Source organism: Acomys russatus, chromosome 32, assembly GCF_903995435.1.
Source record: "Acomys russatus chromosome 32, mAcoRus1.1, whole genome shotgun sequence".
NCBI lineage: Eukaryota > Metazoa > Chordata > Mammalia > Rodentia > Muridae > Acomys > Acomys russatus.
This window is the reverse complement of record NC_067168.1, coordinates 40,053,488-40,169,632: the sequence shown is the minus strand read 5'-3', so window position 1 is coordinate 40,169,632 and position 116,145 is coordinate 40,053,488. Positions and strand designations below refer to the sequence as shown.

The window sequence follows — 116,145 nt, the reverse complement described above, 5'->3', positions numbered from 1 at the left end:
GAGCATAGTGTTTACAGGTTAATAATAAATCATCGTCTCTCTGTGTCAGTCACTGGGTAACTAGCTGGTTAAAGAAAATGGCTGCCATAATAATTTTCGGTATTAATTAATATAGATTCTTTAATTAATTAATATAGATTTCTATAGAAAGAATAATTCTTCTTTCTACTGGCCTTCCACACCACAGCCACAAAGGAAAGCTCTATAGAGCTATGACACTTCTGAGTGATGGTTTGCTTTCTACTCTATTTTATTGCTTCAGTCAGCTTCTTTCCTCAGCATTTTCTCAATTTTGTTTATGCACAGAGTTGTGGTTTCCTTATCAGGTTTGCTTAGTCTGAGAACTGTTTGCTTTCATAACAACGTCAGACCTTCAGATGGCTTATTAAAGACCTAAACTGAGGTCAAGGTTGTTTTCCTATGGGGCTAGGGATGTAGCTCAGTTGGTAGAGTGCCCGCCTCCTATGCATGATGCCCGGAGTTCAGTTCCTGGCCCAGAATACACCAGGTGTGGTGGGATAGACCTATAATCCCAGCATTTGGGAAGTGGAGGCAGAAGGATGGAAAGTCAAGGTCTTCCTCAGATACACAGTCAACTCAAGGGCAACCTGGCTTACAGGCGACCCCACTTCCAAAAAGAAAGTAAGAAGAAAAAAAAGGGAAGTTGTATTTCTTCTTCTAAGACCTGATTAAAATGATGATTCATGTCTACCGTGTGCTAGGCTGCTTTCTATGTAGCATGATTTTCAGTCTTCATCTTTGTCTTTAAGATCTTATTTTTTTTTAATTTCACGTGTATAAATGTTTGCTATGGGCTAGAGAAATGGCTCAGAGGTTAAGAGCGCAATCTGTTCTTCCAAAGGTCCCAAGTTCAATTCCCAGCAACCACATGGTGGCTCACAACCACCTGTAATGAGATCTGGTGCCTTCTTGTGGTGGGCAGGCACACATGTGGGCAGAATACTGTATAAATAATAAATAAATCTTTTAAAAATTAAAAAATAGATGTTTGCTACACATATGTATCTACACCACAGGAGGGCCTGGTGCCAGAAGGTGTTAGACCACCTGGGACTGGAGTTACGTGGTTGTAAGCTACTGTGTGGGTGCTTGGACTTACCCCTGGGTTCCTACTAAGAACAAGTAGTTAGTACTCCTAACTGATGTGTCATCCCTCCAGCCCCTCATTTAATGATGTTTCTTTTGAAAGATTGTGTGCATGCGCTTATTAGAATATAGCTTTCATGTGCATGCAGGTCATTTTGGAGGCCAGAAGACTGCATAAACTCACCTGGAACTGGAGCCACAGACCCTTATGAGTAGCCATAGGGGTACTGGGAACCAAACTGAGGCCCTCCACAAGAGTGGTCTATGCTCTTAACCACCGAGCCATCTCTCCAGCCACCATATAATGATTTCTTTTTAATGAAATTCAAGTTAGAGCCGGGCGTGGTGGCGCATGCCTTTAATCCCAGCACTCAGGAGGCAGAGGCAGGCGGATCGCTGTGAGTTCGAGGCCAGCCTGGTCTACAAAGCGAGTCTAGGATGGCCAAGGCTACACAGAGAAACCCTGTCTCGAAAAACAAAAAAAAAAACAAAAAAAAAGAAATTCAAGTTAGTAACTCATATCAACTTTATTTTAATCAAACAATCTCACACATTACTATCCAAAGATAGAGTAATTTGATACTTGCATGCTAAGGAATGATGGTAGAGAAATATTAAAAGTCTCTTTTTTTGTAATTAATTGCTTATTTTTCTTATTTTTTTAAGATTTTTTTATTATTATGTATACAGTGTTGTCTGCATGTACACCTGTAGGCCAGAAGAGGGCATCAGATTACATTACAGATGGTTGTGAGCCACCATGTGGTTGTTGAGAATTGAACTCAGGACCTTTGGAAAAGCAGGCGGTGCTCTTAACCACTGAGCCATCTCTCCAGCCCCCTAATTGATTATATTTCTATAAGAGCAGAAATTTTTGTTCATGCCGTAAAAAAGTCTCAAATTTAAGCTGAGGTGTTTCAGGCAGCATTCACTATTACTCCGTGCAAAGTGCACGTGTGTATTAAGAATTAGGGCTGTGGTGAAGTCCTTTGATACAACACAGGTTAAGTAAGTGGAGCCAGAAATACCTCAGACTCATGCATTTGATTTTTCAATAGTTTGGAGTTGACCATCAAAACCCTTTTACTGTTGCCAAATTTTTCCTGACCACAATCCACTTATGCAACACTATGTAGAGTCAGAATCCACAATCAAAGATGGTGGGGCTGGAGGGAGTGGCACGTGCCAATAATCCCAGCCCTAGGAAGGCTGAGACAGGCAAATTGAAAGTCCAAGGCCACCATAAGCAAGGCCTTGTCTAGAAGAAAAAAAGGGGGCAGGGAGTATATGAGAGGGTTTGCATAGATTATATGCAAAAATGGCAGCATTTGTGTGAAAAGCTTTGGCATCATCAGATGGTGGTGTTCCCCCAGGTCCTGGGACCAGTCCCCACTCACACCTTACAGATACCAGAGGAGGTCTGCATAGGATACAGACTTCTAGATTTACCTCTCCAGCCCAGAGCTTCTTCTGGAACTCAAATTAATCACCCACCTGCCAACTTCACATCTCCGTGCAGATGTCTAATAAGCATTTAAACTTAACATACCCCAAACTAAGCTAGCTTTCTCCCATAAAAGCGTTAACTAACCCCACTTCTCCATCACAGAGCAACCCGCTCTTGTTCAGGCCCAAAACATGAGTTATTTTTAACTTCTCTATTTCTCTCAAACCTCAAAGTGAAACTATGGGGAATTCTGTTGTGCCTACCTACCTTCAACATAGGCCCACAAAGCCACTGTGTGTGTGTGTGTGTGTGTGCGCGCGTGCTACAGCACCTCCGTGGACATCAGAGAAGTACTTTGTGGAGTTTGTTCTTCTACCTTTACATAGGCTCGCACAGCAAGCACCTTTACCCCTGAGCCATCCCAACAATCCACAATATGCAACTTTTTTGTTTGTTTGTTTGTTTTAAGACAGGGTTTCCTTGTGTACCCTTGGCTGTCCTGGACTCACTTTGTAGACCAAGTTGGCCTCAAACTCACAGCAATCTGTGTGCCTCTGCCTCCCAAGTGCTGGGATTACAGGCATGAGCCGCCATACCCCGCCAATATGCAACTTCTTTTTTCTTTTTAAAGATTTATTTATTTATTATTATGTATACAGTACTCTGCCTGCATGTATACCTGCAGGCCAGAATAGAGTGTCTGATCACATTATAGATGGTTGTGAGCCACCATGTGGTTGGTTGCTGGGAATTGAACTCAAGACCTCTGAAATAGTAGTCAGTGCTCTTAACCTTTGAGCCATCTCTCCAGCCCTAATATGCAACTTCCTATGACCCGTCTACTGATACGCCCATGGTCTGAGCTGTAATCTCTCTCTCTCTCTCTCTCTCTCTCTCTCTCTCTCTCTCTCTCTCTCTCTCTCTCTCTCTTTTTTTAATTTGGTCTTATATACTTGTATATAATGAGATTTAGCAGTTTTCACCTCTCTTCCCCTCTTTGTTTTTACACACAGAATTTCTCTGTGTAACCTTAGCTGACCTGGATTCGCTTGTAGACCTGCCTGGCCTTGAACTCACTATGTAGCTCTGTAGCCATAACCTCCTCATCTTCCTACCTCTACATCTCTAGTATTTGTAAAACAGGCCTTCAACATGGCATCTAAAATGATCTTCAGGTGGGAATGTAGCTTAGTTGGTAGAACACTTGGCTCGTATGCAGGAGGCCCTGAGTTTGACCCCTAGTAATGCATCAACCAAGCATGGTCTTGTTCGCCTGTAATTCCAGCACTCTGGAGGTGGATAAAGGATGATTAGAAGTTCAGGATCATCCTCATTTACACAGGGAGTTCAAGAACACCCTGGGCCTTGAGACCTTGCTCAAAAATAATGTAATAAAGTGACCTTTTGACATTATACAGACTGTCACTTTTTTTGCCCAAAACACTACAGTGACTCCTCATTTTTTTCTTTCTTTTTTTTGTTTTGTTTTGTTTTTTGTTTTTTCGAGACAGGGTTTCTCTGTGTAGCCTTGGCTATCCTGGACTTACTTTATAGACCAGGCTGGCCTCGAACTCACAGCGATCCATCTGCCTCTGCCTTCCAAGTGCTGGGATTAAAGGCGTGCGCCACCACGCCCGGAGTGATGCCTCATTTTATTTTGTGTGCATGTATATAGACATGTACGTGTGTGTGGTGCACACGCATGCACCTATGTATGGAGACCAGAAGCCAACATCTGATCTGATCTTTTCCTCGGTTGTTCTCTATCTGTTGAGACTGGGTCTCTCTATGAACCTGGAGCTTACAAGTTGGCTAGACTGCGTGGTCAGCAAGCCTCTACCTACCAGCACTGGGATACGGTTGTGCTGCCTGCCACATCTGGCTCTTTGTGGGTGCTGGGAATGCAAAGTTGGCACCTCATGCTTGCTTGGAAAGCTTGTACCGACAGTTATCTTCTTACCCCTGTAACTCCTAGTTTTAATCAGAGTACAAGCCAGAATCCTTCTAATGATCTATAAGGTTAGGTGAGATCTGACCTCCACTGTCCATCCATTCTCTGCCTACATTTCCCCCATTAGCCTTGTCAGCCCTGCTGCTGTTCCTTGAAAATGCTGTGTTGCTTTACTTTGAGGCTTTTGTTCTAGCTCTTCCACTAGGGAGGAACTTGCAGGCACATCTCTAGGAGGTCAGCCTGGTGTACATAGCAAGTCCCAGGACAGCCAGAGCTACATAGTGAGACCCGGTCTCAAAAAAATAACATAAAACTTAAAACTATAAGTCCTTGAGGAATGCACTGCACACTTTCTGTTCTGGGATATATAAATACAGATTTACTTTGGAAAACTCTGCACTTCCTGAGGCTGATCAGAGTGGTACCCTGGTATACTTGGGATGTGCTTAGTCCCATTGGACTGCCCCGAGATGTGCCCTAGATGGCTGTGCTTTTTGTTTTGGTTCCTAACTCAGCTGAACCCTAGGAAAATAGAATGCTAGCCAGAGAGGAGAGATGGTGCCTCCTCCATCAGCTGTCTGTCTCCCAGGAGGCTGGTGTCTTCTCTGGTTATCTTTTTCTCTTTTGTCTGTGTGTCAGCATCTTCTGGCCACTCCCCAGCTCCCCCAAGGACACAGTTGGGTATTTTAACACAATAACTGCCAAAATTCGGTTCCATTGGGGTTGGGGAGCCGAGAGCCACTTCCTCTCCCTGTGCCTTTGGAAACTGGCACAAGACCATCCCTGCTCAGTCTGTAACAGCTTTCATAGGCTGCCAGCTTGCCTCACCTATGGTGTCCAATACTGGCAAGTCACAGTTGATACTAAAGCTTCACAAAGCCAAAATGACAAGAAAGTGAAGAGCCCTACAGGTGACTGTGTAGGCAAGTCAATAAAATGGTCATGGAAAGGACCTCAGAATTTATAGTCTATTACCTACACAATACAGAAGCTCCAACACCTAACATCTCTAATGTTTGAGGAAAAACAGTAATGCCAGAGTGGAAATACTCCTTACATCCACCCCAAGAGAACTCAACCAGGGACCCCATGAGACAGCAGCCTCAAAGTGCTTGTCTCCCTCATCCTATCCCAAGTGCCTCTTTAGAAGGAGGGAAGTGATGGATATTTGCTTCATTTTCCTGATCTCACTATCTCTAATTACAAATCTAACAGCTCTCCTTTCCTCACCTACGAGTGTGTCTGTGTATGTGGTGTCTTGGTGTACGCATGCAAGTGTGTGGCTATGGGCACCCAGCAGCACCCATGCAGAGGCCAGAGGAGGGCATTGCTCTCTGCCTTATTCCTTTGAGAGAGGGTCTGTCATTAAACAAGAAGATCACTGTTTGTCTCTACCCCCGCAATGTTGGGATTGCAGGCACATGCAGCCATGTCCAGCTCTTTACAGGAGTGCTGGGGGTTGGAACTCAGGGTCTCATGCTTGTAGAGCAAGCACTCCCACCCACTGAACCATCGCCTCTTCTCAGCCCCTCAGTGATTGTTGTCAGGAGAGCCTTCACTCAACTTCCAACCCTAGTACAAAGAAATGTGGAAATACACACACACACACACACACACACACACACACACACACACACACACACACACTTTGTCTGTGTGTAATCCAACCCCCTCAGAAAACACCAGAAAGAGAATTGTCCCTGTTAGTGTATTGGAATTCTTTGCATTAGTCCCTTTCCTACTGCTGTGATAAAACACCCTGCATACACAACTTAAGAGAGGAAAGATTTATTTTGGCACAGAGCTCCAGGGTACAGTCCTTGGGGAAAATGTGTTAGAAGGAGCAGGAGGCAGCTGGTCACATGGCCTCCACAGTCAGCAAGCAGAGAGAGGTGCACGCTGGCGGCTGCCTTTCAGTTGCCTGACTCCCGCCCAAGTCAAACCCCAGCTGCCCACTTCTAGGGTGGGTCTTCCCACCTCAGATAATGTAGTCAAGAGAATTCTTCATGCCGGACATACATCTTGAGTCCCACCACTCCGGAAACAGGGACAGGCAGAGTTCTGTGAGTTTGAGGCTAGCCTGATCTACATATCAAGTTCCAGGAGAGTCAGGATGAGAGAGAGAGAGAGAGAGAGAGAGAGAGAGAGAGAGAGAGAGAGAGAGAGAGAGAGAGAGAGAGACCCTGTTTAAAAAAAAAAAAAAAAAAAAATCATGCCCAAAGGCTCCCTATCCTGGAGAAGGCTCACCTCTTTTCCTAGGTGGTTCTAGAGTTTGTCAGGTTGGTAATGCGTGAAACCATCACAGTCTCACTTTTGTTGTTTTGTGATTTGAGTCCCCTCTGTAGCCCTGGCTGGCCTATAACTCACTGTGTAGTACAAGCTGGCCTCGGGCTTTACAAGAGTCTTCCTGCCTCAGCACCCCCAGTGCCAAGATTGCAGGGAGAGCCATTACACTGGGTTTGATGAGGCTGGAGGTGGAGCCCAGTGCACTGACAGCTGAGCTACAGCCCCACCTAGCCGGAACACTTTAAGGAGGCTTCTTAGGTTCCTAGTGTTAACATTCTCCTGGCACCCCTGCTTCCAAAAGGAAGAGACCTCTATTCAGTGTTCTATAGCTGGAGACCTCCTGACTTTGGTCACAAAGGTGATTAATTAAGTCCTTTTACTTTGCAGGCTCTGTGTTAGGCATAATGGAAAAAACAGGGAATGTGTCATTTTTAGCAAAGTGCTTTTTGTAGCTGTAGGTGATGTCATAATCATACTAACATACTTTAGTCTAAAGCTAGTTGTGATTTTTTTTTTCAGTCTTAGGAAAGTAAACTTGGAATCATAATCTATTATATCCTGTACCTACAAAAACACCAAGTGGGGAGAGTACGAGAGAGCTGCCTCCCTGTTGGGAATTCTTATTTGCAAAACTATGTTCTTACTCACAAAATTTGGGACACTTCGTTAAAACAATCAGGTGGAGTACAAGTGAGGAAAATGCCCAAGTAAACCTCTGAGTTTCATACACTTGTGTACACACATGCACCTACATATACACATGATCGTGTGCACACACAAGATGAAAATGGAATCAAGAAGCATTGTTCCAGGCCAGCAAAGACTATTTAGAGGAAGACTCTGTCTCAAAAGAAAAAAGCAAAAAACTAAATAAATAAATAAAACAAAAAGCAGGATTGTTCTTCCTAATCCTTCTGATCTTTGGAATAGAGAGTCTTTGGATGTGATCTCTTGCGTGAGCAGCCATGTTCTGAATTAACATACCTCTACAGGGTCACTCATAGGCTCATGCTCAGCGTCCTTTCTCATACATACCAAGCCCACCTATATAGGGATAGTGTTACCCACAGTGGGCCAGGCCCTCCCTTGACAATTAGCAATCAAGACAATCCCTCTGGGAAATTTCCTCTACTGAGGTTCTTCCTTCCCACATGTGTCAAGTTGACAATAAAAACTAAGCAGCACACATATGAATGCCCTTGGAACCTCCTGAAAACCCAACTGATTCAAAAGGCCTGCAGTAGAACAGCAATTGAGTTTTCATCTCTAATACACTTTCTGATGAATAGCCATAGCTGGACCACAAGCCAACATTCTACAGCAGAGAGAATCAGGCTTTTGTTGTTGATGTTTTTAAAGATGTATTTATTATTTATACAGTATTCTATCTACATGTATGCCTGCAGGCCAGAAGAGGGCACCAGACCACATTATAGATGGTAGTGGGCCACCATGTGGTGGCTGGGAATTGAACTCAGGACCTTTGGAAGAGCAGCCCGTGCTCTTATCCTCTGAGCCATCTCTCCAGGCCTAAGGAACAGGCTTTAATGGTTTGCTTTGGTTTGATTCCACGATCTCACCATGTAGCTCCAAGCTGGCCTGGAATTTAGTGTGCCTTATAGGGTGACCTTGAACACTCTGGCAATCTTCCTATATCAATCCCCTAAACCCTGGGGTTACATGACCACTGAAATCATGTTACTGAGCTTACCATGTTCTTACTTTTTTCTTTTATTATTATTGAAATGGTCTCACCGTGTAGTCTTGGCTTCCCGTCTAGTCTGGAGCGTCCAATGAATGTGGTTCTGTTAAGGTTCAAAATTAGCCACCCACTGACCACTCAAACATCAGACTCAGATTGATGGAAGTTTATTTGAATGCTGAACAAGAACTGATGGGGCAGGGCCAAAGCCTGAGTTCAGGAATTGGACAGCGATGCCAGTCTCCTTCTAAGGCAGGTTTTTTTTTATAAGAAAAACCATAACCAGGTTACAACCAGGTAACCAGGTGGGAAGCAAGGGGGAGGGCAGGCAGCATTACATCGTTTTGATTAGCTAAACATAAGAAGAATCGATTTTGTTCTGAGCACCATGTACCCAGGTGGCTAGACAGAGCATTTATTTTAAGCTGACTGGCTGGGATTTAGGGCAGGGAAGCTCTTGGGGGCTTTCCAGCTCTCTGGGAGTGAGGACCACAGCAGGATGCTGCAGTGGTGACTCTAATAGAACATACACTTGTCTTTAACACAAGTAGAACGTGCATTTATCACCTGTCGCTTTATTCTAAGCAGTAAGCACTGACCCTTCCTGGTTTCGGCCACGTAAGGCCTGGGAACTTGAACTTATTTTCACCTTATGATCAAAATGGAGATGGGACTAAATGGCTTCTGATATGCTAAGAGTGATAGCCAGTGTTAGCAGAGGGGTCACAGTTATAGTAGGAACTAAAGTAGGTCTCAAAGAAGGGGCTGTTGTTGCATGAAAAGTTTAAGCTGATTAACAGTTCATATGGTGGAGGGAACCACAAAATTGTCAGTTTCTTTTTCCTATCACTGGTAAACTACCCAGACAAAAGCAGTGTAAGAGAAAAAGTTTTTCTTCGGATTCACAGTTGAAGAGCACGCTCTGTCTGCATGGGAAGGCCAAAGGTGCAGGGAGCTTGAAGCAGGTGGCCGTGTCACATCCACGGTCAGGAAGAGAGGAACGAATGCATGCTGAGGCTCAGCTTGTTTCTCCATCTATACAATCCAGGATCCCAGCCAGGGAATGGTGCCAGCCACAGCTGGTCTTCCCACCTCAGTGAAGGCAATCAGTGTACTCCCCCACGGGTGTGCCCAGAGCCCTGTCTCCCAGGTCACTGCAGTCTGTCAAGTTACCAATCAACTCTAATAATCACAGGGTTAAAGCAGCCTCATTGTCAGAGGAAGTACAGCTGCCCCCGAGTGTGACCAAATCATTCCTCCTAAACTTTAAGGACAGGAAGTTCCCAAATGATCATTTGCGTTTTCATGCAGCATGGTCTGTTTTGTACATCCCTACATAGAGTGCACACTGTGTTTCCCTCACAGTGCACCTCACCACCTCCATGGAGCCGCACATACACCCCACTTCAAGTGCTGGATTCAGTCTCTCCGCCTTCAGCGGTCTCTAATAAGCCCCCTTGTGTGGTCAGTTTGCATTCAAGGCAAGATGAAACATAAAGAGATCACCCGACTTTCCAGGCCTGTCTGGTTTACGGAATGACGTCAAGGCCAGTGCAGGCAAAGGAGCATGACCCTGGCAAAGTAAAAACCACACAGTAGACTAAGGATACAGGTCAGTGAGCCCCTCTCCAAGGCGAGAAACTTTTGTTGATCTTCATGCTTATGGGTCCATATTGAGCTACTGGACCCCAGGTAAAGTTGGAGATAGCATGTCTTTTCCTGGATATAGAACAAAAGGAAAGGAATACTTTTGGAATCAACTGTAGGCCGGGCACCACCCACCTCTTTATATCATGTTAGATATGTTTCATACATTGTCTTTCGAAATCCTCAAAGATTCAAATCTCTGGGAACTAGACCAACAAATGACAGAAGTTAACTAGGGAGAGTCCTGTCACTTCATAGATGGCTAAGCTGGATTGTAAACTCCCAGAAGCTTCTCTCTCCTACTCCCATCTCCCCATAGGAGGGGCCGTGATTACAGGTGTCACCACCTCCAACACCAGGCTTTAGCTTTTCTTAAATTTGGGCCCCAGGGATTGAAGGCAGACTGGCAGGCTTTTGTAGCAAGCAACCATTTATTTACCCACTGAGCCATCTCACCCAGCTTTGTTCTAGTTTGCTTTCTATTGCTGTGATAAAGATGACCAAAGCCAGGCGATGGTGGCACACGCCTTTAATCCCAGCGCTTGGGAGGCAGAGGCAGATGGATCACTGTGAGTTCGAGGCCAGTCTGGACTACAAAGCAGAGTCCAGGATAGCCAAGGCTACACAGAGAAACCCTGTCTCGAAAAACAAAACAATCAAACAAAAACCTAACCCAAACTGATCTGTGGGAGGAAAGGTTGATTTGATTTACATATCCTGAATCACATCCAGTACTGAGGGATGTCAGGACAGGAACTAACGCGAGAGAGTTGAACACTGCTTATTGGCTTGCTCCCCATGGCCTGCTCAGCCTGCTTTCTAAGACCACCCAGGACTCAAGGTGACACTCCTTCCGTTGTTCTGGGTCCTCCCGTATCAGTCGTTAATCAAGAAAATGCCCCACAGATTTCCCCGCTGGCCAATCTGATGGAGATGCATTTTCTCAATCGACATCTCGGTTCCCAAATGATCTTGGCTTGTGTCAAGCTGGCAAATAAATAAAATAAACAAAAACCAGCCAACACAAGAATTTCATTAACGGCAGTCCTCACGCTGTAATGAGATGCTTCAATTGGTCCATCCTGTATCCTTGCATTCTAATTTTCTATTGTCATGCGGTTTGTGACCCAGACTGATAGGGATTCGGCATAGCCTGCCGCTAATCCTTTTGTTTATTCTATCACACACCTTCACCCTCCTCCTCTCTGCCTCCTCAGCCTTCCCGCTCCACTCCGCGGAAAGCTCATCTCCTCCTCCGCCCTCCGCACCCCCCAAGACTTGCCCAGGCAAGACAGCAAATCATTGCATAACCCCTGCTCTTCAGGGTTCCTGATCAGCTGTTCCGGAGGTGGACGGAAAGAACCAGCCAGCTGCAGCTTCTAATGCATGGCGAGTGAGGGGTTATTTTTTAGGGCACTGTATGTAAAAGCTCTCCTTAGATTAGCCTGGGGGACAGGGGAGTGTCCTCAGCCCTCCAAGGAAATGAGGGATTTTCTATTCCAGCCAGTAGCCAGAGCGAGATGTCTGTTATGAAGATAAAATTTTACTATTTGCTATAGCTTTTTTGTTTCATTTTGTTTTTAAAATAGCGTTTCGTGTACCCTACACTGGTCTCCCTCACTCACCATGTAGCTAAGTGTTAGGGCTCTTCTTCAGTCGGCCTACCTGTGATGTCATTGTTTATCTGCCACGGGGGGCGTGGCCCTGCCATGGGTCATATAAAAAAAACAGACCCTCCATGAGGTCACTTTCTACCCCCTCTTTCTCTATTCTCTCTATTCTTATTCTTCCTGTCTCTGCCTCTGTCTCTCTCTGTAGTACCCCTCCCCCACTTTCCTTCTCTCCCCATGCTCATTTAATAAACTCCTCTACAACATAATACCTGGCATCCAGTACCTTACTACCTTACCTTAATATCTTACTGCCTTAAATATTAAAGATAAAATTGGTGCAGATTGCGCTAATTATTAAACATAGCCTTCCTTGAACTTCTGATCCATCCTTCTGTCTCAGACTGTGAATGCTGAGATTACAGATGTGCTCCACTCTGGCAATTTCCTGAAGTGCTGGGAATAACCCAGGCCTTCACATGTGAGCACTTGGCCAACTAAGCTACATTCCTGAGGTCTTTTTTTCCCCCATGTTTGTGTGTGTGTGTGTGTCTGTGTGTGTATGATAGCACATATGTCAAAGTGGTCAGGGGGCAACTTTTGAGAGTCAGTTCAAGGACCCAAACTCACTTCATCACATCAGGTTTGTTCATAAATGCCTTTATTTGCTGAGCCATTTTACTGCCTCTTCCTATTCATTCATTCATTCATTCACTCATTTGTTCATTCATCTTGGTGTTCTGAGATGGTCTGATGTAACTCAGGCTTGCCTCAGACTAAATATTTAACTGAGAATGACTTTTTTAAAAAGATGTATTTATTTATTATGCATACAGACCTCGATATAGATGGTTGTGAGCCACCATGTGGTTGCTGGGAATTGAACTCATGACTTTTGGAAGAGCAGTCAGTGCTCTTAACCTCTGTGCCATCTCTCCAGCCCAGAGAATGACTTTTGTTTTGTTTTCTTCTTTCTGTTTTTTGAGATGGGATTTGTCCTAGACGACCAGGTGATCCGCCTGCCTCTGCCTGGGATTAAAGGCGTGCGCCACCACACCCAATCTGAGAATGACTTTTAATCCTCCTGTCTTGACTGGCTAAATGCTGAGATTTATAGGTATGTTACCATACCTGGCTTCCATACCATGTTTGTTTACTTAGAAATACATAGCTTATTTTTAAATCCTTTGAATACTTACTGTATATATATATATGAATGATAGGGTCTTTTTGATTGTTTTGAATATTTATTTTATTTTTAATTATGGGTGTCTGCCCATAAGTGCAGGTGCCCAAAGAAGAAGAACCTGTATCTACTGAGCCATCTCTCTACTGCTGAGGTAGTCTGTGTTGAAATCCACTGTTGCCTTGCAAGGTCTGTTTGATTTTAAGTGGCAGAAATAGCAATTACTGTGGGCCATGGAAAAATAAACAATATGTAATAGTGTCTTAGTTACTTTTCTACTGCTCTGGTTAGACACTATGACTGAGGCATCTTATAAAAGAATGTGTTTATACTTTCAGAGAGTTAGAGTCCAGGACCATCAGTAGGCAGGCAGGCAAGCGCTTGAGCCATAGCTAAGAGCTCAAATATCGGAACTTAACCAGGAGGCAGAAAGAGCCAACTAGCAATACCATGGTTTTTTGAAACCTCAAAGCACCAGGCATGGTGGTGCACACTTTGAACCCCAGCACTCAGGAGGCAGAGGCAGGTGCATCTCTGTGAGTTAGAGGCCAGCCTGGTCTACAAAGTGAGTCCAGGATATCCAAGGCTACACAGAGAAACCCTTAAAGCACCCCCTCAGTGACACAGCTCCCCTTCCAAGAAGACCATATCTCCTGATCCTTCCCAAACAGTTCCACCAACTGGGGACCAACTATTCAAACATAAGAGCCATTGAGGACCATTCTCACTCAAACAACCGTAAAGGGCAACATCCTCCTTTGTGGTTCCCATCCCCCCAACTCCATACTAAGAATAAAATGACGTCAGCCTTTCTCTCTGTAGTCAGCAAGTCTAGGCAGATGACAGCATGGAAACTCCCCTGAAAACCGAGAAGGCAACACCTGCAAGTCAAGAGCTCTGACTCCAGTCACAGCAAGCAATGAAGGGGCGAATACTGGTTCCCTGGAGCCGTGCCAATTAAACTTAGGAGGAGATGGCAGTGCAGTCCCTTGGTGCCCACAGAAGAGCTCTTGCAGACAAAGAGGCCCAAGTGAACACTGTTTTCATGCTTCCTCTGAAAGGACAAAACATCTTCTTCCTTTTTTTTTTTTTTTTAATCTTTTTGACTATAAAAAACTTTTTTTTTTTTTTTTTTTTTGGTTTTTCAAGACAGGGTTTTTCTGTGTGGCCTTGGCCATCCTGGACTCACTTTGTAGACCAGGCTGGCCTCAAACTCACAGCGATCCGCCTGCCTCTGCCTCCCGAGTGCTGGGATTAAAGGCATGCGCCACCACGCCCGGCAACACATATGTCTTTTCAGTCACTATAAAGTTTTTGTTTTTTTTTTTTTGTTTGTTTGTTTTTTTGGTTTTTCGAGACAGGGTTTCTCTGTGTAGCCTTGGCTGTCCTGGACTCACTTTGTAGACCAGGCTGGCCTCGAACTCACAGCAATCCGCCTGCCTCTGCCTATAAAGTTCTTAAGAGCTATGAAAAGTCAGGCATGGTAGCTTACTCCTATAATCCCAACACTCAGTAGGCAGAAGCAAAGAGACTCTTTCCTACAAGTTTGAGGCCAGCTTGATCTATATAGTAAGCTCCAGGGAATCCAGGTCTACATTATAAGACCCAGCCACAAAAATAAATAAATATAAAGAAGGGAGAAGCTACTATTTGGTTTTGCCATTTTGGGGGTTTTTTTGAGACACGGTTTCTCTGAGCAGCCTTGGCTGTCCTGGACTCACTTTGTAGACCAGGCTGGCCTCGAACTCACAGAGATCTGCCTCCCAGACCTCCGGCGATTACACATGTACGCCACGGTGCCCAGTTTGGAGACAGGATCTTATGTAACCCAAGTCTGGATGACCTTGAACTCCTGACCATCCTGCCTTCACCTCCCAAGTTCCTGGGTGACAGCACTACCATGCCTGGCTCCAGCTCTTTTGTAATATAATCATATGTTGAAACCAGCTAGGATCCTTCTACATGTATGGCCTTCTGCCCTGCTTTCCATGAATCATACATAGTTCGTACAGTTCTCTAAGTTCTTTGGGCTGGGCATGAAGCTGAGCAATGGAGTATTTACCTAACATGAACAATGCCCTGGGTTTGGTTCCCTAGCATCAAAAATAAAATAAAGCAAACCTCCTTAAACACTTCTGTCATTTCAGTTATATTCTAGCACCTGGTTGTACCATAAATCATTTGGCCACTTTTCTTTGACTTTCTATGACTGTGGCTAATACTTTTTTTTTTTTTTTTAATCACTTGACCTCTGCGTACTCCATTATGGGATTAGAGGGTCAAAAGATGGTGAACCCATGCTGACAGGATGACTCAGTGGCTCTTCCAGGTTGGTTTCTATGGCTGTGATAAGACACTGGCTAAAAGTAACTTGGGAGGAAAAGCTTTATCTGGCTACATTGTCCATCATGAAGAGAAGTCAGGGCAGGAGCTGAAGGAGAGACCGTGGAGGAATGCTGCTTACTAGCTTGCTCCCATGGCTTGCTCAGCGTTCAAACAACCCAGGGCCCTTGTCCAGGGGTAGTTCTACACACAATGTGCTGGGCCCTCCAACGCCAACCACTACAAGAAAACGTCCTACAAGCTCACCTACAGACCAAACTGATAGAGCCATCTTCCCAATTGAGTTTCTCTCTTCCCAAATAACTCTAGTGGCGGGTTGACACCAATTAGCACAGCGGGCAAAGTGCTTGCTGAGCAAGTATGAGGACCTGAGTTTGACTCTTTACCAACTACTTAAAAGTTAGGTATAGCCACGTGTGTATGTCACCGCAGCACTGGGGACATGAAATCAGGTGCATTTTACAGGCTTGCTGACCAGTCTGTCTCTGGGTTCAGTGAAAGTCTCTATCCCAAAAAGAAAAAGAGAAGCCATTGAGGAATACATGCCAGTATCTATGTCTTACAAGTCTACACCCACTTACATGGAGCATATCTACCCCACACACATATGCAGCACAGGCATATACCGTATCTATGTGTGCATACAGACAAACACAAAAGATAGTGAGTTCAAACATCTGGAACCTCTCCGCTGGGGATGTAGTTCACTTAGTGTACATACAAAGCCCTTGCCGGGCGTGGTGGCACACGCCTTTAATCCCAGCACTCAGGAGACAGAGGCAGGAGGAGCTCTGTGAGTTTGAGCCAGCCTGGTCTACAAAGCAAGTCCAGGACAGCCAAGGCTACACAGAGAAACCCTGCCTCAAAAAAACTAACCCCCTCCCCCCCCCAAAAAAAACCCAAAGCCCTTAGTTTGATCCCCAGCACCACATAAACTGGGCACAATAACACATGTCTATAATCCCAGCATTTGGGAGGTGGAATCAAGGTCACCCTGGTCTACATAGCAAGTTTGAGGCTACCCTGGGCTACATGGCACCCTACATGTGTGGGGGGCATGGGATCTGTCACGTGAGGATGGCTTTCCTCAGCTGGAGAGTGCAGACCAGGCCAGCAACACTCAGTCCTAGGATCCCCAAGCTGGCAACGGCCCTAGACAGCTCCCTTAACACTCTTTGTTTTCAGATAACAAAACGGGATGGAGAAGGCGCTAAGTCACTTGTCATTTTTTTTTTGGCAATTCTCTACCACTTGTCCTGGACACCTTTGTCAGTCCTTGACAAACTTCTCTTGAGACCAGAGCCTCCGGTTCAGACTTGGCCAGACTCTCAGATTCCAGACTCAGTTTGTTTTTAGAAAGTCAATGGCAGCATAATATAGGAAAGGGACATGCCAGATGACCAGCCAACCAGCTGTGCTGTTCTGGTTCTTCAGAGCCCAAAAGCCACCTCCTTCCTCATCAGCTGACCCTGCCTGGAAGAAAGATGATCTTTTCTTAAGATTGGGATGAACTGTGAGGTTTGTTTGAAGGAGTGCCTAGGAGCCAAAGTCAGTGTTTAGGAGGAACCCAGTCCACTGCCCAGTAAAACCTGGAGTGGGGCTAGAGTAATGACATGCTCAGCAAAGTGCTTTAAGCACAAAGACCTCAGTTCAGGTCCCGGAACACATGTGGCAAAAGATAGATGTGTCAGTGCACACTTGTGGTCTCAGCACTAGGAGGCAGACACGGGTGGATGGGAGATGGGGTGGGGTGGGGAGGGCCTAGCTGGCCAGCTAGCTAGTCTAGCAGAATGAGCTAGTGAGACAGACAGCAAGTCTGAAAAACGAGGTCAGTGGGACTGGAAAGATGGCTCAGTGGTTAAGACTGCTGCTCTTGTGGAGCAGTTCAGATGCCAGTGTACCAACATCAGGTGACTCGCAGCCGTGTGTCACTTCAGCTGTAGATCTGACATTCTCTTCAGGCACCTGCCCTGATGTGCTCCTCACCCTTCTTTGTGGAAAACTAGACCTCCCAGGCCTGGGGTATATTTTGCAGACCTCATCAGAGCTGTGCTCACATCCCCTGAGCACAAGCTATTTCCAACAGACCACTGCCTACTGCAGCGCCTGAGCCCACCTGTGCCCTGGCCGTGGGTGCAGGTTTGCTCAGGTGCATCCCAGAAAGCAGACCAAGGCAGGCAAGGAGAGCCCCCAGCAACGCATGTTGCATGTTATTTTGTCATGTCTGGTCCCATGTACCTAAAGCAGGAATCCATTCTTTAGGAATCCTGCCTTCGCTCTCTTACCGCCTGACTTCACTCCTCATGCTCCCCAGCATCTGTACCCCTCATCAAATCCTTGCACCAGAATCTGCTCAAGGCTGTGACTGCTGGAACCCTACGCTGTGGGCTCATATTCCTAGGACTAGCTGACAGGAAGTGGGTGGGGCTATATACCTAAGACCAGCCCCTTAGAGATCCACTTCCTCCAGCGTGGCTCCTCCCATGGGCCTGTGGGTTACATTTTATAAACCAACGAAAGTATCAGCTGAATACTATAGTGGCCTCTGAAGAGTAATTGTGGAAACCCCATCCCAATATAAAAAAATGAGTCAGGCTGGGCATAGTGGCGGACGCCTTTAATCCCAGCACTCGGGAGGCAGAGGCAGGCGCATCGCTGTGGGTTTGAGGCCAGCCTGGTCTACAAAGTGAGTGCAGGACAGCCAAGGCTACACAGAAAAACTCTGTCTTGGGGAGAAAAAAAAAAAAAAACACAAACTGATACAAATGTTAAAGCTTACCGACACGTTGCTGAGGGCTTCCACTAGAATTCAAAGAGCTCTGTTCTGTATGTGGAATACGGAAAAAGGTGTTCCAGTGAGCCGTCAGGCATTTCGTCTTCTCTTCTTTTTCTTTTTTTAAGACTTGTTTGTTTTACTATTTTATGTGTATGGGTGTTTGGCCGGTATGTATACCGATCAACCACGTGCGTGCAATATCCACAGAGCCTATCTCATGGAGCTGGAATTACAGCCGGTTGTGAGCCATCATGTGGGTGCTGGGAGACAACCCAGGTTCTCTGGAAGAGCAGGCAGGGCTCTTAACTGCTGAGCCATCTTGCCAGCCCCTCAGTCTTCTGGTTCCTGCTATTCCTAATACATACGTACGTACCTCTCGACATCAGTCACTTCATGGTGTAAGGTTACAACTACAGCTCAAGCCAAGGCATCTACATTCTAGGCAGGAGGAAGGGGAGATGAACAAAAAAGAAACCTTTTCCCTAAGTCAGCTCCACTCAGGGGGCTCTCTCCAGCAAATCTCACAGAATGCTTCCGTTTAAAGCCTGTAGACTTTCTCATCTGTCAGATCCTTTTTACAAAAGAGGCTCCGAAATAGCCTGCTTTTGTCGGGGAAGTTGCTAAAATCAGAGCGGTGCTACTAAGCCAGGAAAGAGAATGTTGGGTCAGGTCGCCAGCGGTCTGCCTCCCAGGAGCTGCAGCAGGCTCAGCAATGTCTGGGGCAGAGGGCTGTGGAGATCACAGGGAATGAGCTAAAGGAATTTCTATTTTCAAAATTCCACACCCCTTACGCCTCTGCTCCCTCTTTCACCCAACGCAGGAGAGCAGCAATCCAGACAAAAGCAAACTGGAGAAGATTCAGTCTCCCACACACGGCTGCACGGCCGAAAATAACAGTGCCGTAGGGGCTGCAGAGAAGGCTCAACCATAAGAGGCTTGCTGTGCGTTTCTGAGTACCAGAGTCCACATCCCAGTCCCAGGTAGTAGGTCCAGCAGCCCAGGTAGCCTCTGTCCAAGGTGGGCAGAGAAAAGAGGAGCGCTGGGGCTTCTAGCCCAGCTGAGAAAACATGAGTCCTGGGCTCAGAGAGAGACTGCCTCAGAGGAATAAGTGGAGCTTGCTGAAGGAGAATACGCACAACACAAAATGCTTCGTTCTTTCTCGTGGTTTTGTGGACTAGCTGGACTCAGTTGTGTGGTCCCACTGGTCTCTTTGGAGTTACTTATGCAAGTACAATCCACTAATAGTCACTAGCTCCAGAGAGCCTAGGATGAGCTAGGGCCTTACAGCTGGCTTTAGCTTGCAGCCCCTCCACATGGCTCCTCAAAGCCAGCAGTCTTTCCTAGGCTTTCCTTCTCATGGTAGAAATATTCTATGTACCAACAGGTGGGAGCTATAAGGCCTCTTAAGAAAACAAGGCTCTGCAGGAACAGTTTGCCGAGGAATGTACTTGGCTGAGAGCCTCTATTTCTATGACTGAGTCCAGTCAAAAATAAGTCTTTTGAGCCGGGCGTGGTGGCGCACGCCTTTAATCCCAGCACTCGGGAGGCAGAGGCAGGCGGATCGCTGTGAGTTCAAGGCCAGCCTGGTCTACAAAGTGAGTCCAGGATGGCTAAGGCTACACAGAGAAACCCTGTCTCGAAAAACCAAAAAAAATAAAAATAAAAAGTCGTTTAATCCAGGCGTGGTGGTGCACGCCTTTGATCCCAATTCTTGGGAGGCAGAGGCAGATGGCTCTCTGTGAGTTTCGAGGCCAGCCTTGGTCTACAAAGAGAATCCAGGATGGCTAAGGCTAACACAGAGAAACCCTGTCTCAAAAAAAACAACAACAACAAAACAAAATAAAAAAAAAAAAAATTCATAATCATACCTTGAGTCTAAAAAAAGAAAAGGCTCAAGAATTTGAAAGACATCTCTTCTGTTCCATTCAGTTGGCCAAAGCAAGTCTTGAAAGTCATGGATTTAAAAGGAACAGGAGGCAGGAGGCAGGCTGCATATTTGGATGGATCTACAATAAAGTCACACTGGAAAAGAGTCAGGGACCCATCAAGGAAGACACGAAGAGGAACTGGGTACCAACCTTTCCTGAGTAAACCAAGGGCTGGTTCGAAACCAAGGGCTGCCCACATAAGTAGCAACCCTCTGTCCCAGTTAGAGAGGCCATGCCTGGTGCGGTAGTGCACTTCTATAATCCCAGCACTTGGGAAATGGACAGTGGAGGCAGGAGGATCAGAAGTTCAAGGTCATCCTCAGCTACATAGTGAGCATAAGGCCAGCATACTCACTTTCTTTGTTTGTTTGTTTGTTTTTTCTTTTTCCAGACAGAGTTTCTCTGTTTAGCCTTGGCTTTCCTGGACTCGCTTTGTAAACCAGGCTGGCCTCGAACTCATGTCAATCTGCCTGCCTCTGCCTCCTGAGTGCTGAAATTAAAGGCGTGTGCCACCACTGCCTGGTCCTGTAACTTAATTTTCAGGGGAACTCAACCCCCTCTTTTGGCCTCCATGAGCATAGCATGCATGTGGTACACAGATATACATGCAGGCAAAATAGCCATACATATAAGATAAAATGAAATTTAAAACCTAAAGAAAAGGCTTGAGAATAAAAAGTTCAGTGTGGTTGTGCATGCCTATGACTCCTGTCTCTGTGGAGTGACTGGAGTCAGGGGGATCAATGGGGACTTGCTGGTGGCCAGTCAAGCTGCAGGGTTCCCTGTCTCTCTGGGCGTAAGGCAGAGAGTGATAGAACAGGGCACCAGATGTCCTCTTCTGTACTCCAAATGTGCACACAGGCACAGGCCCACTCTCACACAGGTACATACAACACACACACACACACACACACACACACACACACACACACACACACGAAACAATAAGTAAAACTTTTTGTTTTTTGTTTCAAGTCCTGTATTGGAAATTCCATTCTACATTTTTTAAAAACTTTGATTCTGGTCCTCCAGAAAAGAAAAGCACCTTCAGCTTCATTCCTAAGACCTCATACAGAAGCTGAAAACAGAGTCACTCTCACAGACAGACAGACAGACAGACAGACAGAGCAGCTCTTCTTCCTCTCAGCCTCCTGCCCTGTAGCTCCCACTTCCTCATAGACAGAGGCTCCCCAGCACTAAAGGGATTTGTAAGCAAATGGCCTTTAACCCAGTGAGAATCCTCCCACAATCTGTGCTAATCCTCTTGCATGTTAATATTTAGCATTACCTTGCGCTGCCCAGGTGTAAGGCAGCTGCCTAGATGCCCATTAGCCGAAGCCTTTAAAGGGTTTCCCTCTGGACCTTCAGGTTGGCTTGTTGGGAGCACAGCACGAAGGTCCTTGTACCCACAGACCTCCAGAAAAGCCAGGATGTGAAGCACACAGGAGTGTCGTCTCAGGGGAATGGGTGTAAAGCCTGTTCTTCCATCAGAATGCTGGGAATTGGATTGGAGGTGGTCAGCAGCCTGGCGATCTATGTTATCTGTCAGGCCAAGACTGGAGGTGGCTAGTAATCTAAATGGCCTGTGGAGCCAGAGGCTTCCCCAAGCTTCCCCAAGCAGGACCAAAGGTGGCTAATAGCCCAGATGACCTCTGTGTTATCTATATGACTGAGACCAGGCTAGATCCTTTCTTTCTCTCTTTCTTTTTTTTTTTTTTTTTTTTTTTTTTTTTGGTTTTTCGAGACAAGGTTTCTCTGTGTAGCCTTGGCCATCCTGGACTCACTTTGTAGACCAGGCTGGCCTCGAACTCACAGCGATCCGCCTGCCTCTGCCTCCCGAGTGCTGGGATTAAAGGCTCTTTGTTTTTTGTTTTTTTTTTTTTTAAGATTTATTTATTGTTATGTATACAGTGCTCTGGCTGCATGTACACCTGCAGGCCAGAAGAGGGTATCAGATCTCATTATAGATGGCTATGCGCCATCATGTGGTTGCTGGGAATTGAACTCAGGACCTCTGGAGAAGCAGTCAGTGCCCTTAACCTCTGAGCCATCTCTCCAGCCCCCGCTAGATCCTTTCTTATGCCCCTAAACTAGTACAGGTAGCCTGTCTCTAGAACCCATCTTCTTGGAAGAAATGGCATATGCCCTGAGTTGAGTTTTGATATAACTATGCTTCCTTGTGCACCAAGATTGTAGTATACCAGGACACTTTTTTTTCTGAAATTATACTGGGTTTAAATATGCTGGCAAACTAGGAGGGCAGAGTCAGACGGTTCACTGAGAGTTCGAGGCCAGTCTAGTCTACAAAGTGAGTCCAGGACAGCCAAGGCTACACAGAGAAACCCTGTCTCAAACCCCCCACCCCCCAAAAATAAAGTCAATCTGAACCAAGTTTTCATTCTCACCTCCTTGTGCTTCCCTTTCCTGCCTGCTGTGACCACCTGCAGGGCCCCCCTCGATGGCTCAGTGGGGAAAGGCACTGGCCACCAAGCTTAATAGGCCAGTATGATCTTGATCCTGGGAACCACGGACTCCCACAAATTGTCCTCTGACCACCACATATGTACCATACATGTCTGTTCACACACTGCATCTTCAGATGTTTTACGTTTGTCTGTTATCCGGTAAAGGATGTAAAGAGAAAAGTTGCCATTATCTCGTTATGAAAACTAAGGTACAAAGGCATAAATGTGTTGCCTGCCTTGACTAAAAGCTCGCCCACTCCTTTGTTCTCTTGTCGTTCTAAATTCTGGGCCAAAGTCCAGGATTCCAGGACTTTGAGACTGCAAAGGCTGAGTCAAGGGTCCTGAAACCAGGTGACCTGGAAAGGGCCAGTCACCCATGTTTACTTCCTGGCTCAACCCCTTGTATCAAAACATGATTGGTTGCTGGGCATGGTGGCGCACACCTTTAATCCCAGCACTCAGGAGGCAGAGGCAGGCGAATCTATGTGAGTTTGAGGCCAGCCTGGTCTATAAAGTGAGTCCAAGACGGCCAAGGCTACACAGAGAAACCCTGTCTTGAAAAACCAAAAAACCAAACCAAACCGAACAAAATATGAATGATTGGTCAGTACATCAGCCCAACCCACTCCCCCTCAGTTTGTGTTCCTATCCTTTAAAAATGTGCTATTTCATCAGGGTGAGGTGGCGCACCCCTTTAATCCCAGCACTCAGGAGGAAGAAGCAGGCAGATCTTCCTGAGTTTGAGGCCAGCCTGGTCTACAAAGTGAGTCCAGTCAAGGCTACACTTAGAAACCCTGTCTCGAAAAAACAAAATAAATAAATAGTTTCCTTACTTCTTCCCCCTGCTGGGTTTTCCTTTGTTGTTGTTTTGGTTTGTTGCTCGGTTGATTTTTGAACAAGGATCTCCATAGGTGACTCAAGGCAGCTTTAAATTCCTGGGATCAAGTAACACACACACACACACATACACACACACACACACAAACACACACACACACATACACACACACACACACACACACACACACGCATACACACACACATACACGCATACACACACATACACGCATACACACACATACACACACACATACACACACACACACAGAGGCCTCAGCCTCCTGAGTGACAGGGGCTACAAGTGCACGCCTAGAATGGCCCTACTGCTTTTGACCGTATTTTTTGGACTCTAAGATGTACTTTTTCAGCAAGGCAGTGGTGGTACGTGCCTTTAATCCCAGCACTCAGGAGGCAGAGACAGGTGGAACTCTGTAAGTTCAAGGCCAGCCTGGTCTACAAATTGAGTCCAGGACAGCCAAGGCTACACAGAGAAACCCTGTCTCAAAAAAAAAAAAAAAAGAAAGAAAGAAAACAACCACCACTAAACATAATAAACAGAGGCATATCTGTGCCCCAGTGTCAAGAGAGCCAGGTTCAGCTATCAGCTTCCCATAACCTGAGGTGAGGGAACCTCAGCTGAGAAACTGTCTCAACGTGATAAGGCTCTGGCCGTGCGTGTCCTGAGGCATTTCTTTCCTGTTAACTGATGTGAGAAAGTCTGGCCCACTCTGGGTGGGGGCAGTGCCATCCTGAGGCAGGTGGGCAAGGACAGAGAGAGGACAGCTGAGCAAGCCAGTAGGCGGCATTCCTCCGTGGTTTCTGCTTCAGGCCCGGAGACTCGGCTTCCGGCCCTGATTTTCCCACTGATGGAAGATGAAACAAGCCCTTTCCTCTTCAAGTTGTTTTTGGACACTGTTTATCACTTTTCTTCATCAGAGAAATGCAATAGGCTGCCTAGCAAGAGGGCTTCCTGCTTTGTTGTGATCACAAAGCTGAATTCCTCATTATCCTAGGACATCTTTTGCCAGGAATTCCGGAACCTGAGTATGTTGTAAAAATCGAAATGACAGTCTCCTCAGAGAGACAGTTGCCTGGCAACGCAGGCCAGAGAGGCCTTTAGAGCCTCTGGAATCAAGCGTGCCTATTTTCATTGTTCTGTTGTGTTCATTTTCTATCCACCCCCCCCCCCCAACCTAGTTTGCCCATGAGCAATTTGGGGGAAACTAAACTTTCAGTCAGAAGAAAGGCTTTCCTTCAGGAAGATACCTTTGTCAGGAAGTACAGCTGCCTTCGTGTGCAGGACTGCTGTGAGAACGCGGAAGAGGAGAAGAAGGCTGGAGGTGTCACTCTGCTGGTAAAGTGGTTGCCTGGGCTTGACGCCCAGCACCACAAGCACCGGCCGTGGTGGCTCGTGCCTGTAACTCCAGTGTTCAGGAGAGGGGAGCGAGGAGGCCCAGGAGGTCTAGGTCATCCTCACACACAGCTGTTTTGAGCCAGCCTGGGCTACATGAGACTCCGTCTCAGAAAAAGGAAGAGGGGCAGAGAAAAGAGAAAGAGGGGAGAGGGGGGAGGGGAGGAGAAGAAAGCAAAATAACCTGAGAGGAACTTCAGGTGGGAGGTTTTTTTGTTTTGTTTTGGGTGTGTGGTTTTTTTTTTTGTTGTTGTTTTGTTTGTTTTGTTTTGTTGGGGGGGGGGTTTCAAGTCAGAGTTTCTCTGCCTCAGCTGTAGGCTTTCTAAGGAAAACCACTGACGGAGCGTGCCACTTGGGATCTCTCACAGTCTTTCACACAGACCTCCCTGGCCATCGCCGCCTCACTGGACAAAGCACTGCTGCCGGGCGTGGTGGCGCAGGCCTTTAATCCCAGCACTCGGGAGGCAGAGGCAGGCAGATCTCTGTGATTTTGAAGCCAGCCTGGTCTACGAAGTGAGTCCAGGATGGCCAAGGCTACACAGAGAAACCTTATCTCGAAAAACCAAAAAAAAAAAAAAAAAAAAAAAAAAAAAAAAAAAAAGAAAAAGAAAAAGAAAAAGAAAAAAGAAATCAGAATGGGAATCAGGGTTAAAAAAAAAAAAAAAAAAAAACCGCAGAGGCTTAAGTTCCTAAGAGACCAGCACCCCTGCTGAGCTGGATTTAGCCCCAGACCCTTCTGAGTTTTCCTTGGCTGCTGGCTTCTCATCTTCCCCCATAAGACGTTCTTTCCCCTTTGCCTGAGGCTGCTGTGACAGTGCCTTGATAAGCTTCTGTATCTGTTCCTTGTTACCCTCCAAAGCAGGCAGCACCTGTTTGACAGTCCTCTCACCAGCACGCCTCCAACCATGCGGTAGCACTTGCGGGTTTCATGCACTTCCTTCAGAGTGCCGATCACTAGGCTGTGCGCATTCAGTTCCATCTCCAGCTCAGCTGCTTTGGCCAGCAATTACCTGTTCGGCCGGCCGACACCGCCCCCTTCCCCGTGCCGCTCCCGCTTCTCTTGCCCACACGACCGCTGCTGCCCGCCATTTTTGCCACCTGCAAGCTTTCCCATGTTTTTAAAGATTTTTTTGTTTTTGTTTTTCGAGACGGGGTTTCTTTGCGTAATAGCCCTGGCTGTCCTGGACTCACTTGTAGACCAGGCTGGCCTCGAACTCACAGCGATCCGCCAGCCTCTGCCTCCCAAGGGCTGGGATTAAAGGCGTGAGCCACCACACCCGGCAAGATTTTTTTTTCCCCCCTATTAGTCTCTGTATGTATCTGTGTGCAAGTGCCCAGCATTGGCTAGAAGAAAGTATCAGATAGCCTGGAGGTGGAGTTACAGGAGCGTGTGAGCTGCCCACAGTGAATGCTGAGAGCTGAGTTCAGCTCCTCTGGAAGAGCAGCGAGCACCCTAAACCTCCAAGCATGTCTCAGACTTCCCTGGTCCTCCGCCCTGAAGCAGACCAGGTACCACTCTCCAATCTTCTCGCTACCTTCTGCCCTGCAGATGCTCATGTGACAGGTATGCGTCTCCATCTCCAGATGCCAGCAAGAGTCTGAACAAACAGCCTTGCTAAGCTGTTAGCACAATGAGTTCAAACCCTTTTATCCTCCACTCCCTCTGCACGGCTCTCTGCCCATGAGCGTGCAGTTTCCTAAAGAGATGGCTCAATGGTTCACAGCGCTTGCTGTGCTTCTACGCCCATCTAGAAGGTTTCATCTAAAAATCCCTCCCCCCTTTTCCCTAAGCGCTGATAATTGTTTCCTACAGCAAGTCTCTCTGGATAAAATTTCAATGTTGCAGTGTTTGATTAATCCTGATAATTGGGATTCTCCATGGAAACTGCACAGTGAGATGGCATACCTCTCCCAAAGCATAAAAATAATGCTCTTCTTTATTTGTTGCCTAGCAACAATACTTTTTGTTTTTATTTGCATGAACATTTCTAAGATAATTTTCTGGGAAAAAAAGAAAGAAAGAAAAAGAAAAAAGTAGTCCTTTTAACATTTAAAAATTAAAAGGGTTAGCCGGGCGTGGTGGCGCACGCCTTTAATCCCAGCACTCGGGAGGCAGAGGCAGGCGGATCGCTGTGAGTTCGAGGCCAGCCTGGTCTACAAAGTGAGTCCAGGATGACCAAGGCTACACAGAGAAACCCTGTCTCGAAAAACCAAAAAAAAAAAAAAAAAAAAAAATTAAAAGGGTTGCCAGGTGTGGTGGCACATGCCTGTAATCCCAGCACTCAGAAGGCAGAGGCAGGTGGATCTGTATGAGTCAATCCAGCCTGGTCTACAGTGCAAGTTCAGGCCAGCCAAAGCTAACCAGAGAAACCTTGTCTCGAAAAACCAAAAGAAAAAAATATTGAAAGGGTTGTTCAATCTTTATCATCTTAAAAACAAGGCTGAGCCAGGCATGGTGGCGCATGCTTTTAATCCCAGCACTTGGGAGGCAGAGGCAGGCGGATCGGTGTGAGTTCAAGGCCAGCCTAGTCTACAAAGGGAGTCCAAGGCAGCCAAGGCTACACAGAGAATCTCTGTCTTCAAAAACAAACAAACAAACAAACAAACAACTGACCATATCCCAGGCTCTTTTTTTTTAAAGATTTATTTATTATGTATACAGGGTTCTGCCCGCATGTACACCTGCACGCCAGAAGAGGGCACCAGATCTCACTACAGATGGTTGTGAGCCACCATGTGGTTGCTGGGGATTGAATTTGGGACCTTTGGAAGAAAACAGATGGTGCTCTTAACCTCTGAGTCATCTCTCCAGACCACCCAGCTCTTTAATAGTCATTTAACAAAAGGGAAATGCATTTTGTAGGAAACAATAGACTCTATTGGGGGAGGCAGTTTGAAACAGTGTTTCTCTTTGTAGCCTTGGCTGCCCTGGACTCACATTATAGACCAGGCTGGCCTCAAACTCATGGCCATCCGCCTGCCTCTGCCTCCCGAGTGCTGGGATCAAAAGCATGCGCCACCATGCCTGGCTAGACTCTTTAACACTTTAGATTTGACCTTTTTTTTTTTTTTTTTTTTTTTTTTTCTTTCTTTCTTTTAATTTCTTTTTTTGTTTTTTCAAGACAGGGTTTCTCCATGGAGCCTTGGCTGTCCTGGACTTGCTTTGTAGACCAGGCTGGCCTCGAACTCACATAGCTCCAACTGTTGGATGCCATGTTATCGCATCATATTCGTGACCAACATCACACTAGTAGGCATGTGCTGCCCATTACTGGGGAGACTGATGGTGACTTTGTAATCCCTCTGATGATTACAAAAGATCAACCCTTTTGAATGAAAGGTTTTGTGTTAAAACTAGCCAAGGGTTGAACTCAGATTCCAGAAAAACCACAAACTAATTTAAACAAAAATATTCCCTAACAACACAGTCAGCTCAACTTGGGAAAGTCCAAATATACTGTCTGCTGGCACATAGCAACAACCAATTAGGAGAAGCCAGGCCAAAATTCCTAACGCCCCATGACTGCTTCAACCAGTTTTTTCTATAGGCCAACTTGCCCCTACACTTATTACCCAACCATGAAATGCCAAGGCTTGTAATTCCCTGCTTGCACTTTTCTTCCCAAATGCCATCCAATCATATACTGTAAAACCCATTTCTTTCTCTAAAACCTATAAAAAAAAAAATCCCCTCTCAATTGAGACCCGAGGCCACTTCCCTGCATCTTCTGTGCCAGTGCATGGGAGAGGTGGCCCGGGTTCTAACCTGCAATAAAGACTTCCTTGCCATTGCATTTGGACTTGGCTCTTGGGTGGTCTGTTTGGAGGGGCTCTCAAAATTTGGGGACAACACTATTGGTGTGATACTCTGTGACTGAAGCATCTTAGGAGAGAAAGAGTTTATTTCATCCTGTAGGTTGTAGTCCATCAGGAAGGGAAGTCAAGGCAGGAACCTGGAGGCAGGAAGTGAACCAGAGGTCATGGGGGACTGCTGCTTACTGGCTTGCTCTCCATTGCTTGATCAGCCTGCTTTTTGTTCTGTCTTGTTTTGTTTTTGTTTGTTTGTTTTTGTTTTTAAGACAGGGTTTCTCTGTGTAGTCCTGGCTGTCCTGGAACTCATTTTGTAGAACAGGCTAGCCTCAAACTCACAGCAATCCACCTGCCTCTGCCTCCTTGAGTGCTGGAATTAAAAGCCTGCACCACCAAGCCCGGTTCAGCCTGCTTTAAAAAAAATTTTTTTTTTCTTTTTCTGTTTTTGGTCTTTCGAGACAGGGTTTCTCTGTGTAGGCTTGTCTGTCCTGGACTCGCTTTGTAGACCAGGCTGGCCTCGAACTCATAGCGATCCATCTGTCCATGCCTCCTGAGTGCTGGGTAAATTTTTTTTACTACTATTGGGGACTACATGCCTGGGGACATCTCCACTCACAATGCGCTAGGCCTCACATGTCAATTATGAATCGAGAAACGCCCCCACAGACTTACTACAAGTCAGCCTGTTGGAGGCAATTTCCCAATTCTAGCTTAAGGCAAGTTGACAAAAACAAAACAAAAACAACATCAAAGCCTACCCAGCACGCCCACCATTGCTGGGACTAGAGTAAAGGGAAATCAATGAGTGGGCCTAAGAAAGGCATCCAAAACATTGTTTTACCTTTGCAAAGCTGTGCTTGTTCCAATTCAAGCTATTTCTTCCCATCTGCATTTGAGTGGGAAGGAGAAAGTATGGTTCATCTCTTCATTAGTCACTCCCCATGCTGACTCAGCAGCTGCATTAACAATAGAAATAATTACACTGAACAATTGTGTTTACTCCCCTGTCTAGACACAGCCTGCACTTACAGACAGAGGGAAGCAGCCCAGGAAAAGGCATGCTCTACTTTTTTAATTGTTCCTGGCAAACATGTTTCTTAGACCTGTTGCTTCTCCTCCCCGCCGCCTCTCTCTCTTTCAAGACAGTGTTTCCTCTGTGTAGCCCTGGCTGTCCTAGACTCACTTTATAGACCAGGCTGGCCTCCAACTCACAGAGATCCACCTGCCTCTGCCTCCTGAGTGCTGGGATTACATATGTACACCACCAAGCCCAGCCTGTTGATTCTCTTATGGCCAATATATGCATATGTAGGAACCAGGCCCGACTTGGCTGCCTGCCTGTCTTGCTGTTTCATGTCCTGTTTCTATCAGCTTCCATGTCTGTGTTTATCTTGGTTAGCTAGTCGTGTTTACTGCTCTGAGAACGCACCCCTCCCTTCCTCGAGACTTGTCCTCCTGTGTGCAAGCACCTCTTGAGGGATTTCACCTGGGAGGAGGATTCCTGTTTTGCTGCCTATAAGAAGGCTCTTTGGAACTCTGGAGGGGAATGAGAATAATAAATCACTGCGGCAGCTGCTGCTCTCTTAGCATGAAGGACCGTGTGTGTGTGTGTGTGTGTGTGTGTGTGTGTGTGTGTGTGTGTGTATGAATTAAATCCGCAGTCCCTCGCCCTCGACTCGGTACCGCGGTGGCACGGGCACCACATGCATATATAATATAATTAATATAAATTGTGTTACATATTCATATTATAAGGACTTTTAATTTATTTTCTTTTTTGTTTTGTTTTGTTTTGAGACAAGTTCTCTCTACATAGCCCTATGCTGTCCTAGAATTTACAGTGCAGGCTAGGTTGGCCTCAAATTCACAGAATTCCACTTTTCTCTGCCTTCCAAATGCTGGGATTACAGGTCACCATGACTGCTTCATTCAAGTTTTTTAAATTCACATTAGGACAGACTTCACAGTGTTTAAACTTGACACTCTCATGGAGGAAGATGTCTTGGTCAGATCACTGGCAGAGCTGTCTCAAAATGCACACTCTAGATGTAGCACAGTCTGTGAGACCCTACCATCTAGTGGCCAATCAAATTTGGGGTTTTCAGGGCTCAGCGGTTAAGAGCTGACTGCTCTTCCAGAGGTCCTGAGTTCAATTCCCAGCAACCACATGGAGGCTTATAACCATCCACAATGAGATCTGGTGCCCTCTTCTGGCATGCAGGTGTACATGCAGGCAGAATACTGTATACATAATAAATAAATATTTAAACTTGGGGTTTTCTGTTAGGAGTATGTAATCAAAGTCACATATGTCTAAAAGTGCTGCCCATCAATGCATGTGCTGCAGCCACACATGAGCTAAGGCTAGAGAGAAACTTGCACTCAGAAGACCATTTCTGAGGTCAGACAGTAATGGCCTGGATCCATCACCTGTGGACACAGGTAACAGAGGGTAAGGTGTAACATGGCCCTGGCACTTGTAGCTAGAACCTTGAAATAGTCTAAAGATCTTTCTCCTAAAGTATATTTTCTTTCTTTCCTTTTTTTTTTTTTTTTTTTTTTTTTTTTTTTGGTTTTTCGAGACAGGGATTCTCTGTGTAGCCTTGGCTGTCCTAGACTCACTTTGTAGGCCAGGCTGGCCTCGAACTCACAGTGTTCTGCCTGCCTCTGCCTCCCAAGTGTTGGGATTAAAGGCGTGTGCCACCACGCCCGGCTCTATTTTCTTTCTTTTTTGAGGGGGGTTGTTTTTTTGTTTTTGGTTTTTTTTGAGACAAGGTTTCTCTGTGTAGCCGGTCCTGGACTTGCTTTGTAGGCCAGGCTGGCTTTGAACTCACCGAGATCCTCTCTGCCTCCCAAGTTCTGGGATTAAAGATGTGGGCCACCACACTCGGCCTAAAATATAGTTTCAAATTGCTTTGTTTTATTTCATGTGTTTGGGTTTTTTGCCTGCATGTATGTCTGTGCACCATGTGCATGCCTCATGCCTGTAGAAACCAAAAAGGTTATCCTATCCTCTGGAACTGGAGTAATAGAAGGTTATGAACCACCAAGTGGTAGCTGGGAACTGAACTCAGGACCTCTGGAAGAGCAATAAGTACACTTGACCACTGAGCCATCTCTCTAGCTCCCTGGTCTAATGAGGTTTTGACTGGTCTTCAAAACCCTAAAGCTGAGACTTGCTCAGGACCACTGTTCTAAATACAGAAACATTTTTGGCCAGGCTGTGGTTATCTGATCAGGAAAGGGGATGGATAAAGACTTCAGCTGAGTACGATAAAGGTTACCCGGCTTAGCATGCATCTGAGCTCCTACATTCATGGAGAAGTTTCCTGAAGACCTGACATAACCTCATCCTGCCTAGTTGTGGTTGTTTGTTTTCACTACAAACTTGACAATGATTTGGAGTAACCTAGAAGTCACGTCTGTGGGTGTGTTTGTGGGCAAGTTTCTAGGGGGGGGAACCGAGACGCTCCGGCTGAATGTGGACAGCAGCATCTACCTTAGTCACAGTTTCTACTGCTGCACCAAAGCACCGTGACCAAAACCGCGTTGGAGGCAAAAGGTCTTATTCAGCCTGTTCGTCACCATAAAAAGTCAGGATAGGAAATCACAGAAGCAGGAACATGGAGGCAGGAGCAGAGGCAGAGGCCATGGAGGAGTGCTGCTTACTGGCTTGCTCCTCATGGTTTGCTCAGCCTGCTTCTAATAGAGCCCGCAACCACCAGCCCAGGCATGGCCACACCCACAACAGGCTGAGCCCTCATACGTTGATCATTAATTAAGAAAACGTCTTACAGCTGGGCATGGTGGCAGACACCTTTAATTCCAGCACTCAGGAGGCAGAGGCAAGTGGATTGACGTGAGTTCAAGGCCAGCCTGGTCTACAAGACAAGTCCAGGACACCTATGCTACACAGAAAATTCTGTCTTGAAAAAAAAAAAAGAAAGAAAGAAAAAGAAAAGAAAAGAAAATGTCTTATAGCTGGATCTTTTTTTTTTCTTTTTCTTTTTTCTTTTTTTCTTTTTTATTTTGTTTGTTTGTTTATTTTTTCGAGACAGGGTTTCTCTGTGTAGCCTTGGCTGTCCTGGACTCCCTTTGTAGACCAGGCTGGCCTTGAACTCACTGCAATCTGCCTGCCTCTGCCTCCCGAGTGCTGGGACTAAAGTCGTGAGTCACCACGCCTGGCCTGGATATTTTTTTCAAGATTTATTTATTTTATGTACATGAGTGCTCTGTTTTCATGCACACCAGAAGAGGACACCAGATCCCATCCTAGATGGTTGTGAGCCACCATATGGTTACTGGGAATTGAACTCAGGACCTCTGGAAGAGCAGCCAGTGCTCTCAACCGCTGAGCCATCTCTCCAGCCCCTGACTGTAAACATTTTAATCCAATATTTTATTAGTCTTTTTCTTGATGCCGGATCTGGTTGTGTTTATGTCCCTGATTGACCTTAGACTAGAAATCCTCCTCCTGCAGCCTGTTGAATCCTGTGTGGTTCCATCCCATCACAACTTCCTTAATTTATTTTTTTACATTGATTTATTTGTTCATTCATTTGTGTGTGTGCATTCATGTGCGTAAATGCACAGGTGTGCCACAGCATGTGTATATGGAGGTCAGAGGACAGTCTGTGGGAGTCATTTCTCTCCTTCTGCCAGGTGGGCTCTGGGAATCAAACTCAGGCCATCAAGCTTAGTGGCAGGTGTTTACCCTCTCTTCTATCCTGCTGGCAATTGGCTTAATTTTTTAAAAAAAATCAAGATCAAAATTTCAAAGTCTTATGAGAAGCACCTGGTGTCATAGTTCGTGCCTTTAATCCCAACATTTGAGAGGCAGAGGCAGATCTCTGAGTTCAGCTATGCAGAAAATAGGACAATGTAAATTAAACAGGTTAATATGTTTTATTTGTTTATTTGTTTACCATGTTCCCATCAAAGCACCACTCTGGGTCACTTTACAGTTCAGTACTGTTGTCCTTAGATGGGATGTGCTCCCCCCTGGAAGGCTCCTGTGTGGACACCTGGGCTCCAGTCTTTGAAGGTAGTCATAGGATCCCAAGGGTTTGGAAGTACTCTTGGATTCATCCAGTAGCAGACTCATAATTTGATGCGTTGTTGGGAAGTGATGGAAATTAAGGTGGAAGCCAGTGGGAGCAGGTACCTCGTGGCATGTGTCCTTCTAGCCTTCTCCACCTCAAGCCACTATGAAGTCAGCAACTGTACTCTGCCACATGTGTTCTGGCACAATGCACTGCTTTACCAAGGGTCCAGAAACAGTGCGACCAAGCGACCGTGGACTGAAAACGCTTGACACCACGAGGCAAAATCCATCCTCCCTTATTTAAAGTCTCCTCCAGGGTCTTTATCACAGCAGCAAAAAGTCTAACACAGAAGCCTTTGATTGTTTGGAGACAGTTGCCTGAGTCCACCCATCTCAGGAACAACCTCTGTCTTACTGACAGGGACAAGGCTCCAGAACCAATTCCTATTGTGAGTCTTCAGATGTTTCATGTTTGTCTGTTAACCAGTAAAGGATGTAAAGAGGGAAGTTACCATTAACCCGTTATCAAAACTAAGGTGCGGGGGCTGGAGAGATGGCTCAGAGGTTAAGAGCACTGGCTGCTCTTTCAGGGGTCCTGAGTTCAATTCCCAGCAACCACACAGTGGCTCACAACCATCTACAATGAGATCTGGTGCCCTCTTCTGGTGTGTAGGAGTTCATGCAGGCAGAACACCATATACATAATAAATCTTTAAAAATAACAACAAAACTAAGGTATAAAGGCATAAGTGTGTTGCCTGTCTTGGCTAAAAGCTCGCCCACTCTTTCTAAATTCTGGGCCAAAGTCCAAGAGGGCATTTGAGACTGCAGAAGCTGAGTCAAGGGTACTGCAACCAGGTGACCTGCATAAGGCCCAGTCATCCATGTTTACTTCCTTGCTCAACCCCCTGTGTCAAAATATTATTGGTGAAAGCAACAGCCCAGCCCACTCCCCTCGTTTTGTGTTCCCATTCTTTAAAAATGTACTATCTCAGGCAGGCGGTGGTGGTGCACACCTTTAATCCCAGCATTTGGGAGGCAGAGGCAGGTGGATTTCTGTGAGTTCGAGGCCAGCCTGGAGGACAGAGCGAGTTCCAGGGACAGGCAGAGCTGTTACACAGAGAAACCTTGCCTTGAAAAACAAAACAAAACAAAAAAAACCTACTATCTCCTTTCAGGGACTTGGCTCAGATCCCAAACTGCCTGTCTCCCTCTGCTTGCAGAAAATAAAGCTTTCATTATTTATTATTATTATTTATTTTATTATTATTATTTTGAGACAAGAGTTTCTCTGTGTAGCCTTGGTTGTCAGTTTTCATGTCTAAAGTGGGTTTTTCCAGCTTCCACCCCAGACCCAACAGGGTGTCTTTCTCCTTCATGACATGAACCTCTGTTATCATAAGCTGTAGTTGTTCCCTAGACCGGAAAGGAAGGATTAAACAGGTGCTCTGTAGCCCACGGCTGTGGTCATTGAACAAAACCAGAACCAGCTCAGAGATAAAGCCTTTGTCGCAAAGATTGCCAGCCAGGCATACATAGTGAGACCCTTTCGCAAAAAATTAAACAGCAACAACAAACCTACCAAGATATGGGGTGGATATGGCTCGGTGGTTGAGTGGGTGTTTTTCTTGCAGGGGATTTGAACTTGAAACTAAATTATTGTGCTTAGTAATAATGGTGCACCAAGCTGCTGTCTTAGATGTGCCCAACATCCCATAGTAAGTTAACAATGCAGGATTTACAATAAGAGAAACACGATGCATAATGCAGGAACCCTGAATTATTTTTGCAACTTGGCTACTTTTTTTTTTTTTCTTTCTTCGAGACAGGGTTTCTCTGTGTAGCCTTGCCTGTCCTGGACTCACTTTGTAGACCAGGATGGCCTCAAACTCACAGAAACCTGCCTGCCTCTGCCTCCCTAGTGCTAGGATTAAAGACCTGGGCCACCACGCGCGGCTAACTTGGCTACTTTTAAATATGAAAAACAAGATTCCAGGCAACAGATAAGATATGGAGAAGTTTATTATATGGGAGGGGTACCCCAGAGAGGAAGAGAGAGACAGAGAGGCAGAGAGATAGAGACAGCAAGAGAGGAGAAAGGTAAGCAAGAGACGTGAGAGAGGAACGAGGTGCTTTTATACACTGGGCAGGGGCAGCCCAGTGGCAGGTAACTATGCTAACAGCTACAAATAACAAAACGGCTCTAAAGCGTAAAAACGGCTTTTATCTGGGGTTGGGGACTGTAACAACGCCTCCCTCACAAGGTTGTTGTGGGAAACCAGTGAGACAGTACAGGCCATGTGAAACTCAACGCTTGGCACATAAATCTCAGTTGTGCCGCCGGTTATTTTGGTGAAACGGAACAAAAAGCCCTGCCCGCTGCGTGTTTCACTCAGGACCTGCCCCGGCGAACTTCCGGCTTTGCATGGCGACGAACTTCCGAGGCGAGGCCAGGCACAGTTCCCACGCCCAGCTGGCCGCGCCACTGGCCCCGCCCCGGAAGTAGTGTGTCCCTGGCCGCTACAGGACGGAAGCTGTGGATGGCGGGGAAAACAGCCCTGCACAGGCGGCTATGTTGGTGCTGTTGCTAGACGACCAACAGTAGCTTCGTCACTTCCTCAGCCCGTGGTCCGCCCGAGACCGAACCAGAGGCGACGGGAGCCGGGTTGAGCTTAATAGTTGTTCCCCACCGTGCAGGACCCGCGGCCAGCTTGGCGGCGGGAGTCCGGGCCACGCCACCTGCAGGGAAGAACTCGAGCCGAGGCGGGAAGATGGCTGCAGACAAGCCTGCAGGTGAGCCGCCCGCGCCGCGACCCAGGGGCTGACCATTGCGCGCGGGGACAGCGGGTCCGCGTGGGGGTCTCGAGGGCCACTTGACTTCGCTCGTGTCCTTCTGCTCCTCACTTTTCTCAGCTGTCTCTACTGTGAGTCCAGTGGCTATCTGCTGTGACCTGCCCTGAGTCCACTGCAGACCGTCCTTGCCTTGCTCTCCAAGATAATTCTGGCCCAGGAAGCCTATGTCACTCCGCTTTCCAGATGCTTCGATGCAAGGTCTTCCCTAACGTTACACAGTTGCCTTAAGGGCCCCAGGCTTAGTCACTGAAAGTGCCCTCTGGTCAGCGTGTCCTGTGGAATCCTCCTTTTGAAAACTGTTTAAATATTGAGAGGCAGAGGCAGGGGGGGTCTCTGTGAGTTCGAGGCCAGCCTGGTCTACAAAAGTGAGTCCAGGACAGCCAGGGCTACACAGAGAAAACCCTGCCTCGAAAAAAGAAAACGGTTTAAATAGACGTTCAGTTTTAGTTGTTTTGTTTCGTTTCTTGCTTTTCTCTAGCTCCTCAAAATTAACTTCTTTTAAAAAGTTTTGCTATAGCTGGGCGCGATGGCCCATGCCTGTAATCCCAGCACTAGGTGAGGCAGTGGCAGGCGAATTTCTGCGACTTCGAGGCCAGCCTGGACTACAAAGCAAGTCCAGGACAGCCAAGGCGATACAGGGGGAAAAAAAAAAAAGAGTATTATGCGTGTGAGTGCAGGTACCTGCAGAGACCAGAAGAGCGTGGGGGTACATACTTGGAGCTGGAGTTACACAGTTGTGGGCCCACCCTTGTGGATGCTGAGAACCCAGTCTTGGGTCCTCTGCAAGAGCAGCAAGTGCTGTTAACTTCTGAGCCATCTTTCCAGCCCCAAGATTAAATTCTTAATCTCTGTGATTTTCTGTGGTGCCCCCTCTAGAATTTTTCCCATTAGGGAATATCAGCATTTCTAGCCCATTCATTACCTGGAAAATCTGTTATTTTTCTTCTAAAAAAAAAAATAATATTCTTAGCTGGGTGGTGGTGCACAGCACTCGGGAGGCAGAGGCAGGCAGATCTCTGTGAGTTCAAGGCCAGCCTGGTGTACACAAGTCCAGGACACCCAAGGCTACACAGAGGAAACCCTGTCTCGGAATACAAAACAAAACAACAACAACAAAACAAAAGTAATATTCTTTGTGGAATTCAGATCATAGTGAAAGAAAATTAAATGACATGAATCTAAAGTGATCAGCATACTTTTTACAGTGAAATTTAGTTAGAAGAAAAAAAAATCTCAGCAGGCATAAACTTTAGGTGGCCTTCATCTCAGTAACTGACAAATGAACTTTAAGTTAAAGCGACCCTATCCCACTTCAGACACAGATAAATAGAACCGCTGGACAATCTTCTCAGTGACCCATTGACAAAACAGTAAGGATTTAGAGAGTGGAACTTATAGAGTGTACTGTGGATTGATTGCTTGGTTGGTTGATTAGTGATTGACGTAAGGTCTCGCTATATAGTCCTTCCTGTCCTAGACTCTCTTTGTAGACCAGGCTGGCCTCAAACTCACAGAGATCCCCCTGCCTCTGCCTCCCGAGAGCTGGGATTAAAGATTGCAAGACCTCACCAGCTTCCCCTTTGGTTTTTAAGGTTATTTTATTTTGAGGTACGTGTGCATTTGTGGGTCTGTGTATGGTTATATAGTTGTGAGTGCAGTGCCTGCAGAATTCCAAAGAGGGTGCCAGTCCTCTAGAACTGAAGGGATGGGCAGTTGTGCTGCTCCTGGCGTGGGTGCTGGGAACCCAACTCTAGAACAGTGTGCTGCTCTTCACCGCTGAGCTCTCTCCCCAGCTGCCCATTGTGTGTTTGCGGCAAAGACTCTCTGGCTGCTTGCATTTGGCTGCATACTCCAAAGGGTTTGTTTGTCTTCAGTGCCCATCCATGTCACTGTGGTAGTGCTGGGGTTATAGGCACATGCCACCCTGTCTGACCTTAAACAGCATCGGAGGATCTAAACTCAAGTTGTAAGGTTTGTGTGCCAAGCACTTTTTCCCATTAAGCTGCCTCCTCAGTCTCTCACTGCTCTTTATTTTACTACAATAAAGAACTGTTTTCTCTATAAATTTCCTAATATTGTCTCATTGGTTAGCCACCAAGTCCTTTAATAAGGTTTGTGAGCTTTTTCACAGTCTACTTCCAAACTCGGATCCTCTGCAGGAGCAGTAAGTACTCTTAACCCCTGAGACATCTCTCCAGCTGGTACTTTTAAATTTTTTTTTATTACTTGCCTACCTACCTACCTGCGTTGAGAGGTCAGAGGACAACCTATGGGAGTCAGTTCTCTCCTTCCAAGAATTGAACTTGGGTCATCAGACTTAGCGGCTTGTTGAGCCATCTTGGTGGCCTGAGAAGCCTTTTTTGTTTGTTTGTTTGTTTTTTGAGCTTCAGTGTTCCTACATGTACAGTAAAAATGGTAATGGTGTCTTTCCCCTAGAGCCAGTAAAGCTTAAATGACATCAGTTGTAGCCAGGTGGGGATTGGTTTGTTTCTGTACTTTTTGAGCCAAAGTCTCCCTAGTAACCTTGGCTGGCCTGAGGATTACTGTTAGACCAGGCTGGCCTCAAACTCCCAGAGACCCATCTGCCTTTGCCTCCCAAGTGCTGGAATTAAAGGCACAGACCACCATGATCAGCCTTTTGAGTTGTTGTTGTTGTTGTTTCTTGTGGTGTTGAGGCCACCATTACTACCCCTACCTCCTGGCTATACTCACTGTTTTTTGTTTTTTTTTGTTTTTCTCTGTCTCTCTTTGAGACAGACAGTGTTTCTCTTTGTCATCCTGGTTGTCCTGGACTCGCTTTGTAGACCAGGCTGGCCTCAAACTCACAACAATCCTCCTGCCTCTGCCTCTGGAGTGCTGGGAATAAAGACGTCCGCCACCATTGCCTGGACAGAAGCTAATTGTTATGGTTCAGCTGGCCACTAAGCTCCTGGCATCCTCCTGTCTCTGTCCTGTGTTTGGGTTATAACATGTGCAGCCATTCTCAGCTTTGTATGTGGGGCCTAGGGATTCAAACTCACATCATCATGCTTGCAGAGCCTCAGCCCACATTTTTCCTCTGGTCATGTGACTTCTTTGCATCATATTGAAGCCATGTATGTGTGAAGTTTAGATGAGTTCAGTTTTTCCTTTGGGTGGTAGGAACCACATCTGTGCTGTCCTGACAGCTCTGTGACTTCAGTGAGGGCTGTTATGTCAGCACTTAGGAGGTGGAGGCCAGAGAGCCTTCACATTAATCCTTGGCTACTCGGCACTTGGGAGGCAGGGGCAGGTGGATCGCTGTGAGTTTGGGGCCAGCCTGGTCTACAAAGTGAGTGCAGGACAGCCAAGGCTACACAGAGAAACCCTGTCTCAAAAAAACAGAGAGAGAGAGAGGGATGGGCGGGGGGGATGGGGGAAAGACTGACTAACCTAGGCTAAATGAGAATCTGTCTTAAAAGCAAAACAAAAAGACACTGTTTATTTTTTTATTTTTTTGGTTTTTCGAGACAGGGTCTCTCTGTGTAGCCTTGGCCATCCTGGACTCACTTTGTAGACCAGGCTGGCCTCGGACTCACAGCGATCCGCCTGCCTCTGCCTCCCAAGTGCTGGGATTAAAGGCGTGCGCCACCACGCCCGGCTAAAAAGACACTGTTTAAACTTTGGTGGTGTGCACCACCATCACCTGGCTTATCTTAACCCTTTCACCACTGTTGTGTTTTCAGTCTTTCCTTGACTGTCCCTGGCTGTGTTTAGTTTGTAGTCATCCTCCAATCAGCTTTGATGCGCTAACATTCTGTGTTGGAATATGTCTGTGCTTTCAGTTAACTGACTTTCAGTTTGGAAGAGGTGTTACCTTTCTTTTCTGTGTAGTTGAAACCTAGAGGGTGTGTGTGTGTGTGTGTGTGTGTGTGTGTGTGTGTGTGTTTGTTTAGAAATGAAGTCTTTTAGCTTAAAGAGTGTCAAAGTTTGTCCATCGAAGAGCTCTGTTCGCCTGCGTCAGCCATGTTCATTAGGCCAGGGCAGGAGGAAAATGAAGCTTCTGGAGGAGCCGTCTTACCCACTCGCCATCGGCAATGGAGACTACTTTTGGACAAGTAAAGATACACTGTGGGATTATGTGCAGACACTGTCTGGTAAGAAGTCAGCAGCTACAAATAGTGTGTGTCTCTTAAAACACTTGAAAACCTGGTTACAGCCCTGCAATGCACAATAGTTTAAGAAAAAGTAATCTCAAGCTGGGCATGGTGGTGCACTCCTTTAATCCCAGCACTTAGGAGGCAGAGGTAGGCGGATCACTGTGAATTCGAGGCCAGCCTGGTCTACAAAGTGAGTCCAGGGACTACTTAGATATGCATAGGACAGTCAAGGCTACACAGAGAAACCCTGTCTCAAAAAACCAGAAAGAAAAAAAAAAAAAGAAAGAAAAGAAAAAGTGCTCTCATTGAAGTACCGTTTTTGTTTTGGTTTTTAGTAGAATCTTTTTTTCTTTTTATTCAGAAAACAAAAAACAAAAAGATTTTTTTCCCAGACACATAGGAGGGATGTGGATAGGAGGAGGTGCCTTTCTGTCCGGCCCCAGCCCCCATGTAGTTGCAATTGTTTTGTTTTTTGATCAAGGTTTCTCTGTGTATCCTTGACTGTCCTAGACTCACTCTGTAGACCAGGCTGGCATCGAACTCACAAGGATCCACCTGCCTCTGCCTCCCTGAGTACTGGGATTAAAGGTGTGCACCATCACATCTGGCTACCATACTTAAGGTTTAAAATTTTTATATGTGTGAGTGTTTTTGCATGCCTGGTGCCCTCAGAATTCAGAAGAGGGTGTTGGGTACCCTGGAACAGGAATTAAAAGGATGGTTGTAAGTTACCATGTGGTTGCTAGGAATTGAACCTTCATCCTCTTTAAGAGCAACAAATGCTGTCAACTGATGAACCATCTCCCTAGCCCCAGTTAAGAGAATTTAAAGAGGTGCATAGAGTAAAATTCTCCATCCCAGAGGTGACTATTTATGGGTGTATGTTCTTTTTTTATTTTATGTGCATTGGTGTTTTGCCTGCATGTATGTCTGTGTGAGGGTGTCAGATCCTGGAGTTACAGACAGTTGTGAGCTGCCGTGTTGGTGCTGGGAATTGAACCGGGTCCTTTGGAAGAGCAGTCAGTGCTCTGAACCGCTGAGCCATCTCTCCAGCCCCTGGGTGTATATTCTTGGTTCTGTACATATTCAGAAATACAATTATATATATGCACACAGATAGATAGCTATATATGCATATTTTTATAGAGCATGGGTTTTGATTTACAAAACTGTAAATTGGTGTTGTGTTGGGGGGAAGGATTCTGGTTGGTTTGTCAGTCTGGGCACTGAACCTAGGATGTGCCACATATCAGACAGTCACTCTGCCTTTCAGTTCAGTCACTCCTCCACGCCGCCCTCTGTAGCTCTGGCCTTAACTGCTAGGCAGAGCATCCCTGCAAGTGATCCCCGCAGCCTTGTTGATCTGTTGTCATTCCTGTTTTATTAAATGTGTTGCCAAAATGAGCACTTTACTATATTTTATTTTTTAAACATTATCTCACTATCTTCCTTGGGCTGGTCTTGAACTCCTGGATTTCCAACAGTATTCCTACTTCCGTTTTCTAAACCAACAATGTTTTTTGAGTTAGGGTCTCCTGTCTTAGTCTGGCCGAGACTTTACTAGCTGAATATGACCCTGAACTATTGAGTCTCCAGACTTGACCTCAAGAGTGCTAGGCACCACTATACTTGGTTTATGCAGGGCTGAGGATTGAACCAAGCAAGGGCCTTATAGATGTTAGGCAAGGATTCTGTCAACTGAGTTACATCCTGTTTGTGCATTTGTGGTGTTGCTGGGAATTGAACCCAAGACTTTGTGTATAGTAAGTAAGAGCTCTTCTACTGGATCACCACAGTTCCAGCTCACTGTTGTCTTAATTCACATTTATTTCATAAATTATGAGGTAGCATTTCATTCCCCTTGAAATAGCTTTATAGGAAGCATGCATGGTGTGTGTGTGTGTGTGTGTGTGTGTGTGTGTGTGTGTGTGTGTGTGTAACTACTTTGGCTAGGGACTACTTAGATGTGCGTCTAACTCTGGCTTTCCACTTAAACTCAGCCTAACCTCAGAGTCCTAAAGGTAGAGTGGAGGAAGTCACTAGGACGCTCTGTCCCTCTTCTCAGTGGGGACACACTGAATAGATCCCCTTTCTGCTTTTCACTGTTAATTTGGTGATTTTAATTGGCTTATCAGGGATGTGTAGTCAAATTTTGTCGGGACAAGCTGTGTTCTCAAGTCTGGTAACCAGAGCAAGTGCTCAAAGTCCTAAATCCCCAGCAACAGACAGTGACACGTGTAGGGGCATGTGCATGTAATCCCAGCACTTGCATTTAGAGGGAAGGAAGATAGTGAAAAACTGAGTTTGAGGCTATCCTAGACTGCACGAGATACTGTCCCTAAGCCTCCCCCCCCCAAAAAAAACAAACAAACAAACAAAAACAGATGGAGAGCAAATTCCCTGTACAGCTTCATTTCTTGTGCATAGGCAGACGTGATGAGCTGTGGAACCCTAACATGTGGGGCTCAGAGGGTCTCCTGTGAGTCCGTCCTCTCCATCCTGTAAGGTGTGGAATCAAACTCAGGTTGTCAGGCTTGCATGCAAACAAGTGTTTTATCCTGCTGAATCATCTTGCCAGTCTCTAATTTCATTGCTCTTTCTTTTGTTTTTTCTAACGGGTTTCTCTGTGTAGCCTTGGCTGTCCCAGACTCACTTTTGTAGACCATGCTGGCCTCAAACTCAGAGAGATGCACCTGCTTCTGCCTCCATGAGTGCTGGGATTACAGATGTGCATCACTGATCCCAGGTGCTCATGGTCCCACTTCCATTTCTAAAGAAACCTTGTGTGTTTGCAGATCAAGGAACAGAGAGACACGAAGGAGCAGGCCAGTCGTCTGCGGTCACTGACCAGGAGAAGGAGCTGTCCTCCAGTGCCTTCCAGGCCTTCACAGTAAGAACCTGCTTCTCTCTTCACCTGCCTAAATCAGGACTCTTTTCAAAACAAATTTGAGTTTCATAAATTTTATTGTCATAATTCAAGAATTAACTTTAGGGAGAAGTAGATTTCGATAAAAGATTGGAAGTGCTTTGAGCTACCCCCAGGCTTTTCTTTTCACAAACATGTTTTAACCTCAACATTGTTTGAGTCTTATAAATTTAGATTTATAATGTGTAGGTCAGTCTTTCAGTTCCCTACTCTGTTCAGTTTTTGTCTTGGATGTACTTTAAAGTGGAACACCAAATATTGTCAGAATTACAACTTTTTTGTTTTGTTTTGTTTTGTTTTGTTGAGACAGAGTTTACCTGTGTAGTCTTGGCTGTCCTGGACTCACTTTGTAGACCAGGCTGGCCTCGAACTCACAGTGATTCACCTGCCTCTCCTCCCAAGTGCTGGGATTAAAAACGTGTGCCACCACACCTGGCAACTTTTCTGACATTAAACAATATGAAAAACTTTATGATATACATGTATGCACAGTTGAAATATACATTAGACAGGATTTGATTTGCATTTGCAGTATATTTACTAGAATCTGACCTTTGGGATAATTGCATTCCCTTTCTTGGCTAGCCTCTGCTATCCATACCTGCCAGCAATTATGTGCACATTATCTATCATGTCTGCATGTGTGTGTTGTGGTTCCATCTGCTGATGTGAGAGTTTGAGTTTTAGACAGTTCGTGACAGGTGTTCACTGATATGCCTATTGCTCTGCCTAGGGCTTTTGTTAGATTACTAAGGGGACTCGTCTTAAAATGTGAATAAAGATAAGGGAAAGACTTTGAAAAGCTGTATTGTTTTTAAAGCTGATACGGAATTTTATGTATATATGTGTGGTTTTGTTTGTCTTTTGTTTCTTTTTAGTCTGGAAATTATGATGCCTGTCTGCAACACCTTGCCTGTCTCCAAGATATAAACAAAGATGATTACAAAATAATTTTGAATACAGCAGTAGCTGAATTTTTTAAAACTAATCAAACAACAACAGATAACTTGAGACAAACACTTAACCAGCTGAAGAATCAGGTGATAAACGAATTTAACTGTAAAAAATTGTTGTGTTAATTTGTGAAATACAAATAGGTAAGGAAAATGAATGTGGTTTCTTGCTTGATATTGATGACAGAATTTCTACTTATCTGACTCCTTTGTTGGTGTTAGCTTTGTTTGGAATTAATTGTTCTGGTCGCAACGCTGGGGGGGCACTGACCAGCCAGCCTAGCCTACGTAGCAAGCCCAAGGCGGGTGAGAAGCCCTGCCTCAAGAAAAAGATGGAAGCCACAGAGAAAGATGTACATTGATCTCTAGCTGTCACAGGAGTTTCACAAACAAGAACGCACAACAGCATTTTGTTTCGTTTTGTTTTTGAGAGAGTATCTCTGTGTAGCCTTGGATATCCTCAACCCACGTTATAGACCAGATAGTGACTGAATAAGTAATGAGGAGCTCCCATGAGCAAGTCAGCCAGGGTCTTCTCCTCCCTCCCTGTGAAATTCCCCTGCTATGTCAGACTCACCATATTGGTGACTGAGGTCTGATTATGGACTACTGCATTCTGTGAAGCTTTAGGTTCCACGGCATTGGCCACGCCAAGGCTAAATTCATGCATACTAAACCACCTCATGATTTGGGGAAATGTCATATGATACCGTTCTATGATAATCTTTTTTGTTGTTGTTTTTGTTTTTTGGTGTTTTGTTGTTGTTGTTTTGTTTTGATTTTTTTTTCCTCGAGACAGGGTATTTCTGTGTGGCTTGACTGTCCTGGACTTGTTTTGTAGACCAGGCTGGCCTCGAACTCACATTGATTCGCCTGACTCTGCCTCCCGAGTGCTGGGATTAAAGGCGTGTGCCATCGCGCCCAGCCTGTTACAATTTTTATGATGGCAAAGAAATGTTAGTTTTATTGTGGCTAGAATTTTAGTTACGTGTGTTATACCTAATTAGAGACTTGTGAAATGTAAAGAGGTCAAGTCCAGCATAGTTTACAAAAGCAATTTCTAGGCCAAGCCAGGGCTACATAATGAGAACCTGTCTGTCCCCCCCCAAATCATCATCACCATCATCATCATCATCCAGGCATGTGGATATCTTTAATGCCAGCAGGCCAAAGGACAGCCAAAGTTATATAGTAAGACCCTGTTTCAAACAAACACATAAAAAATAATGATAATAAAATACAAACCTAGCCAGGCATGGTGGTGCATGCCTGTAATCCCAGCGCTCAAAAGAGGCAGAGGCAGGTGGGATCTCTGTGAGTTTGAGGCCAGCTGGTCTACAAAGCAAGTCTAGGACAGCCAAGGCTACATAGAGAAACACTGTCTCAAAAAACCAAAAAACAAAACAAAGAACAAACCTGGTCTATAACCCATGTTAAGATAAAGCAGGAGGATTGTTGTGTGTTTGAGGTCATCCTGTGCTATAGAATGAGACCTATTTCAGAAATTTATTATTATTTGTAAATGGAAAATTGGGCTGAAGAGAGCACTTACTGCCTGCAGAATGAAGACCCAGCACCCACATGGTCTGATAGGCATACATGTGGTAGACATGTATCCATGCAGGTAAAACATCCATATGCATAAAATAATGACACCTAAAGAAGGGTGGGGGTATGAAAATGGGCCAGTGAAATGGCTCAGCGTGCAGACACACTTGCCATACAAGCCTGTCCTCACCTCTACATGTGCACTGTGGTTCAGAGCTCTGGCTGCTCTTCCAGGGGACCCAGGTTTGATTTGCAGCACGTGCATGGCAGCTCCCAACTGTCTGCAATTCCAATTCCAGGGTATCCATTGCCTTCCTCTGCCCTCTGCAAGTACCAGGCACACATGTAGTGCACAGACATACATGCAGGCAAAGCATCTATACTCATTAAATAATGTCATGACTTAGGGGGGTTATCAGTTGCTTGGGTTTTGTTATTTTTTAAAATATGTACTATCTCTTCCGATGAGACTAAACCCTTAAATATACTCCTTTGGTCTTGGCCAGTGTAGTTAAGACTCTGATCTCTCTTATTTATAAGAAGCATATCTGTATTGTCACTATATAGCTTTGGCTGGCCTGGAGATTGCTATGCAAGCAAGGCTCAAAATGTTTTATTTAACAGTTTGCAGGTTTTTTTGTTTTTTGTTTTTGTTTCTTTTTGTTTGTTTGTTTTGTTTTGTTTGTTTTTCAAGACAGAGTTTCTCGTGTTACTTGGCTGCTCTGGAACTCTCTTTGTAGACCAGGCTGGCCTCGAACTGCCTCTGCCTCCCAAGTGCTGGGATTAAAGGAGAGCGCCACAACACCTGGCTTTAACAGAGTTTTAATGTGTTTAAAGCAGATGGAATAATGTCTAGTATTTGGGAGTAATTAAAACCTGAAGGTGTTATTTGGTTGTTGTTCTGTTGTTTTGAGACAGGGCTTCTCTGTGTCACTCTTGCTGTCTCAGAGCTCCCTCTCTAAAGCAGGCTGCCTTAGAAGGCACGGATCCGCCTGTCGCTGCCTCTCAGTGCTGGGATCAGGAGGTGTGCCACCAGCCTGATGAAAGTACTATCGAGTGTAGCAAAATCAGGATGAGCTATGTTTGAGCTGGGCACACATCAGCACTCACAGATATTTATAAGATTGGCTGGAACTCACTGTGTAGCCTCTGCTGACTTGAACCTATAGCAGTTCTGCCTCAGCTTTGTAGGTGCTGAGGTTACAGAGTGTGCCACACACCCAACTGAGTCCTTTCGCTTTTGCTGTTTGTTTCTGTACTGTTGTTAGAGCACATTCTGCCTGGATTGTTTTGTAGGTCCACTCAGCTGTTGAAGAAATGGATGGATTAGATGATGTTGAAAACAGCATGTTGTATTATAATCAAGCAGTCATTCTTTATCATCTGCGGCAGTATACAGAGGCCATATCTGTTGGTGAAAAACTTTATCAGTTCATAGAACCTTTTGGTATGTTATCTGTCAAGCCAGAAATCTCATCCTCTTACTTGGCAAAATTCTCTTGTGTTTTTATCTCAATTACCTATATGTCAGCATTTGAAGGGGAAAAAAAGTGGGGGAAACAGATAGCTCAGTCAATAGAGTGCTTGCCTCGCAAATGTGAGGACTTGAGTTTAATGCCATATAAGAATAGTTGGCCTGCTAGTATGTGCTTGTAATCCAGTGCTGGGGAGGCAGGCACAGGTAGGTCCCGTTAGTTTGCTGGTTAGATGGCCTGGCCTGCTTATTAAGCTCTAGGTATTGAGGTACCTGCCTCAGAAAACTAGAGATGACTCAGTAGTAAAGAGCTGGCTGCTCTTCTAGAACATGGGTTCAGTTCCCAGCACCCACATGCTGCTCACAACCATCTGTCACTCTCAGATCTGATGCCTTCTGACCTCATCAGGCATCAGGCATGTATGTGGTGCACAGACATACATGCAGGAAAAACAAAGTGAACAGTCACTAAGGAGCAAGAGCAGAGATTCCTCTATCTTCCACACAGGCGTGCATACCTGTGTGATCCACAATCAACTGCACACACACACAAAATGACCAAAAATGGGAAAAGATAAAGCTATTTGAACTAAAATAATTTTTAGACTAGAAAAGGCTAGTCTTCCTTTAGCACTCCTTCCTTTTTTTGGGGGGGGGGGGCGTTCGAGACAGGGTTTCTCTGTGTAGCCTTGGCTGTCCTAGACTTACTTTTGTAGACCAGGCTGGTCTTGAACTCACAGCGATCCTCCTGCCTCTGCCACTGCACCTAGCCCTACCTGAGTTTTAAAGGTGCCCCACATGCTGTCACACTCCTGTAATCCTACCATCTTGGACTCAGAAACAGGAGGACCAGGTGTTATGGATCATCCTCTGGTACATACTGGGTTTGAGGCCAGCCTGGGCTTCATGAGACCCTATCAAAAAGGACAGAAGGGAGGAAGAGGGAAGGGAAAAGCAGACTGTGGGGTAGTAGAAAGACTCCCTTAGTGGCCTGGAGCCATTCTTGCCTTAATGCACATTAAAAAAAATTGGGAGGGCTGGAGAGATGGTTCAGGGGTTTGGAGTTCTTGCTGCTCTTCTAGGAAACCTGGGTTCAGTTCTCAGCCCTACATGACAGCCACCGCCTGTCCATAACTTCAGTGCCAAGGGACCCAGTGCTCATCTGAGATACACACATACACTCAGGCAAAACACTCTTGTGCATAAGATAAACGTGTGGAATGTTAGAGGACAGTGTAGGACTTCATTTCTCTGCTGCCCTGTTGACATTCTGCATGCAGAGAGAGCTAATACTGGTTGGTGTTTGCATACTGACGCTGGCTTGAGTAGAAGTCTTGAGGAAGGTGAGGGCTGAGGATGAGGAAGGAGCCAGTGGATCAGCAGCAGGCTGGTGGGTGGTTAGAGAGCGCCACTGCTGCAGCCCCCACAGTCTGCACTTTCTGTTAGGTTGAGATCCTAACTTAGGATCACTGTCTGTTGGTGTGGAGTATGGTGATCCCTGCGGCACTTAGGAAGAGGTTAAGTAGGCCTCCTTGACAGCTGCCTGAGCAGTTGGTAACACTCTAGTGAGCCACTGTTTAGTTGCTTGTCTTTGGTCTTGACAGCTTGTTAAGTGGTGAGGCTGGCCAGGAGACAGGCAGTGGAAGGGACTAAGTCTCTCCATGAAGCTGCATGGCAGCATGCAGTGATTTTTTTAATTCCTCCAACAGTTCACAGAATGTGTTAATCTGTACTAGGGCTAAGACAATATAAAACTCAGCGTTAAGTCATTTAGAGCCATTTATTTTTGTGAAAACCGTGGTTTTAATTTTTCTCTTTAAAAGTTTTTATTTATATTTTAAATACTTACTTTGAACTCTGTTTTGAGAGTATATCTATGTGGGTGTGTGCACATGCATCCGGATGCCTGGAAGTCAAAGGCATCAGGTTCCCCAGAGCTAGAGTTGCAGGCAGTTGTAAGCTTGGGTGCTGGAACCCGAACTTGGGTCCTTTGGAAGAGCAGCAAGCTTTCTTACCCTTAGAGCCACCCTCTAGCCTCTTATTTTATTTTTGAATTAGGCTCTCACTATGCAGCCCTGGCTATGTGGACCAGGCTGGCCTGGAACTTTCCGAGATCTTCCTGCCTCTCCTGAGTGCTGGGATGAAAGGTGTGCAACAGCATGTACAGCTAATTTTTTACTTTTTACTACTTGGGTTTTTGTTTTTTTGTTTTTGTTTTGTTTTTGTTTTTGGAGCAGTTTTGGGTCCATAGCAAAATTGTGAGGAACACACAGCTGTTTCCTTTTGCCCTTCCCATCACAGCTGCCCCTCACTGGTAGGATCAGTGTGCATGCTGCAGTGGTTGAGCCACACTGACACCACAGTCCCACAGAGTCCATAGCTCCCTCTAGGATTTACTCCTGATGTACATTTTGTTCATCTGGACAAAGTACCTATCCACTGGGGTATTCTGCAGAGGACAGTCACTGCCCTAAAACGCTGCTTTCCTGCTGTCTTCCTCCTCTCCCAGACACCGAGCCTTCTGTCATCTCTATAGTTGTGTTTCCAAAGTATCCCCAGTTGGAGCCCTGATGATTCACACTCTTCATGTAGACATTTATTGAGTGTACAAACAGTGCTATGAGCCAGACATGGCTTTGGGGTGTGGGGGTATTACAGTGAGCGGAAAAAGGACGTTGTGACCCTGTCACTCTTACTAGAGAAAGAGCAGACATACCATGCTGTGATGTAGGATAGAGGTGGACTAGGCACGTTCTGATACAGTAATCAAACCAAGCTTCTGACCCACCGTGCATACTCTGGTACACATATGCCCAGACGCACGTAGGCACGCACACATGCACGATAAAATACTAACAATTGGAAGTTAAGTGCTTTGCAAAGTCACTGTGTATTAGTAAGTAATGAAGCAAGTGCTGAAATTGAGGCTTCCTCCCTCTGCGTGGCTGGCTTTATAAACACTACCAAGAACATGTGGTCACTGACTCCCTGAAAGAGGCCTGGAGACCCCATCGAACAGTGGCTGTGCTGGGATAGCATGCTGCTTTCATTCCTGGCTTTAGTGGTGCCCTTTGTTTGAGTGAAGATGTTTTGTCCTGCGGAGCTCTGGGTCCTGTGTGGGTAAGCAGAGGTGTACCCTCAACCTTGGGTTGTAACTTTTCCTATTGATTTGTGTGTTTGTTTTGCCAGAAGAAAAATTTGCTCAAGCAGTGTGCTTTCTGCTGGTAGACTTGTATATATTAACCCATCAAGCCGAGAAAGCTCTGCATCTTCTTGCTGTGCTAGAAAAAATGATTTCACAGGGCAGCAGCAACAAAAACGGGAAGAACGAGGTGAGTTTCCAGGCACAAAAGTGTGACCCATGTCTGTCACGTGAGAGAGTACCCTAGCAGCTTCATGGAAATGTGATTCACAGAAACTGTAGTGTCTGTCTGACACTTGTGAACTGCCTTTTAAAACTTCACTAACATTCGTGTGCTTGACATTTTTTAACCCGACAAATCTGTGTTAGAGATTGAGTGCTATCAGCGTTATTCCTGACCTTTGTGTTGTAAGATATTTCGTCTTCGTATTTGGTGAAATAGGCCTTAGTTCAGCAGCTGTGTGTCCTTGCCCTCCGGGCCACCTCCTGGGGAAGATGGGTGGAGTTCAGTGTGTTTATGGATAGAAAGGAAATGTCCAAGAATTGAGGGGTTAGTCTGACACCTCAAAAAAGGAGGGATAGAGTAGAGTAGCTGTCATGGTAGGGAAAGCAGTACAGAGGGGTGAGTGGTGGGCCACAGCAGCTCCCGGTGCTGAGTGAGCAGTGCGGAAGTATGGAGAGGCCAGGCTGAAGTCACTGAGGGAAAGTGGGTCTAAGCGTAAGGAAGATGGGCGATTGAGTGCTTCTTTAGGAAGTTAGGGTTCAGTGGTGTTGGCAGTGTTTATAGCGGAAGAAGGTGTAAGGAGGCAGGGTCTGTCTTTGAGTTTTAGAGAGGTGCTCTGAGTGACATCTACAATTCTAAAATGGGTCCATGGTTGTGCTCATCTGTGAGTTTCCTGGGAGGCAAGCCACACTGACTCTCAGTCCCTGGGGGTAGGCCTATGGTATTTTCAATTTGGAAAAGGACTCTGGGTACTTGACTTGGTACTTGGCTCCCTTGGAAATGCGCTGTGGTTACAGCTGTCTGACTTGTCTCTCTACTGTACAGACTGGCAATAATAGCGGCAAAGATGGATCCAATCCCAGGGCTGATAGTGGAGCTCTGATAGAGGCTGCGAAGTCCAAGATACACCAGGTAGTGTATGTTCACAGGGCGTGCATGCACTGAGTCTGTGTGAGAGGTGCACGGGCACTAATCCTAGGCAGTGTCTTTACTCAGGTTAAAGGCTCGTAGCTGAGAGTGCACCTATCCCTCTAAGTACACTTTGCTTGAAATACATACGGCGTAACTTCTGTAAGTCACTGCAGAGAAGCTTGAAGTAGCATAGCGGGTATGATGAAGTAATAAATGGAATTTTAATATTATCTTGGGCAGATTTGGATTTGCAGATTTTTGTCAGGAGTAGAATGATGGCGTGCAACTCACAAAAGCTTAGTTTCTATCCCCAACACCACAAAAAGAAAAAAGAGAAAGAAAGAAGGAAGAAAAGAAAAAAAATGGAAAGGAACAAATATTTAAGATTCTAAAGTTTCATTTGCATGTGACTGGCATTTGACTGTTGTAAGCAGATGAGATTTAATGTCCTAGACTGGGCAGCAAAACTTGAGCATGTGTAAAATGACCCGCCCTCTGATGTGTTTCCATTCCTTGACAGTACAAAGTTCGAGCATACATACAGATGAAGTCTCTGAAGGCGTGCAAAAGGGAAATCAAGTCTGTCATGAACACAGCTGGGAATGTGAGTTCCTCCTGGGCTTCCTCCTGGTTGTCAGTTTCTGGCTTTCTGATTTAGACTGTGAGACCATGTCAGTTTGCAGTGGTAAATCACATGCCTGTAAACCCAGCTCTGGGGTAAACAGAAAGATTTCAGACGACTGGCCTTCAGCCTTCTATTGGAGACATCTCCAGGTTCAGGAGAGACCCTTTCTCAACGGACCCAATAGAATATAGAGAAAGTAGTAGGAAACCTGCTGCCTTCTTGTACCCTCTGCACACAAACATGTACACCTACACGTGCACACATGAGTAAATAGATCTTGGGCTTTTTTGTTTTGTTTTTTAAGTGGGGGCAGTTGGTGGTGATGTGGTTTTTGGTTTTTTTTTTTTTTTTTTTTTTTTTTGGTTTGGTTTTTTGAGAGAGGATCTTTCTGTATAGTCCTGGCTATCCTGGAACTCTACTGTAGACAGGTGACCTCGAACTCACAAGTACTAGGATTAAAGGCATATGACATCACCAGCTAATAAATCTTGTTTTTGTTTTTTTGGATTTTGTTTTGTTTTGGGTTTTTGTTTTTTGGTTTTTTGGGGTTTGTTGTTGTTGTTGTTGTAGGTGGTGGTGGTTGGTTGGTTGGTTTTTTGAGATAGGCTTTCTCTGTGTAACAGCACTGGCTGTCTTGGACTCGCTTTGTAGACCAGGCTGGCCTCGAACTCAGAGATCTGCCTGCCTCTAACTCCTGAGTGCTGGGATTAAAGGCGTACGCCACCACGCCCAGCTCATAAATCTTTTTTTTTTTTAGAAACTGCTAATTGTGCAATTTATGTTTGAGATGAAAGTGCTTCCACCTAGAACAATCCCACTCCTCCACACATATAACACAAATAACTTAAATCTTTGACTTAGTGTTCTATTGATATAAAGATACACCATGACCAAGGCAGCTCTTACAAAGGAAGGATTTAACTGGTGCTTGCTTAGTGCATAATCGACATGATGGGGAGAATGGTGGCACACAGGCAGGCGTGATGGGGAGAATGGTGGCACACAGGCAGGCGTGATGGGGAGAATGGTGGCACACAGGCAGGCGTGATGGGGAGAATGGTGGCACACAGGCAGGCGTGATGGGGAGAATGGTGGCACACAGGCAGGCATGGCAGTGGAAAAGTAGCTGTGAGTTCTACATCAGGATCCATAAACAGTAGGAAGAGAGAGACACTGGGCCTGATTTGAGATTTTGAGACCTCACAGTCCACACCCCTGTGACACACTTCCTTAACAAGGCCACACCTCCTAATCCCTCTCAAGTAGTAATACTTCCTGATGACCAAGCATTCAAATATATGAGCCTATGGGGCCATTCTTATTCAAACCACACAACTTTTTTTTTTTTTAAGATTTATTTGTTTATTATTTATACAGTATTCTACCAGCATGTATGCCTATAGGCCAGAAGAGAGCACCAGATCTCATTATAGGTGGTTGTGAGCCACCATGTAGTTGCTGGGAATTGAACTCTGGACCTTTGGAAGGACAGACTGCTTTTAACCTCTGAGCCATCTCTCCAGCCCCCGATCTTTTTTAAAATCATAGAGAAATAAGGAAAATCGTTTTTTAAAGATTTATTTATTTATTATTATGTATACAGTGCTCTGCCTGCATATACACCCACAGGACAGAAGAAGGCACCAGATCTCATTATAGATGGCTGTAAGCCACTATATGGTTGTGGGAATTGAACTCAGGACCTTGAGAAGAGCAGTCAGTGCCCTTAACCGCTGAGCCATCTCTCCAGCCCTGGAAAATCATTTTCTAAGTTATTGTTCTACTGCTGTAAGGAGACACAATGACCAAGCAACTTATAGGATGAATTATTTAATTTGGGAGCTCACAGATCCAGAGAATTAGAGTCCATGACCACGATGGCAGGGAGCGTGGCAATTAGGCAGGCATGGCATTGGAGCAGTAGTTGAGAGCTTACATCTGATTCATGAAGACGAGGCATAGAGAGCTATCTGGGAATGATACGAGATTTTAAAACCTCAAAGCCAGAGCCGGGCGTGGTGGCGCACGCCTTTAATCCCAGCACTCGGGAGGCAGAGGCAGGCGGATCGCTGTGAGTTCGAGGCCAGCCTGGTCTACAAAGTGAGTCCAGGATGGCCAAGGCTACACAGAGAAAAACCCTGTCTTGAAAAACCAAAAAATAAAAAAAATTAAAAAAAAATAAAACCTCAAAGCCTGGCCCTGGTAACACCTTCTTCAACAAGGCCAAACCTCCTCCTAATCCTTCCCAAATGCTTCCACCAACTGGAGACCAAGTTTTCAAATATATGCGTTTATGGGGCCATTCTCGTTTAAACTGCCATAATTATCAATTTTACAATAACCATTAAAACAAAAATTGTGTTGTAAAATTGGCTTTCAGGTAAGCCAGGCCCAGGGTTCTGTACTTGAGGCTAAGGCAGAGCACCACCTGAACATAGACCAGGCTGGGCGCAGGGAGATGCAGTGAATGAAAACACTTGATCCTCAGTGAGATCTGCTCTTGTGCACACAAGTCACAGTGGTTCTCTCTCTCTCTCTCTTTTTTTTTTTAATTTATTTTTTATTTTTTTTAAATTTCTTTCTGTTTTGATTTTTTGAGGCAGGGTTTCTCTGTGTAGCCTTGGCTATCCTGGGCTCCCTTTGTAGTCCAGACTGGCCTCGAACTCACAGAGATCCGCCCGCCTCTACCTCCCAATACATTGGTTCTCTTAGGTGGGCACTCACAAGCTGCTGTCTTAGAGATTTCAGTATTTTCAGTAGATAGCAGGAACAAAGTAGCATTTAGAAACTGTTTTCTGTGGCATGATTCATCTGATTGATTTATGTCCTAAACACTTCTGTGCACAGCAGTATAGTCACAATCGTATAAAAGACAACTGAAAACAAATGTTTAATCACTTTTATATTCCTTTACAGTCTGCACCTTCCCTGTTTCTTAAAAGCAATTTTGAGTACCTAAGGGGCAATTATCGGAAAGCAGTGAAGCTGTTAAATAGTTCAAACATTGCTGAACATCCAGGCTTCATGAAAACAGGTAAAAGGAAACTGTAGAATTTTGTTGGTCTGTTCCTTATTGCTTGCGGTCCCCCCAACTACACACCACAGGTTTCTTCATTTTAAGTGGAAATGCTCTTTTTTGTTGTTGTTATTTCTTTTTGTTTTTCAAGACAGGGTTTCTCTGTGTAACCCTGGCTGTCCTAGAACTCGATCGCTAGACCAGGATGGCCTTGAACTCACAGAGATCCGCCTGCCTTTGCCTCCTAAGTGCTGGATTAAAGGCGTGCGCCACCATGCCTGGCTAAGTGGAACTGTTCTAAGCCTGGTACAGTGGCACACTCTAATCCCATCACTGGGTTGACTAAAGCAGAGGGTCTCAAATTTGAGGCCAGCCTGGACTGCTTTTCAAAGCTCTAAAAACAAGGTTTATATATATATATATATATATATATTTTTTTTTTTTTTTAAGATTTATTTATTTATTATTATGTATACAGTGTTCTGCCTGCATGTACATCTGCAGGCCAGAAGAGGGCATCAGATCACGTTACAGATGGTTGTGAGCCACCATGTGGTCGCTGGGACTTGAACTCAGGACCTTTGGAAGAGCAGGTGGCGCTCTTAACCACTGAGCCATCTCTCCAGCCCACAAGGTTTCTATATTTCTTCCTATAGAAAATTAGTTGAGATTTCAGTGTACAGCTTGCTTCCCCACTGAAAGAAGGCTCTGTGCTTTACTCTAACCGTACCTCTTTCTGTTCCATTTTGTATGTGTGTACGTGTTCAAATATTGCGGGGTTTGTTTTTGCTCCTGTTCAGATGTGTGCATCACCTCTGCCTGCAGAGCCGCTCGTACTTGTCCCAGTTTGTCACCTTGAGCTCACTGGAGAATGGAGAAAGCAGCTCTACTCTAGTTCCTCTTCGACGTTCCTTCCAACACCGCCTCTAGTCCTCCTGCTTTGTGTAGCTCTGTGTCTTGTGCCTCCTGTACCCCAGGCCGGCCTTGTTTATTAAGATCAGGGTATCAAGGATGACCTTGAGTTTTTGATCCCCTTACCTCTGCATCCCCAGTGGTAGAATTACAGGGAAATGCCCTGTGAGTGGGGTGCCGGGGATTGACCCCAGGACTTAGGAATGCTAGGATGCACCCAACCTATTAAATTAAATCCCTAGCCTGTTCTCCTGAATTGTATTTCTGATATTTTATTGTTTTGGTATGAAATGATCTCTCAAATTATAGATGTGCTCTGAGAGATCTCAGCAGGGAGGTCAAGAGCTGGACATGAAGTTAGGTCTCTTTGATGGAAACATTTTGTACAGTTGTATATTTTATGTTTTGATTATTTTTAATGTTGAAACCTTTAATTTTTATCTCCTATGTAAATTTTTTTGCTATTGATAAGATATGCTTATTAAAGAATATTTGGAAAGTAAAACTTAGCTTAAATTGCCCATAGACCATCCCTAGAGCGAATCTGTTGAAGTGTTTTAGTGTGTTACCATTCTGTTGTTTGTTTTCTTTGAGAGAGGCTTTGCTATGCAGCCAGGTCAGCCTTCCTCCTGCTGTGTCTCTGCACAGCTGTCCTACCACTCAGCTAAGCTCCCGGTCCCCTTCTTTTCCTTTCATTATTACTGCCTGCTTAAGACTCGGCACCGGGAGGTGTGGCGCACGCCTTTAACCCCAGTGAGGCCAGGACAGCCAGGGCTACACAAGGAAACCCTGTCTTGAAACACCAAAAAGAAAAAGAAAAAATTAGAAAAGACCCAGAGTGGGCTGGAGAGATGGCTCAGAGGTTAAGAGCACTGGCTGTTCTTCCAGAGGTCCTGAGTTCAATTCTCAGCAACCACATGGTGGCTCACAACCATCTGTTATAGGATCTGATGCTCTTGTCTGTCAAGCAGGCATACATACAAATGGAATACTCATATGTATAAATAAATAAGTCTTTTTAAAAGCTTTAAGAAAAAAACTCAGTGCATACTACTTTGGTAATTCGGCAGTGAATATCCTGTTACCAACTTGTCCTTAATCTGGCGTTTTGTTATGTACAGCATCCTAATTAGTACATTTTACTGTAATTTTTTTTTTTTATTTTGAGACAGGTCACATTGTGTAGATTATTTTCACTAAACCATTTGAAAAATCTCTTGAGGTAAAGGATTGGAATATAAAAATAAAATAAAAATTCAGATGGCTTACCAGTTAGGAATAAAGACTGTTCTTCCAGAGGTCCTGGGTTCAGTTCTTAGCACCTACATAGCGGCTCACAATTGTCTATAACTCCAAGATCTGACACCCTCACTCACATACATACATGCAGGCTAAACACCAATGTACATAAAAATAAAAGTAAAAAAAATTAAAGCTCAGAAGGAAACTGGGATGAATATTCTACTTTGTGGTGAAGAAGGCTTGCTTAAATGTTATTCAAAATCCTAGTGTCATAGAGTGGAGAGATAGCTACAGATTTTGATTACAAAAAAAAGTTTAGTTTTTTTCATGATTCAAAACACGAATAGTAGCACACGCCTTTAGTCCTAGTGGTCAAGAGTCAGAGGCAGGCGGATCTCTCTGAGTTCAAGGCCAGCCTGGTCTACAGAACACGTTCCAGGACAGCCAGGGCTAAACAGAGATACAAGTGAAGTCACAAAACAAATGACAAATGTTGGTCGGAATGACTATTTGAAACATGTGACAGGAGCTTCTCTGACATACTAGTCAAGGGGGCAACTGATAGGCCAGATGAGATAGTGCATTCATTTAGAAACAATGCCCAGGTGGGTGTGGCAGATGACACCTGTAATCCCTGCACTCAGGAGGCTTAGGCAGAATTTCCCAAAAGCTCAGAGCCAGCCTCAGCTATATAGTGAGTTCTATGCCACCAGGAGCACAGTGTGAAACCCTGTCTCAAAATAATGGGAATAGTGCTGGGGTTGTGTCCCCCTGTCGTGCACAAAGCTCTGGGTTTCATCCCCAGCACACAGAGCAGGTGTCCTGGTGCCCATTTGTGATCCCTACACTCCAGGAGGGAGAACAGAAGCAAGAGGCTTAGAAGGTCATTTTCTCCTGCAGAGGGTTCAGATGAGGCCAGTCTCCCTGCACAAGACCCTGTCTCAGGTGGTAGGTGGTATGGTAGACAGGGAGGGGGTAGGTGAGTAAATAGAGCAAATAAAGAGTGGGCACCAGAGCCAGGCGTGGTGGCGTACGCCTTTAATGCCAGCCCTCGGGAGGCAGAGGCAGGTGGAACACTGTGAGTTCGAGGCCAGCCTGGTCTATAAAGTGAGTCTAGGACAGCCAAGGCTACACAGAGGAACCCTGTCTCGAAAAACCAAAAAACAAGAAAGGAAGGAAGGAAGGAAAAAATAAACAGTATTATCCACCAAAAGGGGTTTCTTTATGAGTCTGTTCAGTCCTCATGTTTACACTATGCCTCATAAACTGTCCTGTAGGGACTAAGTAACATCTCAAATAGCTTAGTTAACTGGCAGCAACTAAGTCTGGTTTTTATATGAGGGACTACAAGAAAAAATTCTATGCATAAGTTTGTGTTGTTTTCAGGTGAATGCTTGAGGTGCATGTTCTGGAATAATCTTGGTTGCATCCATTTTGCTATGAGCAAGCACAATTTGGGGATTTTCTATTTCAAGAAGGCTCTGCAGGAAAATGACAATGTCTGCACCCAGCTCAGTGCAGGTAGCACTGATCCAGGTAAGCTAGTACTGGGGAGTTTCAGTGTCCTGCTTGAAAAATACATGATTGAAGTAGCAAGTGTGGGGGAGAGCCCCTGGGAGAGGATGAGACACGTTTTGTTTTAAGATGTTATAGTAAGGGGGCTGGAGAGAGCTGGGAGTGATGGCACACACCCTTATTCCCAGACTTCGGGAGGCAGAGGCTGGTGGATCTCTCTGAGTTCCAGGCCAGCCTGGTCTACAAAGACATTCTAGGACAGCCAGGGCTCTGTGTAACAGAAAAACCCTGTGTCTCCAAAAACAACAACAACAAAAAAGTGGGGGCTGAGGCTGTCTGCTCTTCCAGAAGACCCAGATTCGATTCCCAGCATGCACATGGCAGCTTGCAACTGTCTGTAACTCTAGTTCCAGAGTATCTGACACTCACACAGACATACATATAGGCCAAATACCAAATGTACATTTAAAAAAAAAAGTCACAAGCTGGGCGTGGTGGCACATGCCTTTAATCCCAGCACTTGGAAAGCAGAGGCAGGCGGATCGCTGTGAGTTCCAGGCTAGCCTGGTCTACAGAGTGAGTCCAGGACAGCCAAGGCTACACAGAGAAACCCTGACTCAGGGGAAGAAAAAAAGTCATAATAAAAGGAGTAGCAGCCATTCAGTGGAGGGTGCAGGCTGTGTGGCAGCCTTGGCTCTGGAGGGTCTTAGTAGCTGTGGTCCTTTGATGTTAGGAAGTAGGAGAAGTCTTTCATTACCAAAGCATGAGATCTGGGGAATGGCTCAACAGTTAAACAAGAGGAGCAGACTTTAGACCCATAGCCTGCATAAATGTTGTATGCCTGTGGTGTCATCTTCAGCTCACTGGTGATTCCAGCCTTAGAGAGCAAGCTCACTAGCTCTTTCAGGGAAGTTCAGTTTGATTGAAAGTCCCTGCCTGCAAGAATAAGACAGAAGAACGATTGAGGAAGATCCTCAAGCTTGGGCTTACACACACGCATACACACACACACACACACACACACACACACACACACACACACACACACGGCAGAAAAAAGAAAAGCCTTTCGGTCTGTTATGGACTTGAATCAGGAATCCTGCTGATTCAAATTTGATTTGTTTTGATTAGTCAGTAGGATTTCTTGACTGTTAGGCTAGCATTCTTGTAAACTGTTGGCAAATCTCACAAGTGATAGATTTTGGCACCTGAGCCTTAAAGCAGCTTGCTGAGGTTTGCCGCTTATGTTCACATTATGTGGGTCTTTGATCAGAAATGCTTAAATCAAGCAACTTTCTAATTTTTTAAATCATAAGCACCTGCTTAATTAATGAAAAAAAAACTTTTACTATTATTTTTGGTTATTTGAGACAGGGTTTCTCTGTGTAGCCTTACCTGTCCTAGACTCATTTTGTAGACCAGGCTGGTCTCAAACTCACAAAGATCCGCCTGCTTCTGCCTCCCAGAGTGCTGGGATTACAGGTGTGCATCACCATGCTCGGCATGCAAAAGAAATTTTTTTCCGAGACAGGGTTTCTCTGTGTAGTCTTGGCTGTCCTGGACTCACTTTGTTGACCAGGCTGGCCTCCAACTCAACAGAGATCCGCCTGTCTCTGCCTCCAAAGTGCTGGGATTAAAGGTGTGCGCCACCACCACCCGGCAAAAAAACATTTTTTATAAGACTTCTTTTGTTTTTTTAAGATGCATTTAATTATTATATATACAGTGCTCTGCCTGCATGTACACCTGCAGGACAGAAGAGGGAATCAGACTGGATTGTAGATGGTTGTGAGCCACTATGTGGTTGCTGGGAATTGAACTCAGGACCTCTGGAAGAGCAGTCAGTGCTCTTAACCGCTGAGCCATCTCTCCAGCCCAAGACTTTTTTCTTTTAAGATTTATTTATTATGTATACAGTGTTCTGTCTGCATGTATGCTTATAGGCCAGAAGATGGCACTAGATCTCATTACAGATGGTTGGGAACCATGTGGTTGCTGGGAATTGAACTCAGGACCTCTAGAAGAGCAGCCAGTGCTCTTAACCTCTGAGCCATCTCTCCAGCCCAGAAAAAAATATTTTTTAAGTTGCAAGTGGCCATATTGTGAGCCGTGACTCACTGAAAAAGTGTACAACATGTTAAAAATGGCCAAGAAAGCTGAAGTAGAGCAAGGTGCTGTAAGGTTCAGAAAGCTAGTGACTCTGACTTCAGGTCTTTACCTTCCTGAAGCAATACTGCCTAAGAGCTGACACAAGCAAGGACATCTCTGTCCTTACTAGCACATACATCTGACTGACTGGCAGGTGTGGGGAGGCATGGAGAGACCACCTTGGAGAAAGCTGTCAATTACAGTTTCAAATTGGGGTTATTAGTGCTAAACATGGAAGTGTTTCCTTGGGAGAATAAATGCCTTCAGTGCAGCTGAGCTTCAGTAATCTGGTCTCCAAATTTTATCACTAGGCAAAAAGTTTTCTGGAAGACCCATGTGTACATTGCTAACCAACAAAAGGTATGAGTTATTGTATAACTGTGGAATCCAGCTGCTGCACATCGGGAGGCCTCTCGCGGCCTTCGAGTGTCTGATTGAAGCTGTTCAGGTATATCATGCAAATCCTCGTCTTTGGCTACGGCTGGCTGAGTGCTGCATTGCTGCCAATAAAGGGGTGAGTGCTGTTTGGCTATCTCTTGATACACAGAAAGCAAAGGTACTTGAGAATCCATGGCCTCACTTCCTGTTTCACTGCCACCGAATCTATAGAGTCTTCTGTTAGCAGTGGGGGCATGGAATTTAGTTTCAAAATGCCACTTGCTTAGCTCTAATTCTTGGCAAAGGGTTGACTATGCCAGTGAGAAGACTGCCAGAACAGTGACGGCTCCTGCTGGGCCCGGGCTGTGCCATCTACAAGCATAAAGGTAGTATATGTGCCAGGTGGCAAGACAGCACTGGTTCTGATAGCACATGGGCAGGAGCACATTGGACAGCGCTCTATCCAGTGAAACACATGACAGTGGAGCATCCTCTGAGAAACCTTCCTCAGTGTCTAAAAATAGGCTGCCCTGCCTTGTTACCTTGAGGTTGGTGGCAGCCTTCTAAATCTCTGGTTGGAGGGGTTGGTCAGTGCAAAGTGGGGGAAATAAGAACTTCCAGGTACCGGCTCCCCTCACCTATCTTCCCATGTTCCCTGGGTGTGTGACGGTTGGAGCAGTTGGCTTCCTAAGGTCTTGCCTGGCATGCCTGCCTGCCATAGGTTATGTGGGATGTTGAGGTTCTTTACTGAGTGGAATTTTCTGAAAAACAGACAAAAGATTTAAAAGAAGCATGTGTGCTGGGCGGTTTTGCACTCAGTGTTTAAGTAGTTGATGACTGGAATACAGCAGCGGAGGGAGTGGTGATGCTTTGGACAGGCTGTTTGTTTGTTTTTTCGTTCAGGTTTTTTATTTTGGAGACCGGTTTCTCTGTGTAGCCTTGGCTGTCCTGGAACTCTGATTGTAGACCAGGCCCCAAACTCAGAGATCTACCTGCCTCTGCCTCCCCAGTGCTGGAATTACAAGCGTGCACCACCATGCCCAGTTGCTCTGGAGAGTCTTAATGATGTATTTAACATGGTATGGAGAGAGAGACTGAGACTGTGTGTGTGTGAATGTGGGCACACACACGAGTACTTTGTGCATAACAGCAAAGTTCTCTACCACTGAGCTGCCTCTTTAGCCCTGTTCTTCGGGGGTTCTCATTTTTAAGTATATGAGTTCTTTGCCTGCATATATATATACATACATCACAGGTGTATGCAGTGACCAGAGGTCAAAAAGGGGCATCAGAAAGCCTGTAGAGAGCCGGGCGTGGTGGCGCACGCCTTTAATCCCAGCACTCGGGAGGCAGAGGCAGGCGGATTGCTGTGAGTTCGAGGACAGCCTGGTCTACAAAGTGAGTCCAGGATGGCCAAGGCTACACAGAGAAACCCTGTCTCGAAAAACCAAAAAAAAAAAAAAAGAAAGCCTGTAGAACTTGAGTTGCCATGCGAGTTCTGGAAACAGCCCAGGCCCCCTGCAAAGCAGCAAGTGTCTTAACCACTGAGCCATCTCTCCTGTACTTTGGTTTTTAAAAAAGAACTTCAGGGTTTAGTGGGGACAGGAGAATCAGGAACTCATGGTGAGATCATCCTGAGCTACCTAAAACTTCATCTGAAAAACAAAAGATAACTTTCTTATTTGAATCATTTTTTAATTAAACTGGTGAATTCTAGGTAGAAAATTTGTTAACTGGGTCTGGGGACTGGAGAGATGACTTAGCAACTAAGAATATTTGCTGCTTTTCCAGAGGACCTGAAAGTGATATCCAGCAGCTACCTCAGGTGGCTCACCAAGTGCCTGTAACTCAAGTTCTAGACTCCAGCCTGGCTCTAATGCCTTCTTCTGGCCTCCTCGGACACTGCATGCACCGAAATGAGTGAAGGACTTGATGACTGACTGTCTAGAAATCACTTACCTTCTTAACCTTTTCATGGACTTCAGTTGTGAGGACCCCTTGTGTTTAGATAAAGGGCCGCAGGGCAGAGCTTAGCTCCACAGCTCCTGCTGGCTGGCTCCTGTTGATCCTGTAGAGAAGATTCTGGATGTCTCATATAATGATGACTGGGTGGGATTTTGCCTCTCGATAATTAGAATGAGGTGAAAGGAGAGGTGTGCGTAGCTGCTGTTGCGCCTGTGGTGAAGTAATTTGCACCTTTTGGTTTAGATGTTTATTAGTTTATGGGTTGGAGTTTTACATTGTATAGAAGGCAAGAATTATATCTTTGTGAACTCTATATGTCGCTTGTTAGATTATATTTCTGGTAATGTAATCACTGCTTTAGAGGGAAAATATGCAGGGCATGGTGGTTCCTATAATCTTATCACTTGGGGCCAGGAACAGGGAGAGCCATCTAAAAGTACCCTAGTCTGCATACAGCCAAGACTGCATAATGAAACCTAATAGAAACAAGGATGGGGGAGGGGAGGGGTGGTGTTCAGTGGCTGGAGAGAGAGCTCCAAAATAAAGTTGTTGTCAGAATAATCATAAGGGCTGTCAGAGATGGGACCCCTAGAGCTAGCTAGTAGACGAGCTTTATCAGCCAACCTAGGTTCTTGTCTTAAGAGTTTCTGTTGCTGTGAAGAGACAGGATGACCACGGCAAGTCTTATTAAAGAAAGCACTTCGTTGGTGCTGGCTTACAGTTTCAGAGGTTTGGTCCATTATCGTCACAGCGGTATGCAGGCAGACATGGGGCGGGAGAAGGAGCTTGAGAGTTTTACATTTTGATTACAGGGAGCAGAAGCAACTGTACCACATTGGGCAAAGCTTGAACATCTCTGACCTCAAAGCCCGCCTCCACAATGATGCACTTCCTCTAACAAGGCCACACTAACTCCACCAAGGCCACACCTCCTAATGGTGCTGTTCCCTAAGGGGCAAGCATTCAAACCCATGAGTCTATGGGGCTATTCCTGTTCAAATTACCACAATTGAAAGACTCTGTTTTTTAAATAAAGAAAGAAACAAACAGGAAAAAAACCGAGGACAACTCTCGTGTTACTCTCGTGCCTCAAGACTCACAAACAGGCACATATGCATTACACATACAGGGTGGAGCGGGAGGCAGGGTGGGGTTGGGGGGGATGTAGCTTTACAAAGTGGCTATGATGCTAACCCTAGCACATCGGTTCAAGCAGGAGGATTGCAAGTTTGAGGCCAGCTTGAGCTACATAACAAAACTCAATCTCCTAAACACGCACGCATGCACCACACACACACACACACACACACACACACACACACACACACACACACAATAATTGTAAACTTTGGTACTGGAGAGGTAGACACTTGCTTCTCTTACAGAGACCATAGGTTAGGTTCCTAGCAGTCATATGTTGGGACACAACTGCCTATGGTTCAGGGAATCCAATGCCCTCTTCGGCTTTTGCAGGCACCAGTCACATATGTGGTACACATTCATAGCAACAGGCAAACATTTATGTACATAAAGTAAATAAATGTATAAAACATAATAATTATAAGTTAAATGATCATATTTTATACTATGTCTTAGAGTTCCTTTAAATTTGATTTGAAATATTTTTTTGTTTGTAGACTTCTGAGCAAGAAACTAAAGGTCTTCCCACCAAAAAGGGAATTGTACAGTCTATTGTTGGTCAAGGGTATCACCGCAAAATAGTTCTGGCATCACAGTCTATTCAAAACACTGTCTACAAGTAAGTATTTCGCCATGAACCAGTGTGTCTCTGTGATAACAGTGTTCACACTACAGTTTTAGTGGGAAGTAGCTTGGGCCGTATCTTTTCACAGGAGCATTTTCTTTGTGATGACATTTATTGCTGCATCAGTAAATAAGCCTATCCTGAGTAAATCCACAGTGAGCTGGTCTGTCTGCTCTAACTGATTTCATACATCTGTGGTGCTGAAACTGTCCATAGCCTACAGAAGCAGACTGTTCATTGTCATGAGTCAGAATGTCCAGAAGAGGGCATTTTGGTGTCTCCTTTTAGATCCCGGAAGTAGAACAATTGTCTGCTCTCCTCACCTTCTCAGTGAGTCTCTATCCATGAATTCAAACAGCCTCTGATTAAAAATATTCACAAACAAAAAAATTATAACCATATTGAGCATGTACTGACTTAGTTCCTTGTTAGTTTTTAAAGATTTGTTTATTGCCAGCATGGTGGCGGACACCTTTAATCTCAGCACTGGGGAGGCAGAGGAAGGTGGATCTCTGTGACTTTGAGGCCAGCCTGTTCTACAAAGCGAGTCCAGGACAGCCAAGGCTATACAGAGAAATTCTGCCTTAAACAACAACAAAAAAGATTTATTTTTTTGTATGTGTGAGTATTTTGTAGACCAGGTTGACCTTGAACTCACAGAGATCTGCCTGCCTCTGCCTCCTGAGTGCCATGATTAAAGGCATGCATCACCACGCCTGGCTTTGCTTTGTTGAGGCAGGGTTTCTTTTTGTAGCCCTTGCTGTCCCTGAACTCACTCTGTAGCCCAGTTGTCCTCAAACTTAGAGATCCGCCTGACTCTGCCTCCCGAGTGCTGGGATTAAAGATGTGCACCTCCACAGTTAATGATTCCTAGGAACAGCCGAGTCTGGTCTATTTTTCTGCTCTTTGTTTAGCTTCTTTGTCTTTTTTTTGTTTTTGTTTTCTTTTTTTTTTTTTTTTTTTTTGAAGTGATGGGCAGTCTTCGGCCATTCCTGTAGCCAGTGTGGAATTTGCAGCCATCTGTCTCAGAAATGCCTTGTTGTTGTTACCCGAAGAACAGCCAGACCCAAAGCAGGAAAATGGCTCCAAGAACAGCAGCCAGCTTGGAGGGAACACTGAGAGCACCGAAAGTGAGGCATGCAGGTACCCGCCCTTCTCACCTCCTGTCCTGTTGCTTTATTCTGCTGTGATAAACACTGTGACCAAACGCAGCTTGGGCAGTGTCTCAGGGTACCTATGCTCTTAGAGGCACCATGGCCTCAGCAACTCTTGTGACATATTTAATTGGGGCTGCCTTATGGTTTCAGAGAGTTAGTCCATCGTTGTCATGGTATGGAATGTGGCGGCACACAGGCAGACACGGTGCTGGAGAAGGAGCTGCGAGTTGTCCATCTGGATCTATATGCAGCAGGAAGAAAGGCCCTGAGGCCTGGGTGGAGCTTTAGAACCCTGAAAGCCCACCCATGGTGACACGCCTCATCATCCTTTTCATAGTGCCCCTCCCTGTTGACTCAGCATTCAAATATATGAGTCTAAAGGGGTCATTTTTTGTTTTGGTTCTGGTTCTTTAGACAGGGTTTCTCTGTGTAGCCCTGGCTATCCTGGAACTTGTGCTGTAGACCAGGTTGGCCTTGAACTCTGCGAGTTCTGCCAGCCTTTTCCCGCCACCACTAGGCTTAAGGGGCCGCCATTCTTCCTCATCCCACCACACCATCATTGAGGGAAGCCAGAACAGGGACTGAAGCAGAAGCCAAGGAATAGCTCTGCTCACAGGTGTGCTCCACATCGCTTGTTTCCCAGAGTTCACGGTGCTTTCTTACACATTCCAGAGCCATCTGCCCAGCGTTGATACCACCCACAGTGGGCTGGGTCCTTCCATATCAGTCAAAAACCAAGAAAATGTGCCCCTCAGACTTGCCTATAGCCCAGTCTGACGGAGGCCTTTTCCTGGGTAAGGTTCCCTCTTCCCCACTGACTCTAGCTTGTGTCAAGTTAACAAAAACAAACAAAACACCGCACCTCCATGGCCTGGAAGCAGCAGCACACGCCTTTAACCCTATTGAACAGATACTATAACTTAGTTCCTTGCCTTTTTGTTTGTTTGGGGTTTTTTTGTTGTTGTTGTTTTTGTTTTTTGAGACAGGGTTTTTCTCTGTAGCCTTGACTGTCCTGGGGATACCAATCAAGATGTAATCTGAGTAAATCATAATAAATTAAAATTAAAACAAAACAGCCACACCTCGTTTAGATATCTTCCTAGGTGGCATCCAGCAGTTCCAACACTCATTCATACCAAAGGAGACCATTTCTGAAGAGAAACAAGGTGAAAGCTAATTGAGGAGAGCACTTTGAGACAAGACAGAAACACATAGGGTTTGGGCTCTTTTGTTTGTTTCCGTTTTTTGTTTTGTTTTGTTTTTTGAGACTCGGTTTTCCTGTGCAGCCTTGACTGTCCTAAACTCGCTTTTGTAGACCCAGCTGGTTTTAAACGCACAGAGATCCACCTTCCTCTGCCTCCCTGAGTGCTGTGATTAAAGGCTTGTGCCACTGTCAGCCTCCCCTCCCCCCAAAAAAAATATATATATAAAAGGCACCAGCCAGGAATATATAGAAAACCTTGTCTGGCATACAACCAAAAAGAAGAAGAAAGAAATTTTGTTTTGTTTTGTTTTGTTTTTTGAGACAGAGTTTCTCTGTGTAGCCTTGGCTATCCTGGACTCATTTTGTAGACCAGGCTGGCCTCAAACTCACAGGGATCCCACCTACCTCGAATAAATTGCACACTGGTTTGTTTTTTATCTGAGAGTCTTTCTCTATTTCAGCAGCAAAAGCCATGATGGAGATAAGTTCATTCCAGCTCCGCCTTCTTCTCCACTGAGGAAACAGGAATTAGAAAACCTAAAGTGAGTACCTGATGCAGTGGGCTTCCACTGGGATGAGCACACTGACTTTGACCTCAGTACACACTGGCAGACGGTGGTCCACATTCTTGCATGCCTGGCTGGGACCTCTGCCTATGAATGTCCTGCATGATGTAGCAATCCAGCCTCCCCTTTCCCACCTCATTGCTGACATTACGGAGTGTGCAGCCATGCCTGGCCATGGGTGCTGTGGAAGCAGAGTCAGGTCCCCATAATAGCACAGCCTGTGCTCTTCCCCACTCTGCCAGCTCTAAACCCTGTAAGTTTATCTCAACAACTCAGCATAGGGAGGCCATGATGCTAAGTACGTAACCAGGGACATGTGTCTGACAGGCAGGTGCTTCCTCACTACTGGTGAGCTAGGACCCTCCCAAAGTTACAAGATCCTGATTGGGTCTTATTGAACAACTGGAAAGGTAAGCTTCCTAGGGAGCTGAACAAAAGATGTTGGCTTATAAATTAAAAAGGACTAAAGAAAAAAAAGTCTCAAAAATAGGAGCTAAAGAATGGCTCAAGTTTAAGAACACTAAGTCTATTAACTACAGTTTTTGGTTTGGTTTGGTTTTTTTCGAGACAGGATTTCTCTTTGTAGCCTTGTATGTCCTAGACTCACTAAGTAGACCAGGCTGGCCTCAAACTCACAGCGATTCACCTGCCTCTGCCTCCTGAGTGCTGGGATTACAGGTACCACGCCTGGCTTGGTTTGTTTGTTTTTTTAATGTAGTCACTGGGCTAGCAAGAGATGGCATAGCTAGTAAAGACATTTCCCCACCAAGTCTGAAGACGTTAGTTTGATTACAACACCTATGAAATAGAAAAAAAGTCCTACACGTTGTCCTCTGACCTCTACATTTTAATGCCCAAGTACACACACGTAAATACACACAAATTAATACAGTGTAAAAATACAAAAAAGCTAAAAGCGGTTATATTCCACCTGGAGTCAGATGTAATAGTGCACACCTTTAATGATAGCACTTGGCCAGTGGAACCAAGAGGATCAAAGGTTCAAGGCCAGCCTCTGCTGCATGGGAGCTTTTAAAAGAAAAAAAAAAGTCACTAAACCACATTTTTGTCCCCAGTGGAAATGTGTAAAAAGCAAATCACATTATATAAAATTCACCTGGGAGCCAGGTAGTGGTGGTGCACACCTTTAATCATAGCACTTGACACAGAGGCAGGCAGATCTCTTGAGTTTGAGGTCAGCCTGGTCTGCAGAGAGTTCCAGGAGAGCCAGAGCTGTGCAGAGAACGCCTATCTTGACAAACAAAAACATTGACTAGAGAGATGGCTCAGCGGGTAAGAGCACCGACTGCCCTTGCAGAGGTCCTGAGAATTCAATTCCCAGCAACCACATGGTGGCTCACAACTGTCAATAATGAGATCTGATGTCTTCTTCTGATGTGTAGATGTACAAGCAGGCAGAACACTGTGTGCATAATAAATAAATACATCTTTTAAAAATAAAATAATAAGTTTTAAAAACCCACATAGTTTTACAATGAAGCTAAGTTATTTAGGAATTAAGATGTTTTTAGGTCTAGATAGATGTTTTAAGTTGGTAATGATAAGTTGTCATGCAAATTGATTTACATTCAGAATTTTAGATACACTAAGATAGGAAAGATACTTTCTTCAAGGATGTCAAATACAAATAGCCAAACACTAAGAATGTAACATTTATGTAATTCCTGGTTGTGTCACGGTTCTTCTGGTATAGGTAGTTTATTGTAGGTATGTGTAATAATAGAAATGTATACGTAAAAAATAAAAACTGTTTAATAATAAAAAAAAAAAAGGAAAACAAAGGCCAGGCACTGAGGCACACGCCTGGCATAAGCATACTGGTTTACATGTAGTAAATTTAGGGCAGTTATCTTAGGAAAACAAAACAAGGAGCCAGGTGTGGTGGTGAATGCCTTTAATCCCAGCATTTGGGAGGCAGAAACAGGCAGATCACTGAGTTCTAGACCAGCCTGGTCTACAAAGTCCATGACAGCCAGGGCTGTTAAGAGAAACCCTGTCTCAGGGGGAAAAAAATTAACCAAAACCAAAAACATAGGAGAGATAAAAACAGGGCTGGAGACATGGCTCGGTGTTTAAGGGCACTTGCTGTTCTTCCAGAGGATCCAGGTTCAATTCTAGCACCTACAATCATTGTTAACTCCAATTCCAGGAGTTAATGAAATGTCGTCTTCTGGCTTTCATGGGCACCAGGTACACAATTGCAGCACATTTATACATGCAAATGATTCATACACATAATGTAAATATAAACTTTAAAAAATACTGATTTCTCCCAATTAGGAAGTATTTAAGAAATCAACTAATGGATCTGGAGATGGGCTTAGTGGTTCAAAGCATTTGCTGGTGGAGGGGAGTAGACTGGAGCACTATTATTCTTACAGAGGACCCAGGCTCAGTTCCCAGCACCCATTACGGGGTTTACAGTCCTCCATGAGTGCATTTCCATGACTTTTACAATGACTTTTAAAAAGCAGGGGAGCTGCTAGAGAGATGGCCTGGTGGTTAAGAGCACCTGCGTTTGATGCCCAGCACTCATATGGTGGCTCACAACCACATGTAATTCCAATTCCAAAGAATCTGATGTCCTTTTCTGATCTCCATGGATCCAGACATGTACATGTACACATACATTTATGTAGGCAAAACATTCGTGCACATGAGATATAATACAAGCAAATCTTTTTAACAACAACAACAAAAAAAAACCACGTGTTGCTCTTCCAGAGAACTGGTGTTCCAGTCCTAGCACCCAGGACAGGCTGCTCACAACCTGTAATCCCAGCTCCAGGAGATCCCAATGCCTTTTTGTGGTCTCCCAAGGGCTCCTGTTCATATATGACAACACACAGGATTAAAAATAAAATAAAATTTAAGCCAGGCCAAGACTACACAGAGAAAACCTGTCTCAAAAAAACAAAATAAATAATTAAATTAAATTTAAAAGACAAAAAACGAATGTGGGCTCACAGTGGCACTTGCCTTATATTCCAGCTCTCAGTAGGCAGAGGTAGGCAGATCTGAGTTTGAGTTCAAGATGTATAGTGATGACACTGCATCTCAAAACAACAGGGTTAGAGAGCTAGTTCAGAGGTTGAGAGCACTGGCTGCTTTTCTAGAGGACCTGGGTTGGATTCCCATCGTCTGTTATTTTCAAAGAACTGAGAAAGATGACTGACTCAAATCATCATGGCCAAATTAAAGCAAGCTCTTTTATTTGTGTAGACAGGCTGCCTCCCCCAAAGGTGGGGTTCAAGATCAACACTAACCTTGAGGAAGTTAAAGATTTTGTAGCTCGGGTGTAGAGGGTTTCCAAATGGGATGGGTATTTGGCAGACAAGTAGGTGGGATCACAGGAGCAGAGCATAAACATTGTAAGTTGTCATAACAACCACCTGAAACAAAAACACGGTTGCAAAGTGCTAATAGTAACCTTTTGAATCAGAAGTTGGCTTGCAAGATAGTCATAACAAGCCCTGAAACGAAGGCATAGTCATAACAACTTTTTGAAACAAAGATGTGTCTCCGTTTCCTGGAACAGGCAGTATAGAACCATTTGTAGTTAAGGTTACAGCTAAGACATAGCGTTGAGAAACAGGTATGATCATAAACAGGAGTGAATCTAGTTTGTCTTCACTATAGGATGGCTTTCAAGCTCAAGATAGATGAAAAGTAAGGTTCATCAGCCAACCACAGGTGTGCACACACATACATACATATACATAAAGTCATATAAAGCAACCAAGGGTACTATTATCATGGCTCTGGGCTGGGTTGAAACTTGGTAGTCTCTATGTTCTAGGCCTTGTGTTTTATGCTCAGCACCTCTAAAAACATATTTGGTGTTAAAAAATAATAATAAGGGCTGGAGAGGTGGCTCAGAGGTTAAGAGCACTGACTGTTCTTCCAGAGGTCCTGAGTTCAATTCCCAGCAACCACATGGTGGCTCATAACATTCTATAATGTGATCTGGTGCCCTCTTCTGGCCTGAGCACTGTATACATAATAAATAAATCTTTAAAAAAAAATAATAATAATAATAATAAGGGGCTAGAGAGATGGCTCGGTGGTTAAGTGGCTACTCTTCCAGAGGACCCAGGTTCAATTCCCAGCACCCATATAGCAGCTCCTAATGCTAACTGCAGTTCCAGGGGTCTGACACACAGAAATACATTCGGGCAAAGCACCAGTGCACATAAAATTTTTAAATCATTTTAAAAATAAAAATAAGGGCTGGAGAGACAGCTCAGAGGTTACGAGCACTGACTGTTCTTCCAAAGGTCCTGAGTTCAATTCCCAGCAACGACATGGTGGCTTACAGCCATCTATAATGAGATCTGATGCCCTGTTCTGGTGTGCAGGCAAAACACTGTATATGTAATAAATAAATATTTTTTTTAATTAATAATAAGTAAGAGAGGCAGTGGTGGCTCATGTCTTTAATCCCAGTACTCTGGTGGTAGGCAGATCTCTGAGTTCAAGGCCAGCTTGTTTACAGAGCAAATTCCAGGATAGCCAGAGCTACACAGAAAAACCTTGTCTTTAAAAGAAGAAAGAGTCCGCTGTGGTGGCGCACGCCTTTAATCCCAGCACTCAGGAGGCAGAGGCAGGCAGATCGCTGTGAGTTTGAGGCCAGCGTGGTCTACAAAGTTTGTCTAGGACAGCCAAGGCTATGCAGAGAGACCCTGTCTTTAAAAAAAAAAAAGAAAAAGAAAAAAGATGAGGTGTGATAATGTATTCCTGTAGATGTATTCATATAGTGTTGGCTGGGAGGTGAGAAGTTGAAGGTCGCCCTCAGCTACTTAGTGTTTTTTGAGGCCAACCTAGGATACAGGAAACCCTGTCTCAGGGGAAAAAAAGCTGGATATGGTGTCTCACGTCTGTAATCCCAGTATTTAGGGAGGCAGAAGCAGGCGGATCTCTTAAATTTGAGACCAGTCTGGCCTACAAATAGAGTTCAAGACAGCCAAGGCTACTGTCTTGAAAACAGAAGAAGAAAAAGAAGAAAGAATAATCCTTGGATAAATCCAAGGTCATGAAAGCTTACTTTATTTTCCTTTACAATATGTGTATTTTGCCTGCAGTCAGGCACATAATTTAAGATGGCAGCCAGGTTTGGTAGCGTATGCCTTTAATCCCAGCACTTGGGAGGCAGAGGCAGGCGGATCTCTTGTTAGTTTGAGGCCAACCTGGCCTACAAAGAGAGTCCAGGACAGCCAGGACTACAAGAGAAAACCTGTCTCGAAAAAAGATTGCATATATCTTTGAATAAGCTCATTTTTTCCGGAATCTAGGGAAGACTACAGCAGTACTAGGGAAGTATAGGAAACAATGCTAGGACCAGCATAGCAAATATCTGTACATGAAATTAAAATCAATGCACACCAAGAAAAAATGAATTTTGTTTTGTTTTTTCCAAGATAGAGTTTCTCTGTGTAGCCTTGGGCATCCTGGACTCACTTTTGTAGTCCAAGCTGGCCTCAAAGTCACAGAGATCTACCTCCTAGGTGCTGGGATTACAGGATGCGCTGCCACCCTGCATAAAAATGGATTTTAACTTGTCTTTTTTAGTAGGTGGCCCCAGAATGGATAAAAGGAAATGTTCAGGACCAGCATAATTAGGCCCAATATAACTATTGCACAAATATAAATCGTGGCAAGTTAGGTGATTTCTTAGACCCTGGCATGACACCATCTGAGTTCTTTCTCATTGAGTCAAAGACCTCCCACGGGTTGGTGCCAAGAAAAGAAGCACAAGCTGGCGGGGGGAGGGAGGCAGAGGCAGGCGGGGGTTGTATGAGAGGCCAGCCTGGTCTACAAAATGAGTTCAGGACAGCCAAGGCTATACAGAGAAACCCTGTCTCAGGGAAAAAAAAAAGAAAAGAAGTACGCCTCCCCGCCCCCCATATAACACAGTCCAGTGACTTCTCACTCCACTGCCCCTCTGTGGCACAGTGCGAGGAGCCACTTCTAACTGTAGGCAAATGATTAACTCTTTGTCACATAGCAGAACTAGAATTGGGTTGTATAACATCACAGTCTTGTCTGTATAAATGCTGTGTCTCTAGAACTTTTTAGTTTTTTTAATTTTTTTCCAGATAGGGTTTCTCTGTGTAGTTTTGGCTGTCCTGGAGTCACTCTGTAGACCAGTCTGGCCTTAAACTCAGAAATCCTCTTGCTACTGCCTCCCAAGTGCGCCACCACACCTGGCTCTTTCTGGTCCTTTTTTTCTTCTTCTTCTTCTTCTTCTTCTTTTTTTTTTTTTTTTTTTTTTTTTCAAGACAGGGTTTCTCTGTGTAGCCTTGGCTGTCCTGGACTTGCTTTGTAGACCAGGCTGGCCTCGAACTCACAGCGATCCGCCTGCCTCTGCCTCCCGAGTGCTGGGATTAAAGGCGTGCGCCACCACGCCTGGCTCTGGTCCTTTTTTCAAGATTGATTTTACTTTTAATCATTTGTTGGGGTTATATAGAGGTGACTCTTGAGGTTTAGGGTGCCCTAGAGCTGGTGCTGGTGCTGGGGAATCGCACCCTCAGCCTTTGCGAGAACAGCACTTGCTTTTACCGCTGAGCTATCTCTTCAGCCAAACAGCTTTGCTTTGCTGCCTTGTACGACCAGCTCTTGTGATACTACGACAAAGTGAGCTGGGGTAGAGAGATGGCTCAGGTGTTTACAGTGCTGGCTAATGTTCTAGAGGACCTGGCTTTGGTCTGCAGCACCATTTGGTAGCTCACTGCCATCTGTACCTCCCATTCCAGGGGATCTGACACCTCTTCTGCCTTCTTCAGGCATTTAAGTGGTACTTGCACAAGCAGGCAAAACACCCATCCTTTGGGTTTTTGGTTTTTTCCTTTAAACAAAAAACCCTGCAGGTGGTGGTGATGCACATCTTTAATCCTAGCACTTGGGAGGCAGAGGCAGGGGGATCTCTGAATTCAAAGACCAGCCTGGTCTGCAGAGCAAGTTCCAGGACAGCCAGGACTATACAGAGAAACTCTGTTTGTTTGTGTTGTTGTTGTTGTTGTTGTTGTTTTGGGTTTTTAGGGGTGCTGGGAGCAGATAAGAGGAAAGAAAAAAGAAAAACAAGTGCAAAAAAAAAATTCTGAAACCGTGGTGGGGCACATGCCTTTAACCCTGGCACTGATGTGGCAGAGGCAAGCAGATTTTGTGAGTTCAAGACCAGCTTGAACTACTTAATAGGTTCCAGGCTGGCCTCAGCTACATAGTAGGGCCCTGACTGCTGCAGGGATGGGGCTATAGCCAGGCCCATGCCTGTAATCCTAGAACCTAGGACTCTGGGGAAAGAGACCTGAAAGCTAGCTGAGGCTGCTTTATCAGAATTCTGCTCAAAGTGTGGGAGGGGCCTCTTAGGGGCTGCAAATGTAGCTTCTTAGGTAGAGTGTCTACCTAGCAAGTGCAGAGCCCTTGAGTTTGATCCCCACCACAACATAGAGGACATGCTGGTCACACTCCAGCAGTGGAAGCAGGAGAGTCAGAAGCCAAGTGGTTTAGCTGGCAGTTTGTCTGTCTGCTCTGAATTACTTGGAGAGAAGTGCAATAAGCTTGGTACATTGGGGGCTGTTGTAACTTTATTTCTTTGAAATTTTATATTTTCCACTTTGTTGTGCATTGGTTTTGTTAGCCAATTTTTCAAATGATATTTGTGAAATATCATTGTAAAGGCATTTTCTTTTGATAAATGGTGACTGATTTCAGCCACGTCGGCTTCTTTACTGGTGGTTGAAGTTTGACGAATCTGGACTGCGTTCATTCAGTCCCCAGGAGATCTCTCTGACAGTTTGTAATGCCTCATCTGCAGCTGACTGTAACCTGCTGTTTAAGGAGCAGGCCCCCTTCACCTTCCCTTCCTTTCTTCTCTATCTCTGGTTGTTGTCTAAGGACTTAGCTAGCTCCTCAGGCCTGTGCGATGGAGCGAGGGTTTTGTCAGAATCTCCACAGGGGGCAGAGGCTAGAGTGTCTCTGCCCTTGCCTCTTCCACCTTCTAGTCTGATGAGCTGTCAGATCCACTGAGCGTCAGGTAAAACGGATCGGACAGTGACTCCAGGGTGTAGTGTGGTGGGGATGGGGGAGTGTTTAAAGTAATAATGATCAAAAGTAGAATGCTTTTCTGCAAGGGCTTGGGAGATAGAGCCACACATGTTTCTTCTTGTTGTTCAGAGCCTGTGGGAAATACTGTTTGCTAACAGGAAACTGAGTGGAGAGGGTGCTGAAAAGTGATCTGGAGTGGTGATCAGTAAGAGGGCATCATAAAAGCTGCTGTCAGGCGGGCACAGTGGCGCACGCTGTAATCTCAGCACCTAGGGAGGCAGAGGCGAGTGAGTCTTTTGTGAGTTTGACGACTGCCTCGTCTACAAAGCAAGCCCAAGACAGCCAAGGCTACACAGAGAAACCCTGTTTTTTGTTTTGTTTTGCTGTTGTTTTTAAATTTTATTTATTTTATTTATTGCATATGCGTGCTTTAATCTGCAGCAGAGGGCATCAGATCGCATTATAGATGGTTGTGAGCCACTGTGTGGTTGCTGGGAATTGAACTCAGGACCTCTGGAAGAGCAGGCAGTGCTCTTAACCTCTGAGCCATCTCTCCAGCCCAAGAAACCCTGTTGATAGAGAGGTAGGTAGGTAGGCAGAATGGCTGGCTGGCTGGCTGGCTTGTGTCAGTTCAAGGCAGTAAAACTGCCTTAATTTTATGACCCTTGATCAAAATGCCAGCCATATTTGTTGGTTTTTGCCTTAGAAGACTGAATGTTAGCCAAGGTCTCTACTACATAACCATTCCTGGCCCCCAGTTTTATATTGACTTATTTAAATATTTTAGGGGGTTGATTTTATTAATAGAACCTTAATGATGCTTTGGTTGAGAAGACATTTGCTTCATTACACATAGGTGCTGTGTGGGTTTGTGGGAACTGTTCTGATGCAGAGCTCACATGACTGATTTCTGGACCCAGAGTGAGCTTGACAGTGGGCTGGAGCAGTAATAGCCACCTACTGTCAGGAGAGGCTCAGCCAGGCAGTTCCCAGTGAGCCTGCCTTAGGTGGTCCTGTTCCAAGCCCCAGAAGCAGGGACAGCCTCAGGCTGTGGGAACCAAGCAAAGAGGGGTAAGGCTGCTGAAGCCTTTGTTTTTGTTGTTTTTCTTGACACAGGGTCTTGCTGTATAGACCAGGCTGGCCTCTGGTCCTAAGGGATAGGGATACAGATGTGTACCACTATGCCAGTATAGCTCGTATTGTCCAGCAGGTGCTGTGTATCTCCTGGAGAACAGTGAGAGCCTGTGTGAATGAGTGTAGGAAACTGCTGCTGCTTTGAAACAAAGAGGAGTCACAGATAAAACTGGACTTAAAAAGATTAAACTTGCTGGATGTGGTGGTGCTCACCTGTATTCCCAGCACTCAGGGAGGCAGAGGCAGGTGGATCTCTGAGTTCAAGGCTGGCCTGGTCTACAAATAGAGTCTATGACAGAGAAACCCTGTCTTGAGAAAGAAAAAAAAAAAAGATTAAACTTTATGAGTATCATTCACACACAAATCATGGTAGTCTTCGGGTACTAGAGACTCTGTTGTTTTGTTTTGGCTAGCATGTGCAAGGGCCTATATTGACGTACAGCTTTCCTCTAGTATTCTGGAGGCAGAGACAGGTGTGTCTTTGTGCATTTGAGACCAGTCTGGTCTATATAGTAAATGGATATTGGGAAGCTGAGACAGGAGAATGGCTGTGAGTTTGAGGCCAGCCTAGACTGCAGAGTAAGAGCCTGTCTCAGAAAAAGATAACCAAACAGTCATTCAGCACTTAATGGGCTCATGTCTGTTGTTGAGCACTTGGGAGGCTCAAGTGTAAGTCAAGTTTAGACTGTAAGTTTGAGGAGAGTCTGTACTTTGGAGTAAAACCTTGTTTCCAGCCTTGCTTTGGCATATGTACTAAAATTGGATCAGTGCAGAGAAGATTAGAGTGGCCCCTGCAAAAAGGATGACATGAAAATTAGGTTGAGGAAAAGCTATGAATTTGAAAGGGAGCTAGGGAGGCAATTTACCTGGGAGGGTGGAAGAAGAAAATAGAGAAATGATTTAATTATAATCTCTTTTTTAAATGTGCTTTGGTGTTGTTGCTTGCATGTATGTCTGTATGAAGGTGTCAGATCTTGGAGTTATAGACAGTTGTGAGCTGCCATGTGGATGCTGGGAATTGAACCTGGGTCCTTGGGAAGAGCAGTCAGTGCTCTCAATCACTGAGCCATCTCTCCAGCCCCGTAATTATGATCTCAAACAAACAAATATATATATATATATATGAACACCTTTAATCCCAGCACTCAGTAGGCACAGGCAGGTGGATCTCTGAGTTCGAGGCCAGCCTGGTTTACACAGTGAGTTCCAGGACAGCCAGGGCTACACAGAGAAACCCTTTGCGGGTGGGGGCATTTTTACAAACTCACCATGCATCTCAGGCGGGTCTCAAACTTGAGCCCCTCCTATATCTTGTCTCCCTAGTACTGGTGTTGTAGTGTGTTGCCAGCCATGGAAATACATGCATATCATCTTTTTAAAAATTTTTTTGGAAACATATATCTTACATGTAGCTTCATACTCTAGCCTTTGCTTTTCATGTATTTCCTTTTTTTTCTTTTTTTAAGTATTTTTTGAGGTTATGGTGTAACTACATTATTTTCATCCTTTCCTTTCCTGTCCTGTCCTGTCCTGTCCTGTCCTGTCCTGTCCTGTCCTGTCCTTTCCTTTCCTTTCCTTTCCTTTCCTGTCCTTTCCTTTCCTTTCCTTTCCTTTCCTTTCCTTTCCTTTCCTTTCCTACAGTCTCTCCCATGTATCTCAAAGTCATAGCCTTTTTCTTTGCTGAAAAGTGTGTGTGCGTGCATTCCTAAATATATAAATACAACCTGTTCAATGCTTATAATGTTGCAAAAACACCGTCATCACATGTATAAATCTTTTATGTTGTAGGTGCTCCATCCTTGCTTGCAGCGCTTATGTGGCTCTGGCCTTAGGTGATAACCTCATGGCTTTGAATCATGCAGACCAGCTCCTTCAGCAGCCCAAGCTGTCTGGCTCTCTTAAGTAAGTGCGACTTCACCTGCGTGCAGAGTGTCTGGTTCCTGTCCAAATGGCTTGGCTTTGCCTTCCAGTGCGATGTGTGCTGGAGGAGAAAGCAATGAGCATGAGGAGTGGGAGGCAGGAGGGAGGGTCAAGAGCTCAGAGCCAGCCTCAGGGGCTGACCTACCTAAGCTACTTGAGACCATGTCGTAAGTTAGGAAAAGGAGGACGAAGGAAGGACAGGAGGCAATGGTGGCTCATAACTGTAATCCTAGAACTTAAGGGGTTGAGGCAGGAGGATTAGTTGCTTTGAGTTCAGAGCCAACCAGGGCCCTACCTTTAACAACAAAACAAAAGAAGTACTGAAAATTGCCACAAATGTGGCTGTGTTGAGAGTGTGCTTGCATCGCATTCATGAAGCCCTGGGTTTAGCTACAGCATCCACATTGCATGTGCCACAAGTGCATATAATCTCAGCAGTGGCCGAACAGGGTAGCAAGAGGATCAGAAACTAAAGCTTTGGGGCAGCCTAGGATACATGAGATCGCACCCCAATTTTTATTACTTTTACACAGGACTTTACTGTGTGGCCCTCAGTAGCAAGCTCCTATCCCTATCCCTGCTTCCTGTGCTAAAATTTTTTTTTTTTTTTTTTTTTTTTTTTTTTTTGGTTTTTCGAGACAGGGTTTCTCTGTGTAGCCTTGGCCATCATGGACTCGCTTTGTAGACCAGGCTGGCCTCGAACTCACAGCGATCCGCCTGCCTCTGCCTCCCGAGTGCTGGGATTAAAGGCGTGCGCCACCACGCCCGGCTTCCTGTGCTAAAATTAAAGGTGTGTTCCACCTTGCCTGGCTTGTGATGTGATTTGTTTGTTTGTTTGTTTGTTTGTTTGTTTGTTTAGTTGGGGTTATTGTTTTGGATGGTTGAATTTAATTTTTTAGTGTATATGTGTGTGAATGTAGGTGTGCACATGCCACAGTGTGTGTGCCACATTCATGACAGCTCTTCAGGGTCCGTTCTCACATTCCACCTTCCTGAGGTCAGCATCTCTTAAGGTTTTTGCCATGGCACTTTGTGCTGGGCGGAGGGAGGCCTGAGGAGACACAGCACCATGGATGGGTGGGTAGGTGAGTGGCAGCCAATGGGGGCTTTCCATGGTGCTCATAAGCAGCTTAGAGGACAGCTTTGTTTGGAATTAGTCCTCTCCTTCCTATTTTATGGGAACTGAACTCAGGTCACCAGGCTTGCATTGTCAAAGCAGACTTATTTTTACTTTTTGTGAACGGGTGTCTTGCTTGCATGTATGTCTGTGCAGCACATGTGTAGTACTTGCGAAGGCCAGAAGAGGGCATTGGATCCTCTGGAGCTAGCGTTAACAGCTGTTTTGTGTTGTTTTTTTTTTGAGTCACTAGGAATCAAACCTAGTAAGGAGCCCCCAGTCAGTGCTCTTAACCGTAACCATCTCTCCATCCCCTGCTACAATATTTTTGTTCTTGGCTTTTATTGTTGTTGTTGGTTTGTTTTGCTTAGTTGGTAGGTTTTGTTTCATTTTTCGAGACAGGGTTTCTGTGTGTAGTCCTGGCTGTCCTGGAACCCATTCTGTAGACCAGGCTGGCCTCAAACTCATCTGCCTGCCTCTGCTCCCAAGTACTTGCTGAGATCAAAGGCATGGGCCACCACCACCATTACGGCTGTTCATGGTTTTAGTTGGTTTTTGTTTTTCTGTTTTTTGTTTTGTTTTGTTTGTTTAGGTTATTTTGGTTTATCAAGATAAGGTTTCTCTGTGTAGCCTTGGCTGTCTTGGACTCGTTTTGTAGACCAGGCTGTCCTTGAACTCACAAAGATCTGCCTGCCTCTCAGTGCTGGGATTACAGGTATGTGCCACCTGCTCAGCCTACTGTTTTTGTTTTTTAAAGTGTATTGTTTATTTTTTGTTTGTTTGTTTATTGTGTGTTTGTCTCTTTAAAGTTTTTCGAGATAGGACTTCTCTGTGTAGCCCTCGCTATCCTCAAATCATTCTGTAAATCAGGCTACCCTCAAACTCAGAGATCTCCTTGCCTCTGCCTCTGAGTGCTGGGATTACAGTGGCACACCACCATGCTCCACTGCTTTTTTAATTTAATTTAATTTTTTGGTTTTTCAAGACAGGGTCTCTCTGTGTAGCATTGGCTATCCTAGACTCACTTTGTAGACCAGGCTGGCCTTGAACTCACAGAGATCCGCCTGCCTCTGCTTCCCAAGTTCTGGTATTGCTATTTTTGTTTTTTAAAGTGTGTTGTTTGTTTGCTTGTTTGCTTGCTTATCTGTGGTATTTGTGTAGGTGTTGGTTGTGGTGTGAATGTGGAGGTCAGAGAACAACTTGCAAGAGTTAGCTCTCTCCTCCAGCACATGAGTACCAGGGATAGAGCTCGGGATGTTGGGTTCGGTGGCAAGTGGCTTTGCTGTCCGCTGGAGTAGAATAACAGAAACAAGCTTAGCTTCCAGGTCAGGGTCATACCGTACGTGGAGCACGTGCCCAGTGTTACTACACTTAAGCATTTCTGTGATGACCTTTCTTCAGACTTGAATCCTCATTCTCATTTCAGATTTTTGGGCCATTTATATGCTGCAGAAGCCCTCATCTCCCTCGACAGAATATCTGATGCCATTACGCACTTGAACCCTGAGAATGTCACTGATGTCTCCTTAGGGATCTCTTCAAATGAGCAGGACCAAGGTTAATGAGGACACATTTGATCAGAACTGGTCACTGTTGCCACTTCCTTCCTGTTGTAATTCAGGATATGGTTGTAATTCAGGGCATGGTTGTGAAGGGAAGGAAGTTTGAGGTCAGCTCTCTATGCTTATGGCTGTTCATACGATGCAGTAATTGTTGGCTAAGTAAGCCTGGGAACTGATTGTCACAGGGCCTAAGTTCTCACTCAGGCTGATATGATAACCTTAGGAGTCTTCCCTTCCCTCCCATTCCCTTCTTTCTTCCTCCCTTCCCTTTCCTCCTTCCCTTTCCCCTTCTTTCCTTTCTTCCGTCCGTCCTTCCTTCCTTTCTTCCTTCCTCTCCTCTCCTCTCCCCCCTTTTTAAAGAGACATAAGCTCACTGTTTGCCCAGGCTGACTTCAAACCCCTAGGCTCATGCCACCCTCTGGCCTGGCTAGACCTTCTGAGTGCTAGGATCACAGGTGTTGGTGCCGGCTCACCTGGCTCAATATTCATTTTGCCATGGTTCTGACGCTTTTTTTTTTTTTTTTAACTGATTCCACCATGCAAGAAGGAATGGAAATGTGGTTTTTCAAACAATTTTCAGTCACGTCTAAGTTTCTGAGTATGTGAAACCATGTGGTCCCCTCTTCATGGCTAGCTCACGTGGGTTGGTGGTGAGGTTGCATCCTGACACCTTTAACAGAGCCTCCGCAACACCAAAAGCAAATACTGCCACACATTAAGCGCCCACTTGGTAAGAAACTTAGGTTTTAGACGATGTGCTGTTGTCCTGCCCTCAGATTTATTTTCATGTATTTGTAGGATCAGACAAGGGTGAAAATGAAGCAATGGAATCCTGTAAGTAAGAAGTTTTGTAAATCCTTAAGTAGCCTGGCCTGCATCCCAAAGATTTAGACCCTGCATCTCTTGTGTTCTTCGTGTACCTGTCAGCTGAGGAGTAGTGCTTTGTTCCAAGTGCTCAGCGGTGGAGTGGTGCTCCTGTGTCCTCCGCACAGCCCCTTCATCAGTGTCTACGCTTTCTCCTCAGCTGGCAAGCGCGCCCCTCAGTGCTACCCCAGTTCTGTCAACTCAGCCCGGACTGTGATGCTCTTCAACCTGGGCAGTGCTTACTGCCTGAGGAGCGAGTATGACAAAGCCCGGAAGTGTCTGCACCAGGTGAGAGGGAAAGGGCACCACCCTCAGCACACTAGCCATTAGAGGACCTGGGAATTTACAGGGTTTGTGATTTTGGGTTGGTTTTGCGTGTGTGTGTGTGTGTGTGTGTGTGTGTGTGTGTGTGTGTGTGTGTTTTGTTGTTTTTTTCAAGACAGGATTTCTCCGTGTAGCCCTGGCTGTCCTGGACTCACAGCGATCCACTAGCCTCTGCCTCCCAAGTGCTGGGATTAAAGGCATGCACCACCACGCCTGGCTGGGGTTTATGATTTTATTTGAGGTTTATGGGAAATTCATTAAACATCTGGAATATTTTTCCAGGTTTAAACTATTCTTGGGTGCATGGTAGGGTACACCTTTAATCCCAGCATTTGAGAGGTAGAAAAAACAGGTAGATCTCTTGAGTTCAAGGCTAGCCTGGCCAGCAAGGGGTTCCAGGACACCCAGCGCTACATAAGAAGGCGCTGTGCGCTGGCTGGTTTACGTCGGCTTTGTAGAAGCTAGATTCATTTGGAAAGAGGCACTCTTGAGTTGAGAAAATGCCTCTGCACCGTCAGCCAGTGAGCAAGTCTGTGCTGCATTTTCTCAATTAGGGATTGGTGTAGGACCCAATCCACTGTAGCTGGGGCCATCCCTGGGCTGGTTGTTTTGGGTATGATAAGAAAGCAGGCCAAGACAGGTGTGGTGGCGCATGCCTTTAATCCCAGCACTAGAAGGCAGAGGCAGGCAGGTCTCTGTGAGTTCGAGGCCAGCCTGGTCTACTGAAGGAGTTCCAGGACAGCTAAGGCTACACAAAGAAACCCTGTCTCGAGAAAAAAAAGAAAGAAAGAAAGCAGGCCAAGCAAGGCAGTGAGCAGCACCCCTCCATGGCCTCTGCATTAGTTCCTGCCTCCAGGTCCCTGCCCTGACTCCCTGAATGATAGACTATATGTGGAAATAAACCCTTTCCTCCCCAAATTGATTTGGTCATGGTGTTTATCACAGGAGAAGAAACCCAAACTAAGACAGTCTGTCTTAAAAAGGGGGGATGGGGCAAAGAAAACAAAAACAAAAACAAAAACAGGAGTTCCAAAGCAGCCAAGATTACTACACAAAGGAGGGAACTCCAGCTCAGGAAGAAAAAAAAAAAAAACAAGAAAAGGACATTATGCCAGGCAGTGGTGGCACACGCCTTTAATCTCAGCACTCCAACGAAAACCAAGAAAAAGGCATGAGGAGAGAACCTATGTTCTCACATGTTGTTAGGGAAACTGACACTGAAGCTGATCACACGCTCAGAAGACATGGCAGCCGCCGTACACTGTGCAGGTGACCTTGATGTGTCTGAAAGTGGTGGGCCTATGCCATGGCACATAGCCATCCAAGAGCTGTAGTCACTTTAGTGGTGTTTAGTCAGCATTTCAAGTGCAAAATCAGAAAATCAATGCTGAGCTCTCCAGGGAACTGTGAGGAGCTGAGCACAGGAGCTGTCAACTACAAAGAGGCAGAATGTCTTCCTGTTCTCAGCGACGGACTGAGTACTCTGCAGCCCTTCTGATGCCCCCTGACCCAGCCCCTGTGGCCAGTAGTTAGTGTCTACAGTCCAGCTCAGGGACTTGTACGGCAGGTGGTCATGCAGGAAGAGACAGATGAGGTCAGTCCTGGTTTGGGGTCTCAGGTTTGTTTTTGGTCTCTGTTTGTTGGGTTAATCCAGTGGCAGGACCATTGTTAATTGGGAGGCCCACCCTGTCTAGTAGGGCAGGACAATGATTTGGAGAGCCAGAAAGGACTCAGAGCTGATGCATCACACACCCCCACTACCCCGATCCCCCCACCCCCATGATTCTGAGCAGTCAGCAGCCAAATGTGTTTAAATCCCAAAGTTCTTACCTTGCATTCTCATAGTCTAGAAAAGGCTATATAGGCTATGGTGGATGTAAAGAACAGCAGCAAATGCCCTGTTTACTAGCCACTAAGAAAACAAAAAAAAATTTTTTTTAATTGCCTGTTTCTGTGTTTGTGTAAGTAAGAAGACAACTTGAGAGTTATTTCCTTTACCCACTGATCCATCTCAATACCACCCACCTCCCCCAAAAAAGTTTTTTTTTTTTCCAAGGCAGGGTTTCTCTGTGTATCTTTGGCTGTCCTTGATTCACTTTGCAGACCAGGCTGTCCTCAAACTCACAGAGATCCGCCTGCCTCCGCCTCCCAAGTGCTGGGATTAAAGGTGTGCACTACCACACCTGGCTCCCAAAGAAATCTCCTAATGTCCACTAAGTATAGCAGTGCTGTTGTCCCACAGAAGGCCAGGCCTGCAGGGATAGCATTTTCACTTTCTAGATTAGACACCTGTGACGAGAAAGAAAGAATGCCCACCCCACTCATGGGGCATGGTGGTGCACCCAGAGGCAGAGGCAGGCACAGGTTCTGGGTGAGATGCCCCCAGGAACCCCACATCTGCATTCACTCTCAGCCTTATATGTCCCTGTGCACATTTTGTGCCCTGCAAAGCCAGCTTCTCAGCCATAGGCACATGCATTCACTTGCTCTCTTCCGCTTGAACCCGGGCGAGTTACTGTTTGCTTGCTTGTGTACCAGGGAGGCTCGTGTCTCCACTGGGTGTAGTGGCATGCACTAGTGATCCAGGTAGTCTTACCAAAAGTTTAAGGACAGCCTGGGCTACAGTGTGAGATCTTGCCTCAGAGAACTGAAGGGGAAAAACAGAAGAATTTGTACAAGAAAACTTTCCCAGTTGGATTATAGGAAGAAGCAAAGCAGAGGAGAAACAGAGAGAGAGCCCTGAGGCTCTAGGGACAGACACAGGAAATATACCTGTAATATTAGCAACCAGACTCCCTTAGCCCAGGATCAGAGTGAACTCCTGGTGAGCTGTGGCACTGACAGATTCAGTGGCAGCTTGTGCTTAAATCAGTAAATCACTTCACTCAGGAAAGCACATGGTGCGTGTATGTTTGTTGAGGCAGAGTGTTGCTTTGTAGCCAAGGCTAGCCTCAAACCTGTGGTCTTTCTGTTGGCTCCCTTGTCTTGGGAGATGAAGTCTCTGTTCACTCTGTCCATCTTCATGCAACTGTTATCTGTCCTGAAGAGGACACCCTGGGCTACACAGAGGAACCCTTAACTCAAAGAAAACAAATAATTAAACAAAACAAAAAGATAAACTAGCCGGGCAGTAGTGGTTCACACCTTTAAATCCAGCACTATAGGGGCAGAGGTGGGTGGATCCCTCTGAGATCAAGGCTAGCCTGATCTATAGAGTGAGTCCCAGGACAGCCAGGGCAACACACAGATACTCTCTCTAAAACAAAAAACAGGGGCTGGAGAGATGGCACAGTAGTTAAGACTACTGGCTGGTCTTCCAGAGGATCTGGGTTCAATTCCCAGGACCCACATGGCAGCTCACAACTGTCTGTAGCTCCAGTTCCAGGGGATTTGGCAACCTTAAGCAGACATACATGCAGGCAAACACCACTGCACAAAAATTAAAACGACATATTTTGGCTGGGCGTGGTGGCGCACGCCTTTAATCCCAGCACTCGGGAGGCAGAGGCAGGCGGATTGCTGTGAGTTCGAGGCCAGCCTGGTCTACAAAGTGAGTCCAGGACAGCCAAGGCTACACAGAGAAACTCTGTCTCGAAAAACAAAACAAAACAAAAAACTACATATTTTTTTCCCAAGACAGGGTTTCTCTCCTACTCCTGGCTATCCTGGACTTGCTTGTAGACCTGGCTGGCCTCGAACTCACAAAGATCTGCCTGTCTCTACCTCCTAAGTGCTCGGATTACACCACCATGCCTGACAGTAAATCTTAAAAAAACAAAAAAGGAGTTAACCTGCTTCTGTGACTAGAGTATAGACTCAATAGTGTGCAGTACGGCAGGGACATAGCAGGGGCTCCCGGCAACTCATTAGCAACCTTCTCAAAACAAGAAGCTAGGATTCTGGCCTTTAATGGAAGGCAGAGGCAGCTCTCTGAATTTAAGGACAGCCTGGTCTATATAGCAAGTTCTAGACAATCCAAGGCTATACAGTGAAAGTTTCTTCCTCAAGAAAAAAAAAAGAAAGAAATGTAAGTTAAGAAGTCGCATTCATTAAAAAAAAAAAAAAAGAAGTCGCATTCATGGCGCTGCAGAGCTGGCAGAAAAGAATTTACTGAACACTCAAGTTCAGCTCCCATCACCTATGTCAGGTGCTGGACACTCACTGGTCAGTCAAACTCAGAGGGATCTAAGATCATTAAATCTGGCCCCCACTCACTTGCATAAACACTTAAGATAAAAACAGGACCAGTAAGATGATAAGCTAGCAAAGTCACTTGCTATCCAGCCTGATGGCCTAAGTTCAATTCCCCAGGACAGCATGGTGAAAGTGATTTGTGCAAGTTGTCCTCTGACCTCCACATGTGCACTGTGGCATGCATACTGCCCCACACATGCACATAAATGAATAAGGGGGAAGAAAGGGTTGAATTAGGGACTAGAGAGATGGTTTGGCTTTTTATTTATTTATTTATTTATTTATTTATTGGTGGTGGTGGGTTTTTTTTTGTTGTTGTTGTTGTTTTTGGTTTTTTTTGTTATTTTGGTTTTTTGAGACAGAGTTTCTCTGTATAGCCCTGGCTATCCCAGAACTCACTCTACAGACCAAGCTGGCCTTGAACTCAGAGACTTACCTGTCTCTGCTCCTTAAACTGCTAGGATTAAGGGGGTATACCACCACTGGCAGTGGTAGTTTTACCACTTTTGGTTTTTTGAGACAGGGTTTCTCTGTATAACAGCTCTGGCTGTCCTGGAACTCCCTCTGTAGTCCAGCTGGCCTCAAACTCTCAGAGATCCACCTGCCTCTGCCTCCCAAGTGCTGGGATTAAAGGTGTGCACCACCACCATCCGGCACCACTTATTTTTTTTTTTTAAGGATTTATTTATTTTATCTATATGAATGTTCTATCTACATTTAAACCTGCAGTGTAGAAGAGAGAGTCAAATCCCAGTATAGATGGTTGTGAGCTACCATGTGGTAGCTGGGAATTGAACTCAGGCCCTCTGGAAGAGCAGACAGTGCTCTTAACCACTGAGCCATCTCTCCAGCCCCAAGACGACTTCTTTTCACAGACAACTCAGATTTGATTCCTAACACCCACTTGATGGCTCAACCATTTATAACTCCAGTTCCCAAGGATCTGATGCCGCCTTCTGTCCTCCTTGGTTTGCCAGGCATGCGTGTGTGTGTGTGTGTGTGTGTGTGTGTGTGTGTATACAGGTAAAACAACATTCACATAAAAATAAATTCATCTAAAAACAAGTATAGACATACAGACCTGCAAACATCAGAGCCAAGTGTGGTGGCGCATGCCTTTAACCCCAGCACTCTGGAGGCAAAGACAGGTGGGTCTCTGTGAGTTCAAGGACTGCCAGGGTTGTTACACAGAGAAACACTGTGTGGAAAAAAACAAAATTTAAAACAAAAATTCAAAATCAGCCATTGGGGGCTGGAGAGATGGCTCAGAGGTTAAGAGCACTGGCTGTTCTTCCAGAGGTCCTGAGTTCAATTCCCAGCAACCACATGGTGGCTCACAGCCATCTATGATGAGATCTGGTGTCCCCTTCTGGCTCTGGCGTGCACTCCAAACACCGTATACATAATAAATAAATAAATCTTTAAAAAAAAAAAAAAATCAGCCATTGAAGAGGTGACAGTCAGGGTTAGACGTTCAAAGTCAGCTGAGCTAGAGAAGCCCTTTAATCCCAGCACTTGGTAGGCAGAGGCAGGCAGGTCACTGGGAGTTCCAGGGCAGCCTGGTCTACAGAGAGTTCCAGCACAGTCAAGGCTACACGGAGAAACCCTGTCTCGAAAAAAAAAAAACAACCCAAACTGTTGATTTTCACCAGTCTGTCTCTCTTTTGAATAAAGGCGGCTTCCATGACCCATCCTAAAGAGGTCCCCCCTGAGGCCATCCTGCTGGCAGTCTACCTGGAACTGCAGAACGGTGAGTGAGTCTTCAGGGGATTGTCCTTCAAAGTGCTCAAGATCTTTTTTGTGTCTACTATTTCTCTTCAAATTCTAACTCAGGAGCAGGCTCGTTTGTGCCTATAATTAAAGCTTTTGAGGAGGCAGGGGCAGGAGGGTCGTGTGATCGTCAAGGCTGTTCTGTCCCAGAACAATATAATTTAAAGCTTCACAGTCCTAGAGAACATGGCCCATGAGGTTTTCTAAGTAAAAAATACAACTAAGGGACAAAGTACAAGGGCATTTGCCTCCTAGTGACCTGAACTTTAATCATAAAGTTGTGCTTTGAACACACACACACACACACACACTTTTGTACAGACAGAAGGGAGAAGGAAGAGAGCTAGCAAGGCTTTGATGTTGTACAGATTCCTGCCCACATACTAAAATATCCCATTTAGTCTGTGAAAAATGCAGAGTGCTAACTTCTGAGGCTCAGCACTAGTCCCCGAACAGGAAGCTTTCTTAGGCAGCTGACTGACTCTTAGCTGAGAACATGAATCACAGTGCTTCTTGCTTGGAGTTACACATGCACTGTCTTTTTCGGTGTTTGGTTATTTCTTGTTGTTATTTTTATTCCTTTGTTTTCAAGATGGTTCTCAGTATGTAGCCCTCTCTGGTCTGGAACTAACTGTGTAGACCAGGCTGGCCTCCTGACTATTGATGGTTAATTGTATATGTCACCGCCCCAGGCCCATTTTATTTTATTTTATTTGGTTTTTTTTTTTTTTTTTTTAAGACATAGTTTCTCTCTGTTAGCCTTGGCTATCCTGGAACTCTCTTTATAGACAAGGCAAGCCTCAAACTCACAGACATCCGCCAGCCTCTGCCTTCCAAGTGCTGGGATCAAAGGCACGTGCCACCACGCCCAGCTCAGGCCCATTTTTTACAATTATCAAAACAAATCAAAGCTGTATGTAGTTTTTTAATTTATATGTAATAATATAAATGTATATGCCAAAAAACTAAAATAAAAAAAATTTTTTTTAAAGTCAACCCAAGACACTTGGGAATTGAACCCAGGGTCCTCTGGAAGATCAGCTGATGTTCTTAATCTCTAAGCCATCTCTCCAACAACTTCTGTTTTTATAGCTGAAGAGATATTAAGTGCTGGGCACTCTGAGAGCCTTGGCTGACTGAAAGCTAAGACCTGAATCCCTTGAACCCCTTCTTTTTTACAGCCCACTTGGATTGTAACAAGTTGTCTGGGCTATCAGAATTCTTTAAAACCCTGTTTAAGCCGGGCGTGGTGGCGCACGCCTTTAATCCCAGCACTCAGGAGGCAGAGGCAGGCTGTGAGTTCGAGGCCAGCCTGGTCTACAAAGTGAGTCCAGGCCATGGCTACACAGAGAGACCCTGTCTTGAAAAACAAAACAAAACAAAACAAAACAAAAGAACCCTGTTTAAAGCCCTGTTGTTGGCCTGGGGATGTAGTTGAGCAATAAGTGTGCATGGTCTGGGTTTAAACCCTAGCACAAGACAAGCAGAATGTCACCCAACCACACCACAAATCACCCAAGTGAGAATGTGTGGCCCGGGCGTCCACTCCTTGTTACAACTGTATAGCCAAGGGCTGCAGACCAGAGCTGTCTGGCCTTCTTTGTCTCCGTTTCAGGCTTCCAGCGCCTTGCTGTGTGCATTGGGTTTCTCTAATGGGCAGCGGTTTTCTAGGTAACACACAGCTGGCCCTGCAGATGATCAAGAGGAACCAGCTGCTGCCTGCAGTAAAGGCACACTCTGACGTAAGGAAGAAGCCGGTGTTCCAGCCTGTGCACCCTATCCAGCCCATCCAAATGCCTGCATTCACCACCGTGCAGAGGAAGTGAGAGCTTGCTTGGAGGGAACTGTTACCTGAGGTCCAGGGCATGTTCAGTGGCCTTTCGGTTGTCCTACAGGAAAGCCAATAAAGAGAATACAGTGGCAAAGGTGCTGGTTTTGAAGACAAGTTGAGACTGATTTCAAACCCCACTGGGTTTTTTGCCAGAGGCTTACTTAAAATTAAGGACTCATAAACTCACTTTCAGTTTTTATTTAATCTCTGACAGGCTTTTAATTGTGAACCATTGTGTGGCATGTCTGTCTAGGCATTAAAACATGTTCTTATCAGAACAGTTTTGTAGTCTTTCTTACAGCTGTTGGTATAGTTTAGCAACAGATTTAATGTCAATGTTGAAATTAATATAAGCTCTAGCCAGTCCAGAAGCAGACTTTGGGCCAAGGGAAGTGAGTTCAAGCTCATCTACGAGTCTGTCTCAGTCACTGTTCTGTTGCTGCAAAGAGATGCCATGGCCAAGGCAACGTAGGAGTGAAGGCATTTAATTGGAGCTTGCTTACAGTTCAGAGGGTTAGTCCATTATCACGGCGAGGAACATGCGGCACAGACGGCACTAGGGCTGAGAGCTGTGGTCTGGACCATGGGTCAAGAGAGACTGGGCTTGGTGTGGGCATTTCAAACTCCAACGCCCACCCCTAGTGACCAAGATTCAAGTCTGTGAGCCTTTGCAGTCATTCTCATTCAAACTCTACAAGATGTAATTGGGTTTAAAGGAGAGAACTAATACACTAGGATCATTTACCAGATGGCTCAGTGGTTAAGAGCACTTGCTAGTCATACAAGGAACCAAAGTTCTGTTCCCCACAGCCACATGGCTCACAGCTGCCCTTGGCTCTCCAGCCCCAGGAGTTTCTGACACTATCTTCTGTGCTCTGCAAACACCTGCACAGATGAAATGCACAATCAAATACACATAATTAAATAGCTAGGCATGGCAGACCAGTTTCTATGAGTTCTACATAGTGAATTCCAGGCCAGCCAAGGCTGTGATACACAAAAAGATAACATAACAAAAGAAAGAAAGCAAAGCTACTGACAGACACAGCTCTAATCTGGCCTGCTTCCGATGGATAAGGCTCCTAACAACTCCCAGGAGCCTTAGCAGCCAGTTCAGGATCACTGCAGACCAATGAAGAATGCTTTCCAGTATGGACAAGGCCCTGACTTCATCGCCTACACTACCATAATCCCACCACAAAGGGGGTAGAAAGCGGTACGAATAGGAATTCAAGGTCTACCTTGGCTACCTACCCAGTTCAAAAATGCAAGCAAGAATTTAAAATTTTAAGCCAGGAGGTAGTGTCGCACACCTTTAAGCCCAGCACTGGGAGGCTGAGGCAGGCGAATAAGTTTGAGGCCAGCCTGGTCTACAGAGTGAGTTCCAGGACAGCCAAGCATCTACAAAGAAACCTCACCTCGAAAAACAAGCAGACAAAAGAATGTAAAAGTTTAAAAGCCCCAGCACTCAGGAGGCAGAGGCAGGCAGATCACTATGAGTTCAAGGCCAGCCTGGTCTACAAAGCACGTCTAGGCCTGCCAAGGATACGCAGAAAAATTCTGTCTCGAAAAACAAAAAGAATGTTATGAACTGAGGACTAGACTGAACTCTGGCCATCGTGTATAAGTGTGTTTCTGGAGTTGGTTTAACTTAGAGACGGTTGTGAGCCACCACTGTATATGTGTTGGAAACTGATCCTGGGCCCTCTGTAAGAGCAGACAATGTTCTTGTTTGTTTGAAACAGGGTCTCACTATGTAGACCCGGCTGACCTTGAACTCAAGAAGGTCCACCTGTGTCTGCCAACCAAGTGCTAGTACTACAATGCACAATGCCTTACTCAGTCACTGTTCTTAAGCTCTGAGCCAGCATTTTAGCACTATGGTTTCTTGTTTGTTTGTTTGTTTTTGTTTTTTTAATTTTATTTATTTTCTGAATGAGTGCTCCATCTGGGTATACACCTGAATGCCAGAAGAGGGCATCAGATTCCAGTATAGATGGTTGTGAGCTACCATGTGGTTGCTGGGGATTGAACTCAGGACCTCTGGAGGAGCAGACAGTGCTCTTATCCGCTGAGCCATCTCTCCAGCCCCCAGCACCATGTTTTTTGAGGCAGGATCTCATTGTGAGCTCTGGCCATCCCCATCCCACCTCAGCCTCCAAATGCTGAGATTACAGGTGTCTACCATGATGCCCAACTTTACTAACCTACTGTTAGCATCCAGTGGGAGGATTAAGCGATTGTTGGAGGCTGGAGAACTGACCCAGAGGTTAAGAACACTGACTGCTCTTCCAGAGGACCAGGGTTCAATTCCCAGCACCCACCTGGCAGCTCACAACTGTCTGACACCTTCACACAGACAAACATGGAGGCAAGACACCAATGTACATGAAATTAAAAAAAATTTTTTTTAAAAACAGTATGAAGTGCTGGGCGTGGTGGTGCACGCCTTTAATCCCAGCACTTGGAAGGTGGAGGCAGGCAGATCTTTCTGAGTTTGAGGCAAGCCTAGTCTACACAGCAAGTCCAGGACAGCCAAGGCTACATAGAGAAACCCTGTCTCGAATAACAAAACAAAACACAAGAGCTACATCCTGATCATGTCCTTAGAGGTGGAGGGGAAGGAGGGAACTCAAAGCCCACCCCCAGTGACACACTTCCTCCAGTAAGACCACACCTCCTAATCCCTCTCAAGTAGTGTCACTCCCTAATGACCAAGCATTCAAATATATGAGTCTGTAGGAGCTATTCTTGTGCAAACTACCACTGTAGTGAAGACTGAGCCTAGCACCTTGCACTGTCCAGTCAGACACTCTGCAGCTGAGCTGTAGCCCTCTGGCCTCCACCTCAGAAGCACTGACCTTTCAGTATCCACCTTCAGCCTCCCACTTCTCTTCCTACACAGCATTCATGTCTGCTCCCCAGAATGAATTGTCACTACCCACCTTTAAGGGTGGTTGATGCTTTAGGCTGCTCAACTACCTAGAACTGGGCCTTACAGTTGAACAGCTGAAGTACTGAGTGCTCTCTGCCCTGTATCCCCACCCCACCCCCCAGGAGGCACTTCCTTTCAGGGGCTCCCTGAGGGCATCTGGAGCTGGTAAGGATTTTCTGTTAAGCTGCTGGGACTCTGCAGATCTGGGCAGTTCATTTTGTTTGTTTGTTGTTGTTGTTTTGAGTGGTGTGTGGTTGAAGTTGTTAAAAATCAGGTGTTCTCTCAGCAGCTCAGCTTCAGCAGTCAAGCTATGTCACCACTGATTAATTAAATAAGCAGAAGGAGCTAATTGGTGAGGAAGCTATAATATATAAATGCAGGTTTTGCCGGGCGGTGGTGGCGCACACCTTTAACCCCAGCACTCGGGAAGCAGAGGCAGGCGGATCTCTGTGAGTTAGAGGCTAACCTGGTCTAAGCGAGTCCAAGACAGCCAAAGCTAACACAGAGAGACCCTGTCTTGAAAAACCAAAAATAAATAAATTGATTAATTAATTAATTAAATGCAGGTTTTTTGTTTTGTTTTTCGAGACAGGGCTTCTCTGTTCAGCCTTAGCTGTCCTGGACTTCCTTTGTAGACCAGTCTGGCCTCGAAATCACAGGGATCCACCTGCCTCTGCCTCCCTGGGGTATAAATGCGGCTTTATTGGAAACTGCAGGGGAAGAGAAGGCTGGGGCTGGGCATGGAGAGGGAAGGAGAGAGGGCAGGGAGGTAGGAAAAGGGCAAAGGCAGGGGCAGGCAAAAGGGAGGGAGGTGAAACCAAAATGTCTGGTTTATATAGTGAGTCTCTGGGAGAAGGGAAGCCCCGCCCCTAGGTAGAGGGCTGACCATGCCAGCAATGCCTGCAGGTTAACCTAACAATCACCAGTCACCAGCCTTTCGCTCCCTCCCTCCCTCCCTTCCTTCCCCCCCCTTGGCCTTTCACCCTCCCCCTCAATAAATCTGTTGAATAAAATCTGTTGTATGGTGTGATCATTGGGGTATACTTTGGCCTGGACCTGGCAAGGTCCTGCTACATACATCGTAACAGTAGTGGAGTTTGGTTTTCAAAGAGAGGATCTCTGGGTGTGGTGGCCTTTAATCCCAGCACTTGGGAGGCAGAGGCAGGCAGATCGCCATGAGTTCGAGGTCAGCTTGATCTACAAAGTGAGTCTAGGACAGCCAAGGCTACACAGAAACCCAGTCTCGAAAAAACCAAAAGAAAGAGGGGGTCTGTATTCCTCCTGGCCTGGAACTTGCTCACAGGTCTACCTGCCTCTGCCTTCCAGCACTCCAGAAGCAGATGGGACAGATCCCTGAGGTCGAGGCCAGCCTGGTCTACACAAAGAACTCTGTCTCAGAAAAAAAAAAGCAAAAAAGAAAAGAAATATGGGTGATTGAAGCCATCCTGGTCGACATTGCAAGTTCCAGGCCAGCCAGGGATTCCTAATGAGACCTATCTCAAAGTGTTGGGGGTGGGGGGGATTGGAGGAGAGGAGATGGAGTTATGGCTCAGTGATTTAGAAGCTGTTCGTGTGGAGGAGCCGTGGTCGATTCCCAGAACCCAAGGTCCTTTTCTGGCCTCTGTGGGCATATAACTTGTGTTGGCAAAAACACAAATAAAATATGTGTCTTCTGACCCCGAGCCCCGCCCCGCCCCGCGCGCGCGGGCCTGTCAGTGTTACAAGGGGCTCGAGATGAGGTGGCCTGTACATAGCCCCAAGCTTCTAGGAGCCTCAGCATCCATGACCCTCAAGGCCATGTGGAGTGAGAGTTGAACAGTGACCCAGGGGAGGTGTGTTAATAATTGGTCAGACTAAATCCTGGAAGCCCGCTAGCCCCGCCTACAGTAGACACGCCCCACACAAAGCCAGAGAGGGCGCTGAGGCTCGGGCAGGGTACGAGTGGGCTGCCACGGGAGGAGGCAGTGAAGTTCATTAGCCCCCTCTTTTGGGGCAAAGGGAATCCGTGTGGTGACACACAATTGTCTTGGAGGATTTAGGGGGATTTGCCCGAGTGTCCCGGTGGGCCCCTAGCCTCCTCCTAATCCCGTCCACATTTCAGACTACTTAGGAACGCATTAAATGTCAAAGCCGGCGTTTAGGGAAATATCTACATTTAGTATGCATCGCCCGGGTCAAAAGAGAAGTTGAAACGAACCTTCCAGCATTTGGCGCGAGAGGCACTCTGTGTGGTCCAGGGTGTGAATGGGGAGGGCTGCTCTCCCGCCTAGGAATGCGGCCCTTTCAGATGGAGAAAACGCTAATGCTTTGTTTCTGCCTCGGCCTACCCCCCCCCGCCCATCCCCCACCCCACCCCCGCAGAGGCGCCCTGCACGATTGTCACTGGCATATTAGCATGTGAGCTGCCCCTGTCACCACCCCCACCTCCATCCCCCCCAGCAAAGCCATGATTGGGAAATTCTGGGACTCGATCAATGGACAGCTGCCAACATCTTGCCATCATCATCCACATCTCCGCTGAAGCTTCAGAAAGCTAACAGAGGCAGCAGGCAGGTGGGGAGTTTTCACTCCATACTTAAATGTTGATCCTTTATTGTATAAGAAACATCTTTACTGTAACTGTCCCATCAAGGAAGTCCAAGTCTTTGGAACATCTGTGATCCAGCTGCTGTTTCCTTGTGACCAGTGTATCTTGCATGCGATGTGACACATCCAATGACTTCCAAACTGCTTCCTGCAGAGACAACGAGGAAGGGACACAATGCAAAGCGGCACAGGCCACCCTTGGGATCCCCCTCGGGAAGGAGGACAGAAGCAGAGGTTCTGGGTTCTGCTGGGGACCTGCGTGGACCTCCCGGGATGCCGAGCACCACCTAGCGTCAGCGCGGCGCAAAGCCGTCCGTCCAGCCACCCAGCCCTCCAAATTCTCCCAGTTTCATCACTGTTACTGAGCTTGCTTTATTCGTTTATTTCCACAATTGAAATACATGGTTGAGCCGGGCGTGGTGGCGCACGCCTTTAATCCCAGCACTCGGGAGGCAGAGGCAGGCGGATCGCTGTGAGTTCGAGGCCAGCCTGGTCTACAAAGTGAGTCCAGGATGGCCAAGGCTACACAGAGAAACCCTGTCTCGAAAAAACCAAAAAAAAAAAAAAAAAAAAAAAAAAAAAAAAAAGAAAGAAAGAAAGAAAAAATACATGGTATACATCCATGAAACTCTCAAATAATAATTTGACATTAAAAATTTCATTTAAAACATTTATTGGGTGTGTTTTACCTGCATATGTGTCTATGGAGGCCAGATGAGGGTGCCCTCTTCTGACATGCAGGTGTATGTGTAGATAAAGCACTCATATACATTAAATAAATAAATCTTGGGAGAAGAAAAAAAGAAAGAAAGAAAGAAAGAATAGAAAACCCACCACCGAATCCTGGCTTTCCCTCTTTCTGGCTGTGTGAGCATTGTGTCCTTGGCCTCTCTGAACGTCAGTTTCCACTATAAAATGAAGGATGTGCTAACTTCCCAGGCAAAACAGAGAAAACCGTCCTTACCTGTGCTGCCAAGTCAAGTGGGACGGGGCCTCATGGCTGCCCCTGCCTGAGGGGAGGAGAGGCCCCTTTTACCTTTGTACCTTTTCATAAGAACAATGTATAAAGGGGCTGGAGAGATGGCTCAGAGGTTAAGAGCACTGGCTATTCTTCCAGAAGTCCTGAGTTCAATTCCCAGCAAACACATGGTGGCTCACAACCATCTACAATGTGATCTGATGGCCTCTTCTGGCATGCAGGCACACATAAGGCACAATGCTGTACAAATAATAAATATGTCTTTTAAATAAAAAAATAAAAGAACAGTGTATAAATTCCCAGGTGATAGTGGCTCGTGCCTTTTATCCCTCTGTGCTTGGCCTGTCAGCCTCTTCCTGGTCACAGGTTATCGAGGATGATGGATGACACACACTTGATCTTTTACTCTCTGGTTTAATCTCTATAGCACTTGGGAAAACTGAGGCAGGAGAATTACCACGAGTTTAAGACCAGGCTAGGCTAATGTAGGAAGACTTTGTCTTTTGTTTTGTTTCTGGTTTTTGAGACAAGGTTTCCCTGTGTAGCCTTGCCTGTCCTGGACCAGACTGGCCTCTGTCCCAGAGTGCTGGGACTAAAGGCATGCACCACCATGTCCAGCTGAAGGACCTTGTCTCAAAACAAACAAACATAGGGGCATCTAGGAGATGGTTCAGTGGGTAAAATCACTTTCCATTCAAGTCTGATGGCCTGAGGTGATCTCTAGAACCCTTGTAAGAAAGCAAGATTTGATGGCTCAACAGATAAGAGCACTGTCTGCACTTCCAGAGGTCCTGAGTTCAATTCCCAGCAACCACACGGAGGCTCACAACCATTTGTAATAGAATCTGACCCCCACCCCCTTTCTGGCATCCAGATGTATATTCAGATAGAGCACTCATACATAAAATAAATAAAATTGGCTGGAGAGATGGCCCAGAGGTTAAGAGCACTAGCTGCTCTTCCAAAGGTTCTGAGTTCAATTCCCACAATCATGTGGTGGCTCACAACCACCTATAATGACATTTGGTGCCCTCTTCTGGCACATGTATACATGCAGGCAAAACATTGTATATATAATAAATAAATAAATCTGAGCTGGAGAGATGGCTCAGAGGTTAAGATTACTGGCTGCTGCTCTTCCAAAGTTCCTGAGCTCAATTTCCAGCAACCACATGGTGGCTCACAACCATCTAAAATAAGATCTGGTATATATACACTGTATATATAATAAATCTTTAAAAATAAATAAATCTTTTTAAAAAATAGATAAATAATTAACAAAAAATAAAAGCTTTTAGTTTTGGGTTGGGTTTTTTTTTTTTTTAAGATTTACTTATTTATTATGTATATATTGCTCTGCCTTCATATATACCTGCACACCAGAAAAGGACATTAGATCTCATTATAGATGGTTGTAAGCCACCATGTGGTTGCTGGGAATTGAACTCATGACCTTTGGAAGAGCAGACAGTGCTCTTAACCGCTGACCCGTCTCTCTAGCCCCTAGTTTTGGAGTGTTTTGTTTTGTTTTGTTTGAGACAGGGATTCTCTGTATAGCCTTGGCTGCCCTGGGACTCCCAGAGATCTGCTTGCTCTGCCTCCCAAGTACTGGAATTAAAGATGTATGCCTGGCTAATAAAATATTTAAAATTTAAAAAAAAAAAGAAAAAAAAAAAAGATTTGGAGCTGTAGAGGTAGCTCAGTGGTTAAGAGCAATGGCTGCTCTTCGGGAGGACTCAAGTTCAGTTCCCAGCACCCACATGTCAGCTCCCAACTTTTCTGTAGCTCCAGTTCCAGGGGATCTGACACCTTCAGATGTACATGCAGGGAAAACACCAATGCACATGAAATAAAAATAAATCTTGTCTAGTATGGTGACACTTGCCTTTAATCCCAGTACTCTGGAGGCAGAGGCAGGTAGATTTCTGTGAGTTCGAGACCAGCCTGGTCTACAAAGAGAATCCAGAACAGCCAAGGCTACACAGAGAAACCCTGTCTCAAAAACTAAACAAAACAAAACAAAAAATAAATAAATAAAAGGGTGCTGGGTCTGATGGTGCACGCCTTTAATCCCATTCAGGAGGCAGAGACAGGTGGATCACTGTGAATTCGAGGTCAGCCTGATCTACAGAGCGAGTCCAGGATAGTCAAGGCTACACAAAGAAGCCCTGTCTCAAAAAACCAAAATAAATAAATAAATAAACAAAGCGAGATCAAGACAGTCAAGGCTATACCATGTCCAGTTTATTCTCTCTTTTTAAAAAAGATTCATTTATTATTTGTACATGCCTACATGCCCAGCAGAGGGCACCAGATCTCATTCTAGATGGTTGGGAACTACCATGTGGTTTCATGGGATTTGAACTCAGGACTTTTGGAAGAACAGCCAGTGCTCTTAACCTCTGAGCCATCTATCCAGCCCTTTATTCTTTCTTTTTAATGTGCATGAATATTTTGCCTGCATGCATGCCTGCACAAGTGTGCCTGGTGCATAAGGAGGCCAGAAGAGGGCATCAGATCCCCTGGAACAGGACTCATGTATGGTTGTAAGCCACCATGTGCGTGCTGAGAATCAAACCTGGATCTTCTGCAAGAATAACTTGTGCTCTTAACCGCTGAGCCACTATCATTCCAGTTCCAATTACTTTTTCATGTGGTTTATTTTTATGTGCATTGTTTCGTTTTGTTTTGCACATATGTCTGTATGAGGGTGTCAGATCCCCTGGAACAGGAGTCACAGACAGTTGTGAGCTGCCGTGTGGGTGCTAGAAGAACTATCAGTGCTCTTTTTTGTTTTAAGATTTATTAGCCAGGGGGGCTGGAGAGATGGCTCAGAGATTAAGAGCACTGTCTGTTCTTCCAAAGGTCCTGAGTTCAATTCCCAGCAACCACAGGGTGGCTCACAACCATCTACAGTGAGAGCTGGTGTCCTTTCCTGGCATGTGGGCACACATGTGGGCAGAATATGTATAAATAATAATTAAATAAATCTTAAAAAAAATAAAAAAGATTTATTAGCCAGGCATGATGGCACACGCCTTTAATCCCAGCATTTGGGAGAGGCAGAGGCAGGCTGATCTCTGTGAGCTCCAGGCCAGCCTGATCTACAAAGTGAGTCCAGGACAGCGAAGGCTACACAGAGAAACCCTGTCTCAAAAAACCAAAAACTAAAATAAAATAAAAAGATGTATTGAAACTAGGTATGGTGGTGCACGCCTTTAATCCCAGCACTTGAGAGGCAGAGGAAGGCAGATGTCTGTGAGTTCCAAGCCAGCCTGGTCTACAAAGGGAGTCCAGGACAGCCAACGCCACACAGAGAAACTCTGCCTCAAAAAACCAAAACCAAGTCAGGCGTGGTGGCACACGCCTTTAATCCCAGCACTCGGGAGGCAGAGGCAGGCGGATCGCTGTGAGTTCAAGGCCAGCCTAGTCTACAAAGCGAGTCCAGGACAGCCAAGGCTACACAGAGAAACCCTGTCTCGGGGAAAAAAAAAAAACAAAAACAAAAACCAACAACAACAAAAAAGATGTGTTTATTTATTTACTATGTATTCAGTGTTCTGCAGGCCAGAAGAGGGCATCAGATCCCATTATAGATGGTTGTGAGCCACCATGTGGTTGCTGGGAATTGAACTCAGGACCTCTGGAAGAGCAGTCAGTGCTCTTAACCTCTGAGCCATCTCTCCAGCCCACTACCAGTACTCATAATCACTGAACCATGTCTCTATCTCTCCAGCTTCCCCAATTACTTTTACTTTTTTAAAGATTTATTTATTAATATGTATACAGTTCTTTACCTGCAGGCCAGAAGAGGGCATTAGATCACATTATAGACAGTTGTGAGCCACCATGTGGTTGCTGGGAATTGAACTCAGGACCTCTGAAAGAGCAGGCGGTGCTCTTAACTTCTGACCCATCTCTCCAGCCCCTCCTTTTTTTTTTTTTAAGTGAAAATAAAATTCTTATGACAATTCCAGCCAAGCCCCTGGAAATAGAAGCCAGTAAACACAGCTCAAAGAGGAGACCTCAGACAGAGCTTGTGCTTAACAAAACTGGGCTCTGACCCAGCACCCTCTCCTTAATAAACAAATAAAAAGCAGACACACACACACACAAAGCAGAGACAGAAGGTAGAGGCGAAAAAATGAGAAATTCAAGTTCATCTTTAGCGATATAAGTTCCTGGCCAATCTGGTTTGAGGGTTTTATTTGTTTTCTTTTGGCTTGTTTACTTGAAGATAATTTCCTTTTAAAGATTTATTATTGTTGTTGTTGTTTCAAGACTGGAATTCGCTCTATAGACCAGGCTGGCCTTGAATTCACAGAGATCTGACTGCCACTGCCTCCCAAGTGAGTGCTAGGATTAAAGGCATGTGCCACTAAAAAAAATAAAAATAAAAATAAAAAAGGCTGGGTGTGCTGGTGCATGTCTGTAATCCCAGCACTCCACTTGGGAGGCATAGGCAGGCAGATCCTCAGGAGTTTGAGACCAGCCTGGTCTACAAAGCTAGTCCAGGAGAGCCAGGGCTACACAGAGAAACCTTGTCTCAAAAAAAAGGGGGGTGGGGGGGCGGAGCGTGTGCTGGAAAGATGGCTCAGTCATTAAGAGTACTGTCTATTGTTCCAAAGGACCTGGGTTCAATTCCCAGCAACCAGATGGCAGCTCACAAACTGTAACTCCAGTTCCAGGGGATCTGACATCCTGACACTAATGCACACAAAATAACATCAAATAAGTTATTATTTTTTTAAAGGTACATCCCACTACCACCTGGCCTAGCTTTTTTTTTTTTTTTTTTTTTTTTTTTTTTGTGGTTTTTTGAGACAAGGTTTCTCTGTGTAGACCAGGCTGGCCTCAAACTCACAGCAATCCACTTGCCTCTGCCTCCCTAGTGCTGGGATTAGAGGCATGCACCACCACGCCTGGTGTTTTGTTTTGTTTTTTAAACTGTGTGTGTGTGTGTGTGTGTGTGTGTGTGTGTGTGTGTGTGTGTATGAGTGCAGATACCTTTGGAGGCCAGAAGGATTGGAGCCTTCCAAAAGTAGAAGTTACAAGCAAGTTGTGAGTTGCCCGCGTGGGTGCTGAAAATCAAACCCAGGTCCTCAGGATGAGCAGTGCAACCCCTGGACTGTTGAGCCATCTCTCCAACCTCCTTGAGGACAGTTTCTTGCTTTGTAGCTTAAGCTGATGCAGACTCCCGCCCCTCCTGCCACTTTCCCTGAGCTGACACGGGTCACAGCATCAGGACAGTGTGTGTGTGTGTGTGTGTGTGTGTGTGTGTGTGTGTGTGTGTGTGTGTGTGTGTGTGTAGCACAGGCCAGGCGCATGCCTTTAATCCTAGCACTTGGGAAACAGAGGTAGGCAGATCTCTGTAAATTCCAGGCCAGCCTGGTCTGCAAGGTGGTTCCAGGACAGCCAGGGCTACACAAAGAATCCCTATCTCAAAAAATAAATAAATAAATAAATAAAAATAAAAATAAATAAAATAAATAAAAAACAAAAACAAAACCTTTTGTATTTATTTGTGCTCACATAGAGAGAGAGACAAAGGGCAGCACCTGTGTGGGCATGTATGTTTGCTTTGGGATGAGTGGAAGTCAGAGGTCAAGTGGCAGCAGGTGCTCTTTCCCACCATCTGGGTCACAGGCGTTAAGCACAGGTCATACTTGGTGGCAAGTACTTTTAGCCACTGAACCATGTCCCCAGCCCAAGTTTACAGATGACAGGACCAGAGCAGAGAGATGGCTAAGTGGCTAAGAGTACATAACTGCTTTTCCTGGTGACCCACGTTTGGTTCCCAGTGCCGACATAGGTCAGCTCAAAACCTCTTGCAGCTATGGCTCCAAGGCGTCCCACTCCCTCTTCTGGACTCCGTGGGCATCTGCACTCACATGCGCATACACCTACACATGGACACATTTATATGCAACGTTAAAAATAAAGCTAATGTTTGTAAAACAGAAACAGGAATGAAAACGGAACGAAAGAAGGGAAGTCGCTGCAGGTCCACTGAGTTGATGCGACTAGACCCAGCCCGACAGCTAACACATAAGCTTCCTCCCGCAGGCAGAGAAAGGGAGGGGACTACTCACTATGATCCACTCTCCTGGAATAGGAACCTTAATTAGGTCTGCCGGTGCAAGTCCACCTGCCAGACCCAGGACTGCTTGAGAGGGTGATCCCACTGAATTAAGATTCAATTAATCGAACTTTAACGGCAAGAGAAAGTATTTGTAAAAAAAAAAAAAAAAAAATCATTAAACAGCACATAAAAGCCTTTGAGGGAGTGGCAGAGACGGGAGAACACAGCCTGGCTTTTGTTAAGGTGCTTTGGGCCCAGTGAGTTCACTTTTTTCAGGAATTTTAACAAGACAGTGGTCAAAGTGAAATTTGTTCATGTAGTTTATTTAAGGTTTTACAAGGCCCTGCAAAGAGTCTGTCCCCTGGGTCCTGGAGGCACAGAACTGCTGAGTAGAGGTGAGTGGTGGACTCTAAGAGAGAGAACTTTCCAACACGTGTGGGGGGCAACAAAGCAACCCAAATGGCAGGGTCCTGAAAGACACGGGAGCCTGGGGGACTGTCTTGGATCCAGGGAACCTGAAGACTTTGCACTTGGGCTCCTGGGAAGGAAAAACAAGCCCAGAAAGGACATTATTGGGACAACTGATGAAATGTGAACGTTCTGTGGATTAGATAGTAGACTTGTATCCACATGGGATTTCCTGATTTTGATAACGACACTTTGCTTGTTTAAGATAGTATTCCCAGTCTTAGGAAAGGCACCGGAAACGGTCCGGGTGAGGGGGCCACTCAGAGAAGCAGAGCGTTGATCTGTAATTGTCAGGGCCTGGGTGGCCAGCTGCTGGTGAATTAACAGCAGTATTATGGGTTTTGTGGCTGGGGTGGGTATGTGTATGAGATGGGGGTCTTTCTGTGTAATTCAACACAGCCAGGAACTGAGGGCTGGGATTTCAGGCATGTGGGGTTTTCTTTCTTTTGGAGGCATTGAAGTTAGAACCCATATGCAAGCTAAGTAGGTGCTCTGCCAGACAGATCGCTGTGAGTTTGAGGCTAGCCTGGTCTACAAAGTGAGTCCAGGACAGCAGGACAGCCAAGGCTACATGGAGAAACCCTGTCTCAGGAAAAAAAAAAAAAAAAAAGCCTACGGGTACACATGCACAACTGTGTGTGTGTGTGTGTGTGTGTAAGCCACCAGGTTGATATTACTTATTTATTTATTTTGGTTTCTCAATACAGGGTTTCTCTGTGTAGCCTTGGTTGTCCTGGTCGCTTTGTAGACCAGGTTGGCACGCAACTCACAGAGATCTGCCTGCCTCTGCCTCCTGAGTGCTGGGGATATTATTATTTTATTATTATTTTGGCCGTGCTGTGGATCAAACATGGCACCTCATTTGTGATAGGCTCTACTACTGTGCTGTACCTTCCAGCCCAAACCTTTTTTCCTCCCTTTATTTTTTTCAATTTCGTCTTTTAGGTTTACTTATTTTATGTGTATGGTTTTGCCTTGTTGTAAGTCCAGTCATTATGTGCATGCAGTGCCTGTGGAAGCCAGAAGAGGGCGTCAGAACCCCTGGAACTGAATTGTTCACACCTTATGTCCTGAGGTTTCTCACCAACCATAAACTCATCCATCAGGCCAGACTTGCTGGTCAGTAAACCCTGGAAATCCTTCTGCCCTTGTCTCCCCACACTGGGATTAAACACACACACTTCCTGTGCCCAGTTTTCTCTTTATTGTATTCATTTATTTAATTTATTTATTTTGAGACAGGGTCTCACTGTGTAGCCCTGGCTGGTCTTGAACTCGTATAAATTCCACCTACCTTTGCTTCACTAAAAACTGTGCCAGGCTGGGCGTGGTGGTGCTCCCCTTTAATCCCAACACTCAGGGAGGCAGAAGCAGGTGGATCTCTGTGAGTTTAAGGCCAACCTGGTCTACAAAGCAAGTCTAGGGCTGTTACACAAAGAAACTCTGTCTCAAAAAGCCTAAAAGGATGGCTGGGGGAAGAGGTGCGCCTAATCCTGCCATGACTTGATGGGCCAAGTCAGATTTGTACCCAGGTGAGGGGTGCTCCCTGGGGAGAAGGGCTGGGGGAAGGAGTGGGACTGGGAGGAGAGGAGAAGGCTGGGGGGGGGGGGGCAAGATCAGGATGTAAAGTGAATTAATTAATTAACTAAAACAGAAGAGAATAGTTGGGGCCAGGTGGTGGTGATACATGCCTTTAGTCGTAACAGCACTCCAGAAGCAGAGGCAGGTGGAGTTTACCAGTTCTATCCCCACCTTGTTTACACTGGAAGTTCCAGGACACCCAAGGCTATACAGAGAAACCCTGTCTTGAAACACAAAAAGCAAAAGCAAGCAAGCAAGCAATCAAGAGCTGGATCCTCCAGGTTGCTTGGGTGGTATATCAACCCAATACCAAGACTTCAAAGGCATATCCGAGATGGGAGTTATGGCTATGGTAGAGAAGTCAAAACACATGTGTACAGGTACCAGACAAGAGAAAGAATCAGAGGCACCTCCTGAGCTGAAGGCCAGCGAGGAGCAGAGGCAGGGGCAGGGACAGGGGAGGAGCAGAGGCAGGGGCAGGGGCAGGGAGGAGCAGAGGCAGGGGCAGGGGCAGGGAGGAGCAGAGGCAGGGGCAGGGGCAGGGAGGAGCAGAGGCAGGGGCAGGGGCAGGGGAGGAGCAGAGACAGGGGAGGAGCAGAGGCAGGGGCAGGGAGGAGCAGAGGCAGGGGCAGGGGCAGGGAGGAGCAGAGGCAGGGGCAGGGGCAGGGAGGAGCAGAGGCAGGGGCAGGGGCAGGGAGGAGCAGAGGCAGGGGCAGGGGCAGGGAGGAGCAGAGGCAGGGGCAGGGAGGAGCAGAGGCAGGGGCAGGGACAGGGGCAGGGGCACGAGCAGGGGCAGGGGCAGCCATGAACAGTCATGAACTATCTCGTCAGGTACTGGGAATGGAATTCAGGGCCTCCAAAAAAGCAGTGCGCTCTGTTGAACCATCTTTCTCCAGCCACAATTCTCAAGCTTTTTAAATTTATTTTTTATTTTTTTGGTTTATCAAGACAGGGTTTCTCAGTATGATAGACCTGGCTGTCCTGGACTCACTTTGTAGATGACTCTGGCTTCAAACTCACAGAGATCTGCCTGCCTCTGCCTCCCAAATTCTGGGATTAAAGGCATGTACTCCTATACCTGGCTAAGTCTAAAGCTTAAAAATAAATAAATAAATAAATATTATTAATGTATTCATATTACATCTCAATTGTTAACCCATCCCTTGTATCCTCCCTCCTTCCCGCTTTCCCCCTACTCCCCTCCCCTATGACTGTCACTGAAATTTTTTTTTTTTTCGAGACAGGGTTTCTCTGTGTAGCCTTGGCCATCCTGGACTCACTTTGTAGACCAGGCTGGCCTTGCACTCACAGCGATCTGCCTGCCTCTGCCTCCTGAGTGCTGGGATTAAAGGCGTGCGCCACCACGCCCGGCTGTCACTGAATTCTAAAGCTTTCAAAAATAATATTTTGACCAGCTGTGGTGGCGCACGCCTTTAATCCCAGCACTCGGGAGACAAAAGCAGGCAGATCTTAGTAAGTTCAAGGCCCACCTGGACTATAAAGTGAGTGTAGGACACAGCCAGGGCTACACAGAGAAATCTAGTCTCGAGAAACCAAAATAAAAAATAATACTTATTTATTAGTTAATATTTATTGTAATATTATTATGTGTGTTTAACTAATTTGTAACTAATTACATTTATTTATTTTTGAGTATATTTACTTTTAATTTATTAATTTATTAATTTTTCATGTGTATAAGTGTTTGTATGTACGTATGTACACCATATGCATGCCGGGTGCCTTCAGAGGCGAGAGGAAAGCATTGGATCCACTGAAAGTTGCATTACAGACAGTTGCAGGCCGCCCTATGAGTGCTGGGAATCCAGTCAGTGCTCACTTGGAAGAGCAGCTGGTGCTCTTAAGGGCTGAGCCCTCTCTCCAGGCCGTATTTCTCTATTCCTCTATTACTGTTAAAGTTACTGGGCACAGGGGTACCCTTTAATCTTAGCACTCTAAAGACAGGTGGATCTCTGTGAATTTGAGATCAGCCTGGTTTACAGAGTGAGTTTCAGGACAACCAGAGCTGTCTGGGAAAAAAAAAAAAACCAATTTCTTTTAAGGGGAATTGTCAGGCTGGGGTTGAACTCTCAGAGCTCTGCCTGCTTCTGCTTCCTGGGAATGCTGGGGTTAAAGGAGGGAGCTACCTCACCAGTTTTTCTCTCTCTCTCTCTCTCTCTCTCTTTTTTTTTTCTGGGACAGGGTCTCTCTGTGTAGTCTTGGCTTGGCTGTCCTGGACTCACTTTGTAGACAAGGCTGGCCTCGAACTCACAGTGATCCTCCTGCCTCTGCCTCCCAAGTGCTGGGATTAAAGGTGTGTGCCACCACACCTGGCTCTCTCTTTTCTCTTTTTAAAATTACTTTTTAAAAAAAAATTTTTTTTTTATTTATTATTGTATATGAGTGCTCTATTTGTATGCACACCTGTATGCTAGAAGAGGCCATTAGATCACATTTAGATGGTTGTGAGCCACCATGTGGTTGCTGGGAATTGAACTCAGGACCTCTGGAAGAGCGGCCAATGCTCTTAACTGCTGAGCCATTTCTCCAGCCCTTAAAATGACTTTTACATTTATTTATTTAGTGTGACCAGGTGGGCGCACCTGTGAGATGCTTAGCCGAGGGATGTCATGGGTCAACTTGCAGGAAGAAGTGGCTCTTGTCTGTCACGTAATTCCCAGGATCGAATTCAGGCTTGAGAACAGAGTCTCCCTAGGTAGCCCTGGGGTAGTCCCGGCTGATCTGCTGGAAAGTATAAACTGGGATCTGAGGGAGGAGAGGCCACAGGATGAGGAAAAGGCACACAGGGACAGGTCCCTAAGCCAGCAGAGGCCAGGCCTGTGCAGACAGACACCTGGAGCCTCCGAGTCTGCCCAGCGGTTGCTTGTGCAAGGGTCTCATTATCCCCTGCCTGAAGGCAGCAGTCCCAGAGTCAGGGCCCCACCCCACGCCCAACGCCCTCCCCGCCCACCCCAGGATGGGCATGTTTGGAAAGAACTGTCATAGGGAACTGTACTGTGCTGGTGCAGCCAGTGAGGCAAACTGTGGCGCTTCCTTTAAAAAAAAAAAAAAAAAAAAGCAGAACCTGAGAGAGAGAGACAGTAGTGACCTCACTCTCCCACCAGGCATGTACCCAGAGGAATGAACTCAGCACGTGGAAGAGAGAGAGTTCTGGAAAAAGGTTATTATTTTTATGTGTATGAGTATTTCACCGGCACGTAAGCATGTGCGTACACAGTACCTGTGTGCCGGGCACTCTGAGAGGTCAGAAGATCTCCTGGGACTGGAGTTACATATGGTTGTGAGTCACTGTGTGAGTGCTAGGAATTGAACCCAGGTCTTCTGGAAGAGCAGCCAGTGTTCTTTACCTGGGAGGCATCTCTTCAGCCCCTGTTGAAGAGATATTTATGTTCCAGTATTGATAATAGCCAAGATGCGAACCCAATTTTTAGTATCCATTTTTTGTTTTTTGTTTTTGTTTTTTTGTTTGGTTGGTTTTTTGAGACAGCGTTTCTCTGTGCAGCTCTGGCTGTCCTGGTCTTACTTTGTAGACCAAACTGGCCTTGAACTCACAGCAATCCTCCTGCCTCTGCCTCCTGAGTGCTGGAATTTAAGGCATGTGCCATCATGCCCAGCTATTAATCTTATTTTTTTTTAAAGATTTATTATTTATTATTATGTATACAGAGCTCTACCTGCATGTACATCTGCAGGCCAGAGGAGGGCATCATATCACATTATAGATGGTTGTGAGCCACCATGTGGTTGCTGGGAATTGAACTCATGACCTCTGGAAGAACAGTCAGTGCTCTTAACCGCTGAGCCATCTCTCCAGCCCCTTAATCTTATTTTTAATTATGTGAATTTGTGTGCGGATTTATGCAAACAGGAGTGGTGCTGTCAAACGCCAGATCCCTCAGACCTGGAGTTTCAGGCAGTTCAGTTGTTGTTGTTGTTGTTGTTTATTTATTTGTTTTTAGACAAGGTTTCTCTGTGTAGCCCTGGCTGTTCTGGAACTCACTCTGTAGACCAGGCTGACCTCAAACTCATAGATTCCCCCTGCCTCTGCCTCGAGACTACTGGGATTAAAGGTGTGCACCCTAAATTTATCTTGGTGGTTCACTTCTTTACTACTAAGTCATCTCTCCAGTCCTTATTTTGTCTTCAAGAAGAAAAGAAATCTGCTTTTTGTGACAATATGGAAAAGCCTGGAAGACAGCAGGGTGAGTGAGGGAAGGCAAGCACAGAAATATGGTAAGTTCATGGTCTCAAGTGTGACGTGCACAAATCATGCACCTGTGATCAAAGACGGAGGCAGGAGAATCACAAATTTGAGGTCATCTTGAGTTATACAGGCAATATATTGAAAATCTGTTCTTGAAAAAAATTTGGGGCTGGAAAAATGGTTCAGCAGCTAAAATCACTGTCTGCTATTCCAGAGGTCCTGAGTTCGATTCCCAGCAACTACATGGTAGCTCACAACCATCTGTAACAAGATCTGGTGCCCTCTTCTAGTGTGTAGGCGTACATGCAGGCAGAACTAGTCTATATAATAAATAAGTAAATCTAAAAATAAAACAAAAACAAAAATAATGTGGGAGCCAGGCAGTGGTGGCACATACCTTTATTCCCAGCACTTGGGAGGCAGAGGCAAGCAGATCGCTGTAAGTTCGAGGCCAGCCTGGTCTACAAAGTGAGTCCAGGACAGCCAAGGATACACAGAGAAACTTTGTCTTGAAAAACTCAAAGACAGAGTGTGGGAGGGAGGGAGACAGGGGGATGGGTGGGGGGAGAAAAGGAAGGAAGGAAGGAAAGAAAGTTGATGTGGGCAATGGTGGCTCATGTCTTTAATCCCAGCACTCAGGAGAGAGCCAGGCATGGTGGCACACACCTTTAATCCCAGCACTCAGGAGGCAGAGGCAGGCAGATCACTGAGTTCCTGGCCAGCTTGATCTACAGAGGGAGTTCTAGGATAGCCAGGGCAACACAGAGAAACCCTGTCTCAAAAAAATAAATTAAAAAAAGAAGAACTACATTCAATCTCCAGGATCTATATGGGAAAAGAAGAGAGCCAACTTGTCTTCTGCGCTCTTGAATGTGTATGCGCGTGCACACACACACACACACACACACACACACACACACACACACGTGCATGTACACATACATACAAAATATGTATATAAAGCTGGGCGTGGTGGTCCACGCCTATAATCCCAGCACTTGGGAGGCAGAGGCAGGTGGATTGCTGTGAGTTCGAGGCCAGCCTGGTCTACAAAGTGGGTCCAGGACAGCCAAGGCTACACAGAGAAACCCTGTCTCGGAAAAAAAAAAAAAAAAGCAAAAAACAAAATATGTATATAAAAATACAATGAGCCAGGCTTGGGAGATGGCTCAGAGGTGACTGCTCTTCCAGAGGTCCTGAGTTCAACTCCCAGCAACCACATGGTGGCTTACAACCATCTATAATGTGATATGATGCCCTCTTCTGGCCTGCAGATGTACATGCAGGCAGAACACTGTGTACATATTAATAAATAAAGAAATCTTTAAAAAAAATACATAATGAGCCAGATGTGGTGGCTCCCGCCTTTAGCCTTTAATCCCAGCACTTGGGAGAGAGAGGCAAGAGGATCACTGTGAGTTCGAGGCCAGCATGGTCTACAAAGCAAGTCCAGGACAGCCAAGATAACATAGAGAAATCCCCTGTCTCGAAAAAAAACAGGAAAAAAAAAAAAAAAAAAAAGGATTTAGCACTGCAGAGGCAGCTCAGTGGTTAAGAGCACTACTGTTCTTGAAAGGACTCAAGGTTGGCGGGTGTGGTGGTACACACCTTTGCTGTTAATCCCAGCACGCAGGAGGCAGAGGCAGGTGGGTCGCTGTGAGTTCGAGGCCAGCCTGGGCTACAAAGCGAGTCCAGGACAGTCCAGGACAGTCAAGGCTACACAGAGAAACCCTATCTCGAAAAACTAAAATAAATAAATAAATAAAGTTTAATAAATTACAAAAAAAAAAAAAAAAAAAAAAAAAAAAAAGAATCTGTTCTTTCCTTGTGGGACTTCAAACTAATGTTGTCAGGTTTAGTTGTAAGCTCCTTTACCCACTGAGCCCTCCAGTTTTATCTTCTATCACCCACTACTTTATCATAGTCCACAGTGCCGTAGACTGAGAATTCAGACCGACTCTATTGGGCTGTTATCTTCAGCTTGGAAAGGCTTAAGTGTGGCTTCGCTCATATACCTGTGTGGACAGCCAGGAAGCTGGGCACCAACGACTTCTGTTCCAGAAACCTTTAAGGCTTTTCTGTTAAGGAAGTCAGTCTTCTGTGGTGGCTGTGGCCCCGAGACCAAGGCCTGTGTGCAGGGTTAGGCTTGGAAAGCCCTGCTTTCACCATTTCTTTCCAAGCGGGGCCAGTAGGATTCCAGGGGGAGGGGCTTAGGGACCAGACTGGAGAAGGCATGGAGGAGAGGACTGGGCAGTGACCTTCAGGCTAAGCAACTTGGGGTCCCTTACCTACTTCAAGGGGATCCCTGAGTCTAGGGACCAGAGGGAAAAACTGAGGGATGATACTAGGCAGGACTGGGGAAACGCACATATTGCTCTTCTTGTTGGTTCAGAGAGTGTTCAGAATCGTCTTTTTTTTTTTTTTTTTTTAAGATTTATTTATTTTATTTATTGCATATGAGTGCTTTATCTGCAGAAGAGGGTATCAGATTACATTAGATGGTTGTGAGCCACCATGTGGTTGCTGGGAATTGAACTCAGGACCTCTGGAAGAGCAGGTGGTGCTCTTAACCACTGAGCCATCTCTCCAGCCCTCAGAATCGTCTTTAATGGCTTTCATTCTGTGTGTGCTGGGGTATGCATGGGGAGGTCATGGTACAAGTTGCAGTGGGTTCCATCCTTCTGTATGAGACCAGGGGTTCAAACCCAGGTTGTCAGACTTGGCAGCAAGCTGAGCCATCTAGCTGGGTAGCCCTCTAATGAGTATGTAAGTAAAAAGTACTCACTGCCTGCAGGTGGTGGTGGCTGCAGCAGCGGCTCACCTTTAATCCCAGCACTCGGGAGGCAGAGGCATGGGGATCACTGTGAGTTCAAGGCCAGCCTGGTCTACAAAGCAAGTCAAGGACAGCTAGAGCTGTTATAAAGAGAAACCCTGTCTCGAAAATGCAAAAGAATAAAGTCAGTTCTACTTAGGGACTGGATGCTTTCGGACCCAAAGGACTGTTGGCATTTTTTCTATTGTTGTGCTTTCTTTTCTTTTAAACCCTTCCTCTCTTCCTTTCTTTTTTCTTCCTTTTTTTTTTTTTTTTTTTCTTTTCGAGACAGGCTGTCCTAGACTCACTTTATAGACCAGGCTGGCCTCGAGCTCACAGCAATCTGCCTGATTGTGCCTCCCAAGTGCTGGGATTAAAGGCATGCGCCACCAAGCCAGGCCTCTCTTCCCCCCTGCCCCTTTCATTTTTCTTTTTTGTGGTGGTTGACAGGCCAACGTTCTGGAGGTGGCTTCTTCTTCTTCTCCTCCTCCTCTTCTTGTTTTGGTTTTTTTGAGACAGGTCTCTCTGTGTTAGCTTTGGCTGTCCTGGACTTGCTTTGTAGACCAAGAGGCCTAGAACTCACAGTATCTACCTGCCTCTGTCTCCCGATCACATTACAGATGGTTGTGAGCTACCATGTGGTTGTTGGGAATTGAACTCAGGACCTCTGGAAGAGCAGTCAGTGCTCTTAACCTCTGTGCCATCGCTCCAGAACTGCAAATTTCTTTTTTCTTTTTTCTTTTATTTTATTTTATTTATTTATTTTTTTTTTGGTTTTTCGAGACAGGGTTTCTCTGTGTAGCCTTGGCCATCATGGACTCGCTTTGTAGACCAGGCTGGCCTCGAACTCACAGCGATTCGCCTGCCTCTGCCTCCCGAGTGCTGGGATTAAAGGCGTGCGCCACCACGCCCGGCTAAATTTCTTTTTTAAAACAAGTAACAAAACCACAAAAATACAAGAACAAAACTTAAAGTCAATCAATGAAAGGAAAAGAAATTAAACAGAAAAGTATTTATCTTCTAGTTTTAAAAAGATTTATTTACTTATTATGAGCCAGGCGTAGTGGATCTCTGAGTTCCAGGCCAGCCTGGTCTACAAAAGTGAGTCCAGGACAGCCAAGGCTACACAGAGAAACCCTGTCTGGAAAAACTAAAAAAAAAAAAAAAAAAAAAAAGATTTATAACGAGCACACTCTATTGTATGTGTGCCTGCGTGACAGAAGAGAGCATCAGACAGAAGAGGGCACCATATCACACTATGGATGGGTGTGAGCCACCATGTGGCTGCTGGGAATTGAACTCAGGCCCTTTGAATGAACAGCCAGTGCTCTGAGCCATCTCTCCAGGCCCCCCAAAAGTTTTTTTTTTTTCCAGATACATAAGTCTCTTGTCTGTGTGTGTGTGTGTGTGTGTGTGTGTGTGTGTGTATGAGACTGCTGTCTAGGACACTTGGGAGATTGAGGAAGGCAGATTGAAGCCAGTATGAAGAAAATACTAAAAGATACCAGAAGGTGGTCATTTCAGTGACCCTAAGTCTCTGTTTTTGATTTGAAACAGGGTTTCCTCTATGGCCCTACATGTCCTGGAACTCACTCAGTAGACCAAGCTGGCCTAGACCTCAAGAGATCTGTCTAACTCCTGAGTGCTGGGATTCAAGAGGTGTCAGCACCGTCCAGCGGGTTTAAGAGACAGGGTACCACTGTATAGCCCATGGTCTAAGCCTTTCAGCATCCTGAAAGCTGGCATTTCAGGTTGTATCACCATACCAAGCTTTAGACCCCAATTTTGTTGCTTTGTATTTTGAGATAGGATGTCAACATGTAGCCAAGGTGGCCAGGAACTTATAGTCATGTTCCTGGGTTAACCTCTGACTGCTGAGGTGACAGGTGTCAAGACACCATGTCCAGCTTCAGCCCCTCAGTTTTTGTTCTGTTTTTCGAGACAGGGTCTGTGTAGCCTTGGCTGTCCTAGACTTGCTTTGTAGTCCAGGCTGGCCTCCAACTCACAGTGATCCGCCTGCCTCTGTCTCCCGAGTGCTGGTATTAAAGGCGTGTGCCACCATGCCCGGCCAGCCCCTCAGTTTTTTTTTTTTTTTTTTTTTTTTTTGGTTTTTCGAGACAGGGTTTCTCTGTGTGGCCTTGGCCGTCCTGGACTCACTTTGTAGACCAGGCTGGCCTCGAACTCACAGTGATCCACCTGCCTCTGCCTCCCGAGTGCTGGGATTAAAGGCGTGCGCCACCACGCCCGGCTCAGCCCCTCAGTTTTACTAATACAATTTGTAGTGGCTCTAAAGATGGTTGAGTAGTTAGGAGTGCTAACTGCGTCATTGGAGAACTGGCCTTCAGCCCCTAGCACCCAGAGCAGCAGCTTGAAAAATTCCTGTAACTTCAATTTCAAGGTATCCGAAACACCCTCCGGCCTCTGCGGATACCTGTACACACACCTGTACAACCTACTAAATCTTTAAATACATTTGCATTGCATTTTACATTTATTTATGCATGTGGTGTAGCCTTCCAACCACAGAGGGCCACTGGTGCGATTTGCTTCTCTTTCCATGGTGTGTCCCAGAGATTGGACTGGATTTTCAGGCTTAGGAGCCTTTACCCTGCAGCCATCTTCTGTGCCCAGGCCATTAAAGGGGAAAAAAAATTGAGGCATTTTATTTTATTTTAAACAGAAACAAGACTTTCTCCTGGTCCTCATTTTTACAGTATAAAAAGTCTTCTAGGGGCTGGAGAGATGGCTCAGAGGTTAAGAGCACTGACTGCTCTTCCAGAGGTCCTGAGTTTGGTTCCCAGCAACCACATGGTGGCTCACAACCATCTATGAGATCTGGTGCCCTCTTCTGGCCTGCTGGCTTACATGCAGGCAGAGTACTGTATAAATAAATCTTAAAAAAAAAAAAAAAGTCTTTGTTTAGGTGAGCTATGCTGTTTTTTTTTTTTTTTTTTTCTTCTCACTTCCACATCCCAGGAGTGGAAGGTCACAGATGTCCGATGTTGCTGGCGTGGTGAGGAGGGGTGGAAAACAGCTGGCCCTGCTGGGGTCTAACCACGGTGCAGCAGAGACGCTCTTACCCTGGGGCATCTGTCCCCTAGGGCTCAGGCTCTTCAGCAGTTTATCCAATTGGACTGACTCATGTTTCCAGAACCATCTTCTCTGGTTGTTTGTTTTTCCCCATGAATAAAAAGAGAGGCGTCCCATACTTAATCGTTATGACCCATGCAAGGTTACTGAGATTGGAAGCTGAATTCTCTTCTACTATTTCTGTAAAAGAAAACTTATTTCCTTAAATTATAAGAAAAGTACACGCTTGGAACCCCAGCACTCAGAGAGGCAGAGGCAGGAGGATCACTGTGAGTTTGAGGCCAACCTGGTCTACAGAGCTACAAGGCTAACCAGAGAAAACCTGCCTCTGAAAAAAACCAAAACCCAAACCCAAAATAAAATAAAAGTGCGTCTCTATGGGGGTTATGTGCACGGGAAATCCAGGTGCCAG

General features: G+C 45.6%; 1 protein-coding gene, 1 non-coding gene and 1 pseudogene across 7 annotated transcripts; 2 read left to right on the top strand and 1 right to left on the bottom strand.

Moving 5' to 3' along the window:
* Nucleotides 1-25,388: 25,388 nt before the first annotated feature.
* LOC127183861 (prefoldin subunit 2-like) lies at nt 25,389-25,788 on the bottom strand (annotated as a pseudogene).
* A 10,262-nt stretch (nt 25,789-36,050) lies between these two features.
* On the top strand, nt 36,051-91,253 carry Cnot10 (CCR4-NOT transcription complex subunit 10). Of its 6 annotated transcripts, none has more exons than XM_051140623.1 (19): nt 36,051-36,346; nt 43,320-43,414; nt 44,329-44,490; nt 47,248-47,398; nt 50,615-50,757; nt 51,616-51,702; nt 52,223-52,306; nt 55,244-55,361; nt 58,884-59,033; nt 61,472-61,674; nt 65,141-65,262; nt 66,238-66,411; nt 68,094-68,171; nt 79,182-79,295; nt 81,857-81,987; nt 82,791-82,826; nt 83,017-83,144; nt 89,049-89,124; nt 90,816-91,253. In XM_051140623.1, exons 1-19 carry the CDS (start codon nt 36,325-36,327, stop codon nt 90,968-90,970), a joined length of 2,229 nt encoding a protein of 742 aa, XP_050996580.1. In that variant the 5' UTR covers nt 36,051-36,324; the 3' UTR covers nt 90,971-91,253. The 6 variants fall into 6 exon arrangements, with proteins under 6 accessions (XP_050996580.1, XP_050996579.1, XP_050996583.1 ...); XM_051140622.1 differs by having other exon boundaries at nt 68,091-68,171; XM_051140627.1 differs by lacking the exon at nt 36,051-36,346 and adding an exon at nt 40,301-40,521 and having other exon boundaries at nt 68,091-68,171.
* LOC127184498 (U6 spliceosomal RNA) lies at nt 78,130-78,232 on the top strand. The gene has a single exon (XR_007830139.1). It is a non-coding gene; the product is annotated as a U6 spliceosomal RNA (small nuclear RNA).
* Nucleotides 91,254-116,145: the final 24,892 nt, after the last annotated feature.

Excerpts from the sequence above, each read along its gene's own strand:
- Cnot10 (XM_051140627.1), top strand. The coding sequence starts at position 40,323 with ATGAAGTCTTTTAGCTTAAAGAGTGTCAAAGTTTGTCCATCGAAGAGC. Across the intron at positions 68,172-79,181 it reads CAGGAATTAGAAAACCTAAA|GTGCTCCATCCTTGCTTGCA; the intron begins GTGAGTACCTGA and ends TTTATGTTGTAG. Across the intron at positions 82,827-83,016 it reads AAATGAAGCAATGGAATCCT|CTGGCAAGCGCGCCCCTCAG; the intron begins GTAAGTAAGAAG and ends CTTTCTCCTCAG.